The sequence below is a fragment of the Phoxinus phoxinus genome (assembly GCF_949152265.1).
Source record: "Phoxinus phoxinus genome assembly, chromosome: 3".
NCBI classification, from domain to species: domain Eukaryota; kingdom Metazoa; phylum Chordata; class Actinopteri; order Cypriniformes; family Leuciscidae; genus Phoxinus; species Phoxinus phoxinus.
Window position 1 is genome coordinate 6,730,497 of NC_136878.1, and position 144,179 is coordinate 6,874,675.

General features: G+C 38.5%; 8 protein-coding genes across 13 annotated transcripts; 3 read left to right on the plus strand and 5 right to left on the minus strand.

Moving 5' to 3' along the window:
* Positions 1–1,446: 1,446 nt before the first annotated feature.
* tor4ab (torsin family 4, member Ab) lies at positions 1,447–8,769 on the minus strand. Of its 2 annotated transcripts, none has more exons than XM_079608630.1 (4): positions 8,631–8,769; positions 8,506–8,538; positions 2,995–3,366; positions 1,447–2,704 (listed from the first exon to the last, which is right to left on the minus strand). In XM_079608630.1, exons 3-4 carry the CDS (start codon positions 3,352–3,354, stop codon positions 1,889–1,891), a joined length of 1,176 nt encoding a protein of 391 aa, XP_079464756.1. In that variant the 5' UTR covers positions 3,355–3,366; positions 8,506–8,538; positions 8,631–8,769; the 3' UTR covers positions 1,447–1,888. The 2 variants fall into 2 exon arrangements, with proteins under 2 accessions (XP_079464756.1, XP_079464755.1); XM_079608629.1 differs by having other exon boundaries at positions 1,453–2,719.
* Positions 8,770–20,780: 12,011 nt separating this feature from the next.
* LOC306996028 (E3 ubiquitin-protein ligase RNF183) lies at positions 20,781–26,070 on the minus strand. Its single transcript, XM_079608115.1, has 2 exons — positions 25,916–26,070; positions 20,781–22,027 (listed from the first exon to the last, which is right to left on the minus strand). The coding sequence occupies exon 2, from the start codon at positions 21,969–21,971 to the stop codon at positions 21,396–21,398; it is 576 nt and encodes a 191-aa protein (XP_079464241.1). The 5' UTR covers positions 21,972–22,027; positions 25,916–26,070; the 3' UTR covers positions 20,781–21,395.
* Positions 26,071–28,544: 2,474 nt separating this feature from the next.
* Positions 28,545–48,268, minus strand: wdr31 (WD repeat domain 31). Its single transcript, XM_079608631.1, has 10 exons — positions 48,014–48,268; positions 47,343–47,474; positions 47,131–47,254; positions 45,394–45,468; positions 43,943–44,087; positions 43,756–43,856; positions 42,672–42,739; positions 41,483–41,624; positions 41,239–41,401; positions 28,545–30,388 (listed from the first exon to the last, which is right to left on the minus strand). The coding sequence occupies exons 2-10, from the start codon at positions 47,387–47,389 to the stop codon at positions 30,228–30,230; spliced, it is 1,026 nt and encodes a 341-aa protein (XP_079464757.1). The 5' UTR covers positions 47,390–47,474; positions 48,014–48,268; the 3' UTR covers positions 28,545–30,227.
* Positions 48,269–49,138: 870 nt separating this feature from the next.
* On the plus strand, positions 49,139–66,495 carry slc2a11b (solute carrier family 2 member 11b). 2 transcript variants are annotated; one of them, XM_079608626.1, is made up of 12 exons: positions 49,139–49,441; positions 52,468–52,566; positions 55,083–55,243; positions 55,340–55,464; positions 56,560–56,689; positions 59,038–59,186; positions 60,293–60,480; positions 62,227–62,337; positions 62,595–62,696; positions 65,189–65,264; positions 65,423–65,550; positions 65,840–66,495. In XM_079608626.1, exons 1-12 carry the CDS (start codon positions 49,388–49,390, stop codon positions 66,029–66,031), a joined length of 1,515 nt encoding a protein of 504 aa, XP_079464752.1. In that variant the 5' UTR covers positions 49,139–49,387; the 3' UTR covers positions 66,032–66,495. The 2 variants fall into 2 exon arrangements, with proteins under 2 accessions (XP_079464752.1, XP_079464751.1); XM_079608625.1 differs by lacking the exon at positions 49,139–49,441 and adding an exon at positions 49,649–49,888.
* Positions 66,496–67,046: 551 nt separating this feature from the next.
* Positions 67,047–70,253, plus strand: gstt2 (glutathione S-transferase theta 2). The gene is made up of 5 exons (XM_079608633.1): positions 67,047–67,310; positions 67,521–67,608; positions 67,732–67,882; positions 68,559–68,735; positions 69,639–70,253. Exons 1-5 carry the CDS (start codon positions 67,187–67,189, stop codon positions 69,783–69,785), a joined length of 687 nt encoding a protein of 228 aa, XP_079464759.1. The 5' UTR covers positions 67,047–67,186; the 3' UTR covers positions 69,786–70,253.
* A 1,746-nt stretch (positions 70,254–71,999) lies between these two features.
* On the minus strand, positions 72,000–80,593 carry LOC306994953 (glutathione S-transferase theta-1-like). Of its 2 annotated transcripts, none has more exons than XM_079605994.1 (5): positions 80,348–80,593; positions 80,066–80,153; positions 73,603–73,753; positions 72,620–72,790; positions 72,000–72,467 (listed from the first exon to the last, which is right to left on the minus strand). In XM_079605994.1, the coding sequence occupies exons 1-5, from the start codon at positions 80,469–80,471 to the stop codon at positions 72,327–72,329; spliced, it is 675 nt and encodes a 224-aa protein (XP_079462120.1). In that variant the 5' UTR covers positions 80,472–80,593; the 3' UTR covers positions 72,000–72,326. The 2 variants fall into 2 exon arrangements, with proteins under 2 accessions (XP_079462120.1, XP_079462121.1); XM_079605995.1 differs by having other exon boundaries at positions 80,066–80,202; positions 80,348–80,510.
* Positions 80,594–90,440: 9,847 nt separating this feature from the next.
* Positions 90,441–109,801, minus strand: chek2 (checkpoint kinase 2). 3 transcript variants are annotated; one of them, XM_079608624.1, is made up of 16 exons: positions 109,535–109,801; positions 108,185–108,456; positions 106,714–106,838; positions 105,464–105,596; positions 105,222–105,312; positions 104,793–104,889; positions 99,790–99,843; positions 99,651–99,715; positions 98,721–98,820; positions 97,838–97,924; positions 97,506–97,669; positions 96,784–96,899; positions 96,570–96,655; positions 96,168–96,250; positions 95,966–96,125; positions 90,775–90,984 (listed from the first exon to the last, which is right to left on the minus strand). In XM_079608624.1, exons 2-16 carry the CDS (start codon positions 108,441–108,443, stop codon positions 90,925–90,927), a joined length of 1,680 nt encoding a protein of 559 aa, XP_079464750.1. In that variant the 5' UTR covers positions 108,444–108,456; positions 109,535–109,801; the 3' UTR covers positions 90,775–90,924. The 3 variants fall into 3 exon arrangements, with proteins under 3 accessions (XP_079464749.1, XP_079464748.1, XP_079464750.1); XM_079608623.1 differs by having other exon boundaries at positions 90,441–90,984; positions 95,966–96,250; positions 109,653–109,801; XM_079608622.1 differs by having other exon boundaries at positions 90,441–90,984; positions 95,966–96,250.
* Positions 109,802–110,272: 471 nt separating this feature from the next.
* hscb (HscB mitochondrial iron-sulfur cluster cochaperone) lies at positions 110,273–116,866 on the plus strand. Its single transcript, XM_079608632.1, has 6 exons — positions 110,273–110,653; positions 110,986–111,082; positions 112,940–113,029; positions 116,059–116,203; positions 116,462–116,509; positions 116,614–116,866. The coding sequence occupies exons 1-6, from the start codon at positions 110,322–110,324 to the stop codon at positions 116,706–116,708; spliced, it is 807 nt and encodes a 268-aa protein (XP_079464758.1). The 5' UTR covers positions 110,273–110,321; the 3' UTR covers positions 116,709–116,866.
* The last annotated feature ends 27,313 nt before the right edge of the window (positions 116,867–144,179 follow it).

Here is a 144,179-nt window from a genome sequence, read left to right on the forward strand (position 1 = left end):
CTAAATAAAATGTATCAAAATGAAGCGAGTTTTTGCTTAAAGCAAGAAAAAACAACTGCCAGTAGGGTCAGCAAAATAATCTTGTTTTGCAGCGTGAATGTGTAAATATAAACTTTGTATATATTTAATATATCGCAATCCTTTACTACTACAGTCAACTGTACTCATATTTCATGGCATTTTCTCCAAACGTAAGGCGTTTCACATGGAAAGTATGTGCATGTGTGGTGATCGCGTGACACTTTTCGGCCGTGTCTCGATGTGATTAAAATTGAAATTTGTTAAGTTCAGCATTCTCAGACAGAGGGCTGTAGGCAGGTACGGGGTGTGTAATTGGGATTCAAAATTATTTGTGGTGGTAACCAGGCTTCTGTCTCACAAACATAAATACACAAGGGTGAAATCAAGATCAACCTGCCAATCACAGAGGAAACAAACCCATACATCAACAAAGTGAAAACAGCAGTGCAAACCATCAAACACATATATCTCAATTTTGACCACAACACAATTAACAGAGGCAATCAATGCATTTATAGCATATATATATATATATATATATATATATATATATATATATATATATATTCAAACACAGAGAGATAAATGTATAAAGCCTATAAGTACATGTTAAAACACCCCTCCCTTAAGGTTTTTAGCTTATCATACAGACAGTAATTTTGTTGTCCTGTTGTCCTAAGACTTAAAGGGTAACTCTCGCCAAAATTTAACCTAGGCTCTTTTTGAGCTTGAACTTCTGGTCACATGTTACTGATGTACGTACCAAGTTGAAAGATTATGTCGCCAAGTTGAAAGATTGAATATAACGTCACATAGAACAGCCAGGTAAGTGTTCTATCACACTATATCTTATATTAGAGGATAACTCTCGCTATTTCTGTTTATCTACCCGAGTCAAACATTCGTGTAAAAGCATAATTAGAATGGAAACTCCACTTTTAAGTTTGACCGTACTTTTGTTTTCGGTTAAAATGCCTTTTGAATGGGAGTGCTAGGGGCACTACAATGATAGCATCAAAATGCTATTTTTAAAACACTAAGAAGACTCAAAACAACATGAAAGTATGTGCTTGAAGTAGGACCAGGGGCTCTACACATGAACTTGAGCATTGACTACATTGTTTGTGTACAGAGTTTAGTCGTACTTAGCACACTTTGTTCTTTTTAGCAAACTTTGTGTACAAAAACAATGTAGTCAATGCTCAAGTTCATGTGTAGAGCGTCCTTCAAGTAGTGCCACCTCACAAGGATTTATACGAAAGCCCCAAAGGCCATGCATTATGATTTTTTATTAATTTTGTCGTAATCTCAACGTCATCTCAATTTATTGTTTTCACAAGAAAAACAAACTATGTTGTTAATCATGTCTCTATTCATATGATCTTGATGGTCATCAAAATGATTTTCTATGGCAATCCACATTCTGACACAAATATTGAACATTCTTTTATTCAACCAAGCAGGCAGAAAAAATTCCTTACATACTTTTTTTGAGAAATACTTCACAGAGACACATAAAAAAAAGTTTTATTTGTCACTATACAGCTTTTTTCCCCCAAGAATTATTTGAAGAACAGAAAGTCCAAAAGAACAGCATTCATATGATATAGAAGAGTTTTGTATTTTTGAGTTTTGAGACATTATAAATGTCTTTACTATCACTTTTGATCAATTTAATGCATCCTTGCTGAATAAAAAAATATGAATTTCTTTATTGTCCTCAAACGTTTGAATGGTAGTGTATTTGAAATGTAAGTTTGGCAAGTTGTTTTTGAGATTCCACTTTTTTTTTTAGATAGGAGCTGTATTTGCGTAGCTGAAAATAGCAGTATAGTGCACATTTTCAAACAGAACCCAGACAGATCTCTCAAAGCAGGTTCACTTTCCCCACTACTTGTTTGCATCCAGTTTTTGCGTACTGTCTTCCAGCCGCTCTGTGATAGGCCAGTTCATCCGCCAGCCTATCTACATGACTGAGTTCGGGGTAAAACCCTTCCAGGGTCATTTCCTCTAGAAAGCATTGTACGATGTGTTCCCGCTCCAACAGGGAAAGAGGAATAAGCTCGACTACTGGCTCCGTCCATAGAGGATGGACAAGAGACAAGGCCTGTCGGAGCGGTTTATGGGCTCCAGCGGTGGACGCGTTTTGAAGAAAATGAGCTGAGATCTCTCTTTGCCCCAGACTGCTGAGGAAAACGTAAACCACGTTGAGAAACTCATTCGTCTGATCTGACTGAAGAAACGTCTGCAAGATGTCCAGCAGCAGAGGTGGCATTAGTTCTACCTCATCCAGAATGAAGAAGGGAATCTGCTCCTCTTCCTCGGCTCGAGTCACTACCTCAGTTATACGGCGAGCCATTGCGGAGGCGCAGTGCTGCGGTGCTTCCTGTAGGGGGCAGTGGTGTTTGGATAAATAATGCACCACTAGCTTGTCTTCCACCACGGAGCGGAAGTGCCGTACCAATAGGCGACCAAGATGGCTCTTCCCGACGCCAGTCGCCCCGTGCAAAGACAGGACGAGGGGCTTCTGGTGGGCATAAGTAGACAGGTAATCGTTCAGATAGTCCATTAGCTCCTCTAGAGCCTCCGACTGGCCAAACACCTCCCTGTGCAACGTCCTCTCCAAACCCTCAAGATCGTACTTCACAACTTGGTCATCCAGATTCTCAATTGCATTGTAGACCTGGGAGAACAGGAACTAATTAAAAAAAAAGAATGGGAAGCCACCTTTAATAAAGCTTTGGTTATACATTATTTTGACGATCCACTTTAGAAATTCTACTAACTAGGAGTAACTTTGCAACTACATGTCAACTGACTCTCATTAGTACTCTCAGCACTCTTAGTGCTGGGCTGCGCCTGGTGTAAAACCGGTGCCAAATCCAATGAGTGTGTGTTTTTCAATTTAGTGATTTTTCAATTCTGGCACAAAAGAAATGGCACCCACCCAAGGAAAGGAACAGGAAGAATTACCTGGACGAAGACGATCACGCTAAAGAGCACTAGGAAAGGTTTCGCTCGACTGCGCTCTATCTTTGGCTTGAACATCAGAGTGTCATTAGGGAACATCACGCGGGACTTCCTTCGCTTGGACTTTCTGGTTTGGGGGCTCTTAGGATGCAAACTCCCATCAGAGACAACGGAGTTGGTGCTATGAGCCAACCTGACTGAATTAGATCTCTTTAAGTACTTTTTCTTGATTCGCATCATGGCTTTCAGCTGTGGGGAGAACATAGACGCAGTTTTCCAACCTTCCTTCTCCTCATCTCCTGTCGCCTTTTCCACTTGAACATCCACTTGAACATCCATGGAAACCCCTTCACAGTCCACCATCAGTCTGGAATACTGAGAGAAACAAACATAAGACCATGTTATAGTTAAAGGCCGTGTTGCAGGTTAAATTTTTCAACGAATTTGTGCAATTTGCTTGTTGGTAATGAACATTTAAACTGTTATCCATTGTATTTTATGTTGTTGGGTATCACAAAACGGAATATAATACGAAAAAGTAGGTACTATCTTACAGCGCCAACGATTCTCCTTTCCGCCACAATGCATTGCATGACGTCACCTTGGGGAGAGAGTTTACCAAAGCCCGCCGTGAGAGCGTTGAGAGTGACTAGAGAGACGAGTAGTAGACGAGAGTATTCAGATAGCGCAGATTATAGAACATGATCATTGTCTATACAACACATCTATAGACAGTCACCTATAACTGTTTAAGTTGGTTCATAAGACTTTGTGAAAAAAGTAAACAAACAATTAACATAGGCTACTCGTGCGTGCTGGCTTGAAGGGGACCATGATCCTGCCTGAGATGTGTGTATGCTATCTTCAGCACAAACGGGTTCAGGCAGCATGCATTCAGCATTCAGTCACATCTGGTCGCGGGGTGAGCTCCTCGACCAGCGACCAGAACGCACTCACTGCCCTACAGCACAAGCTTTCCAGCGCAGTTTCCACGGGACGGCACCGCCTGCGCGAGCACCTGCCAAACACCGCGACAGACGCGCGGCGGCTACGTTTGCAACAACATTTTCACCGGAGGAAGAGAAACGCTTAGAAACGCCCATATAGCTAGCACGATGCCTTCTATTTATAGATGACAAAGACAAACTTTACCACTGTACTATGACAAAGGCTACCGTTACTAATCTGAACTAACGTCATGATCACCACCGCCACTATAAAGAAAACGCGTTGATTTTTCACTCGGTGCTATTCAATGACAGTAAAAAAAAAAAAGTGTCGTTATCTCATTGCTGCGTTGCTAAATGATAGCAACTCACCAGGACACTTCACCAACTCTCCACTCATTCTCCTCGGACCATGCATTTCATCGGCTTTGACGGCCATCAGGCTAGCTTTCCTCCACTTCTCCCCAACGTGACGTCATCACCGAATTGCGTGAAAAAAAACGTTAATACCAAAAACGTAAAAAAATGGTATTTAAGACCATTTTTGAGACATTTTAAAAATTATATACATATCTTGAGTGATTTAAGTACCCATTAATCGACAGTGGTGGTTAACCTGCAACATGGCCTTTAAATACTTGTATTAATTCACTTGGTAAATGCTTTAATCCAAATCTTACAGTGCAACATGCCAGTCAACCAATCAGATTTGAGGGACACGTTTACAGTTTATGCCAAGTTTAGGCTTACAACCAGGGTTAGGTAGCCTGGGAAAACCCAGACCACTTCCGGCAAATTTAGATTTGCTCTGCAAGTGGGTCTGGCAAAGAGCCCATTGAAACCCATTTCTAATCCGTCGAAATCGCGGCACCAATCAGAAACGTTGGGGCGGGCTTTACACGATGACGACAGAACAGCGACGGTGACGCAGATTTTGTACATTACAGAGATGGATGCCGCTATCGCGTCTGTTTCAAGCGATTTAAAATGGTCATTTACAAAAACGGCAAAAGTCGTCAGAAGCCATTGCTACATCTTCCTGAAAAACACAAACAGAGAATTGCTGAGAGTCTCAGATGTTTCTCCGTCGCTCTGATTGGTTTTAGATCTATCCAATTGCGCCCAGAGCCATTTGAGCGACGTCCGTTGGTGACGCCCCTGTGGAAATGAATTGTCTATGGAGCTTTGCCAGACCCTAACTCAGTTACAACTGAGAGTGGTCTGGGTTTTCCCAGGCTAAGGGTTAGGTGCTGAGTTAGTGTAATTCACTTATCATTTCCCTCTGATTTTAGGGATAACTTATGGGTAGGGATAGGACACAATTTTCAGACAGGAGTGTTGTTTCAGGATCAACAAAATATGTTGAAGCAGGAACATGACTTACTTGGCAAAATCACAGTGACCGTGTTTCTTATAGCCACTAGCTCAAGCAGTTCTGCTACAGGTCGAGGTAGTTAGCGTGACTGGTTTTGAACAGTCTTACATTTAGCTGTCTCTTGGCAAACGCATGATAATTAGAGGTAATTAAGATTACCAGCAACAGAGTGTGTGTGTGTGTGTGTGTGTGTTTGTAGTGGATGTAAATTGTAAAGCATGAACCTCAGGCAAGGAAAAGGCAAGACAAGACATATCAATTCTAAAGAGAATCCGACCCCAAATCAACCTACAGTAACTGCTTTTGTAAAAGTTTAAATATAGCAGCTCAAAAATTATTTTCACATTTCGAGGCTTTTCAAGGTCACTAAGAAGTTCTGATATTAAATTATGCTCATTTTAAAAGCACATTTATGATACAGGCTATAATTAAGGGATAATCCACAGCTAGCGATTTTAATGCACGACATGGAGTCAGAGAACCGGCCAACATAAAGCCATGGTCATTTGCCAGCATTAAAATACAGCAATATTTGACAGGAAGACTAACAATTATGGTTATTTTTGTCAGTTACAGGTCGATGGATCTAGCATTCTGTCTGCTTTAAAGGAACACGCCGACTTTTTGGGACTTTAGCTTATTCACTGTATGCCCCAGAGTTAGATAAGTCCATACCCTTCATCTCCGTGCGTGCCGTAACTGTGTCTGACGCACCAACCGCTAGCCTAGCTTAGCACAAAGACTGGAAGTAAATGGCTCCAGCTAGCATACTGCTCACAATAAGTGACAGAATAACGCCAACTTTTTCCTATTTACATGTTGTGATTTGTATAGTCACAGCGTGTAGAAATAACAAGGTCACATGAGACACAGCCGTCTTCTAACCGTATACTGGGAACTATATTCTCAGAAGGCGAAGCACTGCTACTTCTGCGGAGTGACCCTTATGTGTATTATCCTGGGAACATCATCGTAAGCTCCACATGTCCGGGCAGAGAATGAGAGAGGGATCATGTGTGTGTGTGATGACTTTACCATTTTGCATATCTGTCTACACTCACACTGCCGTTTTGTTTTACAACAAACGCACAAGCAGGAAGTTGATGTATAATACACTAGCATTGAAATTAGAGACGGGGCCTTTGGTTCTGTATAACAATATGCCAATTGTGTGTGAAATAATGTTTATAAAATGTATTAGAACGCTTACTTAAAACAGTAAGTTTGGTGTATGTAAGTGCTACTGAAGTGAAGATTTCTGGCTCATTGAATGGCAATACGTTTTTAGATCTACGCTCGGATGCATGAGCTATCTATACAGGCAAAAACATATTTTTTTTATGCACTGCTAATTTTGTTTTGTAGGTCTCCCAAAATAGGTTTACATGCATCCAAGGTCAAAAAATGCAAATGTTCTGATAATAGCATCACCTTTTTATCACAGTGTCTGAAACAGTTCGCCAAAGGATTGCACTGATTGGTCAGACGGCCAAGTCTGTTGCGATTGGTCTACCGCTTACAACGCGTGTCAGAAACGAATCGCTCATTAGCATATCTGAATTTCAGCTCCGGAGCTTCATCAGCCCTTGATACACAGTGAAACGAACAGCAATGATGCCGTCGGTTTTAACAGATCAATTTGAGCCCGAGTCCTCATCCTTTTGGAAGTGAAGCAAAGACTGGGATTACTGACGACTCGGTTTAGGCTGTTCAGAATCCATTGTTTCTTTTGGGAAACAATAACTTTCTCCCAGTTACACAGACCAGGTTTAAGTCTCAGACTAAAATGCATGTTTGAACCGTTTTAACTGAAAGCAATTGCACTGATATACATTAAATTATGTCAGTGCCATTGTTTTGTCTCAAGATTTACACTAGTAATGTTTTTCTTTTTCTAAGGCACGTTTATAAAAGCTAAATGTCCTAATTGACTAACTGGCTTAATCTAGCCTTGTCTGTGTAACCGGGCCTTTATTTATTGTAAACTTTGATCTTTCAAACTTTGCAGACCTCTTACATTCACAAACAGCTGTATTACACACTCCATGAAACGTAATATCCAAAAAAGGCACAATGACAGATTTACTCCTATCTATATTCTGAAGGTTTTTACCGAAGGGGTTGTTCATACATGTATATCATTTTCCTGGTACAACATTTTATTCCTAAAAACATGGTGATATTTTTTTTCTGGCTGTTGACAGGGTTTTCTGATATGATAAAAAGAGATACCAATCCTTTCTACAATACAATACAATACGATACAATACGATATGATACTACTTTATTAAACCCCAAAAGTAAACTATGGTGTTAGAGTAGCAGAAACTCAAACACACACAAATCGATAAAATAAGATAATCATCTACAAGCAAGCAAATCTAAATCTACACGTCTGCAAAAGCCTTTGACTCAAAGAAGTTGACAAAATTAATACAATGTTTTGAACCTGGCTTCATTCAAGGTTCAGATTTCTCTTCTGGAAATGTATGCAAATTAGAGCATATTTGATTAGACACTGCCTCGTTTGTATACTTTTTTTTTTTGGTGCAATTCTTAATGTAATCAATGAGGAAGTATGGTGTATATTTTGCAATGGCATTCAGACATTTTTAAAGGGATAGGAAAAATGAAAATTCTGTCATCATTACCTCATGTTGTTCCAAACCTGTATCTGTTACTTTCTTGAACACAAAAGAAGATATTTGAAAAATGTTGGTATTCAAACAGTTGAAGATAGCCATTGACTTCCATAGTATTTCCCCCTTCTTCAACAGAAGAAAGAAACTCATACAGGTTTGGTACAACATGAGGGTGAGTAAATGATGACAGAGTTTTCATTTTTGGGTGAACGATCCCTAAGTGCGACTTGAGAGTTTAAATACTCTGAAGCCATTATAGTGAATATATAAAAAACATAACTGTATATTTCCATCTTTCAAGGTATGGCTGGAGAATGGTGTTTGTTTGCACACAGCTCTGTGAGGGCAGTTATGCAAACTTCACCATGCAAATGGTTCTGTTGCTCAGAAGCACTAATGTAAAAAATGTATATGGAGACAGAAAATGATCTAGAAATGGAGGAGATTATAAAAGCATGATATGGTTCTCTTTTGTGTGTGTGTCCACAGCAGGGTCAGATGCCTGAACTTGCCTGATTGTATGGATATGAAACACAATATGGGGCTTTACCTTTCATGGATGATATCATCTGCAACGATACCACTGCGATAAAGAGAAAAACATGACAAGTCTATGATCGACAGACAAGGTTAAACCAAAAATAACAAAAAATCGTAGAAAACATGAAAACAGACCTTCAAAGCTGCACGAGGCGTCCGCTTGCTTCCTTCTCCTTGAGTGTTGGTTCTTCAAAGATGGCGATTTTGACGATGATGATCAATATGAAGTATAGACGATGTTGCAAACACACACATGCACACCTTTCGACTACCTGCTAACTCCTATTTCCATCACACCATCTCTGTGTTTGAGCTCCACCCTCTCGTCACTTTACATTTTCCTTTCCTTGACCCATGAACCAACTTTTCCTATTTAAAAGAGCAAAATTAATTCAAATGGATAACCGCTCAGACCGCAGGCCCCCAAAATAAGACTTATTTTTTAATTCCAATGTTACAGCTGTATTCTCAAGTTAGTTCATTGATGCTATGATATTTATGACTGTTAATCAAAATCTCTTAACCATGTCAAGCCTGCCATATGAAATAATAGTCAGACACCTTTAGACAAAATGTTGAGTATTATATTTGGCTTTTATGGCTCATATAGTGAGAAAATGGAGCTCATATTTGAGGAGGGAAAAAAACACTCAGTTTTATTCAGAGGCCCAAACTGAGCAAAATATGTAATATGGTGCAGTTGCTGATATTTATATGTACAAACATTATGATGAGATTCTCATAGCTTGTAATGTAAATCAATGAGATCTTTATTACATTATGGTGGATACTTACATAGCATGCATATAAACACCAGTCGTCACTGTATGTCTAAATAATGTCTTAGTGAGATTATATTTAAATGCTTAGTTTTATAATCAAAACACATAATGCAATGATGATTGAGTGATAAACAAATAAACGTTCCTCAAAACCCTGATGGATTTGATACTCACGTTTTAACATGATTTAAAATAAAAACAGATGTATAGATAATCTTGTAAACCTAAGTTGTTTAGAATATAAAAGTTATTCTCAATTATACTAAAAGGCCTTTAACTTGATAAAAAAGTATCATCAAAAAGCAATAGTAAACATCCATTTTCTAATCCTATAATCTTCAGCATAATTTTAATAATGAATTTATTAACATATGAAGACGTCAGATGCAAAAGCCTCTAAGTGCCATCTGAAATTTTCTTCTAGAATGATCATTTTGATCAAGCTTGTATGTTTATGTTCAGCTATTTCACTTTAATGGCAATGAAAATTACCTACAGTATTAATTGTCATTAAAGTGAAATTACTGAACTTAAATATACAAGCTTAATGATAAAAATGCTAATTTTAGAAGAAAATTTCAGATGGCACTTAGAGGCTTTTGCATCTGAAGTCTTCATATATTAAGAAGAGTTTCAATTTTGGATGGATGAATGGATGGACAAATAAATAGATAAATAAATAAATAAATAAATGAGATGCCATCATGCTTGAGGAATGACCCATCTGTCATCTTTCTACATTGTTCACAAATTATCTAAATACCCTTTACATAACTGATCTGTGTGTGGAACAGAAAGCGGTATTATTTGAGATTATTTGCAGTCTGATTCACTAATTATTCAATTAGGTTTGCTGGAGGAGCAACTTTCCTAACAAAATAAATAATGAAGGTCTCCCAGTCCAAGCATCCACACAGAAACAGAACACACATTTAACCATGAAAAGTTCATATATTTCACCTGAGGGATGTTTGTCACAAAGCTCGTCATCTGTGTGTGGAGCGTCTGCTTGTACACAAAACTGAATGACCAATTGCGTCACAATCTTGAGTGGACATTGAGTTTCTATTTCCATAGTAACATTAAAAACATGCATTTCTGTGATTTGCAGTTTTGAATTAACTGAAAAACATATATATTTTATGTCAGTGTAGGGGCAAAACATACTAGTACTAAATACTAATGCTTTTTTATATAAATAATAATTAGACAACAATTTAAACATAATATGCACTGTGAATGTTTACAAAATAATAATAATAAATATAAAGTATTTTTATAATTAAATTATTGTTAGGAAATGTATTTTATTATATAATAATTATTATTAACAATACATTTTAATTCATATATAATATTGAGCAGAAAAATGTAAGCAGATTATTGGTCAAATATAGCATTAAATCATTGGTCTAGTTATACTGTATGTTTACTACATGTATATGGTGTTTCCTGTTGGTATTTGACAAGAAAGGAAAGGGACTGATTACTCACCCATGCGGAGGAGCCACTGGGAAAGCTCACTGTGGGAGGGCTGGTGAGTAACTGCTTGTTTGTTTGTTTGAGGAAAATGATATTGGCCTTGACCTCAGAGAGACAGGAGCGACTCTTTTATCTGCCTGAACGAGCGTGATATTTGCAACCCGGTGGGAGGAAGCTTTCTTCCATCTCCATACACTTCATAGCATATCTCTTTGTTCCTCCTGCTGTTCAATAGAGCACAACAGTGACCGCCCACTTTTCACATGATTTAGAGATTTCATTTCTTTTTTCAAAAGTCTTCGATAAAGCGTTCTAAAATAAAAATCAAATAAGCAGTGCTGAGTCAAGTGGAAACCCACAAACTTTGACTGAAGACTGGAGTCACGATGCTGAAAATTTAGCTATGACATCACATAAATAAATTACATTAAAAAAAATATCCAAGAAAACAAATAGCTTAAATTGCAAACACAATTTCACCGTTTTAACTGTATTTTTGATGCCATCTGAGCAAAAACACACACAAAACTGATCTCACAGTGAATTTTTGCATGTAGCCTATTATTGCAATATGAGAGCTCATTGTAGTTTTTTTTTTTTTTTTACATTTGTGTTATCTGATAGGTTTATAGGTTAAAGGTACATATGTAACTTTTGGCCCTCTAGTGGTTAAAAAAAACAAAATGTCATGCATTTTGCAGAAGAACATTGTTGTGGTTGTGCATCAGCTCTGCGTGACTGTGCAGATGAATATGGTTATCATACTGCTCATAAAACATTCACTATTATGGCGCTTTTCCATTACCAGTACCAGCTCGTCTCGTCTCGCGTTTCGCTCCGTTTTCCATTGCAGATAGTACCTCCACAATAGTACCTGGTCGTCATAGCGACGCGACACACACCCGCTACACACACACACAGGACAATGGAGGAAATCGAGTGTATGCTGTTTTACATAATATTAGTAATGGGTATATCACGCAATCTCTGGCAAAACTATTTAAAAATGCCGGGGTTATTCAGGATACTCCGTCTGGCACGTGCAATGATGACGCAGTGAATAGTGACGATTCTCTCTGACCAATCAGCAGTCTGCCGTGTTTCACGTCATATTTTAGTATCGCCTCAGCTCGCTTAGAACCTCGCTGAAGGTGATACGAAAAAAAGTACCTGGAAGCAGGTACCGGTACAACTTTTACACAGTGGAAAACCAAACAAAGGCGAGGCGAGGCGAGGCGAGCTGGTACTGTGTAGTGGTCTAGTGGAAAAGAGCCATTAGAGATATAACCAGTTTAGATGGAAAGGATCTCAAGCTGACTACCCAGATAGCAAACTGACATTGAATCAGTTTGAAACAACATCGTTTTGCTCATCGAATTAACGTTGAATCAACATAAGACACGCCATTCAACCGCATTTAAACGTTGAATCAATGCTTTATTTTCTACGTAATAACGCTCTGATATACCAACCAAATAGTGAACGTTGATTCAACGTTGAAATTTGATCGATGATTGATACTGACCTTTACAACAAAAAATCAACGTTGAATCGACATCTGCCTGCTATCTGGGTATCTGAAGACGTTACTGTATCTTTACCTATTACAGTTTTTCTCGATTTCTTAAACACATTTCTTGAAACTATGCCTCGTATTCTCAAACCAGTAAACACAAATCCATAACGTCTCACCCAATTCCCCAAACATCCTATTTTCAGTTCAAAATTAAGCTCTACACTCAAAACCATTTACTCTTGCTGAAAAACCAAACTTTGCCCTCACAACACACACACACACACACACACACACACACACACACACACACACACACACACACACACACACACACACACACACACACACACACACACACACACACACACACACACACACACACACACACACACACACACACACACACACACACACACACACACACAACAACATAGTCTTACACACTGGTGTAATAAATTCAAAACAACATTTCCAAAACTGGTAAGTTATGTTGCTTGTGGTTCCCCCCCTCACAAACCTTTTTACATGATGAACACAAAAGACACAACCAATGGATACATTGGCATATTTTTATTCATTCATGTACTACACAGTACCAAAAAAAAAAAAGAACTCTTTTTTTTTTTACTCTCTCCTCTAATTTTTTTTTATATATTTACTTACGTAAGATGTGTGTGAGCATCAAATGACAGTAAAAGAGTACACACATACCTTACTCAAATATGGAATTGTATTGGACTGGTAAAGAGTGTTGGTCGTGACAGGAGGGCCTCCACTCAAGGACACAATATGATGAACAAGTCTAAGACTGTTACACATAGGGTTGAAATACACTCATTGGCCTAGAAAGATAACATTCTGGGAGTCGAGTCTATAAAGGAGAAAGGATGCTCTCCCTTCACTGTCACACTCTGCAGACACTCTGTGTGACTGTACGACTGCTGACCTTTTCTTGCAAGAAAATAAACCTCATCAAAGACAATTGGATATGCTTGTCTCTTATTCAGTGATTTGTTTGCACACCTCCCTGAAGGTTCTGATGATGGAGGCGACGGTGAAGCGACTCAAATTTGTCTGTACTCGTTGCCCAGCCTCCCTCATAGACATACCATGGACAAGGACATGATCAACTAAAGTGGCTTGAATTTCATCCGAGACTGCTTGTCCCCTTCCTCTCCTCTTCATCCTCCTCCTCCTCCTCCTTGACCTATTGCTTAATTTCTCTGTGGTTTTCCAAAACTCAATAAACTGATTCGGGCCCTTTTATCTATATCTATTGAAGGATCTGATTGATGTGTGTTCAATTTTGACTCTTAGTGTTTCCACTTGGGTAATTGTGTGCTAACTGAGAGCTGAAGCTGTGCTGACTTGAGTGAACAATACTGAATGCGAGTGTTTTCTAAATGACCACATGGTGTAGGCAATGAGAAATGAAGGAATTTGTGTGTTGAGATTTGCAGTGACAGTTCAACAAATCTGACTCATGTGTCAAAACCAGGGAATAGTGTTTATAGTTTAGGGAAATGGGTGTTGTTTTTGATAAATGGCATTATGGTTTTGAAATTTTAGTTAAAACGCCTGGTTATAGTGTTTAAGCAATTGAGAAAAACTGTAATAGAAACGGTACTTCCTTGAAAATAAATTCCAGCACAGCTACAACAACCATTATGAAATGAACTTCACAATAGATAGTCTAATGCTTTACAATAAACTCTGTTAGACAGCTACATATGATAATTTATCAGTTCAATAAAACATCTTACTCACCTGTTGAGTAATAAAAATGCATCTCTGTGATGCTTTTACAACATTTCAAATCCCTCAGTTCTCCACAACGCCGAAAAGCCAAGCTAATGTTGGTTCTTGTTTTATTATGAGCTCTGTCACGCTCTCTTTTCTCCAGCAGACTCTCTTCTGTTCGATTCTCTGGAGGTTCAATATTTGGAAGCTCCGCGTCAGTCTTTCTCGCTCGTTGTGACAACTAACATACGCCACTCCCACACCAGACACACGTTAAAGTAGCCGGAGCAACATTTCCCTAGTTTTTTATCGAGACACGCACGGGCGAGTGACGTAGAATCAATTTCCTGCGAGAACTTATCCCAACAGGTCTAAAATATAAACTAACCATAATGAATCATAAGACAAAAACACATTTTTGAAGAAGAATTAGTTATGTATTGACTGAATTGTATTACTGTTTGACAAAAAAAAGTTACATAGTGTCCCTTTAATCAATAACAATCAATTTCTCAATAGAGAAAATGAAGGCTTTTTTATTACCCGGAAACCGCTCTGTTGTAAGGAAAAACTAAAAACACTATAGAGTTAAAGGTGAATATAAAGGTACTGGCTGTGGTAAATGGGGTTAGCACTCGGATATCAATAAACTCTTTATTTTTGGTGTGCAACAGATAATCACGACTCTCGTACTCACACAGTACAAACATTCACACACAAATAACAAACACGTGTGCAGCCTCAACACGACCTCCACAAAAACAAAGATAAGGTTCAGACAAAACTCTTGCCAGTTCCCACGAAGGATGAAGGACACACACACACACACACACACACACACACACACACACACACACACACACACACACACACACACACACACACACACACACACACACACACACACACACACACACACACACACACTCTTTTGTCAAAATCTCTTTCTTCACCAATAACATGTTCAAAGCAAAAGCACGATTGTTCATTGTAGTTCACAATGAATAGTGTCACAAACATGACTGCTGTAATCCGGTCTGGTCGCAGTCTTTGTGCCAATTTAAACATCATCTGACGTATATTAGCACTAGCGGTGACAACACAAAGGCAGACAGACATGTGTCACATCAGCGCGACAATGCATTAAGACATCACTCGCCCAAACTGTCTGGAAGAATCAGCGGTGAATCAGTCTAACCGAACATTTACCTTAATACAGAACATTAAAATCATCTCACTGTACAATCAAACCGTCTCTAGAGCAGAGCTGGTAATGTCTGTAAATATCTGATCCAAATTCACACGGAAACAACCGGCACACCATATAATCAGTCCAGGCTGTAACATTTAACACTTTACACGTCTCATTTTTTTTTTTTTACATTAACTGCATTATTAAACATGAAAAATTAAGAATACTTCTACAGCATATAGGCCTATTATGTCTTATTTAAATATTGAAGCTGGTTTCCACCACAGAATAAAATAAATAAATAGTGACCTTATCACACAATTTAGACCTCCCCCCCCCAACAGTTGTGAGCTTATGGCAATTTTGTGAGAAATAAAGTCAGAACTGCAAGATATAAACCCACAATTGAGAGATGAAAAGTTTCTTTTTTTTATTCTGTGAAATAATTTTATTTTAAAAATCAAACATTAGTTAATGGACCATGTTATAGCCTATTTTTTTAATCAACCAACTTTAACAAATATGGCTAATAATAGAAACTCTAAGAATGCATTAGCTAACATACTAACAATGAGTAACATTTACAAAGTTAACAAGAGACCTTATCAAGACTTTGTGCTCATGCACAGTGCTATATTTACTAGATCTTTGCATAGGGTACTGAATCTGATGTATATTTATTTCAAAATTCTGAAAAAGTCCGAATCTTACAGCAGTGCAAAGTTTCACTTTACTTCCTTCTACAATTGTTCACCACATCCTTTAGCTAGCTGAAGTCACAAAAGTTACATAGAAATGTATTTCCCCATTTCTGAGGTTTCAAGTCAAGAGTTAGATGGCACAGTGCACTCATGTTTTCACTGGTTTGTTTGGTTTTGTCAGCCATACAAGGCAAGAGAGACAGAGGGGGGCAGCTTGACGAGCTCTGGTACTTTTCCATTGCGTAAGCGCGGTGAAGTTCGGGACAGATTCGGGAATGAACTCTGGCGAGAAGGCGCCATCTGGTGGACGTGCGGGGCAGTGGCGGCTCGAGACCAGACTTGCAGTTTTTCCATTTCTACATGACTTTGATATGCAATCGCTATGTAATCGCTTTGGACAATGAGACATTATGACTTTAATAGCTATTTTGGTATGATAAACATAAATAATTAATCAACATTGTAAACATGCATTAACACTTTAACTGCCCCACCAAGAAAAAGGCATTTGATTTTTTTTGTGTGGCATTTCTTACCTCCTTATGTCACAAGTAACCACACTCAATGTATTTTTTCCCAACACATCCCATCATTTTTGAAATATCGGCCTCTACTACCAAATAGTTGATATGTCACATAAAGGTAAAAAAAAGAGTACCGGAAATCATACACATACTATAAAAATCAGAAAATATGAACTATAATACTCATTTATTTAAAAACAATCAAAATAAAATATGTTTGTATATTGAATCTTCTTTATCTATTGAAGTATGCCATTAAATATTTCAGGTTTTCATTTTAACACAGGAAATTATAGGCTATGTTTTCTTGTTTTTTAACAATAAACACAACTAAAAAACCAAATATCTAAAAGTAACAAAACCAAAGACATTACATTCTTTCTGCATTCAAAAAATAAAAAAAATAGCAAAAGATAGTAATATAACGGCATTTTTTGCTTTTATGTTTCAAGAAACACGTCAAGTGTGGTAGCCAGGCTAGTTTTTCTTGCCCATTTATGATCAAAACCTTTTCTAATCTTGACAAAACACTTATTGTCATAAAGGTCTGAGTCTCAAGGTTCCATATTTTGTGACAGAAGTTATATTTGGACAGAAATGTATTAATTTGTTGTGGCAGAATGCATACAATTAAATTCAATGTATGTCACCCGGTGGCTATTTTTAGTATTACGCCTAAACAAAATCTCATGGGAACTTCAATTTTTGCGATATCAACTTCAAATTTGGAACACCACTTGGTTAGATTGATGGCTTTGATTTTATAGTGATTTTATAGTAAAACATATTTTGTAAAATATGTAATTTATATAAAAGAAAAAATATTAAGTACAGTATATTTGATTTACTGTAAATTTAAACTTCCATAACTTTATCATACTTTCATTTTCTGAAGTGCTTTCACTTCAGCAATAATCTGCTGAGTGTTTTCTTTAAAACAAGACCAAACTTAGGTCTATATTCCAAAGCATTCTTGAATTACAACCAAGTTTTAATAGTGCATTTTAATTTCCATTCTCAAAAAGGGGGGTGGCAGTTAACCATTATGTGACAAATCAACCGCTTGGTTGAGCATGATTTTGAAAAATTATTAAAAACATACGAAAGTTTTTTCATGGCACCAAGTATACTTTTGTAAAGTTAGGGCTCTTACAGTGTAATATGTCAACAACAAAAAAATTCTTACCTTGCAAAATTTCACCAAGAGTTCACATGGCAGGAGTGATTATTTGTTTCTGACATCCATGTTAGAAGAAGTGTTGTAACCATAGACAGTATGCTTGTAACAAAGTGCTATTGATTGACACTGTGACATCTAGTGGATTTTTTTTGGCATAACATACCTCAAAGATGATAGAGAGATGGCTCAAACAGATTGAGTTAAGTTAGGTACTCCTCTCAATAAAATATAGTGACTCAAAATGTTCTCAACCATTTGGTCGAGCAGGCAAAGGGTTTTAATAAAAGAAACAAAATCATTATTATGACTAATTAGTTACACAACGTACTTATTTAAGCTAAGTATTGTATGAATTGTATAAGCGCATAGTTTTGAGTGTGTAGCATAGCAAGCTTGGAAAATACTAGCCTACTATGCATCCTGTCACTGTTTAAACGGCCTTGTCAATCATCTTGTCACAGAACAATCTTGAATTCTCCACATTTAGGGGCTGTTTATGGGCGTTTTGGCCGTTCGTTTTCATGACAACAGCGTAACGGAAACTTTTGAAAACTGGTTTCAAAGTGCACGTATTTGAAGACGGTCTCCGTGTAAACAACAAAAACGCGAATGTCAGAAGACGATGACGTCATGCACATGCGTATTACGTTTTTCATCGCCATCTAATGGCCTGGCAGCAGAATACATTACAATACATTTTTAGTCGTTTTCGCAGATCCCTTTTGACAATGTGTCGTCTGTACATGGAAAACTCAAAGAAAAAAACATTTCAGTTTTAAGCTTGTTGTCGTGTAAATGTAGCCTACCCTTAATTTAACTTCCTACCGTTTCGGAGAGAAATAGCCTAGCACATTGATCTGCCAAGCCCTGGGTCAGATAACTCTCTTTACGTGTTTGCAATTTGCATAATGATGAATTAAAAAAAAGTTAATGACAAAACACAGAAGATCTTAATGCTGTTGCAGATGAAATACGTGGATAACATTGAATAGCCTAAATATCTTTTCGTCAGGTTACTGATTATATTAATCACCCAAACCCCTTTATCTTTATATGTCCTGTCATGTTTGTAGTTTTTTTTAACACTTTATTTGTGTTTGTAGTTCTAATCAGGGGCGGACTATCATTTGGGGGCCCTAAGCGATTCGGTATGGGGCTTCAGTCAAACTTTGAACTCAAAACATATATAACATACTTTTTTAGCCGTTGTGAAGTAATTAATTATAAGTACCTACTCAAAATAGTATCTGGCATCTTGCCCTTCCCACACTAACTTCCCTGTCTCGTTCACTCAGATGTAGGTCATTGCGTACGTTGCACGAGTGCCCACTACTGGCGAAACCCTTGAAATAAATGGATCGCACTAAGCCCTTGATCACTTGGACTCTGCAATGGAGATTTAATAATTTTTCCTTATTAAATTTGTTTTACACAGCATTCTATAGGTCTGTATGCCTGGACTGTCAGAGAACATATTAAAAAAAACTACACAAATGAAAATAACCATAAACAATAAGTCAGCTTAAGGTCAGCTTTGCCAGCAGCCATGTCACCTTGTAGCCCAAGACTGGTTGCCCACTGAAGCTAAGCAGTTGAAGTTGAAGACTGGTCAGTACCTGGATGGGAGACCTCCTGAGAAAACCAGGTGTCTGCTGGTAGAGGTATTAGTGAGGCCAGCAGGGGGCGCTCACCCTATGGTCTGTGTGGGTCCTAACGCCCCAGTATAGTGACGGACAGGGACACTTTACTATCAAAAAGCACCGTCCTCCGGATTAGACGTTAAACCGAGATCCTGACTCTCCGTGGTCATTAAAAATCCCTGGATGTCCTTCGAAAAAGAGTGGCCAAATTGTGGCCATAAAAATCCTGGCCAAATTAGCACATTGGCCGCCGTCTATCATGGCCTCCTAATAATCCCCATATTGACTGATTGGTTTCATCACTGTCTCCTCTCCACCAGTAAGCTGGTGTGTGGTGGGCGTTCTGGTGCAATATGGCTGCCGTCGCATCATCCAGGTGATGCTGCACATTGGTGGTGGTTGAGGAGATTCCCCCTTCCATGTAAAGTGCTTTGAGTACCCATAAAATAACTCCCAATATCATACACTAGAGTTGTGTGGGGTGTGGGTAAATCAAGCGTGATCTGCTGTGACGTCACAGTCATGGTGCATTGTGGTCTATGGATCTGCCTGATGTCGAGTAGACTCACTCACTCCCTCTCCCAAAATCGAGGGCTCGAGGGTCTATCCAAATAAACTTCCCTCATCCACTTGACAAAGTTGAATGCACTTCAAAATGCGGTGGGGATTCCCCCTAGGGGAAGTGTTTAGGGAAGTTCAGGAGTGTATCTAAAAGTGGAGTTGCCCATGAAGTGTCCAACAAGTGCGTCATCCGGGTTTAAAAATTTACTTTTTCTATTTGGGATTTTCAGTGTGTAAACACAACTCACACTATAAAATAAAACGTCATAGAATAGTGCATAGGTGAGAGAATTGGGACGCATTATTGTGTAGTACTGTACTGGTTTTGCCTTATTCTTTTTTTTTTTGTTTATTTTATTTTTTTATTGTGTGAAAATGTGTGTGCCTATAATTTACCAATACTTTGGCAATGCAAAGTCTTTTATCGTGGCAATAAAGCTAAATCAAATCTAATTCAATACATAAGGAGTTCAGTTCAGTGAGCAGAAAACATGTAATAAAGCAAGAAAAGACTCTATACTGTGGTAATGCCACTTTATGGCACAACCGGATGCAGATGATTGTTTTTATAATGTACATCAGCTGATGGCTCTCTCCCAGCTAACAGGGAATGTTCTCAGAGCTTTGGCTAACATTGTTCTCTCAAAGTTATGAACAAACCTTCTTCGAGAATGTTAAATAGAACATTCGTTCACAGTTGAATTATTTAGTTGGACGTTCATTTAACATTTTTTACATACAAAAGAGAACATTCGAAAGTTAGTTCACATGATGTAGGCAAAATTGAATGTTCGCATAAACCAAGCTTTAAACGACGTTTTGAGACGTCCAACGTTCAAAGAACATCCATAAATAATGTTTAGCAACATATTATTAGAACATATTTCTGTTCGCTGGGATGATTGTCAATGAAGTCGTTTTGAAACTTTAGTTTTTTTTAACTAGTTTGGAGAGAGAGAGAGAGAGAGAGAGAGAGAGAGAGAGAGAGAGAGAGAGAGAGAGAGAGAGAGAGAGAGAGAGAGAGAGAGATTAATGTGAATAAAAAACTGTTATAATATATCATAAGTAACATACATTTTAAAATATAACATACATTACATGTAGTACCATAGTCAGTACCATCAGTGTGCATGACCCAACCATATGATATTTTATAAGGTGCAGTTATGAGTGCCTCCTAAAAACAGAATTTTCACACACACACACACACACACACACACACACACACGCACGCACGCACGCACGCACGCACGCACGCACGCACGCGCACACACACACGAACAAAAACATATGGTATACTGTAAAGTAGTCTACCACAGTATTTTTAAGGGACATGAATAAAAAGATACAAGGTGCCATAGTGTCTTGCACATGTACCATGGCAGTCGGCATACCATGGTAGCGTCACAGTACTTTTTTCGCATCCACTGTCCTTCTCAGCGGTCAAATACAGCAGTAGACTTCCATGATGAGATGACAGTTTGATTTGCATATGGAAACATTCAAAAATATGCTCGTCATGTTGCTTGTTTGTTGTTTATGCTGCCGTATTGACGCGTCTGCTGTCAGTGCCAGTGATAATCTAAGAAGGTTTATGCATGACGAGGATCACAATGATGAGAATGATCGTCATTATGGCCACCGTACACATGATAAAAGCTTTGCACAGTGGCGAGCGCAGTATGGTGATCAGCACAGACCTCTCTCTGGCCGAGGCGCCATCCCCCCCCTCTCCTGCTGGGTTCCCGACGTCCAGACTATGCCTGATGGTGTGTGTTAGAGCCGGGGCCGAGCTGGGCACTCTCTTCACCTGCAGTTTGCCTTTGGTGCGATTAAAACGGATGCTGTAGACGTGCTGCATGGCAGCCGGGAGGTAGGACAGCACCGTGGAGTCATTCGCAAGCTTGGGAAGACCCAAGTCTGGTAACGGGGTGTAGGCACGGCACAACGGGCACTGGAGGGTGTTGGGTTGGGCGGACTTCACGTTCATCCGCGCTAGACACTCCAGGCAGAAGGTGTGCTTGCATTCCAGCACCTTAGGGGTGTTGAAGATGTTGTTGAACTGGCAGAAACAGATGGCGCACTCCAGATCGGGCAGCTCGGCCTCATCCGCGTCGGGTTTGTAGGGGTCACGGAGGTGGTTCGGGTCAGACTCCATGACAGAGGGGGGAGGCGAGAGAGAGGGAAGTCAAAGGACATCTTCAAGGTCCATGTCTGGAGAAGAACAAGAAAAACTTTTGTTTCATGGATTTTTCTTGTATTTTCTACCACCACCCATAGGAAAAATGACATAAAAACAAAAAAACTGGCATTATACACTATGAATATTGTTGGCTCTGTGACTAATTGCTTTAGTTAGTCTTAAAAACCCTGACATTGTACACTACTCATATTGTCTGCTTTTTGACACATTGCTTATGTTCTTCTATTGAAGTTGCTTTGGATAAAAGCACCTAAAAAAAAAAAAAAAAAAAAAAAAACTTGGCCTACACACAACGAATATATCCTCTGCATAACAGCACCTGTCGAATGCACAAATGTAAAAAAATAAAACAATAAAAAAATAAATAAAACTGGCATTGTACACTATGAATATAGTTAACTCTGACACATTGCTTATGTCGTCCTTCTATTGGAAGATGCTTTGGATAAAAACGTCTGTAAAATAAAATGAATTAAAATTAAATTAAATAAAAGCTGGCATTGTACACTATGAATATTGTTGGCTCTTTAACACATTTTTACTTATTTTCTTTTGTTAAAAGTTGCTTTGGATAAAAGCGTCTGCGCCTGCTAAATGAATAAATTAAAATAAAATATAATTTAAAATTTAATTATAAATCTTTTTTTAAAATTAAATTAAAAACCTGGCATTGTACACTACGAATATTTTCTTTGGATAGCGCCTGTCAAATGCTTAAATGTAAAATAATAAATAAATAAAACTGGCATTGTACACTATGAATACTGTTGACTCTTTGACACATTGCTTATGTCTTTCTATTGGAAGTTGCTTTGGAAAAAGTGTATACAAAAGGAAATTAATTAATTAATACAAAATAAATAAAATATAAAATAAAATAAAAGCTGGCATTGTACACTATGAATATTGTTGGCTCCTTGACACATTACTTATGTTCTGCTGTTGGAAGTTGCTTTGATTAAAAGCGTCTGCAAAAATAAAAAATACAAATAAAATCTGTGGTGATTTGCTTATGTTCCAATGTTGTAAGTTGCTTTAGATAAAAAACATCTGCTAAATTAATAAAAGTAATAAAAGTAATTAAAAGTTTTTCTTTTTCTTCAAAAACAACAACAACAACAAAACAATACAAAATACAAATGAAATGTATATGTTAAAATAATCAAATCAAATATTTTTTTGTAGATTTATGAGCCCTGCATATGGTCATCATGTGTTTCGGACATCGGTGTATTCCACACCAGGCTCTTTAACAGCAAGGGTTTCATGCTCAAACAGCTTCAGTGGAAATAACACACACTGGTTGATCAAGCTGCAGATTTGTTCTCGTTCTTGTCCCCCATATACAACTTTCGCAGAGAACGTAGTGCGATTGGTAAACAGACTTGTTGTTTGTCGTTCCACCCACGCTGACCTGTTCTCAATAACAGATTTGCCTTGGAAATGATTATAGGTCTCCATCAAAGAACGGCTCAAAATATGCAAAGCAGCGGAAGGGTGTCCCATTACTGACGCACATAATGCAGGCAGAAAGGTTCGGGTTACTTCATTAGAGGTCCACTTAGCCTCAACTGATCATAGTTTACATTTACGATGCCAGTATAGTCAAATACGATGCATTTAAATGTAGCTGAATGTTTCAGCATTTACCTACAATTTGTTTCTTATTCTACAGACATACTGTATATAATTGAGTGGGTTTCGAATGGATTCGAGAGGATTGCGTAAAATGCAAATAAAAAGCAGATAATCTATTGCCTTAGTTTGGTGTGCACATGCCCAAACAGACAGGACAGATAGACTAAGGCCTGGTTTCACAGACAAGGCTTAGATTAATCCAGGATAAGGCCTTGGTTCAATTAGGGCATTTAAGAAGCTTTTATAAAAAGGCCTTAAAAAAACATTACTGTTATTTGTTACTGGAGACAAAACAACGGCACTGGCACATTTCGTACTCAAATGTGCATTTTAGTCTGGGACTAAGCTTAAGCCTTATCTTTGAAACCAGGGGTTAGACAGTTTCCATTATCTACATCTTCAATCATCAAATGTTGAATATCTGATTTCAGAAAACATACCTGAAGGTTATGACTGAAGACACATTTGTGATCCTGGACCACAAAACCAGTCTTATGGGTACATTTTTTTTTAAATTAAAGCTGAATAAATACACTTTCCATTGATGTTTTGTTAGGATAGGACAATATTTGGCCGATATACAACTATTTGAAAATCTGGAATCTGAGGGTGCAAAAAAAATCTAAATATTGAGAAAATCGTCTTTAAAGTTGTCCATTTATGTTGGCGATTGTGCTGCATTGACTCACAAAAATATATATTTTTTATATATTTACGGTTGGAAATTTACAAAATATCTTCATGGATCATGATCTTTACTTAATATCCTAATGATTTTTGGCATAAAAGAAAAATCTATAATTGGCTATTGCCACAAATATACCCGTGCGACTTGGGACTGGTTTTCTGATCCAGGGTCACATTTGTACATTTCAAAAACCTCCAACGTCCTTGTTGGTCCACGAGTTTGACGGCATGACCTCATTTAAACGCCACAGACATTGCATTTCAATGGTTGACTAATAAACGATGGGCTTTGAGCCATATATTTTGCTTGACTAATATCAAGTCAAGGAAAATGTTAGAGCCAATGCGTTAATATCACCAGTTCTACTTGGTACAAAGACAGTAGACATAAAAATGCAATGTAACACTTTTTTTTGATGGTCCCTTTAAAACACTCTATTGACATGAAGTAACTTTGCAACTACATGTCAACTGACTCTCATTAAAGTATTAGTAGACTGTGCTTAAAGGATTATTTCACTTTCAAAACATTTTTTGCTGATAATTTACTCACCCCGATGTCATCCAAGATATCTATGCCTTTCTTTCTTCAGTCGTCTCTCAAGGTTCTTGAGGAAAACATTCCAGGATTTTTCGACACAGAATGGACTTCAATGGCAACCAAATATCCCAATGTTCAAAGAAGGTTCAAATGTCCGTCTACACGATCCCAGTTGAGAAATAAGGGTCATATCTAGCGAAACGATCTGTCATTCAAAAAATAATAATAAATATATAATTTTGAACCACAAATTCCCATCTTGTACATCTCTGAGATGCGTCACGTATTACGTCATCACATTGGAAAGGTCACGGGTCACGTCATCTAAGTTATTTGTCTGTGTACTCCGGTTCAAAAAAGTAGGGAAGTGCGAAAAACTAATTTTCTCCTCCAACTTCAAAATCGTCCGACATCTTTGTTTTAATTTATTATTAATAAATTTTTTCGTGACCTTTCCAACGTGATGACGTAATACGTGGCGCATCTTTGAGAGGTACAAGACGGGCATTTGTGCTTAAAAAGTGTATATATATATATATTTTTTTTTTAGAAAATGGCCGATCGTTTCGCTAGATAAGACCCTTATTTCTCGACTGGGATCGTGCCGAGACTTTGAAGATGCATTGAGACGGACATTTGAACCTTCTTTGAACATTGGGATATTTGGTTGCCATTGAAGTCCATTCTGTGTCGAAAAATCCTGGAATGTTTTCCTCAAAAACCTTCATTTCTTTTCGACTGAAGAAAGAAAGGCATGGATATCTTGGATGACATCGGGGTGAGTAAATTATTAGCAAACATTTTTTTGAATATCTAAATGTCACTTTATTGTGATGGTCCTCCAACTGACAATAAGTAACTTTGCAAGTACATGTCAACTTATTCTAACCCTACCAGTCTACTAATACTCTACTAACACTATAATGAGAGTTAGTAAGCAACATTACTTATAGTCAACAGAATGTGCCACCAAAATAAAGTGAAACCAAATACACAAATATATTACAAGATATGTAGATTCACAACTACTCACTCATCCTCTGGAAAGATGTCTCTTCTTTTTTCTTGTCCTGGATGTCGAGGCTGTAGTTTGCGTAGAGAGAATGAGAAGTGTCGGTGTCTCTCTTTCTCTCTTTGGACATCTACCACAGTTCTCCTGACATGTTTTACATAGAAAAACAAAACACCAAGAGTCACTCTACAACTTTTTCTATTTTCGCTCAGCTCTCTTTCTTAGTCTTTCTCTACCACTGTGTTATAAAGAATGGCAGCATTTGAATACTGGAGCAGCAACAGGAGGAAACACACAGTCGGTAGTCAAATACAGCCGCCGGGCAGATCGGCAGAGTCCACTCTACAACCATGACCTGAGAGACAGAGAAACAGAGAACACGTACCTGATCCGAAGAATGAAGTGAAGAGAAGCGTTTTATCTTTACTTCACTGAAGAGCATATATTTTTTTAAAAACTAAAAAAAAAAAAAGGACTGTGACAGTATGATATGTTTTTTTCAAAAAGAACATGTTGGTACATGTTTAAAAGTACAGTGGTAGTACCATGTTAGTATTTTTAAATAACAATCATTATAAAAGTGTTTATAAAAGTATAAATGCACTGCCCAGCCAACATTTTTTTATTTTAATTTTTAAAAAAAAATTGGCAACAGTTCTTCTGATCCTAATTGATGGAGTCTGTAGCTTTTCTTTACTAAAACATCCATTTATGAAGAAACATCATGGCCATATTCCAGGATCACAATGTCAAGATTCATCAGGCTTGAATGGTTGTGAGGGAGCATGAAGAATCATTTTCACTGAAAATGAAATGCATTGAAAGTCTTTGGGATGTGCTGGAGGAGACTTTACAGAGTGCTGGACTCTTGCATCGTCAATATAAGATCTTGAGCAAAACCTGATGCACCGCTTGATGGAAATAAATGTTGTGATGTTATTTCCCTCAAGAGGTGCATACATTTTTTTGGTAGTAGCATGAATAGAGTAGTGTACGCAGTAGCAAGTAGCTCCTTTACTCTCCATCACAATACCCTCCCCTATTAGCAAGTCACCTTATTGTGGACTGTTTCAAAAGAGTTTAACTTTCGATATTCTATAAGCTGTTCACTTTTATAACTCTGTCCAAACCTCTTTGGAGTTTGAAGCAGTCATCAAAATCAAAATTTGTTTACTTTTACAAAACACAATTACCGGTAAGTTGTTCAGTGAAACCATTGGAAATCTTTTCTTTGTACTGTTGTCAGTTAAATGAAGTTGAAAGAGAATTAACAAATCACATGTTCTTAAATTTTATTGCATTTTAAAAAATGTCCCAACTTTTCTGGATTTGGGGTTGTATATACCCGACTACTTATGATCGCATAAAATATATTATGAGCTGTTAATAAATATCATTGTACTATCTTTTGATATGGTTTTGTAAATGTAAACATGTTTGTATTGCATATTTTATCAACAGCGAAGATCAAGCTGCACGTATTATTCCACAGATGTTTCCACGTCCTGTTGTGTCTGTATGCAAACAAAGAGCCAAAAAAAGGACTCTTCTCATTGAACTGAAATAATTTATCACATAACGTGCAAATACATTAACATTTCCTTCAAATTGATATCTCGACACCACAGAATTTACATAATAGTCAAATAAACACATCAGTGTAACCTTCACATCCTTCTGTATCATTAAAACAATATGACACAGTATGGACGGTCCTTTCCGCGGTTTGTTCATCAATATAGGCTACTGCTAATGTTATATAGTGGTTGGAAAAAGTATTTGGACACTTTAAAATGCATGAATGTCTTGAAATTTCATTAGACAACAAATGTTGACAAACGATAATGTGATGAACTGCAACCTGTTATTTTAAAACTACATAAAAAAAACTCGAGGTCATGGTGCAAAGGACCCTAGGTTGAAATTACTCCGAACCATCCCTTTAAGTAAAATCAACAAAGAAAATAAGTTACTTTAACTTGGCCAGTTAAATTTTGTTTTAATTGAGTCATTTTTAGTCATTTCTACTTTGTTGAAGATTAGTACATTTTATTTAAACATTATCACAATGAATTAAGACATGCTTTTGAAGTGTATGCTTTACTTAGAACATCAAAGTAAACAATACAGTAGATATGACAACATATCTACATAATAGAAGTAATGTGGTACCCACCCGAACACAGAGATCGCAATACTTACTTAGTACACAACACACAATAACGGTAACATTCGAGTATGAATGTGTGATTGAGTAGAAAATGAACCTCAGATGTCACAAAACAGCAAGTTGCCTAACAAAAGCAATGATAAAACAGCTGGAAAACAGAGAAAAGTGCAACATTATTATTCATGTCAAAAAGTTGAACTTAGTTTTATAATATAATAATGTAATATAAGCTTAAATTGAGTACTAATATAATTTACATTTTTGGGGGTAAATTATTGCCTGAACTAACTTATTCACGCATATTAACTTATTTAACAAATGTTATATATATATATATATATATATATATATATATATATATATATATATATATATATATATATATATATATATATACATAAAGATATATAAAGATATACAAACCATATTTTCGTTTGAAAAATCGGAAATTTGTTCTGATAAAAAGAACCTTTTTTTTTTGCAATTTTCATGGATGCCAAAGGCTTTATGGAACCATATGCCAATAAAGAACCTTTATTTTAAGAGCATAGCAACATTTATTTGATATTTTGCATCTAAGGCAATGACATTCAGGCAGTTTTAAGTGTGATTTAAGTGTAAAAAATACTCTGGGACCACTGTGCATTATGTAGAAATAAAAGAATACATAAAACAAAAACTCTTTGGTTGATATGCTTGTAAAAAAAAAAAAGTTCAAAACAAGGATATTTTTAAATCCATATGGAATCAACACTGCCGGTGTTGGCAAGACAGTATTCACTGGAAGAAGCTGCAATATTCTTTTTATTATAGAATTACTATAGTAATAATATTAAAGGAAAAATATTAAAAACATCAAAACAAAAAAACACTCACAAAAAAAAAAACACATTGCATCACTGATTTTCATTGACTTCACATTCTCCATTGTCTGGCCACTTGTCTCTGGAAGAATATTGAGATCTGCTGTTTTTGTATTTAATTCTCTAAATGGTCACATCATCTCATAGCCGGCTTCAGGAAATACAAGAGCTGAATGTTTACATAAATGTTTAAATGTGTGTGTACGTAAAAGTCTAGCAGCTTCTCTGTGAAAAATGATTCAGTTTCTGGCTCACGCCAAACCCTGAGTCTGTGTATATGTAACTGTGAGTATGTGTGTATGAGAGAGAGAGAGAGAGAGAGAGAGCCTGAGATTTTATATCCTTCTATGCTACTTTCTGCATGACTTTAGCAGCGAACCATTTTGACCCATTAGCCATTACCTAGTGCAAATAAAAGGTCTCCAACAGGGGTGTAAAAGCACAGAGAAATTGTACTCAAGCTCTGGCCCAGCGTCTATATAAAACCGCGGTCGCACAGTACGAGTACTTACAGTGTACTTACCTAAGAAACTGGGTAATATAAGGTAACTACCGTACATGGGTTAAGGTTAGGTTTTGGGGTAGGTTCAGTGTTATTACCGGTACCCAGTTATTGTAATTACTATAATAAGTATAGAACCGGTATACACACAGGTAACAGGACTGTAAAATAAAGTGCAACCGAGATTGCGAGGTTTGAGATTGTGATATAAGCCAGACGTTGTATTTTGAAGCTCTAAAGTAAATTGTAGGAAGTATGATTTTTGCAAGTATTCTATTTCAACAGTAGTCAAAGTAACATACATCTCCTAAAATAATACTTTAGCATATAATGAAGTACAATTACTCCAGTGATTTACACCCCTGGACTCTCCAATAACATATTCAAGCATATTCAGCAACCAAGCAGAAGTGGAGAGGCATTTTATTGCCTATATTGGTTCACTCACACACTCACACTCACACCCGGTAGGGAGTTTTACAGCGACCCAGTCTCTTTCCTTTGGGGAAGTAGATTGCGTTTTTACATCCTTTAATGGTTCATGTAGTCAAGTGGTCATACACTACATGGCCAAAAACATGCGGACGATGTTGGAACATGGATGCAGGGATTTGCTCGCAGATTGCATGGATTCATGCTTGATTTTACGCTCCTGTTAGTGACAGATGTACCTGAAATGTCAAAGCTGTTTAGAATAGGGTGTCCACATACTTTCATCAACGTAGTGCACATTTTGATTTCCAGGAGTTCCAGTTATTAAAGTAGTTGGTGTTCTCTTCCAGGAGGTCCAGATGGAAGTCAGAAGCGAGCCACTTCAGCGAGGCTGGGCACTGTTGACTGATCCAGATGCAGCTGGTGCAGTCCTGTGTTAAAACTGGCACACAGGAGACTGCTGGAGTCACACGGAGCCAGAGACACCAACGGCCCTGAACCGTCCAGCATTAACGTGTACAAACATGCTGAAGAGAGAATATGGAGGAGACAAGAATCAAACCGTGTGGATGTGACTCATTTTTTTGTGATTATTCCGGCCAGACATTTTTAGGAAAAGCTATTTGTTGCAGAAAAAAGCATGACACACTAAATGTAATGTGTTTACTGTTGCCTTCGACAGTAGCTGTGTTTCCAACCACCTATTTTTATGCACATTTGGGATATCAAAAAAAAAAGAATGATGAATGGCAATGCCAAGATGCGCATAAACTCTAAATATGCACATAACATAAATAAATAAATGTTTATTTTAAATGTATAAAAATGTTTTATCTTATAAGAATAAATTATGATGGAAACACATTTACTGAATAAATCCCTCGAAGCTCAACAAAAGACTCAACAGCGGACTAACAGTGGACCGATTTCATCGCACAGCATGTCAAATGCAGCATGCAGCCCCGAATGCAGCAACTCACATTTTATTACAGATATTTTGCACAAGTTTCCCAGAAAGTGACGATTTTTTTCTCTTGAACACATGGGATGGAAACACTGCTTTATTCGCAAACGATTTATATGTTATTCTGCACTTAAATTCGCAACTATAGATGGAAACATCGCTAGTGTTGTTTAAAAAAAATTATATATATATATTTGGGAAACAGGGAACCGTTTGCATTTAAATTCCACAAGTCATGAAAAACCAAAACAGCATTTATTCGAAATATATACATATTTTAAATATCTTTACTGTACATTTTGACTCAACTTTCTGAATAAAAGTGTGAATTTCTTAGAAGATCTTACTAATCCCAAACCTTTGAACAATATTTAATTAAATACATTTAATTATTCTAAGACTTTATACTTAGAAATAATTTTATTGCCAAGTATGTTTGTTTTGAAAAATAGTCCCTGACCGTAAACAGCAACAGAAGTTACATACATTATTTCACCAATAGATGGCGGCAAAGATGGTCTTTATGAGTGAGTCAGTCAGTAGAGAAGACTTTTACATTGAAAGGACTCAAACTTGTGATCACAGAGAAGGAAGACGCAACTGGCAGATGACTATGGGCACGGGAAAACCCCTTAAAGATATCACAGCGGACATTCAAACGGATTTTTTTTTTATATATAGGACTGACCTGAAGGAAAATGCTATATCTACTGTAAATGCATGTACACTCGCTTACTCCATCTCTATAGCTTCACTATAGCTTCAATGAACAATATCGATGAGATCAAACATGTGTTTAAGTTGCTAAGAGTGGTTGGTAGGGGTGTTGTGTAGTGATACATAGAACAGTTGGGTGAAGCAGTTATAGCCAGTGGTTAAATTGGCTTTTATAGGGAGGGGGAGCCCTTATTTACGGTGAATGGTCATCATTCAAATTCACGCTGTAAAATTACTTAATGTGTTTTTACACCAAAGGGGCTCTTTGTATTGTAGTGGCGGTTTTATGATATTCATTGATCTTTAGTAAAATATAGGTGATTCAAAGAATGTCACATGTGTGACTCACTTGTAGTGAGAGAAGATTCTTTTTATGTACCTGGGAAGGCAGAAGGGAGAGACACTCCAGAGAACAGACGAACAAGGACCTCTGACCTAGATGTCAGAAGGCCATTTGCTGAAGGAGGGCTTAGTCTATGGGAAAGTACTGGTAGGAAGGCTCTGCGGAGAAGGCCTTGAAACTTATAGATAAAAGCTGGTTCAGTCTCTCTGGGGGTGTGTCACTCTTCTGCACAGGGTAACAACTGTGTATTAGACTGCTCCTATTCTTGCAAGAATAAATACTTCTATTTTATAATTTGACTATGAGTGTCTCTTACGCAGTGATGTTTGTTCGATGAATTTTTGCCACAACAATTTGGTGTCAGAATAGTGGGATTCCTTGGTCGTGCCTCCTGGACCTGAGATCGGACGGTGTTTGGCCACCTGGACTGAGTAAGTTCCAGCTCTACCTCGTAAACTTGAGAGAGATGGGGCCGACCGATTTCAGAGCCAGGAGACTCGGACACTGGAATCAAAAGAACTCAGAGTGGCACATAACAACTTCTCTGAATAAGGTAATTAAATTCAGTTTAATTGGGGGAAGAGTGAAACTGAACCATGTTGGCTGGGAACTGTTTTCTGTGGTAATGATCTGAAATTAATTGAGGTCTGTGACAGAACAAGATATTTCAAGCAGATAAATAATCTGGAATTAATTGAGAACTGTGACAGACCAAGACATTTCATACAGATAGGTACCTGAGAAATTAATTGTTCCACCACTGAGCAAGTTATTTTTGGGTGCTGAGACTAATTGGGGGAGCCAAGAAAATCGTAACAGATTTTTTGGTAAACCATAATTAGGAGAGCACTAATAGTGCAAACCCAACCGACTTGGGTTAAAAGAAAAGATCGGGTTTGTTTCAGAGACGTCTGACAAATAAAGAGAACGCGCGCAAAGGAAAATCCACAGAGAACATGAGCAGCCAATATGGGGAAGTCTCAAAAGCAAGCTTGCGAAATTTGGTACACCGGTGTTTTGTCAAATGAGATAAAACTAAGGGCAGAAATGTATGATATTGAGAACCACAAGATTAAAGATGGTGCGGGAATCAGTTGAACAGGGCAGTGAGAAACAAAGGTTGTTGTGTCTGCGTTCAACGTGTGTAAAAGTGTGAAAAGACAATGAGTTGTTGGCTTGAAGCAGATAAAAGAGTCGATGTAGAATGTATTTCCATATAGTAAGATTGAATATAACTGATAAAAGGGTTTTATTTTTTAAGACATTAGATGTCAGAAGATTTTGTTTGTAACAAAAGTTGAAGTAGCAAGCAGCAATAAGGCTGTCTTTGTGAAGGATTGAGATATGAGTAATATGATATTTTGGTTTCTGTAAAAACAGTAGAGATAAGTGGCACAGAGACAGTAATGATAATAGTTGTTGAATCGGCAGACTAACCATTTTGAGGAGAAAACAACTGTAGAAAATTTATGTTATGAAAATAACATTTCTGATAAAATGTATGGAACTATTTATGAACGCCTGTTAAATCAGATTAAGAAATGGTATGAAAAGTGAGGTTCAGATTAAAAATAATAATAAGGTATTGAGTATGATTAACAGGGATTAACATGATATAAAGATAATGAATGTTTCATTAAGCAAAATGGGGAACAATTCTATATTTTAGTGGTAAAATAAAGAGTGAAATTATGTTTATTTTTGGTTTGACAACCATTATCTTTTGAACCTAAAGACTCCAGCTATGCTGGGAGTACAGCAACAGCGCGTGCTTATTCAGCCCGGCTTCCGGATGTTAAATGTGTACTTGCTATTGTAATCAGTGTTGTTGATGATAATAACGAATTAGAGAGATGTAAAGACATATTTTGGAATTCAATAATGTAAAATGTCTGATATTTTGTTGATATTAAGTCATTGAAGGAAAAAAGGCATTGGCTGTTTTATAAAGGAAATTATGGGTCGGGGATAATTTTCCCTGTTGTGTTAAAGTTAAACAGAAACTTTGTGAAGCCGCTTAGAAACAATTTATACATTTGTGCAGTTTATGAAAATGGATGTTGTCCCAATAATAATGATGAAGATTATGATTTGGCTATTGATTGAGTCCGCCACTGGTGGACTGTTAAAATAATAGAGAGAACTGCTTATCAGCTCTGTTTACATTTCTGTGGAACACACTGCTTCAAGTGTGCAGTAAGTTGGAGCTGCTAGAAAGCTCAAGATAATCGAACTATAGGCAAGGGGACAGAGAGTGTTTTAATTGTGGTCAGCTGCATTTAGCAGTTACTGTAAATGCCCACTCAGAAAGGTGGAAAAGAAAGTTGATGGAATGTGAAAGTGACGTATTAATGTGGGTTTGAAAGTAGAACAGGATTTGAAGACGATATTAAAGTTTTCGTCTGAGAAAGAACTAAGAATGTGAATGCAGGGCTAAGGAAAGTGAAAAGTGCTAAGTAAATGAAAAGAAAGTTGAAAAGAAAGTTGATAGATGGAAGTCGTAAGTAGATTGAAAGAGAAAAGAAAGTTGAAAGATTTAAGTCGTAAGGAAATCCTTTTAAAAGGAAAATAACTAAAGTACCAGTAAATGTAAAATTACAGATAGGGAAAATATTTGTAAAAGGTAAAGGTAACTAAAAAGATGATTGTCTTTTAATGAAACGTTATTGAGAACTAGAATATTTGTATTTAAGATCAAATAAGTAGAAGTAGCACTGGGTTGCTAAATGTAAAAAACTATTTTGTAGAAATGGATCTGATTAAACAAACAGCTTGGAAATTGACCATGAAGGAAGAAGCTGATGTTTTGGTGTCAAAAGATAAGCTTTGACTGAAACTGTATGACAGTCTCAATATGAGTGGAATTTGTAATGTCTAAATTCCCTGTATGAGTAAAAGACAACTATAAAATTATTTTATATTGAAAACGTATGTAATTGCTGGCAAAGATGTCTTAAACTGGGCTAGAATTAAAAGATAAAGTAGCTAAAGTAGAGAATGTTTAGTATGAGAAACAGTGTGCCAGTCTTGAAGGTCTCAGAGTCTCTGTCTCATTCAATGTCAGAAGGCTGTTATCTTAGCCTGTCATGACAATAAGCTATTTATAGTGTTTCAGCTGAAAATTATAGCATAATGAGATGTTAAAGGAAATCATTGCCATTCAGAGGGCAATTAGTACTTAAATATTTTAGATTGTAAAACTGAATGACTTTAAAGGAGTCTTTAAAATAATAATGTAGACCTGAATGACAGAAGTGACATTTTTGTACTTTGTTATTTTAGGACCAGTAACGTATTTGTCTGATCTTAGCCTTCACCATGACACAGGACCTATGACCATGGCTATAGATGTACACTGAATAGACGATTCGGACATGTCTAACAGATTTGAGTGATTAAATACTGTTGTTATTAACCTGTCTCCCTTAACATTTAATAGGCATGCAGTCCAGATAGAGGTGACTCTTGAATGTGCCTTTCCTAAGCTCCAGAAAACAGCTGAGTTCTGTTGAAGAAACTGATTGTATGATGCGAGCGGGTCACCAGTGGGTACGTGGCTACTCAAAGACGGGATGATTTTCCTGGCCAGGAGACATTCTAACGCAGGGGGTCCCGGACACTGCATCTCCGGATGGAGGTGTTAATATGTGAGAAAGGTATGAGAGTTGAGCGCTGACTACTAGAGGCCAACTGGGGTCAGCAGAGCATTGTTTGACCGAGAGAATGTAAGTTCCTCTATACCACTCACCAGAGAAAACCCCGCAATTCACTGTATGGCTTGTTTTCAATTGTGACAAGTCTGATGGAAATTATAGATAAAGAGCTAATGTGAAATGTGCTTTCAAGAGCCAGCTGAGACCATGAGTTGATTGTCTTTATTTGTTGGGGAGACAGAAACATAACTTATTAATTTATATCAGGAACATGATGTTGTTGCCTTATGGGCAAGGAAAATTATAGAAGTGTTGATTTTGAACTAATATGTCTATAAGATGGTTTTAACTCCTGAAGATCATGAGACATGGTGGGTGGCTAAAGATTAAGACAGTTTTTAGTAGAGTTTGGATAACAAAAGTTAGGTGAATTGAGAATTTATACAAGTATTCAGACTAAAGATAATCTTAGAAAGGCTCATAGCATAATGTATTTTATGATTAATGTAATGGTTCTAATTTGAGTTAAACATTTGTATATTAACATTTGTGAACTATTAAGGGTTCTAGACTGATTAACTAAGTTTCAGTCTTAGGAGGCTGTGTGAAAAGATTATTTGTGTATAGTAAGAGAGACTGCTGAGTGGAGGAAGGGATTTGGTACTCTGTCTATCTTTCTGTTATCAGGCCTGGTAAGGCAAGCTTAAACAAAATAATGATAATGAACAAAAAACAACCCAGCTGACTTTTCTAAAGAAAAATGAATAATGAACAGATAGAACATTTGAAACAGTTTTAGAGGCCAAATTTCAAATATAAAATTATATAAGAGCTACAGGAAAATGTGAAGTTTAAATCTTATTTAAACCTTAAATATTATACTTTTAGAGTTAATAAAAAAAACCCCGAACATTGGAAATGAGCAGTTAACATTTGTGTATCTAGCATGAGTGTGTGTGATGGTGACAGCACTTTATGTCTTGTGTTAGTTTAGGGCAGCTATTCCGCCTGAATAGTGAGTATATTGTGTCTTTAACCTCTGGAGAGTGTTTTTTCATTACAGATGAGTTAAGGCAAGTGACAAATTGTAAAGAAGGCAAATGCTGAGTGAATCTGATGAGAAGATGATAGAGAACATGGGACGAGCTTTAAGTTGAACGCTCCGTCTGGTAGTAATTACTTTTGTCATTCATGATGTGGATTTGAATTACTCTTGGATAAGTTTAGGTATTTATATAAATTGGAATTGTGGAGTTGTAGATCATGGGTTAAAATAAAAGATGTTATAGATTTGACAGCAACAACAGAGATGTGACACATTGGCTAAGTCAATATCAAATTATGCAGAGAGCCATTTATGATTATCGTAAACAAGGGGAGAATGTTTTTTTGACTGACATTGACCAAGTCTGTACAGCACGACCTGACCTGATAAACGATTGATGACTTTAAAAATGGTTGTAGAGGACTGAGTTGTGAGACCAAACAACAGGCCTGAAAAAGCAGGATACGCTGCGAGATGGGCCGTTGCCCTTCAAATACTTCGATAAGAAAATGAGATTGTGGCTTTAAGTGAAGAATGTAATATTTTTGTTTCAGAGGCAGAGAAAGATGTCTGGAGGAAGTTTGTCTGAAGGACAATGGTTGGGTTAGTGTTGAGGGTAAACTTTGTCTGAAGACACTATGTTAAATGTTATGTTAAATTGATGATCGAGTTGTGTCGACCATCAAAAGGGGGATGGTATAACAATTGCCAAATATGGGTTTATTAAGGGGTAATTGGGTAAAAGCCCTGAAAGAAGCAATTCTTCTGCCTAACAAAATTGCTGTCTGGATTGTTTCAACAGGACGTTTCCAAGGGCATCGAAGGCCGTGGCAGAATAGTAGACAAAAGAAAATACGTACTTTACTATCTGATGATAACCTCGAAATTTGTTTTTCTTTACAGAGAGCATGCAGAATTGGGAGACAGGGCAAAATGTGTTGAATAATGGCTATGGATGAATTTTGCTAACTGTCCTGGCCTGATTGTTATTATTGTGGCAGAAAGGTGCTACACCTTGTACAGAGCATAACTTAAAATTTTCCTTTTGCAGAATGTCAGGATGGATTGCATCAAGCTGAACTGATTCTGTTTTCCAAATGTATGAATATTGACTTGTTAACGATATGTGTTTTTCAGGGGAAAAGGACTCTGACTTTAATAAGCAAGAAATGTCTAATGATAATATGGTTCAGTTTGTAAACAGATGGTGAAAATTCCACAGGTCACACCAAAAGGGACAAGGGAAAGACAAATCACTAACAAATACTTAAGGTCTCCATTCACAGGTCCATGGGGCAAACGAGATGATCAACACGCCTGGAGGAGGATGTGGACCAACTAATGGGTTAAGAATGTGGTTTTGTGATGATTTTATCTGATTATATCGAAATAGGGTTTAGTATTGATATTGGTATATGACAAATGATTTGATTGGTTATTGATTTATTAGAAAAATATTTGAGGTAAATGTTTTCAGGAAGAGAAGATCTATTAATTAATGTAAATTATAGGGATTATTATTGAAGCTGATTAAGTAGAACCACTGCCTGATTGAATTAAAAGTAAAAGAACAAAATATGGTTAGGGGAATGGATATGGGGAAAATGTTGAATGTGTAGTGTATGAGTTATGATTGTATGTGTTATTCTGATAATTTTGTTATTCATGGGTGAATATGAGAAAACTGGAATGTCTGTTCAATTGAAAATGACAGTCTATCTGAATGATGATGATGAACAAAATTATGCAGATGATTCAAGTAGAGATTACAGTTAAATGTGTTGATGTTTTCTTTTCTTTTTGAGAACGATTGATATGTAAAGGAGAGTTTTTAATTTTTTTTAAATTTTTAATGCTTTTACCATTTGCATTTTATTGTATTGTTTGTTTTTCCTACTGTTTATAACTATTTTTTTCCTTACTAGTGTGACTGCGGTTGAGCCCGGCATTAGTAAACATGTTTACTTGCTTGCTAAATAATTAATGGGGCTTTCCCCAACAAAAACAGCCTTATGCTTCTTCATCCTAAACTTTTTTTATTCACAGGTTCAAGGAGAGTGATTTTTATGATGTGTGATGTAATGACTTGAACTTGCATTTATTATTATGGTTGTTATTATTATTATGTTTGATTAATAATGATAAAAAGTGAGGAGTTGTAGTGGCGGTTTTATGATATTCATTGATCTTTAGTAAAATATAGGTGATTCAAAGAATGTCACATGTGTGACTCTCACTTGTAGTGAGAGAAGATTCTTTTTATGTACCTGGGAAGGCAGAAGGGAGAGACACTCCAGAGAACAGACGAACAAGGACCTCTGACCTAGATGTCAGAAGGCCATTTGGTGAAGGAGGGCTTAGTCTATGGAAAACTACTGGTAGGAAGGCTCTGCGGAGAAGGCCTTGAAACTTATAGATAAAAGCTGGTTCAGTCTCTCTGGGGGTGTGTCACTCTTCTGCACAGGGTAACAACTGTGTATTAGACTGCTCCTATTCTTGCAAGAATAAATACTTCTATTTTATAATTTGACTATGAGTGTCTCTTACGCAGTGATGTTTGTTCGATGAATTTTTGCCACAACAGTATCAATGTGTAAGGTGGAGTTGAGTAGTTATTCAAACAAAGATCAATACTTTACAATTCACTTACTTCCAAATTATTTTTTGCGCAGGTTTTTATAGATAAAAATCTTTCAAAAAGTGATCCTACAAGGGGGGTTCGGGGGCATGCCCCCCCGAGAAAATTTAGATTTTCCTGATCTCAACATGTGAATTTTAAGGTGTTTTGAAGGCCAAAAAAATGGACAACAGTAGCTTTAAAAGCATGTAGCATGTAGTATTTTATCAGATAACAGATTCTTAAACATGAGAATCAGTTTAAATGTCGCAATGAATTATCCACACTATAAAATGGAAATGCAGAATGTTTATGCTTATTGTTGACTATACACAATCACATATTCGAAACGGGAATGGCCTTAAATAAGAAATTATTAAAGGATTATTTTGCATAGGCTAGATGTTACATTTCAAACGCCAATTTAATCATTCTGTGCCCAGAGGCATATGAGCAGTTAGTATGAGCATCAAAGTTCAGTTTCAGCTACTTTTTCTTTCCTAAATGAATCAATATTTGTGGACTAATCTGTTCATTAATCAATGGTTCAATTACTCACTCATAAAGACAGTCACTTGTCGCCGCCTTCTGGCTTAATGATGCAAGTTGCGCAAACACGAACAATCGTGATACAAACAAGTCGAACACATTCGAGGTAACGTTATACAAATGTATAGAATAATAATGCCAATATTTTTAATAGGGTGCTTGTGTTGTCAAATTAACCTAGTATCCACTGTCTGTCTTTGATCAAACTGATTATGTCTGACGGTCATTTAAAACTTCTATCGAAAAACAGCATTTTATCTCGCACTATATGACCTTAAACTGAAGTGAAGCGCCGCGTTGGGATTCGCGCATGGCTCGCGCTCCTGTAAATCCTGCTTGCTTTGATTGGACTCAAATATTTTGACATTGACGAGCGGTGTTTGAGTGCAGCTCAGATGAAGGTCAGTTATCATCACGATGGGCGAATCATTGCAGCACCAAATTAGAGTTAATATTAGCCAATTATTTCACAACTTTCATTATATACACTCAACAAAATGTATATTTGGTGCTGAAGGAAACGGAGCTGAGCTCCAGCAGAGTGTGTTGTGAACCCGAGGAGGCGGAGCTGCGCTCCGGTGCGGTCCGGCCCAATTTAACCTATGGTTATAGCCGTGTTTTATCGTGAATAAAACACAGCTATTGGCCAATCAGAATCGAGGATTGGATCGAGGACTATTATCGAGATAATCGAGGACTATTATCATTTCTTGATAATAGACCGCTAAGGATAACACACCGTTGCCATGAAAAACAGAGCGTTGCCATGGACACGGTGTTCTTTAGCGGAAGCAATACAATCGTTTTTAAATCAATAAACTCCTTTTTAAATCAATATTTTGTGTAAAATTATTGATTTATTTGGTAGGTAGCCATGTAATAAGCGGGATAATGTACAGGGAGGCGGTTGTTATAGCGAATACAACACCTTCAGGCTCCGCTTCGCGTCGGGGTCCTAATCAGTCGGGGTTGTATTCGCTATAACAACCGCCTCGCTATACATTATCCCTTACATTATATATATATATATATATATATATATATATATATATATATATATATATATATATATATATAAAGAAAAAAAATACAAATTTGTATGTATATATATATATATATATATATATATATATATATATATAAAGAAAAAAAATACAAATTTGTATGTACATGATGTGTACATATACAAATAGAATAGAATTACCAGGGAACATCAATGCATTATGTAAACTAAATAATTTTGATTTTGATTACTAAGCTAATTAATATTTTGGCATTTATTCAAATATTTATATTATTTAAATATATGCCAGCCAAAGGTGATGGGCTTCCCCAGCTGAGTTTGTTTCCTCTCACAGTTTCTTTTTCATCTACCTAAACATCTTAGACAGTTTTTTGACTTGACTTCCAAAAACAGGAAGCTGGCTTAACCCACTGGCTAATCCTCTTGTGTGTTTAAAAAACAGAAAAGTGCATATGTGTGTGTTACCTGCAGTGTTCTGATCCCATATTTTGACTGAGCTGTCATACGATGAGGACGCCACGAGGGCAGGACACCCGGGACGGGGAGGCACAAACACGCAGCACGCTGTGGTCTGCAGGTGTCCTCTGTATTCGGCCACCTTACAGCCGGGCTGTCTGAGGTCCCACAGCTACACACACACACACACACACGCATAAACACACAAACAGATAAACGTATGCACCCTGGCAGTATCTGTACACACACTCACCGTGGCCTCGCAACCCTGCCCACCGAAACCGTTGCTGGACGACAGCAGGTGGTAACAGTTGGAGCTGATGTCACAGTGTGTCTGGATGTACTGCTTGGCTGGAAACGTGTTGGTCACATGCCAGGTACGACTATCCCACACCCTGAGACAGACAACACATGAACAAAGTCAAGTCAATTTGAGTTATATAGCATTTGTTTTATTTCAAAGAAGCTTTACATCAAAATCATGTTGATATGTTTGTAATTATAGTCGTATTTAGCAGATTAGAGTTGTGCAACAATATATTTCGATGGTCCACTTTAGACACTACAACTAAAAGTAACTTTGCAACTTCATGTCTACTAACTCTCATTAGAGTATAAGCAGACTGTTAGTAGACTGTTAGGATTAGAAGGGTAAGTTGACATGTAGTTGCAAAGTTATTTATAGTCTGTTGAGGGAGCATTCAAATAAAGTTAGCAGATATAAAGCAGTCTACTAATACTCTAATGAGAGTCAGTTGATATGTAGTTGAAAAAAGTTACTTATAGTTAGTAAAATGTCTAAAGTGGACCATTGAAATAATGCGTTACCCAATATAGTCTACATTTTGCGATGATACAAGAAATCAAGCGGTTGAGATTTGCTATATAGTTAATATCACTTTACATGAGTATAATGAAAATAATTCTAAAGCATTTATTAATATTAGTTAATGTTGATTTCAACATTTGCTAATACATGATTCGTGTCAAATCAAAAGTTGTATATGTTGATATTTAACGGACATGAACTAATTCTACTAATTAACAAAGATTAAAAATACTGTCTCTAATAAATTGCTCATTGTTAGTTCATTTTACTTAATGCATCACCTAAAGTTAACTAATGGAACCTTATTGTAAACGAACAGATGTATTTCATTTTAATAATTAGCATTAACTAAATATAAAAAAATGCTATAACAAATGAATTGCTCATTATTAGTTCATTTTATGTTAACTAAAGGAAACTTTTTGTAAAGTGTTATTGATATACTATACGTCCAGCTTTACATTTAGAGCTTTGTGATTATATAGTTTACATTTTATGATGATATCACGCAGCTTGTTATTTGTTTAGTAAATATTTCCAGAGAAACACATCTCTGCAAACAATGACTGTACACCATTGTAATGGATCATGTGACATATCACGATCTTCTGACCTGATAGTTTTGTCTTCTGAGGTTTGGACAATAGATGTGCTTCCTGGTACCCAGCACACGTGTGTCACCTGAACAGAGGGCAACAGTAATATTAACAATAATATTAATGCACAGGTATGGAATAATTGACTCTGGGCCATGAACTTTTAGACAAATAATGCACATGTGGTAATGCGTTTGCAAAGTGAGTACCATGTCTCAAGACACTTGTCAGGTTTTTGTCCTTAAAACGCTCGTGTGCAGGACTAATTTCTTACACATCTCATCCCAAACCTCAGTTGCTAATACCAAAACGTCATTTTAGAGCTAGTAACAGAGGCTTAAGCCATTGATATGCAGACTAATGCAGTTATTGGAGAGTTTGATAGATGAATTCCCTGCATCTGTGTGTCTCAATGGTGTTCGGCAGCAGCGTCTCTACTAATAGCGAAGCTGTAAGTTTAACTGCTTCAAAAACAGCGACGTCACTACCTTGCTACTGAGAAATCTCAAGTGGTTTTGCAGATGCAGAACTATTTTATTGATCACGTTGCAGGGCAGAGCTAACAACAATTTTTTTGTGCGCGTGAATGTTTCCGTCTGTGCTGAATGTGTGCATTTGTATGGGAGAGAGCGTGAGAAAGAGAGCGTGTCCATAGATAAAGAAACATAATTCTGACAAATAGTCAGAATTGTCATTTTTAACGTATTGTTGGTTATATTTATTTGCTTGGTCAGTGGTATTTATGGGTTTTGGTTCTTTTGCTGTTGTAGTCTATAAGGACCTTTGAAAATGCTGAAATCATTTGGCGAAGTGATATGGAACTGTAATGCGGTCAAAACCTGCCTGGAACTACTTTAGCTGTGCATTTACTGGAAAATGATTTGCACATCTTAGAACGTTCATCAATCAATCAATCAATCAATCAATCAATCAATCAATCAATCAATCAATCAATCAATCAATCAATCAATCAATCAATCAATCAATCAATCAATCAGAATTAAGCATTCAACAGCCCCATAGTAAAACTAATAGATAGTACATGCAAAAGAATATTAGAACATAAATATTAGATATTTTTTGAAGACTGGCTTTTCTAACCAGGTTGCGTGAGATGGTGTTTCTCTGCAGACATTCTCCCGACTCAATGTCCCAGAGGCACATGGAGTTATCACGAGAGCCCGTGCACAGCTTTGTTCCATCTACAAGACAAAAAACAAACAAACACACATTACAGGATCGTGCTTAATTTGTGCACGTTGCATGTTCATTTTGAGCATTTGTTCACCTTCGCTGACCGCTACACCGTTAACTACGAGTTCATGGCCACAAAACTCCTGGATGGGTTCTGTATCTCGACCCAAATCCCACATCAGCACCATCTTATCCCGGGACGCACTGAAGATGAACGAACTTCCTTTGAGACAACACAACTAAAGGAAAACAGAGATTTATACTGTAAATATATAAAAAACACACTTATTCATTGCTTCATCTCTATGTGTGCAAAATATATAAAAGGTACACTATGTAACTTTTTTTGTTCAAAATTAACACAAAAAAAACACAAAAAAACATGAGTCAATACATCATCAATCCTTCTCCCAAAACGTGTTTTTGTCTTACCATTATTCACTTTGGTAAGCCAATTCTAAGTGTTTATTTTAGACCTGTCGGATGGTTTTTGTGGGAAATTGCGTACATACGTCACTCATGTGTGTCTCGTCATATCTGTAAATAAAGAAAAGTTACACCTACTTTGACGTGTGTATGGTGTGGTAGTGGGATAAGTTAGTGTTCACAACACACAAAAAAGGTTGCCGAAAAGTGCAGAACAGAGGAGAGTCTGCAGGCAAAACGAGAACGTGACCGAGCTCGTAATAAAACAAGAACGGAGATGCCATTTTTATTACTCAACAGGTAAGATATTCACAGATAAATGGCCATATGTAGCTCCCTAACAGAGTTCATTGTAAAGTAGGGCTGTAAACGATTAATCGCGATTAATCGAATCCAAAATAAAAGTTTGTGTTTACATAATATATGCGTGTGTATAATTATTTTGTATATATAAATACACACACATGCATGTATATATTTAAGAAAAATGTGTTATTTATTAATAAAATAGTTCAATTTATATATAATATAAATCATATAAAAATATATATGCAGTATATAAATGCAAATATTTCTCAAATATATACATGCATGTGTGTGTATTTATATATACAAAATAATTATATACAATACACACACATATATTATGTAAACACAAACTTTGATTTTGGATTCGTTTACAGCCCTATTGTAAAGCATTATCTATTGTGAAGGTTCATTTCATTATGGTTGTTGTAGCGCTGTGCTGGAATTTATTCTCAAGAAAGTACCGTGTCTATTAATGTGTAAAGATACAGTAACGTCTTCAGATAGTCATCTTGAGATCATTTCCATCTAAACTGGTTATATATCTTAAGAATGAATGTTTTATGAGCAGTATGATAACCATATTCATCTGCACAGTCAAGCAGAGCTGAAGCACAACCAAATCAATGTTCTTCTGCCAAATGCATGCGGTTTTCTTTTTTAACCACTAGAGGGCCAAAAGTTACATAGTGCACCTTTAATCTGTTTTGTTTATTTTTGTTCCACCATTGAAAGTGGTTCCAAAACAAGTAAAAGCAGGACCCGACATTGCTCGCAGAATCTAATTAGAAAGAGTTACTGTAGTTTTATTACCTTTGTAATCTCTCTGCTATGGCCCGGGAATGATTTACACAGTTTTCCAGCCTTCCAGTCGTAGACAACAACAGCCTGGCCAAAAAACAACAACACAAATCAGATTGAAATGCATATTTCAATCAAACTTTGAACAAGATATTATGACGATTATTGCCTGTTTGTGTAAAGCCTTAAATCTGGAGCATGTAATTCCTAGTGGCACCAACCTGAACTGCAAATGTAGCAAGATTTTGACATTTTGACATGCTTAATGTTGTCTGACGTTGCTACGATGTTAAGAGTGGTTTAAGCATGTTGCTATGGTGTTCCAGGTGGTTGCTAGGTACTAAGACAGGATGATACAGATCATGTATCATCTCAAAGAGGTGTATTTTCTGAAAATTTTATATATTTTAAAATGTAATTATCCCTGTGATGTAAAGCTGAATATTCAGCATCCATACTCCAGTATTCAGTGTCACATGATCCTTCAGAAATCATTCCAATATGAAGATTTGCTGCTCGATAAACACTTCTGATTATTATCAATGTTTAAAACAGTTGTGCTGCTTAATTATTTTTTTCTGTGTGGATACAGTAGCAATTTTTTATGATTCTTTGATGAATAGAAAGTTCAAAAGAACAGAATAAAAAACCCCTGAAATCTATTGTAACATTATAAATGCCTTTACTGTCACTTTTGGTCAGTTTAATGTGTCCTTGCTGAATAAATGTATTCATTTCTTTCAAAGAAGAAAAATAGAAATGTATTTCAATGAAAGATTGATTTGACATATTCTTTTATTACGTGAGAACAAAGAATGTGGAGTCATGGGAGACATGAAGCTATAGCACAGTGTAGGAAATTGAATTGACAGGAACAACAGTCAAAAATAGTTATGATGACAGTCACAATGTCAATATACAAAAATATCTGACCACAGACCATGCATGCTGCCTGTGACCCTGCTGCTTTTGACCAATCAGAATCACGTATTTCACAGAGCTTTAATAATCAAGATTTAAAGGTTTGTTCAAGTTACTATGAGCAATAAAGCACCATTAATGATGCTTTACAAACATACAGAAGTCAATTGAGAACTTACATTTTTTTCATTTATAAAAAAATATTATACCATTTATTATTTATGAAATAATATTCATAAATTTCATTTATGTATTGATAGCAACTAAAGAGTTTACAGTACATTAGGAAGGGTTAGTTAGTTTATACAAGTGTTATTTTAGTATTAATTATACGTTATTATTAATTCATGCATTTTCAGTTTAAGTTTTAGTAATTTTACTATGCACTTTCGTAAATATTTATATTATTATCTTCTATTATAATTTTTATTTCAGTTTTAGTAATTTTCAAGTACTTCAACGTAGTTTGTTTTAAATTGTCATCTAGCCAACTATTTTATTTCAGCTATCAAATTTGTACAAATACATTTTTTTTAATAGATTAATTTTCAATAACACTTGACTACACTAATGTTTCACTTTGCCGCAGTTTTATAACACTACTGTGTAATTTAGCAGGTCCTTTAAAGAAAAACAAAAGATAAAATGCTTTGAATTTTGTTCCATTCAGTTGTAACTGCTTCATTATCAGTCAGCAACAGTAAAACCAACAAGGCAAAGCAGTGAAAGGTCAATTGTTTTGCATTTCCAATGGGTGCTGAAGCACTGACTTCACCTTTGACATCCAACACGCAACACTCGTTAATCTCAAAAACTTCTCCAGCTCACCTGGTCATGCCCCCCTGATGCGCAGAGGTCAGAGGTCAGGCTGACGACACAGTTGATGGCATCTGTGTGAGCGGGTTCATACTGCACTACCTGTGGCACGAGTGCAGTCTCCCCCTCTTTGACCCTGTCAAGGTGATAACAACAACAGAGCCTCAATGACCACAAACTCACCACAGGCCTCTGTCAAATCATCATTGCTCGTCATATCTCACTTGTAAATGTCTGAGCGCCGCCGGAACTTGCTCTGTAGTTTCCCCATGTTTGTATGGGTGTCCGATCACCTGATATCAGGAGGACTCTCTCATCTCCCCACGTCGCAAGCCATCCACAGACTCTTTCGGGGTCTGAGAGAATGACACAGTTTTTTTTACATGTTGATGAAGACATCAGTCCCTGGCAACCTCACACGGGAGCTATTAGCTGCCAAGAACAGATGCTGATGTTGTCTCTAGCATAAGCTGGTAATCAGTTATGTATTGGACTCAGTTATGTATGGGCACAGCTTGCATCTGAGAGCTACAGGAAGAAGACAGGGAGGGCGACCTGAATCCTATTAAGTGCATTAGTTCCTCATCGCATTAGGTAACAAGAAAGATGCAATATGGCAATATTTGGCCAAACCAATATCCCCAGTAGACATCTTCTGCAATAATCCTTCATATGAAAATAAACAGCAATATGCAGATATTTATATATAGGTATATATCTATGTTATTGGTGCCAGTGCACAATGCATTGCTCATTTGAAGGCAATCCAGCAAGCACTGCATGACATATGCAACATCGCTGGCTTTTAACCCATGCATCTACTATTAAACTACATTAGACACACGTAGACGCTGTTTAAATTCAGTGAAGTTCGCGAGGACAAAACTAAACTTACCGTCCCGTGCCGTAAGACGATTATCCGGGTTTCCCAATCAGTGTGCCAGTGTTATTGTGAATGCCTCGCATGTGTGTGAGTGTGTGATGTCGGAGATATTTGAAAGTACGTGAACGAAGGATTTATCGCGCATCGTGATCCGTTTCGGCAGTAAATCTTCCGCGGCTCCTCGAGTTCAGCTTCTCAATCTCCATAGCGTGAGCGACGCTTTCGCTGTTACCAGGCACACGAGATCACGTGAGCACACACACACACAAACAGGGGGCGGGGCTTCAGGTCACATGAACTGTCTGAATAAAATAATTACTACTATTAATTTATATACAACAAAACAAGCAATAAAATAAACAGAAAACGAAACTAAAAAAAAAAAAAAAATTATTCAAAATTATTATTTTAAAATGTTCAACACGGGAAACAGCTACAAAACGCATACATACATATGCAGTAGGCTATGCACAATAATGGAACATAAATATCTCTTAGAAATATCATATTACATAACGACAAATATGTCTTCAAACCTTACAGTTAAAGAATCATAAAACATATTTAAGTCAGTGGAAATCAATCTCATACTAATTCAAATTAAGCTCAAAATATTATGCTCTGAATGGGAATCTGTAAATGTCATGTAAAATGTAAATCAGACTAATTTTGCCTCATTATGTGATGAGCAAGAATATATATTTTTAAAATGTATATACAAAAATTCCATAAGGGCAGTGCGCAATATGTTGTGCATTGATACACAGATCTTTTACTCATTTTTTTATGTCTAAGCCAATTAACAACGATTTTTAAGTTTTATTTTAAACTGTGAAGCAAGTAAATTACTTACAGTATATATGAATATATGACGTTTCACAACATTTCCTTCTGTCAAGCATTTTAGATCATTTATTGACCTATTTATATGAAATAGGCCTACAGGCCTAGACTTTAAATGCGCACAACTGTTTAAAATGATGATACTGGTATGGTCAGAGCCTTCCAAACTGCATGAGTTTTATGAATCAGAAAGAGGCTTATGGGCTCTGCGGGTCACTTGACTGAAACAGCAACAATGTGCTCTTTGTGATCAAAGGCCAAACAACACAATGCTTGATATAGTTCAATAAGTGTTTCTTCTCACACGTAAGAGCCAGCTAGCATAGTTCATTAGTCATCATTAAATAACCATTAGAGGACAATCCAACTGTACATGCAGAATTCAGAATTTGCGCCTCAGGTTGGTCCAGTGGTGGTCATCTGAGCTTATTACACTAATGACTGCACGCAGACCTACCGCCCCTTCAAAGTTAATCTTTCCAGTGAGACATAGAAGGCATGATGGTATAAACTCCTTTCTTTAGCATTCTAAAGTCGCTAAAAATGAATGAACTCAAAATGAACGAGCCAGAAGAGTCTACGACTTTAAGGAGAAAGGTAAGCTTTCATTTGAATTTTGAATTCATGGTCCACCACAAGGCTCTCAGTGCATTATCCAGGACTGAGTGTGGAAAAGCAATTGACATGCATGTGTTAAAAGATAAAAAATATCCCAAAGACGTCCTACAGAGCTTCTCTGTGGCTCTAAAGGGAATTTCATCCTGAATCAACTCATTTTTCACCGTTCATGCTCTGAACAACAGCATGATTGTATTTCTGCTAGTATATGTTCTGCAGCTCATCTAGAGCTCTAAGAGCAGTTCTGTCCTAGGATGAGTTCATATTTCAGAGACACTCTGAATCCGTGAGTAAGAGACGTTTGGAAGATTAAGTGAAATGTTAAAATATTTTGGACGAGTTTCAAAAATGGGAAAAGACAATGAAGAGCTAAAGGAATATCAGCCTTTACTTAAAGACTTCAAAGAACCCGTTCAACAAATTAAGGTACGCTTGAAGTTATTCAGGTAATATTATTTTCGAAATACATATAACAAATTTATTATAATTAAAAACTAGCAGGTTATAACTATACTACTCAGTTATAATGAACAATGATGGACAGGTCGTGAAGTTAAAAGCATTTGCTATGTTTATGTGTCTTGCATATTACATTCTTTTTTTATTTGTATTATTGTATATTTGTTGTATTTTTGGTAACACTTTGCAACTAGGTTCAATTTGTTGACATTAACCATATTAGTTTACATGAACTAACAATAAACAATACTTCTAAAGCATTTATTAATCTTAACATTCATTTCAACATTTACTAATTCATATATGTAAACATTATTTGATGCACTGTGAACTAACATGAACAAACAATTTTAACAAAGATTAATAAATGCTTTAAAAATATTGGTTCATGTTTAATGTTGACAAATGACACCTTTTTGTAAAGTGTTACCATATTTATTGTATAATTTTGCAGCTCTTCAGCTGCTGTTGCAATACTGCAGTTTTCCTCACTCTACTCTACTCTACTCTACTCTACTCTACTCTACTCTACTCTACTCTAGTCTACTCTACTCTACTCTACTCTACTCTACTCACTCTACTCTAGTCTACTCTACTCTACTCTACTCTACTCTACTCTAGTCTACTCTACTCTACTCTACTCTACTCTCTACTCACTCTACTCTACTCTAGTCTACTCTACTCTCTACTCACTCTACTCTACTCTAGTCTACTCTACTCTACTCTACTCTACTCTACTCTACTCTACTCTACTCTCTACTCACTCTACTCTACTCTAGTCTACTCTACTCTACTCTACTCTACTCTACTCTCTACTCTCTACTCACTCTACTCTAGTCTACTCTACTCTACTCTACTCTACTCTACTCTACTCTACTCTACTCTACTCTAGTCTACTCTACTCTCTACTCACTCTACTCTACTCTAGTCTACTCTACTCTACTCTACTCTACTCTACTCTACTCTACTCTACTCTACTCTCTACTCACTCTACTCTACTCTAGTCTACTCTACTCTACTCTACTCTACTCTACTCTACTCTCTACTCTCTACTCACTCTACTCTAGTCTACTCTACTCTACTCTACTCTACTCTACTCTCTACTCTCTACTCACTCTACTCTAGTCCTACTCTACTCTACTCACTCTACTCTAGTCCTACTCTACTCTAGTCCTACTCTACTCTACTCTACTCTACTCTACTCTACTCTACTCTACTCTACTCTCTACTCTCTACTCACTCTACTCTAGTCCTACTCTACTCTACTCACTCTACTCTAGTCCTACTCTACTCTAGTCCTACTCTACTCTACTCTACTCTACTCTACTCTACTCTACTCTACTCTACTCTACTCTCTACTCACTCTACTCTAGTCTACTCTACTCTACTCTACTCTACTCTACTCTACTCTACTCTCTACTCACTCTACTCTAGTCTACTCTACTCTACTCTACTCTACTCTCTACTCACTCTACTCTAGTCTACTCTACTCTACTCTAGTCTACTCTCTACTCACTCTGCTCTACTCTACTCTACTCTACTCACTACTCACTCTACTCTAGTCTACTCTACTCTACTCACTACTCACTACTCACTCTACTCTAGTCTACTCTACTCTACTATACTATACTATACTCTACTCTACTCTACTCTACTCTACTCTCTAATTACTCTACTCTACTCTACTCTACTCTACTCACTACTCACTCTACTCTAGTCTACTCTACTCTACTATACTCTACTCTAGTCTACTCTACTCTACTCTATCCTACTCTACTCACTACTCACTCTACTCTAGTCTACTCTACTATACTCTACTATACTCTACTCTACTCTACTCTACTCTCTACTCACTCTACTCTAGTCTACTCTACTCTACTCTACTCTACTCTACTCTCTACTCTAATCTAGTCTACTCTACTCTACTCTACTCTACTCTACTCTACTCTCTACTCACTCTAATCTAGTCTACTCTACTCTACTCTACTCTACTCACTACTCACTCTACTCTAGTCTACTCTACTCTACTCTCTACTCACTCTACTCTACTCTACTCTACTCTACTCACTACTCACTCTACTCTAGTCCTACTCTACTCTACTCACTCTATTCTAGTCATACTCTACTCACTCTACTCTAGTCCTACTCTACTCTACTCACTCTACTCTAGTCCTACTCTACTCTAGTCCTACTCTACTCTAGTCCTACTCTACTCTACTCACTCTACTCACTCTACTCTAGTCCTACTCTACTCTACTCACTCTACTCTAGTCCTACTCTACTCTACTCACTCTACTCTAGTCCTACTCTACTCTACTCACTGTACTCACTCTACTCTAGTCCTACTCTACTCTACTCACTCTACTCTAGTCCTACTCTACTCTACTCACTCTACTCTAGTCCTACTCTACTCTACTCACTCTACTCTAGTCCTACTCTACTCTAGTCCTACTCTACTCTACTCTACTCTACTCTACTCTACTCTACTCTACTCTACTCTACTCTACTCACGTCTGAACATGCCTTTTGTACTGTGTTAACTACAGGTTCCCAGTAAGTCTCTTCTTCTGGCTGTCTGGGCGGCTGGCATTGGTGGAACCTTTCAGTATGGGTACAATATTTCTATCATAAATGCACCGACCAAGGTAAGAAATGTGCATCAAGCCTTTACCCGATTATTCATCACTTTACTTAAGCCTGTTTGTGTTTACATATAAAGCAGACTTTGTATAATATGCATACAGTCACATTAAGAGGAGTTAAGTCAAAATACTTTACTTTGATTATGTACAGTGTGTGTGTGATATATAAGTTTTTATTGCAGTCGCTCATCAGATTAAAAGTCACATGAAATCTGTAGTTAGTATGTTATGTGAATTTTGGTCCCTGTCACATTTTTTTGCTAAAAATTTGAATAAATGTACACTGTAAAAAAGAATCCTGTAAAATAACGGTAAACTACTGGCAGCTGTGGTTCCCAGCATCATGCCGTAAAAATATTGTGTGTTACTGTTTTTGAAATTAACAGCTAAATAGCTTTTTTCTCTGCTATATACTGTTAAATTACAGTTTTATACTGTAGCTGACCAAACGGTATTTAGTTGTAAATTTCAAAAACAGTAACGCACCATATTTTTTCGGTATGATGCTGGCAACCACAGCTGCCAGTAGTTTACGTTTTTTTTACAGGATTATTTTTTACAATGTAGCCTACTGAATCCAAAAACCACATTTGGGCTTTTTGCACTTTTTAATTGTTGACTCAGGGTCAATTTTAACCATGTTTCACAATGTCCACACATTACCCTAGATTAGCAATTGACATTATAAGATATTCTTTTTGATAAAATATTGTGCATGTTACTATTATCCAAGTTAAAGGTGCAGTAGGCGGTTTCTGAGAAAAGCTATAATGAAAATTGAAATCAACACCCAAACAAACAAACTTGTGAATATTTGCTAGATATCTGTGAGTGCTAAAAAAAAAATATGTTTGTACATAGTCTTTGCATTGGAGAAAAAAACAAAGTGGATCAGAGTGATCACCATACACTTATGAGTCATGACGATGGAGAGTGAGCAACCGGGACATTTGAAAGACCGTAGAAAGAGAGATGGCTGAGATATTATCAAAGAGGAAAAGGTCAGATGAAGCAAGAGCTATACTGTATATGACCCACGTTAAAGGTAGGGTAGGCATTCGAACAGGCTAGCAATAGCAAGCTAGCTTTGAAATAGATCCCACCCTCCCTTTAGCGTCTCCAAAGCCACGCCTCCTTCAAAACACACGAACACACAGCAGAGTCTGCAAAATTAAATTACCTCATGTCTCAAAGCACATCACATTGCAATAATAATGAACATAAACAAATCACAGAGCTCTAGTTGTACCACCGGACTGCTGCAGATTAATTTCAGTGTTGATAGTGTTGACATATAAACACATAAATTGGGGAACAGCTCGGGGTAGGAGGTAATTACGATTACGAGCAGGTAGGACTCGCAGGTATCACTACATTCGGACTGCATGCAATGATTGGATGAATTTTTTTGGTCCTTTCCACTGAAGATATATGTTCATGTTTTATTAGTTAGACCACTTCTATTATTGATTGCTATCAGGATGTGAAGAGTTTCAACCAATACAACAAAAAGTGTTTATAAAACAAATTGCCTACCCTATACCTTTAGTATATATAAATATTAGTATATATAAGTCTTCAAGCACTGGAGGGACGTTAGAAAGCGGGAAGGCCTGAAAACGGACTCTTTTTTTCTCAATACGTGAGTAACATTGGATTTGCCATTTCACAAAACTAATGCTGCTGTTGTTGATTCAGCTGATTCATCTATACTTGCGCGAACAGATAAATATCCTGTTCGTCACGTTGGGGGCGGAGCAACGAAGTAAGGGGCCTGTTTTGGTTGTCGATTTGGGGTGGTATAATGCGCTTTTCACAAGATGTATAATAAGTCTTTGATGTCTCCAGAGTGTGTATGTGAAGTTTTAGCTCAAAATACCCCATATATATTTTTATATAGCATGTTAAAATTGTCACTTTTTGAGGGTGAGCAAAAACGCATTTTTGTGTCTGTTCCTTTAAATTCAAATGAGCTGCTGCTCCCTGCGCAGGGGGCGGAGCTACAACAGCTCGTGTCGTTTTACCTCACACAGACATGCACTAAAAATTGTTCAAATGAAGTCAGAAAGATGGAGAGACTCAAGAAGAAGTGACAACATGTAGACACCTTTTCTGAATGTTAGTTGGTGAATTTATGTAGCTTATGTTCTAGTCATTGATTAGCATATTCTGTCAATCTATAAATCGTGTTCTGGGGGTGCGGTTTATGTAAATTTTAGGGTTCATGATGTCACTAACCCGGGAGGAATAGTTCCAGCTGTTTGTTGTAGTCCTTAAAAAGCTATTTCTTTAAAAGCAAATATCTCCCTTCGCTTTGAACTTTGAGCGTTGTAACTTTGCACATGTTGTTTATGCTCAAACAGCAACATTACACACTAATAAAGTAAAAAAAGTGAAATCATATTCAACCACCCCTTTAAAAAAATCAACAGTAGTGTTTCTCAGAAATCGCTTACTTTTTAAATGCACCCTTTCCTTTCATGCAAGTACTTATTTTAGTTGTTTGTGTGTTTTCTCAGTCTGTGCAGAACTTCATTAATCAGACATGGACAGAGCGCTACAACACGGAAATCTCCACACAGATGCTCACTCTCCTCTGGTCCACCATAGTGTCCATATTCACTCTTGGTGGACTTGTGGGAGCGTCCGTTGGGGGAACTCTGGCCATTAGATTTGGAAGGTGAACGGAAGACAAAATACTGTTTGAAGAATGCATTCAATTAGGTTTTTAGGGTTTTTACAGTCTTGAGATTAATTTTCCCATTTTTTTTTTTAGGAAAGGGACACTATTGTTTAACAACACCTTTGCTCTGTTGGCTGCTTTCTTCATGGGCTTGAGTTATCCTTCTAGCACTTTTGAGCTTTTAATCATCGGACGCTTCCTGACAGGAGTAAACGCAGGTACAGTATCTCAAGTTTTAAAGCACATATTATAATTTTTTTCAATTCAATCAACATTAACATTAAACACTATAGTTCAAACTTAAAAAAAAGAAAAAAAAAGACATATGTAATAGATATATATATAATAGACATAGAAATATATATACTATAAATAGGCTACATAGCATTAAATTGATCAAAATTGATATTTATAATGTTACAAAAGATTTCTATTTCAAATAAATGTTGTTCTTTTGATTTTTCTAGAATCCTGAAAAAAAGATCAAAGAATCCTGAAAAAAACATGTAATGGTTTCCACAAAAATATTAAGCAGTACAACTGTTTTCAACATTGATAATAATTGTGTCATAAGCAGCAAATCAGCATATTATAATGATTTCTAAAGGATCATGTGACACTGAAGACTGGAGCAATGAAAATAGTTATTATAAATTGTTATGTTTCACAATATTGTTGTTTGTTAAATAAATAAACGCAGTCTTGGAGAATAAACATCTGACTGGTAGTGTATTTTGTTTTTTTTTATGAATACAAATATTAAACGTTATACAGCAATCTGTTAAAGTATAAGGGAAGGTCAAAATATATAAAACAAAGTAAATATTTGGTTATTAAACAAAATTATTTAATTTTAAATAAATTCCTAATAAGGTTCACAAATATTTAAAGTCTTAATAGATTTTTTTATTCAGAGAGTTTCTAATATGATCAATGTACAGCTTTGCTTTACTCCATAAAATCATGAATAGTTTTTTTTAATTAGTACATTGGCATTCATGAATATGATATTTAGTCAGAATATCTTCTTTTGAATAATCAGCAAAGCTGAAAGTATATTTTCCCACAACAGTGAATAAGCTGTAGACCTGAGACAAAGCAATCCCAAAATAAGTGCAAGTGGTTTAAATGTATTCATTGCATGTTTTGAATTTCTGTTAGTGATTTGCTGCGTAGAATTAGTTGTTGCCTTTATGATTCATTTCATTTCAAACGACTAAACATAAATGAGAAGCTTATTGAATTAAATAAGTTGCACAACATTATGAGCATTTGTTTATGATCCCATAACTGACATCTCATTTAAATGACAGGTATCGCAATCTGTGTGCAGCCTCTGTATATTGGTGAGATCGCACCGAGAGCTCTGCGTGGAGCCATGTCCATGGGAACCTCCATCTTCATCACCGGGGGGATCTTAACAGGACAAGTGATTGGCCTCAAGTACGAAACAAAGGCACTAACACCACAAAAAGCATAAGAGGAAGGTCAAAATATGTCTCCTTGTATGATTTTTTTATTTGCTGACCCATACAACAATCTTTAACTTTATACTGTCACAAGTCAAAGTGGATGCAGCATCAAATAAATAAATCATGTTTTCATTTACAGAAAATACCCTATTTATTAGAATATTTATTACCAATTTTTATCTATTTATTCCTCAACTCAAAGTGTCTGATAATGTCAGAGTTACAGAAAAACAGCCTTATGTACACTGAAGACTGCAGGAAAATTCAGCTTTTCCAAAACAGTTATATAAATTGTAATAATATTACACAATATTGCTGCTTTTACTGCATTTTTGATTAAAGGGGTGGTATAATGCCCTTTTCACAAGATGTAAAATACGCCTCTGAGGTCCCCAGAGTGTGTATGTGAAGTTTTAGCTCAAAATACCCCACAGATATTTTTATATAACATGTTAAAGTTGTCACTTTTTGAGGGTGAGCAAAAACGCACCGTTTTTATGTCTGTCCCTTTAAATGCAAATGAGCTGCCGGCACAGGGGGCGGAGCTTCAACAGCTTGTGTTCTTTTACCTCACACACACATGCACTGAAAATGTCAAACACTTTTAGCCTTTTATTAGAGATGGGATTTATGGCTCTTTGAGGGGATCCGGATCTTGGCGATCCGTTCCTTTCAAAGAGCCGTTCAAAAGAACGGCTCTTTTGGCTCTTTTTAAATATTTAGTCAGTTTTAAGAAGCCAGCTTGGGGGCATCTCAGTTTATCCTGGAAATAATCACTGGGAGAGGAATGATGAGGTGAGATTTGTAGTCAAATAATTAAAACTCAGATATCACACACCAATATCTGAGTTTTAATTATTCTGTAATATTGATTATTACCTCATTTGTCATGTGTGGACTATATTCCATAGGGTTGCACAACATCCCTCTGCTTAGAAAGTGACATCACTATTTTGGATTTACCTTTAGTGTGTATGTGTAAAGCTATGTTGACTTATGTTATTCATACCTACTCACAAATAAACATAAAAAACAAAGCCGGCTGCAATGAATTTCTGTGCAAAACAGCTTTTACTACAAACACTTCCACACAAGAACATTTTGATAAAAAACAAAAAATAGTTTTAAATATAGGCTACTGTAGATAAAATTAGAATAAATCAAATGGAAATGTCTACATACAGTCCACTATTACTAGCCTACTATAACTACTGTAAACTTTGCAAATAGGACATCACCCGATGATCGATGATGTGACTTATGGTTATTTTTGTGTGATCAACTCTGGAAATATTCCTTCATTCAAAAAACGTAATTTGATCTAAGACTGGAGGTTGCACAGGAAAGTAAAGTGAGTGAGTGAAAGCAATTGGGACATTGCTTAATTTGTATTATCTTTACTCTTATTGGTGTCGTGCTACAGACCTAATTTAAATATTATGCAAAAACAGAAATCCGATCAGTTATCCAGATACAGAGGCTACTTAATATGAACAAATGTAAACGCATGGTGTCCTGATTGAGTAATGATCCGATCTGCTTGATCCATCATGGTAATCGCATGTTAATGCCAAGTGTAAACGCAGCCTTTGTGTGCATCTGTGTGAAAAACGCATAGGAAAAAAAGAACGACAGAAAGAACGGCTCCCCTCCAGCCGCGACTCGGCTCCCATCGTTCATGTTTATGAGCCGTTCAAAAGAATCGGTTCGTTCGCGAACGTCACAACTCTACCTTTTATGTTCAAACCGAAGTCACAGAGATGGAGAGACTCAAGAAGAGGTGACAACATGTAGACAACATTTCTGAATGGTTAGTTGGTTAATTTATGTAGCTTATGTGTAGTTTTATTCTAAAAATTGATTAGCATATTCTGTCTTGATCTATAAATCGCGTTCCCGGGGTTAATGTAAATTTTAGGGTTGGTGATGGAGGAAGCTCGTGTAGTCCCTATACCAGCCGTTTGTTGTAGTCCTTAAAAAGCCATTTCTTTAAAAGAAAATATCTCCCTTTGCTTTGAACTTTGAGCGTTGTAGCTTTGCACATGTTGTTTATGCTCAAACAGCAACATTACACACTAATAAAGTTAGAGAAGTTATATTATATTCAACCACCCCTTTAAATTAACAAATCTTTAACCGGTAGTGTAGCATAAGATTCCTCTTGTAGCCTACTAAATTATATTTACTAAATCAACATGTCAATCCAATCTCTCAGCATGCCAATCCAATCTCTCAACATGTCAATCCAATCTCTCTCTCTCTCTCTCTCTCTCTCTCTCTCTCTCTCTCTCTCTCTCTCTCTCTCTCTCTCTCTCTCAGAGAGTTGTTAGGTAAGGAGGAGTACTGGCCCATACTCTTGTCCACCACCTGTATCCCAGCCGTACTGCAGCTGCTGATTCTGCCCTGGTTCCCTGAGAGCCCTCGCTATCTGCTCATCGACCGTGGAGATGATGTTGCCTGCACAAAAGGTACGGACTGGTTCAATAAATGTGCACAATATTGTAAATAAAGAAGGTGCTAGTGCCACTAGATGTTGTTGGATATATACCCGTTAATATAAAATTGTACGTGTTGTTACTAAAGCAGTAATATTATGGAAAATTATTACAATTTAATATAACTGTTTTCTATTTGAATATATTGTAAAATGTATATTTTATATACCTTTTACAATATATTTTGGATTTTCAGCATCATTACTCCAGTCTTCAGTGTCACATGATCCTTCAGAACTCATTCTAATATGATGATTTGCTGCTCATGAAACATTTCTTATTATTATCAATGTTGAAATCGCAAGCTGAATATTTTTGTGGAACTTTCTCTTAATCAGATTTTGTGATGAATAGAAAGTTCAAAATAATAACATTTACTTGAATCCTTTGTAACTTTATTCATGTCTTTACTGTCGTCCTTGATCAATTAAATAACAAATGTACTAGTTTCTTAAAAAAAAGCTAAATCTCACTATAATAAGGAGTGCTATGGCAAATTAAGCAGTTTACAGAAAATATCAGAATGAAATATCAACATGTAAAAGTTCTGCACATTTTTCTACAATCTTTACCAATGTGCTAGCCTTCATATGATAATTCAAAAGCACTGCCTGGTAAGATTGCATTTAACTGAAGATTTATTATTAGATTTTTTATGAATCAATGGATGAAGATTAATATTAGCAGTTAATCAACAAACAAACCACAAACTCAGCATGTAAGTTTTCAAGTCAGGAAATGACTAGTCAAAAAAAGAAAGAAGAAGAACTGTTATCTGGTGCTTGTTTTGATCTGTTTTCCATGTTTTGCTGGCGGTCATAAGACACATTTAAACTCATGATTCCATTGAAGTGAAGATGATGTTCTCATCTCAACTGTGTATAACCAGAAAATCAAAACATTTAAATACCGAAGCGAAAAATCTCATTGACATGATCCCTCTTGAGCGGTTGTCGTGATGTGAACACTGTCTGTAAGGAAGATAAATCAAACGAGTTGAGCCGTAACCAACAACTGAAGCAAGGAGAAGAGAATCTCGTGAGTAAAGGAATGTCATGCCCTTTGCCACTTTCTTTCAGCTCTAGCGTGGTTCCATGGCCCGGATAAGTACCATGGAGAGAAGGAGGACATAGAGAGAGAGAGGGACTGTGCGATCGGCATTAAACCCAAGAAGCCCTGGCATCTTTTTAAAGACAGCAGTCTTCGCTGGCAGCTTCTGACCCTCTTCGTGATTCACACGTCCCAGCAACTCAACGGCATCAATGCGGTGTGTATCTCGCTCAGACACCCAGAGACAATAACTTCACATTAATGGCTTGGAATATAAAATGATTAGCTTTGACTGCTGATATGTGCACTATTAAAAAACACACAAAAAAACACACAACACACATCCTCCCTCCAAAATGGCATGTGACCGGCCTGCTGTGAATTTAACCCTGATGTTTTCTCAAGGCAAATGATTATAAAAGTATCTTTGTGACATTTATCTCATATAATATGCATGAAAGTTAAGCAAAGCCAATGCTGAACCATGTACAGAAGGCCCAAACATTAAATAGACAATTTAAGCGCTATTAAAAAGTAAATATATGTCATTGCATTGAATTTACATTTGCATTTAGTCATTTAGCAGACGCTTTTATCCAAAGCGACTTACAAATGAGGACTAAAGCAAGCGAGTCATCGTGAAGAGGCAAAAACAACGCAAGAAGTGCTCAAAATACATAAGCCAGACAAGGGAGGATTAAAAGAAAAAGGTTAAGTGCTCACGGAAGAGATTAGTTTTCAGTTGTCTTTTTAATGTTGTCAGGGATTCTGCATTCCGGATGAGGGGAATGTTCTGGAGAGTGATTTTGTGATGGTACCATGAGCCGTCGCTTATTGACTGGTCGTAGGCTTCAGGGATGTAGACTCGTAGGAGCGAGTGAAAGTAGGAGGGAGCTGAGCCTGTGGTCGATCTGTAAGCAAGCGTCAATGCCTTGAACTTGATGCGAGCCGCGAGTGGTAGCCAGTGCAGAGAGATGAACAGAGGAGTGACGTGGGCCCTTTTGGGCTCGTTGAAGACAAGACGGGCTGCAGCATTCTGGATTATTTGTAGAGGTTTTGTTGCACATGATGGATTTAGTCCAGCCAGAAGAGCATTGCAGTAATCAAGCCTAGAGATAACCAAGGCCTGGGCGAGAAGTTGTGTTGCATGCTCAGTTAGGAAAGGCCTGATCTTCCTGATGCTGTGCAGTGCAAACCTGCATGATCGAGCTGTCTTTGTAATGTGGTCTGTGAAGGTCAGCTGGTCATCAAATATTACTCCAAGATTTCTGACCACCCTTGATGGGGTGATTGAGGATGAATCTAGCTGGATAGTTAGGATCATGAAGTCATGCTGTAGAGACGGATTGGCAGGGAGGACGAGAAGCTCAGTCTTTGCCAGGTTGAGCTGCAGGTGATGTTCCTTCATCCATGCCGAGATGTCCGCCAAACAGCTTGCGGCTACTGTGGGATCATCTGGTTGAAATGAGAGGTAGAGCTGTGTGTCATCAGCATAGCAATGGTATGAGAAACCATGTGCCTGTATGATGGGTCCCAGTGATGTGGTGTATATGGAAAAGAGGAGGGGTCCAAGAACTGAACCCTGAGGAACTCCTGAGGTCAGTTGATGTGCTTTGGATACCTCGCCTCTCCATGCGACCCTGAAGGACCTACCTGTGAGATAGGACTCAAACAAACGCACATTTCAGACACGATTTTGTTAGGTTTAAGTGTTCAAAATTAGATATACTGTTCAAAATTAAGACTATATCTACATAAAAATGTATGCTGTTTACGTGACCTTTTAAAAGTAAAACAGAAAAATCTGGAAAATCACATGGATTCCTATTGAAAATTACTGGATTTTTCCCTTTCAATTTTTATTGTCATTGTTCAAAGCAACTGTCACACAATTTTACATCTAATGTACAGTATACACATGTATCTTTGTGATCCCAGTTGATGGGGATTTCTCTCTCTTCAGATTTATTTTTATGCAGACTACGTGTTCACCCAGGCTGGGATTCCAGCTGACAAGATTCCTTACGCTACAGTGGGAACCGGAGCTTGCGAGTGCATCACTGCACTAACATGTGTAAGTCTGGGATTTGTGTACCGGCTCAAAGTCGTTAATCTCAGAAAGCATTTTTGCCATAAAATTGTTTGGCATGCTTGTTGATCAAGAGACATGTCCCACAAATCACACAGTGCTGATCTGACAAATTGTGCTTCAGCCTTTAGAAGTAGTTGCATGTAGATTTTAGAAAATTATACTATAGTATATATGAAGCCAATGTTGAAAGGTTTTTCAAACACAGGAGTTGTGTGTGTGTGTGTGTGTGTGTGTTTCAGGGTCTTCTGATCGAGTCTTTGGGAAGAAGGGCTCTGATTATCGGTGGATACTCTCTCATGAGCCTGTGTTGTGTCTGTTTCACCGTCGCACTGACTTTTCAGGTTAACAGTGACCTATAAGAAATTCTATATGCTAATATATACTGTACTATACTACTATGTATTTGCTGTTTTTCTCAATATATTATGTGTCAATATTTTATTACACTCTTAAAAATAAAGGTTCTAAAAGGGGATTTTACTGCAATGCCATAGAAGAACAATTTTAGGTTCCCCAAAGAACCTTTCAGAGAAAAGACCTATTTTTTTCTTAGTGTAAAGAACATTTTAATAATCTAAATGTAATGAGTGGGATTCAGTATTACCGACAGAGGAGGTGGGAGCACAAGGACACTACATTGTCAGAAAAAAAACATGCAAAACAGTTTGCCAATGGGGCAGTACCCATAAAAGCCATATCTATAATCCCTTAAGGGTGCATATTATTAGTAGTAATATGTACCCTTAAGGCACTACTATGAACATTTTAGTGGTAAATAAGTACAAAGATGACCATTTTAAGTGTACTACCCCAGTGACAAGCTGTTATACACCTAAAGGTACAATTTTTGTAGATTTATTTTGAGAGTGTAAAGATCGCAACCTTTAGCATCAGTGTGATACTCTTGAGGCCAGGGGAGTGAGGTTTACTTGCACAGATCTTACTATCTGACCTCTGTTACATACAGAACCTTTTCCCACAAAGAACCGTTTGTGTAGTACAAAAGTTCCATGGATGTTCATTTTTTAAATTCTGCCATCATTACTCACCCTCATGTCGTTCCAAACCTGTAAGACTTTTGTTCATCTTTGGAAAAGTTTTTGAGATTGTAGAACTAATCCATATGAATTGAGCGGTTTAGTCCAAATATTCTGAAGAGACAAGATCACTTTATATGATGAACAGATTGAATTTAGTCTTTTATTCACATATAAACATTCATAAACTCACACATCAGTTGAGGTAAACGGAAGCTCAAGCATGTTTACTTGACGTGTGAGAACCAATGAGGTTCATTCTTGTGTTACGTATCACGTTTGAGTTTCCGCAGGAACCAATGAGGTTCATTCTTGTGTTACGCATTAGAGGTCGGATCGGGCCGAATTTTTCTGTCCGAGCCCGGCCCGCGTCCGACAGAGTAGTAACCGAACCCGACCCCGACAGGCATAAATATATTTATGTCCGAGCCCGACCAGAGGCCAACAGTTAAAATCCCATTTTTTTCTCATACTAATGACACATGTACATTTGTTTGTGTGGAAAGCCCGGTTTTATTAAGCAACTGTAGGAAAGCATTCGGAAATGGCAACAGGATGAGCGCATCAGCGCGCACGGAGCAACAAGTGCACTTAACACAGGCGCGCATGCACGTGTTTCAATGTCACGGCTACATAAACAAATGTCCGCACACAGGAAGACAGATGTTATGGTAACATTTGATTTTACCATAACATCTGATGTATTTTAATCACAAAAACGAACGTTTGCATCAAGTGAAAGCATCAGGCACATTGGCTACCTACATAATAAGCTGTTTTAAATTTAAAATGTTTAATGCCTTATCGCGCTGATGTGACCGGGCTCGGGTCGGGTATCCATCCTCTATTACGCATCACGTTTAAGTTTCCGCAAGAACCAATGAGGTTCATTCTCATGTTACGCATCACGTTTAAGTTTCCGCAAGAACCAATGAGGTTCATTCTCATGTTACGCATCACGTTTAAGTTTCCGCAAGAACCAATGAGGTTCATTCTCATGTTACGCATCACGTTTAAGTTTCCGCAAGAACCAATGAGGTTCATTCTCATGTTACGCATCACGTTTAAGTTTCCGCAAGAACCAATGAGGTTCATTCTCATGTTACGCATCACGTTTAAGTTTCCGCAAGAACCAATGAGGTTCATTCTCGTGTTACGCATCACGTTTGAGCTTCAGCAAGAACCAATGAGGTTTGTTGTCACACGTCAAGCAGGTTCGGTTGAGCTTCTCTTTATGTTCGCTGATCAATATTTAAATGTGAACAAAAGCTTAAATTAAATCTGTTCATCATAAAGCAATCAAGTGTCTTCAGTAAATTTGGACTACACTGCTCAATTCATATGGATTAGGACAGAAAGCTCTCAGATTTCATCAAAAAGATCTTCATATGTGTTTCGAAGATGAATGAAAGTCTTACAGGTTTTTAACAAGATGAGGGTGAGTAAAAAATGTTCGGGGTGAACTATCCATTTTAGCCATTTTTTTATTTGCTGCCCAATACAACAATCTATGACTTTATGTGGAACCAATTCCAATAGGAACCTTTAATTTTAAGAGTGTATCAAATGTCTCAATAAACCGCAGTCTATGATACAGTACGTAAAAAAATTGCATAAATTTTGTGATCTTAAAATTTGTTTCAAACATTTATATGCAGATTTAATTTAATGTTTTCAATTCAATTCAAGTTTATTATTTTGTATAGAGTTATTGTATTATTTTGTATAGAGTTATTGTAAAGAGTTATTGATTTCTTGCGATTTATTGATGTGTGTTTGTTGTTTCTCCCTCACAGGAGTCCAGCACTTGGGTTCCCTACCTCAGTATGACCTGTGTTTTTGCCTTCATCCTCAGTTTTGGCCTTGGCCCAGGTGAATGAATGAGCAAAATAGAAAGAAAGCAAAGACAGAAAATGACATCTTTAAACAATAATACAAGCTGTATTCTGTCTATTGTTGTGTGCATTGTCACACACTGGTGTAAACACACACTAGTTTGATCAGTGATGTAAATGTGCTTTGTGCTGTAGGTGGTGTGACAAACATTTTAACAACGGAGATGTTTACCCAAACCGATCGGCCTGCTGCATACATGATTTCTGGCTCTATCAATTGGACCTCGTTCTTCTTAATCGGCATGATCTTCCCATTTATTGTGGTATATACAAATGCCTTTTCCCCTCTTTTTAGAGAAGTGCATTTTGAGGAGTGGGGCTGGTTTACACAAACAGTTGCTGTGTATTATGTACGGAATGGGTTATCCAAATTTGTATTATTAACAATTTCACAAAGCAACCGTGTTTGTCCAAGACACTGGCCCATATTATTTACCATGCATATTTTGTAAAATTATGAGAGTTAATTACTTTTTAATGTGAGTTATTTAAAAACGTGAATTTAAAGTCTTTGTTGTTAACAATGTAATTTTTTTTCTTTATCTCTCCTAGAATGGCCTAAAGCAGTACTGCTTCCTTGTTTTCCTCGTTATCTGTTTCTTGGTGGCCACATACATCTTCTTTGTGGTCCCAGAGACCAAGAACAAGACATTTCTGGAGATTCAGAGTGAGTTTCGCTCTAGAAAGAAGCTCATTGCTGCCAATGGTACTGAGGGCCCTCTTCTTTCCACACTAGCAATGTAAAACACAATACATTCACAAAGTACTGTATTTTAATATTTGAAAGGGCGTGCGTAAAATATGCCAAAAATACATGGAAATGTGAGATCAGCAAATTTCTGAATTAAAGATACGCATGTTGAACAAGTAATAGTGTACTAGTGATTTGTAAGCGTGCGATCAGTTATTCACATACAGACTGCACAAAATCATGTGCCTTCAAAATGAATACTGTCTTTTATATCAAGGAGAGTCACATGATGAGGGACTTCAATAGTATTACATATTGGATGTGTTTTAAAGAAATGAATGACTCTGAGCAATATTTAGAATCAGTGAGGTTTCTGCTCTAATTCTGTAAAATGGATTCATATTGTGACCTTAAGCAAGAAAGATACAAGTCATGAAATCACTGCATTAAACATGCTTGAAATTATTTGAATGTCAAACAAACATTTTGAAAATAAAGGACATTTTTTTCACAACACAAAATTCTTTGTATTTCTTTCACAGTCAGTTATCTTTTATTCTCAACATTCTTAAAGTTTTCAGATATTTTACGAACTCTAAAAATCACACTGCATTAATAATACTTGAATTAACTTCATTTTAATATCAACAACATTTTTTATTAAAAACTGACATTAAACAAAATGTTTTCACGTGTGCAAAAAGGTTTTTATTTTTCAGAATCAGGGATGTTTTACTCTTAAATTATGTAACGTTTTTTTTTATTTTTTACAATAATAATCGATAACGTTTCATTTAAAGTTTCGTAGTGTCATTTTTCAGAGCTCAACTGAAGCCACACGAACGCCGTGTTTCCACGTGGTATCTGTTACTTTTCTCAACAGTGATAAGAATCGACCAATCACTGTCGTTTACAATTTCTTGAGTTTAAAAAAATATATATAATTGTATATAGATTACAGGAGGAGAATGCCAATTTTAATAATTAAACTTAATATATTTAAAACAATATACTATGTATGTACAAATGTCTCAAATAAGAGAACGTCTCTGTTTGTGAGCCACTATCAGCCCCCAGCAGGAAGACGGCATTTTTTTTTAAGCAGCTTCGTTGTTATTGGACTATCGACCAGTGACGCTTGACAAAGCAGGAATACATGTTATTTCTGTCAATACAGGGGGACACACTTGCGGTTGACTAACTTGACTATGGCTGGCAGACAGGCAGTGAAAGCCTATTTAGATCTCATGTCACAGCCGTGTAGGGCTGTGCTAATATTCCTGAAAAACAACAAAATCCCACATACGGTGGAACACATTGCGATACGAAAAGGTGAGCAGCATTATTGTGTGGTATTTGTTCAGTGGAGGCTGTGCAATGCATCTGTAAAGTCCAGCTGGCTTGAATCCAAGCCGGTACAAAGGTTATCCTGCCGATTTATATAGTCCTGTATTTATTTCATAACTTTGTATACTAAAACTTAATTCACTGAACTTTATTCTACATTAACCATTCACAACTTTAATACCCTTAAAACTTTAGGGCAGCAGAAGACACCTGAGTTCACCAAACTCAACCCCATGCAGAAAGTGCCAGTGCTGGAGGACAATGGATTTGTACTTACTGAGAGGTAAAGTGTAGTTAGAGAAAAAAAAAGAGCATCTAGAGGTTTACAATTGAAATTATGATTAGTTGCAGTTGTTTATTGTTTCTATTGTTAACCTATTCTATTATTTACCGTCTTCTGTCAAAGTGACGCCATATTGAAGTATCTGGCGACAACCTATAATGTCCCTGATCACTGGTACCCAAAACTGCCAGAGAAGAGAGCGCGAGTGGATGAATACACAGCCTGGCATCATGCAAACACACGTTTACATGCTGCCACAGTCTTCTGGCTTGAGGTATAGGGTTGGATGTATGGCTATAGTTGATATGATATTTAAAGCAGCGACAGCAATGTGACATGCTATACGTCATCAAAAACAACATAATTATACATACAAAGTTCTGAAAGTCATAAAACTCTAGATGGCGCAGGTTGATACTTCGGTCCTCAACTCAATCTGCTTGCAATCACATCATTCTCTATAGGTCACAGTTGATTGGTTCCTGCTGTATCAGTAGCCAATGAGCTCGCTGCTCAACTTTCAAATACCAGTCAACATTTTCTGTAGCAGTTGCAACACACTTTCAGAAACCCTCCACCTTCCCCAGCTCCACCTGTATAGATCTGCTACGGGTAATTCATGTACTCAATATTGTACAGCAGCACTATGTCTTACTTTCTCACAGCAGCGTGTCATGAATGTTTCGGCAGTAGCAAGTCCCGTACTTGCTTTGCAGCAGCACCAATGACTTATCGCAGCAGATCTATTCCGCCTAGAGCAAACATATCAACACTGACATATCCATTACCATGCCAAACACTCTTGAGAGTTGTGAAGACAGAAATGTAGTTTTTATGACAGCATTTTCCGTGAGAATTTAATATTTTACTTTGAAAACCATTTAACCTAATTTACATTTGAACCTTTATTTAATTCTGGCAGACTTCATAGGTTTTGTATTCCTGCACAGGGTTTACTGCCTCTCATGACGGGACAGCCAACAAATACGGCAAAGCTCGAAAAGGCGCTATCAGACCTGGACGGCACGCTAGACAAGCTGGAAAACATGTTTCTGAAGAGACAGGCCTTCCTGTGCGGTGATGACATCTCATTGGCTGACTTGTTAGCAGTTTGTGAGATCATGCAGGTAAATACTTAGAGTTGCTAAACATACTAAATAATCATGTCGTGTATAGTGAACAAGTTATTGCTATTAGAAAACCATCTAATTTTACGCTTTTAAAGTAAGCATGAAACGGAAGTTGCGAGCTTTTCTTTCATGTTGTGATGTATATCTAAGTGAAATGGCTTTTTGAACAAGAAAAAATGCAGGGGCGGGACTTGATTTGACCAATTGGGAATTGATTGGATTGTTTGATGATTGTAGTTTACTATTGGTTGATCTCATGTGAGTGACAGGTTGTCATCAGAGAAGAGATTCAAGATGGAAAGGAAACTATTTTGATTACAGATTATGAAGGCACATGAAAAAAAGAGAAAAAGATGTGCACAGATAAATTATTTATAATAAATACTGCTATATTCCATAAAAAAACAAAACAAGAATTGCCAATTTTGATTTCATGGTGACTTTATGTATGGAGGACCACAAGTGTCTCTGAAATGGTAATAAAGCATTTAAATAAAGTGTTAGTTAATAAGTAATAAAGCATTGATTCATAACTAATTAACAATAATACAATACAATTGTACAATAAAGTACAATATAGCCATAATAAATGTGTTCCAAATTAATATTAATTTATAAATAAATAAATAAACTAAATTTCAATTTATTATTTGATATTTTAATGGGTTATAAAAAGAGTAATTAAAAAATGTATACATCCATCAATAAACAGTTCAAATTAAAACCAAAAACCAAAATACAAGACTCAATATTTACTATTTCCGAGACGCTCCATAGTAATGCGGCATTCATTAAGGCGAAATGTAATGTTCATCCACAATTGCACATGTAAAAACAGTACAAAGACTCTTGTGCCTACAAGCCTTTGTATCTTTGATATCTTTTGATTGTGTCTTTCAGCCCCTCGGTAGCGGGAGGGACGTTCTGAAGAACAGACCCAATCTGCTGAGCTGGAGGAGTCGAGTCCAGTCCTCTCTCTCCGACTCTTTTGATGAAGCTCACGACATCGTCTACCGTTTAAGAGAGAAGTTCACAGCTAAACTGTGAAAAATCAAGTCTCTCTATTCTCAGGAATTCATTCTATACAGTTGATATAATTCACAAACTATTGATTCAGTATGACTAACATGGAAGGTGTTTCAACTTTCTGTCATTACTTAATGGGATTAAGGATGTATCTGTCTAACATGGATATGCAGTTTGCTCAATATTATGTTTGATTATTAAAGGGTTTGAAGTGAGGAATATATTATCCAAAAGTTTGGATATAACAAAATGGTAGCCTGGTTTGCTAAATTATTAAATGTAATGGTAAATTTTTTAAGGAGAATCATCTAAGGAGAAGAAATTGTAAAAACATTTTATTGTTGACAGGAAATGGTACAAATATGTATTTACTGTACAAGAGTGAATGTTTGTGAACATCAAGACCCAGGTTTGATTTGTCTTCTCACTGTTGTGCCTTGTACCTTTCTGTAATGAAAATGTCTTATTAAAACTGTATCAGTTAATTCACTTAAAGTTGCACATCGTATTCACTTATGACACAAACTAGTAAAGGTGCGTTCACGCCGTGTCATGATTTCCGTAACGATTCTGAACTGTAAAAAGCATTTGTGTGCTTGTCGAACTTGTGTGTAAACTTGTAATTTTTTGAGAGCTATGACTCGTACCACGTGCCCGCTGTGCCACCTGACCACTGCACCACCTGACCACTGCAGATTTAAGGAGTGTTTGACTTGAAGCAGCACTGTGCAGAACGATCGTTGTATGGCATCAAATTGGAAAGCATACAGAGCTTTATTTGTGGCAACAACATGGAATGAATGCAGCATCTACAAAATTGTGTAATGTTTCTCGAATTATAAAAAATGACTTTTGATATTAAATAGTTGAAATATTGGTTTCCAAAGACATTGTAAGAACTTCTGCTCTCTAAGAAACAAAAAAATAAAATGAAAATTGCATAAAGATTGATGAACAACATCCTTCAAACATCTTGAACCAATTTAGTGTTTTAATTTTCTTTTTTAATACAGTAGAATAGTCTTCTTTTTTTTTTTCAGACATTGATATGAAGACACATTGTGCTTTGGCTCCACCTTTCTGTGCAGATCGGGACGATTCAGTGTGGATTTAAAATGTTTTAAAACTTTAAAAGAGTAGTATCATGTGTGTGTGTGTGTATATATATATATATATATAGTGTTGGGGTAACACAACAAGTAATGTAATCAGATTACTCTTTTATAACTATAGTGAAGTAACGCATTACTTTTAAAATTTACAACAATATCTGATTTACTTTTTCAAACGAGTAACGCAAGACTTTGTTTTCCCATTTATTGACTGACAGCTCACCTGTTCCCATATTGAGAGTAATCGTGAGTATGTGCAGAGGCGTTGTGTGTGAACTTGATGGTGATTGTAGTTCTAGAATAGGCTAAATGTCACATTCACCATTGTCTTTGCTGCGGACCTTTGATCATCCAATTCAACTAAACCCATAACCAAAAATGACTTAGATATAAACATCACATTTGTTTTCATTTTATTGCTGAAGTATAAGTGTTGAACTTTCTTCTCCTTCATCCTATTCTTCTGCAAACCAGTATGGCAGCACAGCTAAAAGGTTTGTTTGAGTTGCGCTAGTAAGGCATGCATTTGCTTTTCCTTCAGTCTGAGGATTATTCATTTCACTTTTGGTGTGAAAGGCCCTTAACATTTGCCAATTTTTAATTATTATTAAAAAACATCAAATCTCTGGTGAGAAAAAGCAATGCACAAGTAATGTAACATTACTTTCCATAAAAATTTAAAATAGTTAATTTTTTAGGGAGTAATGCAGTATTATAATGCATTACTTTTATAATACTTTTACTTATACTCACGCATTATTTGTGTGTGTGTGTGTGTGTGTGTGTGTGTGTGTGTGTGTTTGTTTTAAATATGTTTTATGAGCAAATAAGTACTGTATCTTAGATGCCGATAGAGTTTTGTCATGTTGATCATTTTAAAATAATGTTACAAATCTTTGGCAACTCTAATATTATACTTTTTTGGTATTCATATTATATAAGGTATAAAGGTGAAACTTGTATTACTTGCTATTTATAGGATATACAGACTAAAGAAGTTTAGGAGATTGGTGTCCTTACTAATATGAACATTGTTTGTGAACCTTGCCAATATACAGCAAATGAGATGCTATGCAAACTAATCTATATCATTCCAGTCACAGGTAATCCGACAACACTTGAGTCTGATTTTCATTTATGTTTATTTTTTGGAAAATCTTACAATGCATATTCATTCAGAATATCTGACACTGTACCACTTTATTATATAAATATTTGTACATTTTTGACAACATTAATATATTTACATGTTATATTTTGGTTTTGAGAGAAAATGTATCATTGCAAACCATAGCACTTAGAAAACCTTCCTAACAAAATGACTTGTGGACATTTTTCAAAAGGCAAAAATACATAATTGATCCCATAAAGTAAACACTTTGCCATGTTAATTATGAATAGTTGTGAAATATATCTTTACAGATTGTATTGTTTTGAATAGGGAGACAGTTTAGGTGTGTTTAGATTCTCTTAAACGGTAGACGATGTCGTGAGCTTCATCGAAGGAGTCGGAGAGAGAGGACTGGACTCGACTCCTCCAGCTCAGCAGTTTGGGTCTGTTCTTCAGAACGTCCCTCCCGCCGCACAGGGGCTGAAAGAGACAAGTGAACGTATTTTAAAGATCTTCAGCCCTATAGCTTAGACTTCTCCAAACATTTCAACACCATGTGAACAAAGACAGGTAGTAATTTATTAAAGAGACTTTTAACTGGTCTGTGTAAACATTCAACTCTAAGTATTTACCTGCATGATCTCACAAACCGCTAACAAGTCAGCCAATGAGATGTCGTCACCGCACAGGAAGGCCTGTCTCTTCAGAAACATGTTTTCCAGCTTGTCTAGCGTGCCGTCCAGGTCTGATAGCGCCTTTTCAAGCATCTCTGGATTTGGCAGCCCCATGCGTGGCAGTAAAACCTGTGCAGTAATACAAAACCTATGAAGTCTGCCAGAATGAAACGGGTAAATGTTGTTTCAAATAGTTTTAGATGAAGAATAGCGTCACCGCTTTCTGTCACCCCCCTTTTTGAGAATGGATGTTAAAATACACTATTCAAACCTATATGGTTGTAATTCAAGAATGCTTTTGGAATATAGACCTAAGTTTGGGTTTGTTTTAAAGAAAACACTCAGTAGATTATTGCAGATTATATACATTAAAAATTAAAGGATGAAAAAGTTATGGAAGTTTAAACTTACAGTAAATCAAATATACTGTACTCAATATTTTTTCTTTTTTATAAAATATGTATTTTACATAATATTCTTGACTCTAAAATCATATCTAACCAAGTTGTGTTCCAAATTTGAAGTTGATATCACAAAAATGTAAGTTCTCATGAGATTTTGTTTAGGCGTTTAGAGGATTATATTATTGTATATTTTTTATGGACAAATACTAGTTTATATGTTTTGTTATAAAATTCAAGCATGAAACCCAAAGTTTCAATTATTAAAAGTGTGTGCGTCGACTTTTTGAGACAAAGGCCAGAACTCCTGTTATGATGTAGATTTTTTGAGGTGCACTCTTGTCATAAATTAATGCATTTCTGTTCCTACATAATTTGTAACAAAAAACAGTGGTAAAATATCTATTTAGAGTCTTAGACCTTTCCAATGATATATAGTTTGTCATGATAAGATTTAGCAATATAGAGAAGTAAACTTTGGTAGCGGGACAGTGACAGTTAAGGGGATATCATGTCAACTGGCCACATATCAAACCCTACCTCATGCAAGAAGACTGAGGAAATGTGCGTGCATGTGTTCGCATGACTCCAGGCTAAGTATTCATCCACTCGCGCTCTCTTCTCTGGCAGTTTGGGGTACCAGTGATCAGGGACATTACAGGTTGTCGCCAGATACTTCAATATGGCGTCACTGACAGAAAACAAGAGTTTGGAGGAATATTTCACCAAATTATGTATAAAAATATATATTTTTTCATTTATTCAGCCTTGTGATTTTTTTTGTTAAACAGACCGAACAGAACAAATGCACATACAAATGAAAAACAGACTTCACCAGCTCTTACCACACTTCCCAGCAGTCCCAGTGAGAGAAGGGAGAAATTAATAATAATTAGGGGTGTAACAATATATTGTGTCACAATATATCGCAATACAAAAAAGCATCAATATGTATCGTGGATGGTGACAATGTATCATAGTTCACCTGAAAAACAAAACAAATTTTAGTGTCAGTACTATATTAAACTACTATATAATGTTACATTTAATGTATAATAATGAAATGGGGGAATATTTGTGGGTCCTGATAATGCCAAATGTCTTATGTTACCAGTAAAAATATATCTAGTCAATAAATAATTCTGTTTTCAGCTTCAGAATTGTGAATATTTGTATTGTGGTGTCACCATTGTCCTGTGCATTGTTGGATCACCAGCACCAAGTCAAGTCAAGTCAAGTCAAGAATATTTGTATAGCGCTTTTCACAATACAGATTGTATCAAAGCAGCTTCACAGTATTAAATTAAAATAACAATAAACGTCCATGTTTGGTAATGCTAATCAATAGTAATATTGATTGATTCATTAAATTGAATATCCCCAACTGAGCAAGCCAAAGGCAACAGTGGCAAGGAAACGAAAAACTCCATCAGGTGACCCATTGGTAACCTAAAACTCCATCAGGTGACCTAATGGAGAAAAAAAAAAACCTTGGGAGAACCCAGGCTCAGTCGGGGGCCAGTTCTCCTCTGGCGGTTATGAACTAGAGGCCGGATTTAACTGTAAGATTAAAACATTTATATGAATGCCTGGTTAAAGAGATGCGTCTTTAATCTAGTTTTGAACTGGGAGAGCGAGTCTGAGCAACGAACAGTATCAGGAAGGCTATTCCAGAGTTTTGGAGCTAAATGTGAGAATGCTCATCCTTCTTTGGTGGACTTAGATATCCTAGGTATAACCAAAAGCCTCGAATTTAGCGATCTTAAAGAGCGCGATGGATTATATGGCGATAGAAGATCCGTTAAATAAACTGGAGCTAAGCCGTTTAGGGCTTTATAAGTCAGTAACAATACCTTATAATTAATATGGAACTTTATAGGTAACCAGTGTAGTGATGATAAGATCTGTGTTATATGATCATATTTTCTTGATCTGGTAAGAACTCTAGCAGCTGCATTTTGGACTAACTGTAGCTTGTTTATTGAGGATGCAGGACAACCAGCTAATAGAGCATTACAGTAATCTAGTCTCGAGGTCATGAATGCATGAACTAACTTTTCTGCATCAGAAACTGATAGCATATTACGTAGCTTAGCAATGTTTCTAAGGTGGAAAAATGCCGTTTTTGTAACATATGAAATATGATTTTTAAAAGACAGGTCGCAGTCTAGTATGACACCCAGGTCTTTTACTGTAGAGGATAAAGTAGCAGGACATCCTACTATGTTAAAGTTGTATTGTGAGAGGTTTTGTGGGCGGTTTTTTGAACCGATAAGTAGTACCTCCGTCTTGTCTGGATTTAATAGAAGAAAATTACGCGTCATCCAATCTTTTATATCTTTAACACACTCTGTCAATTTTGATAATTTAGCGTTTTCATCCGGCCGTGATGAAATATATAATTGAGTGTCATCAGCATAACAATGGAAACTAATTCCATGTTTCCTTATAATATTTCCAAGTGGCAGCATATAAATTGAGAATAATAGAGGGCCTAGCACAGATCCCTGCGGCACTCCATAGTTTACTGAAGATATGATCGATTTTTTTCCATTTAAATAAACAAAATGGTAGCGGTCAGATAAGTATGATCTAAACCAGCTTAATGCTTGTCCTTGAATGCCAGTATAATTTTGTAGTCGATCTAAGAGTATTGTGTGATCTATAGTATCGAACGCAGCACTAAGATCAAGTAAAACTAGTATTGAGGTACAGCCTTGGTCCGAAGCTAAAAGTAAATCATTAGTGATTTTAACGAGCACAGTTTCAGTGCTATGGTGCGGCCTGAATCCTGACTGAAACTTTTCAAAGATGTCATTTTCTTGCAAAAAAAGAGCTCAGTTGAGCGGACACAACTTTTTTTAATATTTTAGACATAAATGGAAGATTTGAAATGGGTCTATAATTTGCTAGATTATGTGGGTCTAATTGTGGTTTCTTAATGAGTGGTTTTATAACTGCCAGTTTAAATGTTTTTGGAACGTGACCTAAAGATAGAGACGAGTTAATGATATTGAGTAGAGGCTCTTCCACTACAGGTAACACTTCTTTCAGTAGTTTAGTTGGTACAGTTAGGTCCATATATATTTGGACACAGGCACAATTTTCATACTTTTGGTTCTGTATACCACCAGAATAAAATTAAAATGAAACAATCAATATGAATTTGAAGTGCAGACTTTCAGCTTTAATTAAAGGGGTTGAACAAAAATATCAAGTAAACATTTTAAGAACTGCAACCATTTTTATACACAGTACCCCTATTTTCAGGGGCTCAAATGTAATTGGACAAATTAATATAATCATAAATAAAATGTTCATTTTTAATATTTTGTTGAGAATCCTTTGCAGGCAATGACTGCCTGAAGTCTGGAACTCATGGACATCACCAAAGACTGGGTTTCCTGCTTTGTGATGCTTTGCCAGGCCTTAACTGCAGCTGTCTTCAGCTGTTGTTTGTTTGTAGGTCTTTCTGCCTTTAGTTTTACCTTCAGCAAGTGAAATGCATGCTCGATCGGGTTGAGATCAGGTGATTGACTCGGCCATTGCAGAATATTCCACTTCTTTTCCTTAAAAAACTCCTGGGTTGCTTTTGCAGTGTGTTTTGGATCATTGTCCATCTGTACTGTGAAGCGCCGTCCAACCAACTTTGCTGCATTTGGCTTAATCTGGGCAGACAGTATATTCCTATACACTTCAGAATTCATCCGGCTGCTTCTGTCTTCTGTTACATCATCAATAAACACCAGTGATCCAGTGCCACTGGAAGCCATGCATGCCCATGCCATCACACTGCCTCCACCATGTTTAACAGAAGATGTTGTATTCTTTGGATCATGAGCTGTTCCAAGCTTTCTCCATACTTTTTTCTTCCCGTCATTTTGGTACATGTTGATTTTAGTTTCATCCGTCCAAAGAATGCTTTTCCAGAACTGGTCAGGCTTTTTTAGATGCTTTTTGGCAAAGTCTAATCTGGCCTTTCTATTCTTGATGCTTACGAATGGTTTGCACCTTGTGGTGAACCCTCTGTATTTGTTCTCGTGAAGTCTTCTCTTGATTGTAGACTTTGACAATGACACGCCTACCTCCTGGAGAGTGTCCTTCACTTGGCTGGATGTTGTGAATGGGTTTTTCTTTACCATGGAGAGGATCCTGCGATCATCTACCACTGTTGTCTTCCGTGGACGTCCAGGCCTTTTTATGTTGCTGAGCTCACCAGTGGATTCTTTTTTTCTCAGAATGTACCAAACTGTTGATTTGGCCACTCCTAATATTCCTGCTATCTCTCGGATGGATTTATTTTGTTTTTGAAGCCTAATGATGGCCTGTTTTACTTGCATGGAGAGCTCCTTTGAACGCATGATGTAGGTTCACAGCAATATATTCCAAATGCAAATACTACACTTAGAATCAACTCCAGACCTTTTACCTGTTTAATTAATGAATAAATAACGAAGGAATAGCCCACACCTGTCCATGAAATCACTTTTGATTCAATTGTCCAATTACTTTTGGTCCCTTGAAAAAGGGGGGGTGGCTCTCCCAAGAGCTGTAATTCCTAAACCCTTCCTCCAATTTGGATGTAAATACCCTCAAATTAAACCTGAGAGTGTGCACTTTCAGCCCATATCCATTAAATAACTATAGCTTGAATATGTGTTGGTAAATACCTGAAAAAAAGAAAAATTGTGCCTGTGTCCAAATACATATGGACCTAACTGTATAGGATCTAATAAGCATGTTGTTGTTTTAGATGAAGTGATAAGTTTATTTAACTCTTTTTGTTCTATAGTTGTAAAGCACTGTAATTGTTCTTGCGGGGTGATAATTGAGGCTGATTTATAAGGCGCGATTGAAGATTGAATGTTTACAATTGTGGTTCTGATGCTTTCTATTTTCTCAGTGAAGAAGTTCATGAAATCATTACTGCTAAACTGTAACGGGATATTTTGGTCAGGTGACGTTTGTTTATTTATTAGTCTAGCCACGGTGGTAAATAAAAATCTTGGATTATTTTGGTTGTTTTCTATTAGTTTGCGGAGATGCTCAGCCCTTGCCGCTTTTAGGGCCTTTTTATAACGTGACATACTGTCTTTCCACGCGATTCTAAAGACCTCTAAATTAGTTTGTTTCCATTTGCGCTCTAATTTACGGGTTTCTCTCTTTAGAACATGCGTAGTATTGTTGTACCATGGTGCTTTACTTTTCTCTCTGACCTTTTTTAATCTAATGGGTGCAACAATATCCAATGTTCTAGAGAGAATGGTGCTCATAGTGCTAGTTACTTCCTCTAATTCATCTGTTTGTTTGGGTTCAGGCAGTAACTGAGACAAATCAGATAAGCAATTTGAGAAATTATCTATGGTGGATGGAAGGATTGTTCTGCCTGGTCGGTAACGCGGCGCAGTATGACATAGTACTGTAGTCCGTAATATACAAGTTACCAGGAAGTGGTCACTGACACCATCACTTTGTGGAATGATATCTATATCGGTTGGATCGGTTCCATATGATATAATTAAATCTAGAGTATGATTAAGACGATGAGTTGGTCCGGTGACGTTTTGCTTGACCCCAAAGGAGTTTAATAAATCTGTAAACGCAGCCCCTAACGCATCATTTGAATTATCAACGTGTATGTTGAAATCTCCAACAATTAATGCTTTATCGACGTTGATCAATAGATCTGAGAGAAAATCTGCAAACTCTTTTAGGAAATCAGCGTAGGGCCCTGGCGGTCTATATACGGTAGCCAAGGCTAGAGATAATAGGGATTTTTTTCCTTACATCTAAGAGCGTAACATTTAATACAAGTACTTCAAACGAATTAAATTTGTCACCTGTTTTCTGAGTAACATTAAGAATATCTCTGTAGATTGTTGCAACACCGCTGCCACGACCAATCAGACGGGGCTCATGCTTATAACAGTATCCTGGTGGAGTGGACTCATTAAGACCAAAATAGTCATTTGGTTTAAGCCAGGTTTCAGTAAGGCAAAGTACATCGATGCTATTATCTGTGACTATTTCATTTACAATAGCTGCTTTAGGTGTGAGTGATCTAATGTTCAGAAGACCTAGCTTTAGAAATTGTTTTTGTTCACTAATAGCGAGATTTTCTGTTTTAATAACAATTAGATTTTTCCTAGATCCTACAGTAGATTTATTATTTGATCTAACTAAACGAGGAATAGACACAGTTTCTATTAAATGTTCTACACTAGTATTTATATCAATTAATTTGGTGCAGCAGAGACTGTGATTTGGATTTTTGGTAACTAGTCAAACGGTCTTTAACGTCTTGGAGATGTTATCCGACAGAAGATCCGCTCCATTTCTACTTGGGTGTAAGCCATCAGCGCGGAAGAGCCTAGGACGCTCCCAAAACAGATTCCAATTATTTATAAAGAGCAGTTTCTGCTCATTGCACCATGACATTAACCATTCATTTAGCGCGAATAATCTACTGAACTTCTCATGCCCTTGTCGATACGTGGGAAGCGGCCCAGACACGATGATCGTTATTTCAGGCGATGCGGTGCGTACCGTCTCGATTAGGTTCCTATAATCCTTTTTCAAAACCTCCGTCTGCCGCAGCCTGACGTCGTTCACTCCTGCGTGCAAGACGACAGCTCTGACGCGCTCGTCACCGTTCAAGATCTCGGGTACTCGCGCAGCGATATCAGAAACACGGTCATCAGGAAAACAGTGGCTACGCACCTTACTTTTACCTGACGTAGCGTGGACTAAGCCTATTCATTTCCACCCCCAATGTAATACCAAATTTAGCATTTTAATAAACAGTAAATAAACCTTTTTTTGTTAACCTTTTACCATACTATGTCTTGGAGTATCGCAATTACACCGTATCTTGATATGTATCGAATCGTGACATGAGGATATTGTTACACCCCTAATAATAATAATAATAATTTTTTAAATAAGTAAAATACTACTAGTATAATAATAGCTCAAATAAAACAGAGCTTCACTCTCTCTTTACCTCTCAGTGAGAACGAATCCATTGTCCTCCAGCACTGGCAGTTTCTGCATGGGGTTGAGTCTGGTGAACTCAGGTGTCTTATGCTGTCCTAGAGGTTCACGTTCAAGGACATTAAAGTTGCGAAGGTTAAAGTTCATCTAATGAAATGAAGTTGAACAGATTACTGTATATGCAGCATAACATTTGTACATGTTTGCATTCATTCCATCTGATGTCGACAAATGCATCCAAAACAACTCTAACTCCTCAACTGAACAACACACTCACAATAATGCTGCTCACCTTTTTGTATCGCAATGTTTTCCACCGTATGTGGGATTTTGTTGTCTTTGAGGAATATTAGCACAGCCCTGCAGGCCTGAGACACGAGATCTAAGTACGCTTTCACTGCCTGTCTGCCAGCCATAGTCAACTGCAAGTGAGAGTTCTTCTGTATAGGAACAAGTTTTCCTGTTTGGGATCCCTCAGCCGCTTTAATAGGGCCCCCGGCTGTGGGGAAGGGGTGTGTGTATGTGTGTGTATGGTTGTGATGTGACTTAGATTTTGATACGGGACCAGGGTGTTCTTAAATTTAGCTAGATCACAGGACGTCCAAGCTAGTACAGGACAGTTGGCACAGGCGCTGTTCACACCTGTTATTTCACAAGTTATTTTAAGTTATGATTAATTTGGCATTCTGTCCGGGGGAGGGTTTCGAGCTCAGACATTTGTCCCGAACCCAGAGTACTCCCCTACTTGACTGGGAAAGAAAACCAGCCAAGAGTGAGGCGATGTGGTGGTGGAGGGATGCTGTGAAACTGTAATGGGACAGAGGTGAGGGAAGGCTATATATAGCGGCTTTCTCTTGTGCTGATTGGTTGATTACTTGAACATGCTTCTCACAAACTTTGTTACTTAAAACTTCATTAAGATGCGTTTTGGTCAATCAGATCACAAGTAGACGAGGGAAACACATACCCGTTTACACCTGGTGTTTTAACTTCTCTTTTGTCCACTTTCAACCACTTATACTGATTTTCTCGAGGAGAGGGTCTATGTTTTGTTTCGTTTTTTTATAGATCTTTCAATCTAATATGAAAGTGACTCGCGCAAGTGACATGAATACCAACGGAGACGACGGGAATATCGAAATAATACGATAATATAATACGAAATATACGAAGAACAGCAGTTTTCGTTTCTGCTCTGACAGCCGCAAGTAATGCCGAACAAAGTGAGTGTTAGAAATCAGGAATGGCGAGAGAACATTGTGCTTGGTATATTTTTCACATTCAAAACCAAACTTAAGTTTTCAGCAAACAAAGTTTAAATCCCGTCTGGCTAGCGCGTTTCCTATAATGTTTACGCATCGCATTATTAGGTCGGCGAAGAGTAGGTGGTGTTTTGTCACGAGCATCTATGAAAGCAATCCGGTCTAATGTGTTTTCGACTACCTCTGGAAGTGGTTGAAGATTGACTAGCTTAAAACGTTTTAGACCCCGTTTACACCTGTATTCAGCGTTGTCCACTTGAGATCGAATTTATGAAAATGCTCCTTAATACCAGGTGTAAACACGGCCCGAGAGAGAGAGAGAGAGGAATGGTCTGAGGTGCTGTATTCCCATTGGCTGCATATTCCTGTCATTCACAAAAGTCTCCATTCCACAACCGCACAAGATCCACAATATTTATGTGTGAAACTGACACGTGTATTATGGAGAGGTTAAAATATAGACATTTTTGCCATAATGGCACATTACGTAGGCTCCTCAAAAAGCAGCTAAGACTCCGATGCAGTCAGTGTCAAAATTCACTCCCTCGTTTCATTCACTCCTTCAACTAGACTATATGGAGTAATGTGGGGAATAGTGAATGAGGGTATAGGGGGCGATTTTGAACACAGCATTTGTGTAAACTAAGACAAATCTTTTAGATCCAGGGGTGGACAGAAAATGTTGTCTTCAATTCACCTGTCCTCCATGTCTTTGGATTTTGGGGGAAACACGAGGAGAACAAGCAAACTCAGAAAGGCCTCCTGGCTCAGATGGGACAGGCTACACACTGATTCACCAAACAGATCTGAGAACAGAAACACTAAAGCTGTGTACGTACTGTACATGTCTATGTAAATTCATGATTTTCTAAAACATCTAGGTTATAAAATGTTCGCTGTAAGCGATAGGGAATACCATCAGCTCTTGCAAACATGCTATGTGGACAACTTGGTAGTCATGTGACATACATGTTTGCGGATCATGTGACTTATGTGGATATTTGCCTGAGTTCCTTCCTGTGTTTTTACAACTGAAGATGGTGTTTGGATGAACACTGTCTTGTCCTTTCTTTTCATGTAGTCCAATAAAGAGTTTGTTTCTGCACTGTGTCCATACAACGTGTGAAAGGATTTAAGTTGGGGAGGGAGGGGGAGGGCTAAGGTTTCTGACAGGACCACGGTGTACCATGCTGGACATATCTTAAATTAAACTAAATTTCATGATGTCCCAGCTAGTACTGACAGTTGGCACATACACCATGTATACACACACAGAGAGAGAGAGAGAGAGAGAGAGAGGGGGAGAGAGAAAAAGAGAGAGATAGTGGGGTGGCTGGGTGTTGAGGAGCCTACTTACTGTGCCACTATGGCAAATATTTCTATATTTTATAAATTTTCAAGAAGTCTATTCCAGAGTTTAGAGCCAAATATGAAAACATTCTCTCTGCTTTAACCACCTGGGGTCGGCGGTTGAGTATTTTATGATCTATAGTTTTGAATGCAGCACTAAGATCTAGCAAAACCAGTATTGAGATAAAACCTGGGACAGAAGGCATTTTTATTATTATTTTCTCCCTTCTGTCACTGGGACTGGAAAGTGTGGTAAGAGCTGGTGAAGTCTGTTTTGCATGTTTTTTATTTGTATGTGCATTTGTTCTATTTTGGCTTTTTAACAAAAACAGTTCTCTTACGTAGAGTTCTCTCGTACTGCGTCGAAGAACGCTACGGGAAAGATATTTCTTTGTCGAGATTGAAGCCAAAAATGAATCCTTAATTTTGTAATATTGTAAAACGCTTTTCTGAAGCATACAACCTAGGCGGAGCAATACAGCTCACCCATTGGCTGCTCTGCCAGAAAAGCACAGCCTATGCGAGGCCAGGACGCTGACCAATGAGGGCGCTTCGCGCCCTTCTGCGTCACCTCCCGCCCAAACAGGCGTGGCCTAGGCCTATAAATACGAGCATAGCTGTCTAACACGCCGATTTTCTTAAATTCAACGAAGCTGCACGCATCGCTGGATTGATTCGAGCCGCCACAGCCGTTTGGATACAAGCACCTCAGCAGGACGAGCCCTTACCTGAAGCCGCTGGTCATCGCCGCCTTCAGCCGCCGTTCCCTGCTGCGCTTCTCCGGCGTGGATATATCCTTTCAGTTTTGTGTGTGTTTTGTGTGTGTGTTCGCCTACCGCGTCACACGCTTTTTCCTCACAAAAGAGCACGAGTGTCTTTCTAAAGATGTCTCGCTTTTCCTGCGGCTCCTGCCGAGCCGCGCTCATCGACGGGGACCACCACGAATTATGTGTTTCCTGCTTGGGCGAGGAACATGCAGCTATCGCTCTCGGTGATGGCGGCTGCCATCACTGCGACATGATGCCAATCGCGACTCTGCGGACTCGCCTTGCATCTTTCGCCGAAGCTGCTCAACCGCCCCCTGTAGCGCCGCGCCGTAAAAAGCGCCGTGCTCAGCGGGTCCCGGAACCTCCCTCCACGAGGAGCTCGCCGCCGCCGCCGCTAGCTCCTCTCAACGTTTCGCTCGAGTCGCTCACCGACGGACAACAGCCGCAGCACGCCGCTTTGTCCGTTATGGAAGACGACCAGCAAGCTGTATCAGAGGGAGATGATGATTGCTGTTCGCTTCTCGCTTCGGAGAGCGAGGGTTGGGCGAGCTCCGTGGACCTCCCCTCCCCCGCTGTTCGAGAGCGCAGAGGAGGGAAGATCAGCATCGAGGCAGAACTGATGCGTCTGCTCACACAGGCCGTGTCGAGCCTCGGCCTCGATTGGTCGACGCCCGAACAACCTGCACTCAACCGGCTGGATGGACGCTTCCTCTCTGGAGACCGCGCTGCGCCCCCCTCCAGACACGCACCGTTTCTTCCTGAGCTTCACGAAGAGGTAGCGAAATCGTGGAAGGCGCCATTTTCAGCCAGAGTACGTACTTCTGCCTCGCCAGCATTCTCCGTAGTGGACGGTGCTCGAGACAGAGGCTACCACGCTCTCCCTCCGGTCGAGGAGGCGGTAGCGACTCACCTTTGCCCACCCTCTGCTGGACGGCGGGCTAAGGGAGTCCTACCATCCAAAGCTTGCCGCACGTCGTCAGCTCTGAACGGTCGCGTGTATTCCGCCGCCGGACAAGCTGCATCGGCGCTGCACACCATGGCGGTGCTCCAAATCCACCAGGCCAACCTCCTCTGCAAGCTAGACGAGGAAGGCCCGGGCGCGATCAGTGTTCCGGACTTGCGTAGCGCCACAGACCTAGCTCTTCGCGCTACAAAGTCCGCCGCACACGCCATCGGCAGGATTATGGCCACAGCTACTGTTTCCGAGAGACATTTATGGCTGACTCTCTCTGAAATGGCGGAATCCGAGCGCTCTGCGTTTCTCGACGCCCCCATTTCACCGGCTGGCCTCTTCGGATCCTCCGTGAAGGACTTCGCGGACCGATTCGCCGAGGTACAGAAAACTTCGCAGGCCATGAGACATTTCCTGCCAAAGCGCTCCAGTTCCGCAACAGGCCGCCCTAAACAGCCGCCTGCCCGAACTCAGCAGCGCCCCGCGCCCGCCGCACCGGCCCAGCAGCAACAGGCCCGAGAGAGACCACGGTCTCGCTCCGCCGGACGCCGCCCGCCACCGCGTGGTCCTCGGCCCAAGATCTCAATCAAGCCCGAGGCCTCGGCGCCATCCTAGCCCTGCTAGGAAAAAGACGGTGTTCGGGTCCCGCTGCGGCCGGACTTCCACCAAAGATTCCCGCTTGTACAGCCCTAAGTTCCGCGTTTGTACCAGTGTACTCAGCAGCCAACAAACCGGCCGTAAAGCCCGTTTGCCTGCACACAAACGCCGTTTTCACGGCGACCCAGATAAATCTAAAAAAGAGTTTAATTTCTGGTGTTCCGGCCAAGGCTGATGGTGTAATGTGTGTAACTGCAATGCCCACCCAGTGCCCATTCATTCACACAAGCACAGCCCCGTTCAACACAGGGTTTGCACACATAAAATCGGCTCACACCGATTGTGCTTTACGTGTAGTGAGCGTGCCCACTGTCCAGTGCCCACAACCACTACACACTGCACGTTCCGCGGTTTCTGTAAAAACGAAACTAACGAACGGTCAGTCAGTACACAAACACAGTGTCCCCGGTGTTATAAATGTGCCCGCCACCAAGCGCCCACGTTTATTCACAAACATAACGAGCCCCGTAGGGCTCGCCCCGCGTGCTCTCTCTCAACTCAGAGAGTCGAGCGCGCGCGGGACGCATACTGTGTTAAACATGTCCCCCGCCTCAGACGCCACGGCGTCCATGTCACAGCACATGGTTGCTCTCGTGTCGCCGCCATTTCGCGACCAGAGCCCAGATTACATTCAACCCCTAGTCACACGTGCAGATGCATGGGAAGGACTACCCGGGGTTTTCAGAATGGGTGCTAGAGACTATAAAAAGAGGCTATTCGCTACAGTTTTATCGACGCCCTCCCCGTTTCACGGGAAAAGTCGAAACCACGGTAAAAACAGAAGTAGCACATCTACTTCGAGCCGAAATAGCGAAGCTATTGAGCAAAGGGGCCATAGAGCCTTTATCTCAAGCTCAGAGCGAAGGGGGCCTGTACAGCAGATATTTCCTGGTACCGAAGAAAGACGGGGGTCTCAGACCCATTTTAGATCTAAGGCGTCTGAACAAAACGCTTGCAAAGCGGAAGTTCAGAATGCTCACGACCAGAAGTATCCTCGCGCAAATTCGCCGAGGAGACTGGTTTATGGCAATAGATCTGAAAGACGCGTATTTTCACATACAAATTGCGTCACGTCACAGGCGATTTTTGAGATTCGCCTTCGAGGGCCGGGCATATCAGTACACAGTCCTGCCATTCGGCCTATCCCTAGCACCTCGTACATTTACAGTGTGCATGGACGCGGCGCTGGCACCCCTGAGACTCCGGGGCGTTCGAATTCTGAACTATTTGGACGATTGGCTAATTCTGGCTCAATCGCCGTCAGAACTCGCTCACCACAAGACACTAATACTCGATCACCTCGAGTGCTTAGGTCTGAGAGTCAATTGGGAGAAAAGTTCACTGTTTCCCAGTCAAAGGATCTCCTTTTTAGGACTGGATCTGAACTCACTGTCTATGACAGCACAGCTGTCATCACAGCGCAGGCGAAATACCCTGCAAATGGCGAAATCCTTCCTCAGCGGCCACATAGTGCCACTCAGGAGATTTCAGAAAATGCTGGGCCTCATGGCCTCAGCCTCAACAGTGCTACAGTTGGGCCTGCTGCGCATGCGCCCACTACAGTTCTGGTTGAGAGCGCGCGTACCGCGCCGAGCATGGCTACACGGTCGCTATCGCCTCAAGGTCACTCAGGAATGCATTTCAGCCCTGACACCATGGAGAGCGTCAGACTGGTACCGGTCAGGTGTAAGCCTGGGGACTTCCTCGAGCCTGAAGGTGGTGTCCACGGACGCGTCCACCTCAGGCTGGGGAGCACTGCTCGACGGCAGTCCGCTCTTTGGCCAGTGGTCAGAGCGAGCCGAACTACCGCACATAAACTGCCTGGAAATGATGGCAGTGGACTTTGCGCTGAGGCGCTTCTGTCCCCGGATAAAAGGACACCACGTCCTGGTCCGCTCGGACAACATGTCGGTAGTAGCCTACATAAACCGCCAGGGTGGCGTGAGATCCCGGAACCTATTCAGGTTAGCGGAACGCATACTGGTGTGGGCCCAGCACAACCTGCGCTCGTTAAGAGCAATGCACGTGCCAGGCCACTTGAACGTAGGCCCGGACAGACTCTCACGGAACAACGTTCCCACGGGAGAGTGGTCCCTACACACACAGACAGTGCGTCTGCTGTGGAAAACGTTCGGCAGAGCGGAAATAGACCTGTTTGCAAACCAGGAAAACGCTCATTGCCCAGAATTCTTTTCGAAGAGCGCGAACGCGCTGGCCAGAGTCTGGCCCCGCCGCCCGCTCTATGCTTTTCCTCCTGTCTCACTCCTGCCTCAAGTGCTGGAGCGTATCAAGGAGAGCGGATGCTCAGTACTGCTAGTTGCTCCATTCTGGACGAATCAGACCTGGTTCCCAGCTTTGATGCGACTGAAAAGTACTGCCCCGTGGCCGATTCCAGTGAGGAGAGACCTCCTCTCACAGGCCAAGGGCTCGATTCTGCATCCTCACCCCGAGCTTTGGTCCCTACACGTATGGGCCATAAACGGGTACCCGCTAACCTCCCAAGAGGAGTGTTAGACACGATCGAACAAGCTAGGGCTCCGTCTACTAGACGGCTCTACGCTTCCAAATGGTCGGTGTTCTCTGGATGGTGTTCAGATCAAGGTCTGTCACCACTTCAGTGTGGAGAACCGGAGATTCTCTCCTTCTTGCAAGAGCTATTGGATAAGGGAAGAACCCCATCCACGCTCAAAGTCTATGTGGCTGCCATATCAGCGTTCGTTAATCCAACGCTTGGCCGTTCACTAGGCAGGAACGACCTGGTGGTCCGCTTCCTGAGAGGCGCCAGGAGGTTAAACCCTCCAAGGCCTCCTTCAGTCCCCGTTTGGGACCTTTCTACAGTGTTGAACGCTATGAAAGGGGCCCCCTTTCGAGCCTATTCACTCAGTTGACATGAAACACCTGTCTCTCAAGACCGTGTTTCTTTTGGCTCTCGCTTCAGTGAAGCGTGTGGGAGACTTGCAAGCGCTCTCAGTGAGAGCTTCTTGTATGGAGTTCGGGCCAAACGACTCTATAGTCGTATTGAAACCGAAGCATGGGTACGTGCCTAAGTCCCTCAACACACCGTTCAGGGCTCAGGTCATCTCCCTGTCGGCCCTGCCGGCCTCAGAGGACGGAAATAGCTCCCTTTGCCCGGTCAGGGCATTAAGAGCTTACGTGTCCCGCTCCGCTGTTTTTCGACAGACGGAGCAGCTCTTCGTTTCGTTCAGCGGGCGCTCCAAGGGACGAGCCGCAACGAAACAGAGTCTGTCTCGATGGGTAGTGGACGCCATTGCGCTAGCCTACGCATCTAGAGGCTTGGAATGCCCTTTGGGCATCAGAGCACATTCCACGAGAGGCATGGCCTCTTCATGGGCTTGGTATAGCGGAATCTCGTTACATGATTACACTCGTTACATACGCCTCCCCGTCTACATTTATTAGGTTCTATAACCTAGAGGTTCCTGCGTTGCAGGCTAAACTGCTCTCGGTCTAGAAGACTATGTATAAGTGTTCCTGCCCCGCACTGCGGCCCAGGTCACTTCAATGGTAATATGTACAAGTGCTCCTGCCCCGCGCTGCGGCCCAGGTCACTTCAATGTCTAATATGTATAAGTGTTCCTGCCCCGCGCTGCGGCCCAGGTCACTTCAATGTTTAAGCATCACTCACTGACAATGTGTCCCATGAGCATGCTATTACCCTTCATATATATCTATATTTACATATATATGCTATTATGCCTTAAGAGGCACTACTATAAGGGATGATGCTATTTTAGCCGCTCTCCCTATACTTCTTGGGGTAGGCGCTTGTATACCAGGGCGCGCGCGCCCTTAGGTGTCTGTGTCGATCCAAGAACACGCACGGCGGTTTGCATAGGGTTCCCGTAGCGTTCTTCGACGCAGTACGAGAGAACTCTACGTAAGAGAACGTACTCGGTTACTAACGTAACCTCGGTTCTCTCTAGGAGAGGGTACTGCGTCTCATGCCGTGCGTGTCCACGCTGCGTCGCTTCATTGACGAAAATCGGCGTGTTAGACAGCTATGCTCGTATTTATAGGCCTAGGCCACGCCTGTTTGGGCGGGAGGTGACGCAGAAGGGCGCGAAGCGCCCTCATTGGTCAGCGTCCTGGCCTCGCATAGGCTGTGCTTTTCTGGCAGAGCAGCCAATGGGTGAGCTGTATTGCTCCGCCTAGGTTGTATGCTTCAGAAAAGCGTTTTACAATATTACAAAATTAAGGATTCATTTTTGGCTTCAATCTCGACAAAGAAATATCTTTCCCGTAGCGTTCTTCGACGCAGTACTCGTTCCCTCTCCTAGAGAGAACCGAGGTTACGTTAGTAACCGAGTACGTTTTACTGCCACGCATGGGTCTGCCAAATCCAGAGATGCTTGAAAAGGCGCTATCAGACCTGGACAGCACACTAGACAAGCTGGAAAACATGTTTCTGAAGAGACAGGCCTTCCTGTGCGGTGACGACATCTCATTGGCTGACTTGTTAGCGGTTTGTGAGCTCATGCAGGTAAATACTTAGAGTTGCTAAATATGAATGTTTACCAGTTAAAAGTCTCTTTAATAAATGACTACCTGCATTAGTTCACATGGTGTTGAAATGTTTGGATAAGTCTAAGCTATAGGGCTAAAGATCTTTAAAATACGTTCACTTGTCTCTTGAGTCCAGTCCTCTCTCTCCGACTCCTTCTATGAAGATCACGACATTGTCTACCGTTTAAGAGAATCTAAACACACCTAAACTGTCTATTCAAAACAATACAATCTGTAAAGATATATTTCACAACTATACATAATAGAGGTTATTTCTAACCTGCGTCAGCACACCTGCCTGTGATTTTCAAGCGATCCTGAAGAGCTGGCTCCGGTGTGTTTGATAGGGTTGGAGCTAAACTCTGCAGCCTGGACCTTAACTTTTTTAATAAAACATCATTTAAAATAACCCGTAGGTTTTAAACCTAGTCAGCTAAATGAATAAATGTAAAATGTAATATAAATGTAAACGAGTCATTGAATTATTCATTCAACTGATTCGTCCAAACCAGCCAATTCATTCACGAACAAGAAACTGCTGTTTTGCTGGTAGACCATTTTTTCTGCTTAGACTTCATTGTCAAAATAGAGCAAAAAACAGTAAATATTTACAAGATGTCTAAAATTGCCAAATAGTAACCCATTGTTTATTAAACCGTTGTATAAAAGTAATCTACAATTGTGCTAATATTCGAGAAAACCGCACTTTCTTTTGTAATATTGCTTAGCTATATTATTTTATAAACATAAAAAATAACAAGAACTCATAAAGGCAGAGTCAAATCATATCTTGAATTCTGCGGGAATTTGTATTCATTCTGGTGCCATTCCCAACCTTGCATGAAGACATTATTTTACGCCAACGCCAGGCTAGCTTACTCGGAGGGTTTTAATAGTGGTTTAATTTCACAACAGTGAGAATGTCAAAGTTTAGGGCAAATCCAGTACTTGGCTGTCACCAATGAAGGTCAGGAAGACGTGGATGCTGCACAAGGCCCTAGATTTGCCTACGGTACAAGGGGCAATTGCAGTTGAGCATATAGAACAGCACACAACAAGCTCATTTCAGACATAAAACATAGCCAGATTAACACACATTAAAACAATGTCAGTCATAAATAGATCTGAAAGGTTACGCACTCTCATCGTTTGTTTTCATGAGAACCGTCATGTCATTAAATATGCGTATGAAATCAGAAATCAAAATCAGAAGTAGAAAATGTAAAAACATTTTATTGTTGACAGGAAATGGTACAAATGCGTATTTACAAGAGCAGTACAGTGTTGGACGATTAGGATTAATTGGTCTCAGGAAAGAACTCTTAAAAGGCCACCAGGAAATACAAGTGTGTGAACGTCAAGGTCCAGGTTTCCTCTTGGAGGACGGTTCACCCTCTCCTTCTTTTGCCTTGCGTTTCTGTGATGAAAATGAAAAATCACATTCAGTTTCTAATAACAAATGTAGCATTACAATGTGTTTTGATTTGAACTTCAGCTCCGTAAGAATAATACTATCCTAAAGTCCTCCTGCAGTCAATCATTTTATCCCATAAAACTCATCTTTGATAATCACAATAACATTCTTCATGCCTTACAATATCAAGAATGTAACTCTACACCCTTGCTTCATTTAGTATACGTGGATACATTAATATGCTAATTAACCCCACCTCCACTCAAACACCAGTTTGGATTACCTGATCCACTCAGTCAACTTTACTGTAGTAAACTCTGCACAATGGAAAGTTGAATATTGGTTTAATGCAGGGGTGTAGCCAGAATTATATTTTTGGGGGGTCCCGTCTTTAAATGAGGGGGCAACATACGTTATATATATATATATAATATATATATAATATATATATATATATATATATATATATATATATATATATATATATATATATATATATATATAGTGAGGCAGTGTGTTTGGGGTCCGTGTACGCAAATAATAATAAAAATTATAATTATTATAACATTTATTAGGCGACATATTTAGAGGACGCTTTTATCCAAAAAAGGAACAAAGCAATTCGTCAAATGTCATTCATAATAGGCTACGGGTTAGACAATAATAATAGAGCTAAGATTATCATAAATAAACAAGATTTTGACGCATATCCAAGTGTTTGTGGCGGGTGGCGGGGAGAGTGGAGCGCGCACTGCGTGGCACGGAGGCGAACAATAATAAGAAAACGTTGTGCTTTTGTAAAATAAAATAAAACAATCAGACGCGCTTTCATGATCTCCATGAACTGGAGCGCGAGAACTGAAACAAAATATAGCCTATGTAGGCTAAAGCTTGAAATGTCCACTTTAAAACGAACAAATTCGAATCAAAAGCTAATACCTCCTGATTATGTAATCCGTATGAAAGGTGCATTTCTCTCTAAAGGCGCATCTGCTTAACAGCGGAGATGGAGATATGTTTTTAGCCGACACGGATTTAGAAAAACAATAGTTTATTAATAAACAATTAAAATGCCTCGTTATTTTTTCAGACACATTTATTATCATTAGCCTATAACTCACCTATAAATCACCTTTCTATAGGCTTTGGTTTAATGTATTAATGAATTATACAGGCAGGCTCGTTCTACGGGGGTCTAATCGCCCTCAAACAAAAGAAAGAGCACCCTGAGTTGATACTGTAATAATCTCATTTTGCAAAACAGATTAGCTAAAAGCTCCAGTGTATGTGTTTGTGCTCTGGAGTAGAGGTCTTCAGGTGAACCCGTTGACCCGTTGACCCGGGACCCGACCCGGGACCCGTACGGGTTCGGGTCTATATTTTAAATGATCAGCCGGGTCCGGGTCGGGTCGAATCTATTACTTCGGGTCCCGGGTCTGTTTAACATTGTGTGTAATACCCGTGCGAGTCATCAAATCTCAAAAATGCGTCTTGTCACACTCATATTTAATATATTTTAAATCAGTAACATAATCTGAGGTGAACTGTCACATGAATGTTTACTTTGACACTCAAAATAAATTGCGTTAAAAAGCATATTTTAGGTTGATCCATCCAGCTAGCGCGCATTTGCAGTCAAGCGCGTGTCATGTTTCTATGGCAACCAGTTACCAGAGGCAGAGCTTCAGTGAGGGATAGCCAAACCGCGCTTTAGATTTTACAATGTCAATTAATCGTTTTGTTCAATCTTAAAGTTTTAGTGGTCAGATTCAGACTCGATGATGCAGAGCAGAGAGCACGGAGATGATAAATAACGTCAGCGCAGCGGCCATGGCACTGAACGAGCAATCGTTATTATAGTTCAAAAAGGCAAACAGCCAAAAGTTATTGTGCGAGTTAGCAGCTAACTCGTTTAATTTGTCATCCGTCACCGTGAGTCCGTGACATCATGTGGACTTTTGAAGCTGAAATAACAAGGATTAAGCTTGGACTTGGTGGAATAACATGGATAACTTTCTTGTCGGAGCCGAAGGATTGTAATGCATCACAGCCAGTCAGGTAACGTAACGTTAACGTTACAAGGAAAGGATGGAGAGACTAACGTTACTACGCTGCTACGGCTCCTTAAATTAGGTAAGACAAAAAGTTGTAATTTTTCGCAACAGGTTTATTGACTTGTAATAGCAGTTTAAGGTGGAAAATGTGACAATCGGGTCCAGTCGGGTCTGTGTCTTCCCGGCAGTTTCGGGTCCAGCTTACAAAAAATTTATCGGGTCTGCACGGGTCCGGGTCCAGCTTTTGAAATAATAGTCGGGTCCGGGTCGGTTCGGTGTAGCAAATTACGGGTCCCTTCCGGTTCGGGTAAGAATTTTTGGACCCGTGAAGACCTCTACTCTGGAGAACGTCAAATGTTTTTATAGCCAACTTTTTTTGCTGTAGTGAGCAATGTAGCAAAATCAGTCATATTTGTTGATCTCCTGAGCGCGGTGACCAATCAGAGGCGTTTACTTTAGTCAGAATACATTCATCAGTCACAACATCTTGAGTTTTTGTTCAACGCTGAGTTCTGTATGCTCGCGAATCCTCTCATTAATGAAGTGTAGACACGATGTAAATAAAAGATTGATTGTGCAGTGTAGACAACTTATTGATTATAATATAACTTTTTGAGATCGCAAACTGAGATGGATGACAGTTTTCTAGTGATAATAAAGGGAGCTGTCTTTGCTTTCTAGGCTATATGTAATCCATTCAGAATTTGATTGAAAGTCGACAACAGTAATTGATATGATTAGCCTTTTGCTTGACTACGTTATCAAAACAGCTAATAATGTGTTGCTAATGTTACACAAACACACAAACCATGTTCCCGTTTGCCATTTCAGAATCAGACAGTTGCCATCTAAAAATGAGCCTCCTTGGAAATAATGATAGGAAAAGCTCCGCCCCGCACGGTGACAGGATTGGTTACATGATGACGGTACTTTACGGTTACATGGTCTTTGGTACACTGCCGTTTTAAGGAGTAAATACTCAGCAATGGCGTTGACTAAGGGTGTAACTGTACCAGGCCCGGTTCTACGGGGGTGCTTGAGGGTGCTAAGCACCCTCAAACAAAAGTGAAAGCACCCTCAGATGAAATTATTAATAGCACACATGTAAACGAGATTTTGCCGACAATAGAAACACAGACGGATTCACACCCATACATATAGGCTAATACACAAAATAAATCCATTAACACGATTTTTCAAATCAGAAATGATTTAATTATGCTTTCATGTTTAATGCATTTGATTGGTTGTGTCCTTTCGCGATCGTGATATGCATAGGTGAAGAGCTCTCTTTAATTGCCCACTTTGTTTGCGTGTGTGCGTCCCGCTCAGGAAATTAGTTTACGCTAAAAAAATTAAACCTTATTATAAAGTGTTACCATTTTTGAAATAAAATGCCTAGCGTTTCTGCTGTTGGTTTGAAGCTTTAAAAGAATATTTAGTTGCTAGGCAGGCAACGTGAAACCTTTGAGCGCTAGTCAGCTTCATGTCAGTGACTATACTTCACAGCGGTAGAGTTACTCACAGGACACTGCACTTATTCGCAATCACAAAAGTTCATTATTTGCTCGTGTTTTAAAGCTTTGCCGGGTTAACATTTCATTGGCGTTCTGTTCTGACATGATGCTCTTTTTCTGAGCGTGTACGCGCGCGCACTATCAAACGATTTTTGTTGGGTCAGACCCATCTGCTGGCGCTGGGGGGCCGAGACTGAGAGAGCTACGTTACATGGCGCCACATGGAAAAATATGCACCAAACAAGCCACTTTGAAATTTTTCTATTTTCATGAATACAAAAAAACGGTACAATATGAAATTTGGGTGACCCTCCCCCTAGACTAAAAAAATTTGGATGACCCTACGTTTATGTAAGCACCCTCACTATTTTCAGAAGCACCCTCAGTGATTTGGTTCTAGAACCGGGCCTGAACTGTACACAGAAGTCATGGTTCGGTACGTACCTCAGTTTTGGGGTCATGGTTCTATAGGAGTTCGGTACAACAGGGAAAAGCAACAAATCCCCAATGCTAGGTTTCTTTTCATTTATTTTGAACAGCGGCATTTAGACCCCCCTGAGGTCGGTGGTACAGTACAGTCTCCTTTAGTGTATTAAGCACTAAGCAGTAAACAGAACGCCTTTTTGAATAGGTCATATTTTTGTAGGGCTGATAAAAAAACAAAGGTATTTGGTCACTATCAGCTCCAAAACTGAAAAGCATCTCATGCAAATTATCTTTTTAACAGCGGAAACAACTGAAAAGCATCTCATGCAAATTATCATTTTAACAGCGAAATTTATGGTCATACAGATAAGAGCAAGACATTCAAAACTGTAAAGGGTACATTTTTATTTGTGTAGACTCAACACAACATTGTGCTTTTGCATTGGTGGTTGTTGAGGAGATTCCCCCTTCTATGTAAAGCGCTTTGAGTGCCCAGAAAAACGCTATATAAATGTAATGAATTATTATTATTATTATTAAAATAAAGAAAGCAAACAAGATGTCGCTTTCTTGCCGTCCCGGTTTCCTTTCTGTAAAGTTAGTGGAGCGCGTCACAAAACTTAATCGAAACTCCCTCTTTGTCTGACTTCGGTTTGAACATAAAAGGCTAAAAGTTTTTGAAATTTTCAGGACACAAGCTGTTGTAGCTCCGCCCCCTGTGCCGGGAGCAGCAGCTCATTTGCATTTAAATTGGACAGACACAAAAACGGTGCGTTTTTGCTCACCCTTAAAAAAGTGACAATTTTAACATGTTATATACAAATATCTGTGAGGAATATTGAACTAAAACTTCACATACACACTCTGGGGACAACAGAGACTTGTTTTACATCTTGTGAAAAGGGCATTATACCACCCCTTTAAAAATAACACAGCCATATAAACATCAAAATAATTTATTCAAAATCATTAATTTTCGTGTTGTACCTTGGATGTTTCACGGCGCCTCGGACGGTTTTCGGGGTTCATCGGCTGGTTTTCGGGGTTCATCGGCTGGTTTTCGGGGTTCATCGGCTGGTTTTCGGGGTTCATCGGCTGGTTTTCGGGATTCATCGGCTGGTTTTCGGGATTCATCGGCTGGTTTTCAGGGTTCATCGGCTGGTTTTCGGGATTCATTGGACGGTTTACGGGGTTCATCGGCTGGTTTTCAGGGTTCATCGGCTGGTTTTCAGGGTTCATCAGTTGGTTTGCAGTGTTTCTCATCTCGTCATCCTGTTAGACAGACAATAGGAACAATCTTTTTATATTGCAAAACACTATTGATTAATTGTCCATTTAAAATCAACCACATTTTAAATATTTAAAAGGTTGACAACTTTCAATACTAGTTCAATAATGATTTTCACTCAGAAATAGCTAGGAAATTTCACAACCAATTATTTATAATTATAAGTACAAAGAAACTGCAAGTAACAACATTTTGAAGTGGAGAGGCTGAATTAGTATTTTCTTGTAAAACAGTTTTTGTTTTTTTGACAACCGCAATTTTTTTTTTTTTTTTTTACAGTAGTTGGTGGGTTTCAGCACATACGTTCAACCACGGATGTTCCAGTGCATCTTCAACAGTCAGACGCTTTTGAGGATCCACAACCAGCAGCTTCTTGATCAAATCTTTGGCTGAAAATTAATACATAACTTATAATGTATTCTGTTAAATTCAAATACTTCTGACAATATAAACTGATATAATATACACACTATTTAACTATACCTATCCAGTTGTTAGTAGAGAGCAAAGACATTACCTTCGTTTGAAACATTCTTCCACTGAGATGGGATGAAGCGATAAAGGCCGTTAATGATCTGCTCACGCACAGACATGATGGAGCACTCGGTGTTAAAGGGAGGATAACCACCCAAACTATGACAATAGAGATACACACAGCTTTAGAAATAAATATCATATTCATACAAGTTAAGATTATGGGCACAAAATATACATATCTTTCAGGGTTTCTAAATGTATTGACTTTCCCAATCATTCATGAATACTGTAGATCTATTTGCATGCAAGTTACCATCATTTAAATAAATGGATTTAAAACAATAATTTAATAATTTACTTTCTTCCATATGACACAATAAGTGAATTCTGAGTATAACAAAAGTGGTTGATTTGAATTATAATTACTTTTTGAAAAAGTAACAATACAATTATAAAAAAAATAGTCCATACTACTATTGTATTATATTGCAGGTGATCTGAAGCTATACAAAAGTTAAACGAGTTGTATAGGTCAAATTGGCTATATTTATGATACTTTTTTGAAACTTGAAAAGCCCCAGTCCTCAATCACTTTCATTATTTTTATTTCAAAAGAATGGACAGAATCCACATTTATATTTAACGATTTGAGTCAAAGAAAAAAGTCAAACCGTTTTAAAAAGACGTAAATGATGACAATTTTATTAAAAAACTTATAAACTAATGCGGGATCCAACAGATTCATATTTAATCTCCACTAACCAGATGAACAGTAGGACACCCAGGCTCCAATAATCTACTGCTTTTGTATATCCTACAGTCGCTGCATGTGTGAACACCTCCGGGGCGAGATATGTGGGTGTCCCACAGAGCGTCTTCATCAGGGAGGATTCCTCCAAAATCTTGGACTGATTAAAATCCGTAATCTGCAAAGCATTGAGAATTTGCATGTGTTGAGAAAGCCGGTTATCTCTGGTTCAGGAGTATTTCTGGGCATCCAGTTTTAACTAGAAAGACAAAGGCTTGGCTGGATCTCTGAACATTGGAACTGCCACAGTTAAAGGAGAAGCCATGTCAGGAACTGGTAAACACACCTTAATCAAACAGATGTCGTCATGTGAAGCCAGCAGCACATTTTCAGGTTTGAGATCTCGATGAATGATCCCGTTATTGTGGAGATACTGGGAGAAAGAAATGGAACATTTGTTATTTTAATACATGTTTCTTTCCATTTCACGTTTCGCTCCAGCTTGTTTCCTAGTGTAGCTTTCTAATAAACCTGGCATTGTACACTATAAATATTGTTGGCTCTGTGACTAATTGCTTATGTTTCTCTACTGCAAGTTGTTTTGGATAAAAGTGTCTGCTAAATGCATAAATGTTACATAATGAGATGTAAATCATGTTAAAAGCCACATAGCCTTTTAGACAATAATGATTTTGAGACAAAAAACTGAATTGAATCCACAGTAAAATGTACCGAACAAACATGATGCTCAACTGAGACATAGCATTCAGATCCTTTGGAAGGTAATGTTATTTTTAGTCCAGTGATTGTGTATCTTTCGTCTCTCCTTCTCATCTCACTAACGCGTCAGTGGGCGGGGCCAAATATGTGATGTTGATCTGATTTTGCAGAGGCGGACTTTCATCGAACTATTAAGTCATAATGTGACATAAAAATTCTCTTGAGTTCTGAAACTTACAGGATGTTTTTATAGTACAATGACTTCTTACATGTCAAAGATCAAGGAACATTTTATTTCTCAATTCATGACCCCTTTAAAAAAAGTGGTGTAGTAGTGTAGTTACCATTGAAACATTTGATACTACAAAGTTATCTTTATACATTCGACATGTGTCAGTTGAATGATTTTAATCATTCGACCATCTATGGATATGTAGTGCAGGTTCATGCTTTGTTCATTTAAAAAACACAGATTGATGCTGTTTGAAGCATCTCCCATAAAGACGTACCTCCACAGCCCTGAGCATCTGATAAAAATAGAGTTTAGCGATATCTTCCTCCAGTTGTTTCTTGGCCTTGATCCTGCCAAACAGCTCTCCTCCTTCAATACTATATACAGCACAGAGATAATGAAATTTTCATCAAAAATAATGTGATTTTTTTTTGCTGTAATGCTTGATTACAAATTGTGATGAAGTTACAGTATATAGGGTTATACTGCAGCTATAAAAAGTACAGAGATATGTGACTTTTCTCTCAGAATTGTTTATATCACAATTTGGATTTTATAACTCGCAATTGTGTTTATATCTCAAAAAAAAAAAATCTGTATAGCGAGATATGACCTTGCAATTTCTCACAATTCCATATTTATGTCTCACAAATCAGAATTGTGAGTTTTAAAACTCGCAATTTCAAGAATAAAAAGTCAGAATTGTGAGATTTAAACTCGGAATTGTGAGGAATTGCAAGCGTATATTTTGCAATTCTGATTTTTTTTCTCCGAATTTTGAGATATAAATATGGAACTGCGAGAAAAAAGTCAGAATTGTGAGATATAAACACGGAATTGCAGAGAAAAAGGTCAGAATTGTGAGAGAAAAAAGTTGGAATTGTGAGGTAAAAAAATTGGAATTGCGAGATATAAAATTGGAATTTCAAGAAATTCTAAATTGTGAGAAACAAACTCCTGAGATACTAAAAAAAAAGGAAAATGAGAGATGTGAGATAAAAAGTCGGAATGGCAGAAACAAGCTTCCATAAACGGGTAAAAATATAGTCCTTTGAAAAAGCATTACCCTTCTCTAGTAATTCACAACAAACTACTTTTAAAAGCATCTCTGAATAAAATACAGGTAGAAATTATTTGACCTCAAGTAAATTCTACCAGCGAGTTCATGTTCCCAATTCTTCCATAATAAAACAAAACAAGGACTTACTACTCCAGAACAATGTAGTAGGAATCTTCTGTCTGGTAGAAATCTTCTGTCTTGATCAGGCACGGCTGCAGGGGGGAGACAAATAATGATACACGTACAATACCTCTGGAACATAAAAAAAGAAAAAAAAAAGACTTACATGATCAATTTTCTTTAAAATTTCTATTTCCCGTTCGGCATTACGTGTGGCTGTCTGTGAAATACAAACAGAAAATCCTTACCCGGTTAATCCAACCAAACATAACTTGATGAAAACTGAAGTTGAATATATGCTACAGCATGGCCTGGCCTAACATAGTCAAAGTCCTTGGAGTTCTCCCTGTTTGCTGGCTTCTGCACAGATTTCCGCACAGTCAACGCGGTGATGAAACCAGACTCCTTTCCACTCCCGCCGTATGGAGGATTGCGTGGATCGAGTGGGGTCAGCTACATTTGTTACAAAGCTGGACCTGCTGAAAGGCTACTGGCAAGTTCCCCTGACCGCCCGTGCCTCAGAAAACTCTGCTTTCGCCACAACAGACTACGTCCTACAGTATTCCGTCCTCCCCTTTGGGATGCGAAATGCCCCAGCCACATTTCCATGTAATACTAATACTTGCTAAAAAAAATTATTTCAAATAAATGCTGTACTTTTAAACTTTATATTCATCAAATAATCCTGAAAAATAAAAAAATGTATCACAATTTACACAAAAATATTAAAGGAACACTCCGACTTTTTGGGACTTTATCCTATTCAACCTATCCCCCAGAGTTAGATAAATACATACCTTTTTCATCTCCGTGCGTGCTATAAGTCTGTTTGACGCACCCACCGCTAGCCTAGCTTAGCACAAAGACTGGATGTAAATGGTTGCAGCTAGCATACTAATCCAAATAAGTGACAAAATAACGCAAACATTTTCCTATTTACATGTTGTGATTTGTATAGTCACAGAGTGTACAAAAAACAAAGTCAAATGAGACACAGACATATTTTAACCGTATAAATACTGGGAACTATATTCTCTGAAGGCGAAGCACTGCTACTTGGGCGGAGTGATAACCGCAGCACCTGAGACGCGCCGTGGTGAGGAGCAGAGAGTTCGTTCAGAGCGCGTCTCAGGTGCGCTGCGGTTATCACTCCGCCCTATATTCAGGGAATATAGTTCCCAGTATTTATACGGTTAAAATATGTCTGTGTCTCATGTATGGGGTTATTATTGTTGCAATATTCCAAATAAATAGATTAATATTCACAAATAAATGTAAAGAGATTCACAAAAATGTATCGAATGCACAAATGAATAGATTAAGATCCACAAATAAATGTAAAGAGTTTCACAAAAAATTATAAAATTCACAAATAAATAAAATGAGATTTGCAAATAAATAAAACATTTAGAAATGTTTTCTTATTTTACAAACACAACTCTGCCTGGCATTTATTTGTGAATCGGTTCCTGTGCATTTGTAAATCGCTGCACACATTTGTGAATCGGTTCCTGTGCATTTGTGAATCCCCTCACGCATTTGTGGATTTTGAAACACTTCTAGCGCAGACGTGCAGAGAAATCCACAAATAGGTGGACTCCACCCACCGCCTACTCAAGCCAATCAGATAACGGCCACATCGAGCTGGCCAATCGTAGCACGTTATCGCTTCAACCAATCACGTTAGGCTTTACGCTCGGGGCGGGAAGTGGGAACTGACTGATTCTTGCATCAATGAAAGGAGCACTGGAGCGCAGTAGTAGCGCTGAACTGTGTGTGGTAAAAACACTCTGTTTTCAAAAGATCGTTGGAGTTTAAGGCCTCTTTATATTTCCATCAGGATACACTCAGGGAATTATGATAATCAGAGATCCCGAGCGTCATGAACAGTCTCTACACCGGCAAGAGGCGCGACACAAATAGGCACTGTCTGTTCACTGCTGCCGCTGCAGTTTAAATCATGTAAAACTAGCATGTTTGAAATGTTAACACATATTCCCTATGTGACGTCTGCTTAGCTTTATATGCATAATCGTGCTCTTAACGGCTCTGATCGTAGCCTGCTTATTGACTAGTGCTGGTTACTTAAATCATATTTCGTGATAGTGTACTGGACGCGGGGCATTCATTGATAGTTGTTAAAATATGTTAACTTATGTCCTCAGTTGTATTGTAAATGTAATGCAGTACTGTTTTATATCATGAATTAACCACAAGGGGGCACTAAAGTACTTGCTGTAAAGAACGCGTTTGGATTATAGTTTGTCCTATTAGTTTTGCCATACTGAGAAACTGAAGGCTGTCAGTCAGACCGTGAGAATGATGCGTCTGCTGCCGCTCACAATAAAATATGCTGAGAAACGGTTATTCATCTCATCTCATCTGTTCTTCTGAATGCAACGCTAGCTCCAATATAAAATCATAACACAACAATAGTAAACGGATATTGCCCGCACTTCTGATGTAGCGGCTACTTCACGCAATTAGGACAAATGTTTTTGCACATTCGCTTTGCCCAGTGTAGATTGCCTCGCACAGGGTAGACACGATGCATGACATTATACGATTTTGCCTTTTAAAGCACAATCGCAGTGACAAATAGCAATATGATATAAATACATGTAATGTAGAATACCAAATATAAGCCCAAATGTATAAATACAAAAACATTTGTCCTAATTGCGTGAAGTAACGTTAGCCGCTACATCAGAAGTGCGGGCATCCGTTTACTATCAATGAATGCCCCGCGTCCAGTACACTATCACGAAATATGATTTAAGTAACCAGCACTAGTCAATAAGCAGGCTACGATCAGAGCCGTTAAGAGCACGATTATGCATATAAAGCTAAGCAGACGTCACATAGGGAATATGTGTTAACATTTCAAACATGCTAGTTTTACATGATTTAAACTGCAGCGGCAGCAGTGAACAGACAGTGCCTATTTGTGTCGCGCCTCTTGCCGGTGTAGAGACTGTTCATGACGCTCGGGATCTCTGATTATCATAATTCCCTGAGTGTATCCTGATGGAAATATAAAGAGGCCTTAAACTCCAACGATCTTTTGAAAACAGAGTGTTTTTACCACACACAGTTCAGCGCTACTACTGCGCTCCAGTGCTCCTTTCATTGATGCAAGAATCAGTCAGTGTTGCCAGATTGGGACGGTGATTTCCAGCCCAACAGCTCACCAAAACCCGCCCACTCCAAGAAAAAACCGCCCAAAATTTTACTACCAAAATAATGTGATATAATTTTATGGCCATGTCATTCAAGGTTGATAAGCACAATTTGTATCTCCTTAAAACAAAATAACGATGGTAAATTAAATAATAAATAATAATTAAAAATAAACAAATTTCCAAGGAAAACGCATCAAACCAGGGCAATAATTAAGGAGAATTAGCAAATATGACTTTAAATGTCCAGGTGGACACTGTCAAAACGGCAATCAAGAAATGAACAATGACTTATGCCCTCGGAAGAACACATTGCAAAACATAACGCAGAATTTAGCAGTCAAAACTGATTAATCGTTGATTCAAACCTTTTTCAGCAGCTTTCAGGGACAAGAGTGCATGCAGTCTGGACGGTGTAAAAATGGCAGATGTCTGGTTAGGCTAGTGTGCACATGACATGACCATGGAAATGACTCTGTCGTCCCATATTCAGTTTCAATTCAAGTAATTCAACTGTGCTCTCCTCTCAGTTATTCACCATCAAGTCATCAACCCCCACATGTGTACGTTTATTGCTCACTATCTAAATTTTTACTGTAGATGCAATTTACTGCATGTCACTTTGGCATTAGCGATCACTTGAATATACAGCTACAAGTTATCGCGCTAAATCGCGTCTTCCTGCTGATCCCTCGTTGATTGGCTGAAAGTGCGTGCTCGCCGGTGACGTCAACACCAACGCCAGCTGACTCTGCGCTGCGTGTGTGTGTGTTGTAATGTCATGATGACCGATTTTATGCACTACATGCACACTTTAGTTTAGTTTTTTAACCAATTATACTTTAAAATGTAGATGTTTGAAAACCGCCGAACTGACCCCAAACCAGCCCAAATTTTGTCCACCCGCCCAAACCCTTTTTTACCCGCACAATCAAATTCAAAACCGCCCAATTGGGCGGGAACCCGCCCAATCTGGCAACACTGGAATCAGTCAGTTCCCACTTCCCGCCCCGAGCGTAAAGCCTAACGTGATTGGTTGAAGCGATAACGTGCTACGATTGGCCAGCTCGATGTGGCCGTTATCTGATTGGCTTGAGTAGGCGGTGGGTGGAGTCCACCTATTTGTGGATTTCTCTGCACGTCTGCGCTAGAAGTGTTTCAAAATCCACAAATGCGTGAGGGGATTCACAAATGCACAGGAACCGATTCACAAATGTGTGCAGCGATTTACAAATGCACAGGAACCGATTCACAAATAAATGCCAGGCAGAGTTGTGTTTGTAAAATAAGAAAACATTTGTAAATGTTTTATTTATTTGCAAATCTCATTTTATTTATTTGTGAATTTTATAATTTTTTGTGAAACTCTTTACATTTATTTGTGGATCTTAATCTATTCATTTGTGCATTCGATACATTTTTGTGAATCTCTTTACATTTATTTGTGAATATTAATCTATTTATTTGGAATATTGCAACAATAATAACCCCATACTCATGTGACTTTGTTTTTTGCACACTCTGTGACTATATAAATCACAACATGTAAATAGGAAAATGTTTGCGTTATTTTGTCACTTATTTGGATTAGTATGCTAGCTGCAACCATTTACATCCAGTCTTTGTGCTAAGCTAGGCTAGCGGTGGGTGCGTCAAACAGACTTATAGCACGTACGGAGATGAAAAAGGTATGTATGGACTTATCTAACTCTGGGGGATACGGTGAATAGGCTAAAGTCCCAAAAAGTCGGAGTGTTCCTTTAAGCACAAACGTTTTCAACATTGACAATAATAAGAAATGTTTCTTGTGCAGCAAATTTTTATTTGATTTTTGGCTTGGTAAGTAAAAAAAAAAGAAACTTACCTCTATAAGGCATTACATTTATTATAATTTCTGTACAATTACTTTAAAACAATGTGTATCGTAAAAAGCACTATACAAATACTGTTCATATGCCAACACAGTTAAGAGAATACAGCTGTTTCTTACCCCTATTGATGGGAAGTCATTTTTATTTATAGTTTTCAGCGCAACTTTTTTACAGGTTTCCTTCTCAATGGCGAGCTTCACTTCACCACAGACGCCTCTGTCAGAAAACACAAATCGACTGCGTTTAGACTTCTAAACCTGATATTGGCCACATAAAAAAAAAAAAAGTGAACAGCCAAACAAAACAAATCAGATCTAAGCAATAAATCAGAACTGACAACTAAGGCTTGCAGAGGTTTGGTAAAAAAAAAAAAAAAGACACTTTTTTTATGCAAAAATCAAATAAAACAGAAAGATGCTGTTTATTCTTATCCTGGTATTAATCACAATGTCTGCGGAGAAAATAAATGCAATATAATGAAGATAAGATATATAACTCAAAGTATATATATATATATTTAAAGGTTTCTGAAAATCAAGTTCACTTACGTTCCAATCTTTCGTGCAATATGGTATTTTCTGCTGAACTCTAAAGGAAGGTTTGGTTGATCGTCCCCCATCTTATCTATGAACATAAAAACTGTGGAAAAAATAACAACAATCAATCAGAGTTCAGAGTCATATCTAAGCATTTTTTTTTAGAACTTGACAGTCAATATGCTTACATTTCGTACAAAAAATATCAGAATTATCACATAAACGCCTGCAAGAATTTCACCAAAATGACGAACCTTGATGTTTTTGTTCTGCAAGGGCAATAACTGAGTTATTGATAAGAATTCGTTGCTTCCCTTGACCTATTTTCTCATCGTCCACCCACGTGCCGTTACCGCTGAGGTCCTCGAGGTACACCAGATTCTCATCCTGAAACAGCACAAAAGTAATTATGAGAAACGCACTGCTCACAGTCAGCCATGATTCATTTGTTCAGCAAGTGAAATTGTCCCATAACGGAGTTTACAGAGATAAAGTAAGTAATATTTGGTTCAACTGGCTGGCAGTGCAGGGTAGATTACTTACAAATTATAATCCATTATTGAATACAATTTACATAATGAAACCTGCAGTTAATAAGATAATCTATATTGCATAATGTTTTTGATTGGATGCATATGTTTTTATTGAATGTAATGTCACCGTTTATATTTGACTATATAATTTGTATGTAAAGCACTTTGAACTCCATTTTATGCATGAAAACTGCTATATAATTAAAGTTGATGATTATTACACATTTTAGGTAATATAATCAGACTACTTTTTGATTACTTTTAGATTACCTAGCTTGTTCATTACATATGAATAGGATAATTTTGTACCATATACTGATATAAAAGTACAAAAAATCATGTGGAAAATTTGTTAACTCCATGAAGTGCATTAAATATTACATTATGTCAGGGTTTTGGTGAAACGATTTAGTAAGTTGATGAAAAGGTAATAAGTAATAATGATTTATTATTAATAATTCAATTAATAATTAAAACAGTAATGTAACATTTAAAATGACAATTTTCTCAAAATAATACAAAAAGTGCCCTCAGTTTTCTGTGTAATTATATCCTTTACAAACATATGCAAACAAAAGACCGTTTTATAAAGGAACATTTAAAAGATAACTTTTTTTTTAGGGAGAATCAATGAATCATTTACTGCCATTTTGTGAACAAAATGTAATCATGTTATCAATAAAAATCATGTTATCAATAAAAATTTAACTGTTGTCTGATTATGAGCATTTTAAAACATAATATAATCCAAATACAAGTATATAATCTTTGGAATCTGATTATGTAATCCAGATTACATGTAATCAGTTACAACCCAGCACTGTTGTCTTCTGTTTTTTTTAAAATACTAATAATAAAAAACCCCTGGAATAATTGAAGAATATTCTGCATTTACCTTTGAAGTACACATTCTGTCAATATAAAGTGGATAAAAACAAGTTTAATGAATAGCTTCTCAATGTTGGTCTTACCTTAAAAATCCTGAAGTGGTTCTTGCTGTATGTGGTGAAATGTGCTGATTTTTTTAAAATGGAGTTGACGAAAGTATAATCGCATGCTCTATCCCTTCCAAAGCTATACTGGTTTTCTGTGCAATCTGGAAAATATAAAAAAGAAGCCATATTCAGTGTTGTTATTGCTAACTAAAACAGTTAAAAACCCTCTTTGGTAAAAGCTGCAGTGCAGTCCGTAACTTTTTTTGGTGTTCATAACTTACACAATTTATATACCGAGCGAGTACATTATGAATGCATTTTCCAAACCGTGTTTTTGTCTCATCTGAAATCACTACAGTGAACCTATAAAAAGTGTTCATTTTCAGACTGGTCAGGTCGGCACCGCTGCAGAGGAGCACAGTACCTGCGTGACTCGTCATATACATAAACAGAGAAGTAGTTCCGGCTACAATGTTCATACGCAAGATGCATACAGTTCTGTTTATTAATCGCTAGAGCGCCCACAAGTTGCTGACTGTGGCTTTAACTGAAATAAAGCTGAATCTAAACAACTGATAAAAAAAATTAAACTTACAAAACCTAAATAAAATTTAGAAATGTCACCTTTGCACATAACTAATACAAGTTAGTAAATAAATTGAATTGAAATTGAAAAGTTGAAGTACTAAAAAAAATAAAAAAAAATAATAATAATAATAAAAATTACAAAAGCATCTCTCTCTCTCTCTCGGAAGTTCGTTGATTCTGATGAGGACAATGCATTGCTATTGATCAGTCTTAGACTAGACCGAACTCTTAGGTACTGATACCAACGGTGTGGACACTTTGGACCTTTTGGGGAGGACAAGTACAGAAGCATGCCGCATGCTTCCCAGGATCAGGACCGGTCTTAAAGGTGTCCACCTTCTAGGAGACTCTGTCAGACACCAGACCTTCGAGGGATGTTCCTGGGATGCCACAGGCCTTCAGTATAAATTTCAGATGATCTACATAACGTTTTTTTAGGGCGGCCACAGTACACTCCGATCTTGGTTGACAAGGCCAATACCAATAAATTACCCAGGTACATTACCAATCAGTGTTCAAAACATTCTCCTTACCTTAGCCCGATTCACAACGGTAAGCTTGTATGTTTTGATTGGTCGGGTCAGTTTTCATGGGAAATACAAGCGTGTGATATGATAGCGTAATCATATACTATAGTGCTGCTAAACGGATGCTACGTTAATTGCATTAAATATTTTTAAATACTATTTTATATTTGAAAACATTTTGTGAGAAAAAAAGTCCTTTTTTAGTTGTTGGGCGGAAACAAGCTTCCATAGTTATTAATACCATTCCTGTTCTTCTCAAAAACACTTGTGACACTAAATAAAATGCTAAAATTCTTGTTTGCTCGCGCCATAATCTGAATAATGTGAGCGCTATGGAGCGAGCAAACATGAATTTTAAAGTTTCTTCAAGAGAGTAAGACGATACACTTAACTGAGCACATTGAATCCATGCACCAGGGGAATGATCCGGCCCCACACCAGAGGCTGGGGTTCCTCCTGGTCTTCAGGAATAGATTGGAGTTCTTGTACAGGTAATGTATCCACAGAACTGAGAGTTCCTGATCCCGAGGAAGAGCCCTGGCTTGACGATGTTGGGCCGGATGAGGAGCTGGATCCAGGTTGGGATTGGGTTTGTGATTGGGACTGGCTCTGGGATTGTGATTGACCACTGGGTCCAGGTTCGTCAGACATTATGTTTTTAACTCTGGAAGAACAGACAGCAAAATAAACAAATTGTCAATAACGGTCTAAAACTCACATGTAGAGTATGATTAAAGCCCAAAACTTGTTGGGCTTTACATTCACTTAATTTTGCACAATAAACATTACACATAAGCACTTCAAACAGTATATGCATGTTACATTTTTGTCAGTTTTTTTAATTCAAATATTTTTCTAGTCGTTTGTGAATTGAGTATGTTGTTAAATAGAATGACATGGCATTAAAATCACTATAGAAATTGCCATTTTTTCAGGCCTAGAATTATGTTTTTAAAATGTCCTGATATTTCCAGGTTTCCTATGACAGATATGTGAACTGTACAGTAAATATTAATTACTACTATACTAGTGCGCTATTTTGAACACAACCAAGTCATTTAGCAGTGCCTCATGAATTGAGAAGTTTTGTTATTTCATATTTTATGTTCTAGTTGTAACAGATCATACAAAGAACATCAAACAAACACACTTTTTACCTACACTAATCCCATTTACTAGAGAACTTTTACTACTAGATAACTTTTAGAAATGTACTAGGTGTTCAATGCATCATATCACACTTTTAAATTTCACATGTTTGCAATTAATGACTCTTCCACAAAACCCAAATGTGAAAGTGTACATTTTACAAACAACAATTTTACCCATAACTCCAAATTAAAATTCCAATTAATTTCTCTGTAAATAATGTCTCTAATACGTTGCCTTTAAAGTGTAACAATCATTTCTCCTTTAATGCAGGAGAGCACCTGGGATTTTATCAAGATACAATTATCTGAAATGACACATTATTGAAAGATGTGTATTAATAATGTGCTTAGAAGGAAATTAACTGCTTTAACATCATGTGACCTTTGAGTTCATGCACCACCGACTCTAATGCAATCAAATTAAACTCGGTAAGGAAACAGATTGACGAGCCAAGGAAAAAAACAATAATTATGTATTTACTGCGGATAAAGTCACGTTAGTTACTTTTGCTGGTTCAAATGTGCATTGCTTTATGATAGCACGCGGAAACGGTGCAAATAAGAGTTGCACTGTGAGGTTAAAGCACTTACGGAGGCACGAGCGATAGAGGAAACTGCTTCTTTTCAGAAGAAATATTCAGTAATAGTGCATCCACGTGTCCGTCAGATCATCTAATTCTGTTTTTTCATTTCTTATCGTAATGCACACCTTAATCAAGTCCTCTTTTTAAAAGTATCAAACTTGCAGAAGTGGGTTATGCAGGCCGCGTGAGCTGCTCATCAAATCTGCCGGGAAAAGCCACACACTTCCATCCATGAACTTCCCATAACATCCTTCAGCCAATCAGAAACGAGAGTAAAGGCTCATGGGAAATGCGGTTTATAAATCATTCCAACATTAAAATAAAGTACTGTACACATACAAGGGTAGTAGATATTCAGAATAGATAACATTCAGAAAGATAGATGAAAATATAACAAGAAAATAAACGCAACAACGTCCATCGGTATAAAAAGGGTTTACCACAACTTCTCAAACATATTTAAAAAAAGTTATATTTGAATTTTACTTACTATATTTTAATGTGGAAGGGAAAAATAATCTTTGAGTTATCGCAGAGTTAATACTGAGTTTTATTTTAAAGCATGTTTTTTTATTTATCTTGTCATGAAATGACTCATCACAGATCCTGTCTCATCCTAGCAATTAGTCATTACTCAGAGATAATTACACAAAATTAACATAATACAATAAAGTCACATAAATTCGACGAAGCGTTTTAAAAGTACAAACTTTTATTTTGACAAATTATTGCTGTTCATGACAGGAAGTAGCGCAATATTATATATTCGCCCGTTTACTCTCTGTAGTAAAACCATGACAGCTCTATACAGGCTCCGATTTCTGTCAACATCTTTCGGATTTAATCACGCACACAAATGTATATCAGCCGGAAAACGTCTTAACATTGTCTTACAGTCGTGTTTTGCTCCAGAAAGAGCGACCAGCTCTTACAGTAAAGACGTTAACCACTGGAATGCAGTTAAAGGACACTTGAATCTGAAATCATTCAGCACTGTTAACGTAACGTTACCACTCAACAGACTCTGTTGGAACTGCGGATCTTCAGCTGCATTATTTTTCTGTTCCTCTTGTAATGCGATCCAACCTGCTGATGACAAGACTAATTATTTTGACATTTTGAATAGGTGAGTTAACTTGTGATTTAGTTTATACATTTTTGTTATAGTAATGAATGCATCACTTATGGTCTCGTTGTTGCTTATTCTCTGTCTTGGTTCTGAACTTCTTAAAAGTTGCTTTTTTAAATTTACTTTCATTCCTCAAAATCCATAATGTTGTTGTCATATAATTGTAACTTACTGTATATAATGTAGTAGGCTGGTTGATAACTACACTGATTCAGAACTGTACAGATACAGATTTCGGTTTCAGACTAGATTTCAAATGTCATTGTATTTCAACTTCATTATAGTTCACATCCTGACATATGTAACTGAACATATTTGTCTTTCCTCAGTGAACAAACATTTTCTTTGGACACCCAAAAACTTCAGAAAAGATACTTGGAGCTGCAAAGATCTCTCCATCCTGACAACTTCGGCCAGAAATCATTGGTAATGGACTATATTCAGGGCTTGACATTGACATGGCGTGTAACACAGTCACCTCCACTTGACACTTTGGCGGGTTGAATTTTATAATATATACATTATACATTTTATAATATATATTTTTTATAATATATAATATTATACATTTTATATTTATATTTATATAATTTTATAATATATACAGTTTTCAATTGTAGTCTTTTAAAATTAATAAACTAAGTGCATATCGCTTAAACAGTCAAATACACACAAAATAATGTTGAAATGCGGGTCTTGGCAAATATGCTAAGTAAACACAGTCCGTTAGTTTTTAAGTGAATATAAACAGTTGAAAAAATAAAATGCATGTGTAACAGTGTAATTGATCTGTGTGTCAGGTCTTAAAGCAGCACTCAGTAAGATCGGGATTTCTTTGTTGTATCCTAGCGTTTTGCTCGGAGGTTTCTCTCTAGAGCTCCCCCCGCAGCTTCGGAATAGATATTTGACAACAACTGTTAAAAACTCGCTGGCTATTCTCAGACACTAGAGGCTTAGTAGATCAACGACATCAAAGCAGATGGGAAACTCTTTGCAACGTCGTCTTCATTCGGGTTCCAACAGCGTGAGGGAGCGCAATAATGACAGCATTATAGCAGATTTCTTTTTGCAGTAAAGCAATTCTTTACCTCGCGAGACTTGGGATCACACGATACTTCCAGACGAAGAGGCCGGCGGGCCGCCGGCCCAAAGTTGCAAACGCTGTTTTTCCGCTCACGGGCACCAGGGGGGTGCGAAACCACATCCATTCAGCCCAAAATAAGTAATATAACCATTCCAGTGACTCCGAAGTTGATCAGATAAGGTAAAAAAGTTACTTAGTTCACCTTTAAAGTGACACTGACAGCAGCCTAATATACCTGCTGCCAAATTATGAGATAATATTGCAAATTTGTCAGTGTTTTTCCCATTGTATCAATGTCAAAATTGTGGTCAAAAAGAGTGTCTTGTAACTTTGGAAAACCACCTATAGAAAATAATTATATGTAACCTTTTAAAAGCAGTAGTATTTCTTTTTCTATAAAAAAAAAAAAAATCCTATTGAATATAAATAAATATATTGAATAAATATATGAATATACACACACACACACACGCACACGCACACACGCACACACACACACACCTTCTAACCCTTTTCTCTAGAAACTTTACTATCTCACTCTGTAACCAATGTCCAGGTCTATTTTGCTCAGGTAAAAGCTATACAGCACATCATTGTTCATATAAGGCAGTAGACAGTTTTTTAGTGATTGGTTCATGCTTTGCGTGTCCAGTCGGGTCTCCTGACAGCAACAGCAAGCCGGATGTGGATTCTCCAGGCTTTGGCAACTCTGACAGCTGAAAATGTTTCTCATCTTCAAGTCATTTCTTTCGTTTCTCACCTCGTGTTTCACCTGAAGAATCCCATCACAGCTCAGACCCTCTGCGTCTGCCCACACAGCGAGATCCTTCAGGGAAAAAAACCCACACAATTATCAGCATTGCTGGGGTTTCGCTTTTTGACATTTATCCTCATTCCCAAGAGGAAATCCTTACCACAAACAAAGAACATGTCATGAAATCTTAAAATGAATGTGACGATAACACATAATTATATAACGCTTGGAAAAGTTAGAAAACTTGGACTGAGTATGTACTAGTATTTTTTTTATTGTACCACACTTCCTTTGTTACTCCATAAAAGCACAATATTCTTTAAGTTGCTTTATACTTTGGAGCTTTGTGTATTTGTGCCTTTAGGGGCTGTTGAAATTGTTTTTGTAGCTCGTAAGAAAAATGACTTTAATTTGGAATGACTTTGTGGTCTGATCCTATTTACAGAAAGAGCAGGAATATTCAGAAGAACAATCAGCACTGGTGAACAAAGCCTACAGAACGCTGCAGAAACCTCTGAGTCGGGCCGTCTACATGGTAATTATTTGTTTAGTCAATATTCGTTGTGTTTATGGCATCCGTAAGGAGTATACACTGGGCCAAAAAATATTTGAACTCATAAGCTACACTTAAATCGAATCTAATATGCACATTTAATAATAAGAAATTTAAAGGAAATACCCAAGCATACTTTTCAAATAAAGTATTTCACATAAATATTTTAAAAAAATTGATCAAACAATGGATATACTGTTCAATATGAATATATTGTGACACTTATATATCTGTGAATAATTTATATATATATAGTTTATGTATAATCTATATAATATTTTGCACAAAATGATAAGGAAAAGTGGTCGAGAGAACTACATTTCCTACTTGTATTTGATATATTAGTATCAAATACAATGACATTCAATTTTTTTTGGAGTAGGTCACCCATAAGACTTTTATTCATTTTTGGAACACAAATTAATATATTTTTAAAGAAATCTGCGAGATTTCTGCCCCTCCATTGAGAGTCGATTCACCCAAAACTCTGACGGTTCAAAACTTTCATAAAGAGATCACAAAATAAATCCATTTGAATCGAACCGTTTAATCCAAGTCTTCTAAAAAGACATGATCACTTTATATGATGAACAGCACTCAACTCATGCTTGCTTGATGTGTGAGAACCAATGAGGTTCATTCTCACGTGTCACTAAGTAGGGCTGTAAAATCAATTAATCGCATCTATCATAAAAGTCTGTGTTTACATAATACGTGTGTGCATATATTTCTGTGTGTGCACTCGAGGATGGATACCCGACCCGAGCCCGACGGGACCGGTTCGGACAGATATTTAGAAATGATGTTCGGGTTCGGGTCGGGCTCGGTCACATCAGTGCGACATTGAACATTTTAAATTTAAAACAGCTTATTATGTAGGTAGCCAATGTGCCTGATATTTTCACTTGATGCAAACGATCGTTTTTGTGATTAAAATACATGTAAAATATTACCATAACATCTGTCTTCCTGTGTGCGGAAATTTGTTTATGTAGCCGTGACAACGAAACACGTGCATAATGTGCGCGCCTGTGTTAAGAGCGCTTGTTGCTCCGTGCGCGCTGATGCGCTTGTCCTGTTGACATTTCCGATTGCCTTCCTACAGTTGCTTAAAGGGGTCATGACATGTTTTTTTTTTTTTACTATTATGTTCCCTTAGGTGCAATTATAGTATTACTATAGTTTTTTTTACAAAAAACTTTTAAAATGTAGCGATTTATGACCTTTTCCCACCCTGTTTCTCATCCTCTGATTCAAACAGTCTGTTTTGGGGGTGTTTCCCTTTTAAGAGTTCAGTATTAACGCCCACTGTTATGATTGGCTAACGTCAGTGCCTATGCATCAATTATTAACGCCCCACAGCCAGAACATTTGCGGATTCAGCGTATTTAAAAAGTAGTTTAAAGTTTTAAATACATTACTTACAGTTTGCGTCGTCGTTGTTGAGCCCAGAATAGTCGGCACGGACAATCTTTGAGCAACAGTTTTCTGGCAAAGCCAGCATCATTTTGGGATTTGTTCTCAAAACAGTCATCCTTCAAATGTATAGAACAAACGCTTAAACTAACACTGCCGTGACTGAGACGTCCGCAAAAAAATAAAGTGCATCCATTTTTCCCTGACGACTGGATCTTTCGCAGCGTATTCAAAGATGTTGTTTGTCCACCTCTTATATACCAAAAGATCAAGGCAAATTTGGTTTCTCATGTCATGACCCCTTTAATAAAAGCGAGCTTTCCACACAAACAAACGTACATGTGTCATTAGTATGAGAAAAAAATGGGATTTTAACTGTCGGGCTCGGACATAAATATCTTTATGCCTGTCGGGGTCGGGTCGGGTTCGGGTTACTCCTCTGTCGGACGCGGGCCGGGCTCGAACAGAAAAATTCGGCCCGATCCGACCTCTAGTGTGCACGTGTCTGTGTATATACACACATATATGTGTACAATATATATTTATAAATATATGTGTGTGTATATACAGTATACACACACACAAATATAATAATATATATACACGCACACATATTATGTAAATCAGACTTTTATGTTAGGTGCGATTAATCGCGATTAATCGATTTTACAGCCCTATCACGCAGCACATTTGAGTCTCCAAAGTTTTGTTCCCATGTGTCAAGCAAGTACGGTTCTGTTTACCATATTTGAGTGCTTTACAGCTGTATCCGAAATCACACACTTCCCTACTATATAGTAGGTGAAAAACAGTATGTGACAAAAGTAGTATGTTCGAATTCACTGTACAAGAGTAGGCAAAAAGTACCCAGATGACCTACTTATTTCCACACATTGGACACTTTACTATCCCATGAGGCCACGGGAGAGGATTTGTGAATGTACGGTAAATGAATCACAGTAAAGTGACGTAACTGATGACAGCATAGCGGATGTAGTACATCCAGATTGTCTTCATACTACGCACATTTTAGCGGTCGTGAAGTAATTACTTATTCAAAAGAAGCACCTACCCAAGAGAGCGTGCTATTTTAAATGCAGCCGATGTATGTTTGCTAATCAATGTTTAAATGTGTATCAAAGCCTACATTAAATCTGTTCATTACATAAAGCGATCATGTCTCTTCAGAAGACTTGGATTAAACCGCATAATGGATTCAATTTTATGAATGTCATTAGAATTTTGGGTGAATAGAGTTTCAACGGAGGGATAGAAATCTCTCATAAAAGATTTCATAAAAAAATACCTTAATTTGTGTTTCGAGATGAAAGTCTCACAGGTTTGGAACGACACAAGAGTGTGTCCCAACTAACCCAAATACTGTTGCCATTTTCTATATTTTTAGACTTTGGCATGCACAGAAAAGTGAATTGAGTTTATCAGTGTATGCTATCTGGAAAAACACGCGCCCTATGTATCTGGCAGTCTCTATGACTATTGAATGTTATATTGTATTCTGTCATGACTGCTGCCAAGAAGCCGTGGTGCTGTTTGAGTAGCGCTTTACCCTCTGTAACCTGCGTGTTGTGCTCCAGCTGGAGCTGCAAGGGGTTCTGCTGGAGGAGGGTACGGACGCCACCGCGGACCCCGCGTTTCTCCTAGAGGTCATGGAGATTAACGAGAGCCTCGCAGAGACGCGGAGCCAAGACGAGGTCCATGCTATCGGGCGGTCAGTGCGAGGTGTGTAGGCCAGAAAGAAAAGCTTCAGCCGGAAGTGACTGTTGAAATGTTGCTCTGCGCCCACTCATGTCACTCGCAGCTTGTTTATGTGACCGTTTGCTGCCCTAGATTCATTCCATCAGAAAGTTCAAGGTTCTGTGGTTTTATGTTTGTGATTTCACTGCTTAAACATTGTGGTTGTGCTTGTCAGACTGTATTTGTGAAAGGACGGTAGCACTTCTGCTGTTTTTATACTGTGTTTTTACTTCTTTTTACCAGAGAAACTGAAAGGCTTGATTGAACAGATGAATTCATCCCTAAACAAAGGTATTTTTCACTCTTCATGACCTCCCAAATTTGACAGGAATACACAGCATGCGAGTGGAAAATTGCTGTTTTTCTGTTTGCCTCACGAGCCCTCTTTTTCTCAGGGGATCTGCTGACCGCCAAAGGGCTTTTAGCCCAAATGAAGTACTTCACAAATATAGAGGAAAAGGTAAAAGACAGAATTACTCAGGCTTCCTGAGGAAAAAAATTGTAAACAGTTTGCAATTGTAATCCATCTGACACAGCTCAGTGAGAGATTTCATGCTTGTATTTGTAGGTTTTTATAGTAATATTTATTGTTATTAGTACAAATTGTTGGATTATTGTTGGTTACTGAATAAAGTACATATATTTTTATCTTCTGTCAACATTTTTTTTGTGTTAGCAACAATAATAACCCTGGTCCGTATAGCACATATTTTAGTACTTTGGGTAATCTCAACCCTATGGCCCTGTTTACACCTGGTATTAAGATGCATTTTGGTCGATCGGATCACAAGTGGATGATGCTAAATACAGGCGTTAACAGGGTCTTGCCTTGCCTTGCCTTGCCGACTGAAGTAATGTGTAAACATTATAGGAAGCACGCTAGCCAGACGGGATTTAACCCCTTAAACCCCACAGCCATTACATATTTAAAACAGTAATATACTAAACCTAAACTAATCTTGACAAACTATATAACATTTGAAAGCTTACAATCTCTAGTTTACATACTGTATTTGGTGACTGATTTTCAAAATAAATTACAGAGGAGCCGTAATTTATCAATTTGCAACAAGAATATTTTCATATTCCTAAGGCGTGTTCAGACCTTTATTTTGAAATAGTGATGAACATGAAAAATCATGAAAGAATGGTAGAAACCGCAGTTTGTTTTTATGCCAAGAGTTCAAAAGATAGCATCCATTCAATTATTTTAGAAAAAAAGGTCTTAAAATGTTTAAAAAAATTTTTTTTATAGATTCACCATTTGTGATGTGGCAGCGAGCTATAATGCACATACGTGTTCTTTTTGTGTTTCTTAGAGGTTGAATTTATTTCAAAATCTGCCAAACTTCCAATACTACATCTGAATAGGATGTCTACTTCATAAATTGTATGAAAATTGTAAAAATAATGGTTCAGATCACTCAAACAACATATGGAAATGGGGGCGCCCTTATATGGGCAGTTTTGTCAACTAGTGGAAAAGTTTGGTACTGCGCACAAACTAAAGCTCACTGAAAGCTTATTTTTTGAGATATCAACCTAAAATTTGAAACGCATCTTGTTCAGATTTTTGCCTTTGATTTTTTTGCAGTTTTAGAGTCCACCAGGTTTTGAAAATATATATTTTATATAAAATATGAGTAATAATTTTTTTTACATTGTACATTTTCATAAACTCAAACTTCTATAACTCTTTTTTTCTGTTTAACTGTCTTAATTTATTTCACTTCTACAAAAATCTGCCAAATGTATTCTTTAAAACAAGACCAATCTTACATCTATATTCCAAAGCATTCTTGAATTATAAATTCGGATTGTGCATTTTCATGTCTAATAAAAAAAGGGGGATGCCGCATAAGGGGTTAAACTTTGTCGGCTCTCCTGGCATGTTCAAATGTAAATTGCGCAAGCTTATTTTGTCTATTAGATCTAAAGATCTGAAAAAACACATACATTACTCCGGCCCTCAAAGAAATCAGGACAGAAGTGGTTGAAAGTGGACAAAAGAGACGGATTAAAACACCAGGTGTAAACGGGATTGTGTCTCCCTCTACTTGCGATCCGATGCACCTTTAATACCAGGTGTAAACAGGGCCTAAGTGTGTGTAATATAAAATGCTTGCATTAGCAAACTTTGCTAATAACACTTGCAAACATTCTCTTAGATGGCGTTCCATAAAGAAAGTGTAACTTTCCCAAGACAATACTTCTGCTTTCAGCGTCAAACTGTGATTGGCTGATGCCACTCTTATTTGGGTCTGGTCTTCTGGGAGACGCGAGGAAACGGGAAACCCACAAAATGATGAAACCACTACAGTTATGAAACAAAACTGTGCAAGACAACAAGATTCATTTAGCTCAATCCCTGTTTGAATCTTTAATGCTACTTTCTAGACTGGCAATCTCTGCGGTGCGCTTTGTGATGAATGCGTCTTATTCCTCTCTAATGTGGGCTGATTCATTAAACTGTAATTGGAGCTGGATTTGTGCTAGATGATGACATTACTCTGGACACAGTCTGACATCAGTCTCTTATTAGATAGCGCTTCGGCAGAATTTCTTTATTGCGCCAGTTTGTACAGTCGCTTATGATGTGGTATGAATTCAATTACACCCTAACACACTTATCGATCCAGGATTTATGAATGTGTGTGTTTATGTGAAAGGCAGGGAGAATCAAGGTGTGATTTCTAGAACTGAAGATGCCTCTTTTGAGCTGTAGGGGGAAGCATGTCACCTCACTATGGAGGATGTAGGGAGGCAGAAAAACTCACAAAGGGTGTAAATTGTGTTTATGAAATGCTTGTTCTTAAGCATGCATATTCCTCGTGTAATGAGGAGTATCGCTTGAGTAGATTTTAAATTACTCTATTCCAACACTTTGAATTAAATATGTATAGAATGCATGGTTTTTAGTTCCCTTAAGATGGAAAATCTGTTACAAATCTTCCGTTTTGTGCTTTTTTTCCCTTCACTGATCAATAATTGTACATTTCATTAGTTGTGTTCTCTAAGATACACACTGTATCACTATCGCTCACACTTAGGGTTTTATAGTATGGACATAATGATATCTCAAATCATGTGGCTTGTTGAGAAATGCATTGTTTCTCAGTGATTGTACTTATAAACTTCACAAAATGGTTGAAAGAAATCCCATAGACTTAAACTTAAGAAGAGGCTGAACCCATTATTATTATTATTATTAGATATATTTTCTTTTACAGAAAAACAGTTTAAAAATGGAGCATTACCGAAAACCTTGCACAAAAGTCACCTTACACTGTAAATGTTGTAACAAGTATGTAGTTTTATGGAAGAATACTATCAAATGTATGGTTTTTGCAAGTAAAAAAACTAATTAATTACCATATAATGTACAGTAAAAAAAGCGTAAAGGAACATTCCCAGAAGTCCTTATGTGGCACATCAGATACAGATATGTATGGAAGGCCATTTCCGCCACATAAGAAAAACAAAAAAAAATGGTCAGAATTTTGAGATAAAAGTCAAAATTATTACAAAAAGTCATAATGCAAAATTATGAGATAGTCAAAATCGACATTGACTTTTTATCTCATAATTAAAAATTTGTAAGTCATAAATCCTATTTAGTAATTTTGACTTTTTAATATCATAATTTTGATTTAAGTCATAATTTAGATTTTTTTAAAGTCGAAATTTCTACTTAGTATGTCATAATTTAATATTTTTAATCTTGTAATAATAATAACTTACCAGAGCATGATTTTTTTTTCTTATTTTTTTGTAAAGTAATGCACTTTAGGGTATTTTCTGTTACATTTTGTTTTAATTTTTAAATTTTTTCTGTTAATTTAATGTTTATTGCATTATTTTAGCATCATGAAAGTATCGGCCATGTTTTATGGCCTCTGATGAACTATGATTTATGTGGCTTTCTTATTATGGTGGTTGTCCGTACATTTTAAGGTAAAAAGTTGATTTTGGTTGATCAAGTATATTATATTAACATTTGATCACTTAATAAAATATATGGTTATACGTTTGTTCTATGTACAGGTTATACGTACAGGCACCAATATGCCATCCTGCAATATCTGAAACATTGTCACCATATTTGCATTATTTTCTGTAAAGTTAACTTGATTTTTATTTACAGTGTAAAGACAAAGGCTCAGAAATAAGCTATTATGACTTTAAGATAGATGCCACCTAGCAACTAGTCAGAACTCCTTAGCAACTGCATAGAAATGCCTGGGCAACCACCAAAGTGACAGCATAATTTGCAAACGCAAGAACCAATCAATGTTTTTAGTGTTAAAAATGAAGGCCGTATAAACGAAGATCACGATGACTTTGCGTTTTTGAACCCTGCTTTGTCTAAGCTGATACTGTAGAAATGATCATAATTTAAAGTGAAAGTCCAGCTGCATCATCAACTCAAAGGCAAAGAAACAAGGACAGAACATTCATTGGCGGTTAGAAAAACAGCTTAGACATGCCATTTTGCATTTAATCTTTCGTTTAAGCCCGTGTAACACCACTGGAGCATTGCCCTGTGGATGTCCCGCTGAAAACAGGACTTGACTCACTTGTTTATTAAGTCAAGAACCACAGTGTCACGATTCTAAGTCTTCCACGCAGGAGACGCTATTTCCTTAATACGTGTGAATTAAACCACAGACAGAGAAGAGGGAGGAAATGTGGCAATCTGATTATTATTCATCCCGTAATCGGAAGGCATCTCCAGCCCTGACGAATTAATGGGAAAACATGATCGACCAGTTCTGAAGCCACTGCTGTCTTCACGTTGTCTTTGAAATTGGTTTGAAAGGAAAAAAGGATGTGTGAAAAATGTATGGTGGGCAGGGAAGAGAAAAACAAGTTAAAATTACTTTTCAGTGTAAATGTTGTTAAAGGTGAAGTGTCTTTTCTCCACTAGTATCAACAAATAAGATTAATGACAGGTTTCCTGTCTGCCTTTGGTTTGACAAACAGATTGTCTTGTCCAAAACACACATACCACTGGTTGCTGTTTTAGGGCTGGTATGTTTTAAAGGGGTGGTATAATACCCTTTTCACAAGATGTAAAATAAGTATTTGATGTCCCCAGAGTGTGTATGTGAAGTTTTAGCTCAAAATACCCCACAGATATTTTTATATAGCATGTTAAAGTTGTCACTTTTTGAGGGTGAGAAAAAACACACCGTTTTTTTTTTGTGTCTGTCCCTTTAAATGCAAATGAGCTGCTGCTCCGGCACAGGGGGCGGAGCTTCAAGAGCTCATGTCCTTTTACCTCACAAACACATGCACTGAAAATATCAATGTTTATGTTCAAAACGGAGTCAGACATTAATGGAGAGACTCAAGAAGTGTCAACATGTAGAATGCAACAGGACATTTCTGAATGGTTAGTTGATGAATTTATTCATCTTAAGTGTAGTTATCTTCTAGTCATTGATTAGCATAATCTATTAATCGCGTTCCCAGGGGCGGGGTTTATGTAAATTTTAGGGTTAGTGATGTCACTAACTCGGGAGGAATGTCGTGTAGTTCCTACCAGCCGTTTGTTAGTCCATAAAAAACGAAAAGCAAATATATTCCTTTGCTTTGAACTTTGAGCTTCGTAACTTTACAGATGTTGTTTATGCTCAAACTTGCAAAATTACACACTAACTAAAGTTAAAAAAGTGAAAGCATAATCAACCACCCCTTTAAATGTGCCACAGAGTCATAGTATTTATGATTTTTTGTGTTTCATGTAGAAAGTACTTTAAAATGTAAAAATAAATAAATAAAAGCAATCACATTTAAAGGCACAATATGTAATATTTATGGATTAAAATATCTAAAAACCACTAAAACAATGTTATACATTTTGTTGACTGGTGTACTTACATTATCCCAAATATTTAAATCCAGAGAAATCAGCTATTTTAACCCCGCTATACCCGTGACTTCCTTAGAAACCATTGAAACGCCAAAGACTCTTTAATATGTTATGTGTTTTATTAGACATAAGTGTACTGTTTGGATGCTTTTATCGACAGAAAACTAATCATTGTTATATAGTTCAACACGGTTAGTCTTATTGTTTGAATCTATTGTTTTATTGATTTACCACGAGTAACATGTTTGTACCATGCCTCGGAGACAGTGCTGTTTTGTCTGGTGTCAGCATGATAAGAAAGAGCTTTATTTGTAGGAACAGTAATACAGCACTTCCTCCACCATACAATAGATTTTAAAATGTATTGCATTCCATTTAGCAACACAAGTCATCCAGCTTTTATTAATATGATATTCTAATTTCAAGCTGCAATGTAAAACAAGTGTCTCATACCAGCCACCGAGCGAACGCACACAGAGTAACGTTAACAACTTTCAACACACTTAAATGTATTGTTTTGACCAAGTAAAACAGCGCTGTGTTACCCCACAATTTTAATTCGTCAGATAAAGTGACCTGTATCAGTAATTCAGCCTTCGTGGCTATTTCATTAGAAGGAAATAAAATAATGTGAATTTAAGTGATCGAATGCAAACTAACAAAGTTCAAGTTCAGGGACGAAGGAGGCAGACGTTAAACAACTTAATCGTAACTTTAATCATAAAACATGCACAAACACGGATGACTGTGGCATATCAACATAATGAAAAACAAAAATGTTCCCCGCTCTCGGCCCTGCCCTGCTTAATAACAGTAACATAAATAAAACTTTAATTCATTAGCTCATCCATAAATATGAAGCCCCGTCGAATTGCTTTGGTGAAGACCACAACTCCCATGATTCCACCCTCATTCACAGCGTCATCAAGCTACGCCTTTGTTATTGTTTTGAAAAAGCAACCTATCAGCGAAACTTACATACTGCGCCTTTAATGCCCAGATATACTGATAGCAATTTTTTTCCCTGTTCATATCTTCATATCTAAACGCCACTATCAGTAGCGGCGCGCATTAGGATGTTCGCTATTAGTATATCGCTGCTCACATATTTGAAACTTCTTTTTACCCCAAAGTGAAGAACGGAAAAGATCTTGGCCGTGAGTATATCGGGGCCTTGAGAATGTTGGACCACTGGGACCAGTGCACTGCATTGATGTTTCTGACTTTATGAATATTACTCTAAGGACTGTTTAACACATTTTACCATATCTAAATCCATTCCCCAGATTTTCTCCCTCAATCAGTGCAGAAAATGTGAAATAGTGTGTGTATTCCCTGTGGGCATGCTCATATATCATTGTTAGCTTTCAGTGCCACTTTTGATCAAGTTCTTTTTCGTGATTGAGCTGTGTGTGTGTGGCTCCATCATCCCTGTGTTAAAGTGCATAACCCAAATATACCAGCATTCAGACAAGCTGATATGAGCTTAGATTATAAGGCATGATCATCATGGATTGTTTGTGTGCCGTGTTCAGATACAGTATATGCACCGACCCTTTACAGGATTACTCATCTATAAAGGACCTTCCTTGTAACCTTACAAATGCTAATGAGATATTTCCCCTCAGCAGTGTTTAACTCGCGCTGTTTGATGCTCTTCATTAAGTCATTAATACTGCATGCAGATGTGCTATTTTAATCCTTTCCAGAACTGTTGGAATCGAGATTAATGTATAGATAAACAACAACATATGAATCACTTGTGATCTTTCGCTTTGCATATTAGGGTAAATCCCATCATATCTGTTGAAAACATGTCCAGGTCACATTGTGCTCCAGAGACTACATTTTGCATTAATAAATAATTTTTCTGTGTGTTTTTGAAAGATTATTTTTAAAACAGTTATGCATATATATGTTCTCATTACTAAAATGTAAAAAATATCCCCAATATATGATTTAAAGGAGAACTCCGGTCAATTTTAACATTGAGCTCAATTTTTAGTAAATTTGGAGTGCTGTCAATACAGAGAACAACGACAAAAATCGGTGTTGCCTACACAGTGTTATCCTCTTTTTTAAATTTACACCCTATTGACTTGAATGGGGCAAGTTTTAAACTTAACCAGTTCTTAGTCTTATCATCCTTGATGTGTCATTACAAGTGCCCAGCCATGTTGAGTGATTCCTTCAGAGTGAACACGAGTGAATCTGACTGCAGTAGATGTGAAAGATATTAATAAAAATGATGTTATATCAGCCAGCGCAAATACCTGTATTTAGTTCCTGTTTTCGGTGGAAGTCCAAAGTAGTCGATTGTCGAGTTCACGCGCATAGGTTTAGTTACTATGATCACGCGCGTGAACTCGACAATCGACTACTTTGGACTTCCACCGAAAACAGGAACTAAATACAGGTATTTGCGCTGGCTGATATAACATCATTTTTATTCATATCTTTCACATCTACTGCAGTCAGATTCACTCGTGTTCACTCTGAAGGAATCACTCAACATGGCTGGGCACTTGTATGACACATCAAATATGTTAAGAGGATAAAAGCAGGTTTAAAACTGGCCCCATTCAAGTCAATAGGGTGCACATTTTAAAAATAGGATAACACAGTGTAGGCAACACCGATTTTTGTCGTTATTTTTTGTATTGACAGCACTCCAAATTTACTAAAAATTGAGCTCAATGTTAAAATTGACCGGAGTTCTCCTTTAAAGGTAGGGTAGGTCAGAATTGTCTAAAACAACTTTTATTCAAATTTGTTTAAACTGTCTTTATATACCAATACATAATTAAAATGCAAGTACTCTGAAATAGAGAGTTTAAAAAACTGAGTGACTAGTGTATTTAATCTTCAATAAACACAGCTCATTAATTCCATTCAGTCCCACCTAAAAACGGGTGCGCGACTGCGCGCACGCGGGCAGAGCCAATAATAGCGGCGGTAGTCATGGCGATGGAGAGTGACAGTCGCGCAAGCCAATCACTTGTTTCGTCCCGAATGGAATTAATGAGCAGTGTTTTTTGAAGATTAAATACACTAGAGTCACTCAATTTTTATACTCTCTTTTTTCAAAGTACTTACATTTTAATTATGTATTGGTATATAAAGACAGTTTAAGCTTTAGACAATTCTTACCTACACAACCTTTAAATAGTAAAGTGGGTTTATATTTTGTATTGCCGCAATGCTTATTTAAAACAAGAATTAAAGAAAAAAAAAGACTTTACCTTAAAAATACTGTAATGAGAATCTAATGACAATCCCTATTTAAAAATAAAAGTAAATTAAAGTTGTTTTATTAAAAAAACGTCTTACTTTAATGAGAATCTAATGATGATTCCTATTGAAAACAATATATAGGGAAAACACATATTTTTTTCCTTCGGGCGAAAATTTTGCTTAATTGTCATGGAAATAATAGCGAATCCATTTTCTTGAATTCAAATCAGTCTCTTCTTTTTTTTGAAGAAGAAAATGTTAACAGGACATTTTTTGTGAGCTTTACACACAACTGCTGCAGAAACATGTGTGAGTGGAAACATAAGAGATCAAGGTTAAAAGTTATGAGGAATAGGCCATTTTTATGTATGTTTAAAACAATACTGTTTTAAATAGTCTAAATACTGTTGCACTCATTAACTTCAAAATACTTCAGCCCCATGTTCATCGTCATCTCATGAGAGGAGATTGCTTTTTTTGTCTTTTAAAATTGAAATACAATCATAACCAGAATTGTTCAAGCTGAGAAATATAGGAAGCTCAGAGCTGCTCAATCTTTCTGAATAATATTCCTGCTGCTCCGTCACGTCACTGCGGCACATCTCTGAGCTTTTGAAATGAGGATTTCAGGGGAAATGTTGCGTCTGGCTGAACACTGCAGAGAGCCGGTGGGTGGAAGGTTATAGTTCTTATAGACGCCGTGACTCAGGGAGCATCGCTTCCCATTTGAGATTCCAATTGAGTCCTCCAACAGTGTGTAATCTCTTCAAGAACATGCGTCATTTAGAAGCCGGCCAATTACTTACCTGGACACAACATGTCTCATTTGTAAATGCAATAATCATACCGGATTAGCCTACCGCTTGCCTATGGAGCGCTACCAGGGAGGACAAAAAGAATAAACGCAAAGACATGCTTGCTTGAGACTGAGCCAGTCTACCAAATTTCATGCTTCATCTCAACAATGTAAAGATGTATAGATCCTATATTTCCTGCCATCTTATTGGCTGCGTTCGCACAGTCAGTGTTTGAGATTGACAACCGAAATTATTATAGGGTTAGTCAACGCTATCTCACGACCAATTCGTACGAATTTGTACGAGTGATTAAGAGGTGGCTAAATTTGTACGATTTGTCTAAACCCACGTGATGGGTAGGTTTAGGGGCGGGGTCAGGGGTAGGTCATTCGTATGAATTCATACGATTTTGGCAAATCGTAAAATATGTACGATTTAGCAAAACACGTACAAATTCGTACGAGTGAGGTCGTATGAATTGGTACGAATTAGCCACCTCGTAAAATTCGTACGAATTGCCGTGAGTTCACCTAAAATTGTATCATTTAAGAATTCAGTTCAAAGAATTTGATATTTTAATGATATTTTATAGTTAGTTATAGTAGTTTATTTATTTATATATTGATATTTACACTCTGCTTCTTCAACAGGTGTGATTCTCAAGTTGTCTTTTACTTAAAACGGCAAACAGAAGTTGATCCAGTAATGTCTCTCAATAATCTCTAACCATATATTGTCAACTTATAGCAATAATGATCATGATTTATTTACAATAAAATAAGCCAATTCCCTTAACAAAATGTAATAGCATTGCAATATAATATGTAACAATAAAGTTTACAGTGGCTTCATAAATGAATTAAAAAGAGTGAAACGCACCTGATGCACATTCTTTGTCCTTCATTTTCTAGAAGTAGAGATTAAAAACCTTGTGTAGTCAACTAGGAGAAGGTATGGCATTTTGCTCAGACGAAAGCCATATTCGCCGAGTTCACATGGCAGGTTTGAGTATACACAAATAAACATTCTTTACAGTTTTGAACGATATCTTAATCTTACCTGCATGACCATAAATGACGCAAATGTTTTAAGATGTTTCCGCTGTTATACTGAAAAAAATAATTTGGCATTGTGTCAATTAGTGTCGTGGAAGTCTCACTACAGTCCAGTGATGAAATATGCGAGTCCTGGAAATGGGAAGCTTCAGGAGCCACTTCACTTCATAGAGAGAGAGAGAGATTAATGGGACTTTTTTTAGATTCACTTTGCACATGAACTTAAGATAAACTGAGATGTGAATATGAACATTTTATAATGCGTTATAGGAACATTTCAGAAACAATGGTACGTTCATATTATGATTATTCTACATCTTTACAAATGAGGCCTGATGTTTAAACTTTGTGTTTGCACTAAACGGGCATAAAAAAAAACTACGAATGCCATTTCTCACAAACATTGGGATTTAAAAAATAATCAACTGTCTGCACACCAAGAGTTTTACTGTAATATGGTGACTTTTTTCATTATTTTATTTTATATAAGTGCTATAAAAAAATAAAAAAAAGGAAATGAGCATTTGTTAAAAAAGTTTGTTTTAGTAATTTTTTTTACTAAAATATTGCACTTTTTTTTTAACCTGCTTCTCTTTGTTTCCAGAAAGACAGATTGAAACATCCGTAAAACATTCACTTTTATAGTTTAGTGAATTAAGTTTTATGATTGTTATGTTCTGGGTAAAAGAGCGACCTCTTGTGGTGATTCCTAACCTAGCATGTGTTTACATTTTATTAGTAGTCTCGCGTCAGTTCAATGTCACGGTGAATTTAAGCGGTCTCATATTTTTTCTCTCTTGATTTAATTTGGCCAGAAAACACGTTTGCCTGTAAGTACGAAGTCATATAGTTATTTCATCATCTAGCACTAGGAATGATAGTAATGAGATCCTTTGTTAATGAAGTTGAGTTTGTTCTAAATGTGTATTTTGATCGCATATGCTAAACGTTAGCCTCGTAATGTAAATTCCCTTAAAAGTTAGCATTAAGCTAGCGCATTTATTTTTATATTGTTTAACAGATAAAATTTCAATATTATTCATAAACAACTTCTGTATTTGAATGGAATACTGAAATGTATTATTCTTTGTAGTTTTACAGTGCTTCCTGAGTAAAGTTTGGAAAGGATAAACAAGCTTCATTCTTTGTCTTGGGGAAACTGTTAACTTTCTGCCGAGCTGATGGAACCGGCTAGGCCACGCCATACACACACAGAAGCGGGGGCAGAACAGTAAAAAGGCAACTCTTCTAACGGTCAGCACTTGTCGATCTGTAAGTAGAAAATCACCTAAAACAACCATCATGGCACACAGAATAGAAGAAGAGGATTTGGATGGATTAGAAACCAGATCACAAATATCTAACTGCTCAAGAACCAGCAGACAATCTGTGGCTAATTCTATGGCATTGAAAGCACGGGCTAAAGCAGAAGCTCCACGTGCTGAGCTTGCATTTGCTAGAAAAGAGGCAGAGCTAATAAAACAACAAGCCATTCTAAACGCCAGTTTGCATGAACTGAAATTAGCAAGAGCGGCGGCTGCTGCTAACGCCGAAGCTGAAAGCCTTGAAGCAGCTGCTGAGGAGGAATATGAACTGTTAAATCCACATCAGCAAATTAAAAAAAACTCAATGCCTCTAACTCCAGTCGAAATTCATTGTGGAAATGCTGCAATGGAGATTCCTATTATACATCCAGATCACCAGTTTTATCAGAGTGCAAAAGCAGCCAATACAGTAAATTTAGTTACAGTTTCACAACCAGATGCAAGACCACAAACGACCTCACCAGTGTGCCAGCTTTTCATGGACAGCAGTGAAGCGAACAGATGTGACAAACAGGTCAACACGTCACCAAGTGAAATCAGTGAACACAAGTTTCTTGAACAAACTCAACACCACTCGTACAAAGGAGAGCCAATCTGGACCCCAAATCAGATATCCAGCACTGCACAGAGAAAATCATACAGCTATGGTGAGCTCTCCCACAATGTGAAACAAACCATTGACGATTTCAAGCCTCCCCAATCTTACTACACACAGTCACAACCCCCCATATACAACACAAGCCCACCAAGTGCAGTGGCTGCAACAGACCTAGGGAAGTACCTGATGCGACGAGAGCTGGTGAGCTCAGGCCTACTGAAGTTCGACGACAAGCCGGAGAACTACTGGGCCTGGAAGGCGTCTTTTATCAGCTCTACTGATGACCTGAAACTCTCCGCTAGAGAGGAACTTGATTTGCTGTGCAAATGGCTCGGGCCCTCGTCATCTGAGCAAGCTAAAAGGATCAGAGCGGTACACATTCACAATGCACCCACAGGCCTCAGGATGTTATGGCAAAGACTGGAGGATGTTTATGGCTCACCTGAGGTGATTGAAAATGCTCTTCTGAGAAAAGTTGAGGAATTTCCTAAGATCTCAGGCAAAGAAAACCACAAGTTAAGAGAACTGGGAGACATTCTCATGGAACTTGAAGCAGCCAGAGCAGATGGATACTTACCTGGTCTCTCATATCTCAACACCTCCCGTGGAGTAAGCCCAATAGTCCAGAAACTCCCTTTCAACCTACAAGAGAGGTGGATTACTGTAGGATCACACTACAAAGACCAACACAGGGTGCCATATCCTCCCTTTGGAATCTTCGTCAACTTTGTTTGTGAACAGGCAAGAACACGCAACGACCCTAGCTTTGCCAGCATTACAGGAGCATGGTGTGCAACAAGGACAGAAAAGAGTGTTTATCAGCCAGCCAGTCATCACTTGAGAACATCAGTTGCTGTGAGGAGGACTGAAATCTCAACAAGTGGCAGCGACAGCGATAATACAACAGTAGTCAGGAAACAAGAGGATCCCGACAAACAGTGCCCACTACATAACAAGCCTCATCCATTGAGAAAATGTCGTGGCTTCAGAAACAAAACTTTTGAGGAAAGGAAAGCGTATCTGAAAGAAAAACGCATCTGTTTCAAGTGCTGTGCTTCATCCACTCATGTCGCTAAGGACTGTAACAGGCCTCTGCTGTGCCAGGAGTGCAATAGTGACAAACACCTGTCAGCGCTACATCCAGGGCCCGCCCCATGGAAAACTGATGTACATGTAAGTACCATAGATCACAGCGGGGAGCGGCAGCCGCTGGAGGCCATTTCGTCTGTGACGTCCAAATGCACAGAAATCTGTGGGAGTGTGAACACGTCAAAATCCTGTTCCAAAATCTGTCTCGCCTTAGTGTATCCTGCTGGCCAAAGAGACAAAGCCATGAAGACCTACATTGTTCTTGACGAGCAGAGCAACAAGTCCCTTGGAAGAACAGAATTCTTTGAACATTTTGGAATTCAAGGCACAGGGTCGAGGTACACTCTGAAGACATGCTCAGGAGTGGTGGATACAGCAGGGCGACGCGCCAACAACTTCATAGTGGAGTCAGTAGACGGTAACATCCACATTCCCTTACCTACTCTGATTGAGTGTGACATGCTGCCAGACGACAGGTCTGAAATACCTTCACCAGAGGTAGCTAGACATCATCCTCACCTCAAACACTTGGCAGACAAAATCCCAGCCCTGGATCCCAACGCGTCCATCCTCCTCCTACTTGGGCGAGATATAATACGGCTGCACAAAGTGCGTGAACAATGTAATGGGCCACACAATGCACCGTTTGCTCAGCGACTCGACCTTGGATGGGTGATAATCGGAGATGTGTGTCTGGGAAGAGCACATAAAACCACTACTGCCAGCGTCTTCAGAACCAGTGTGCTGATAAGCGGACGCCACTCCATCCTTAACCCATGCGTCAGCAACTTAATGGTCCGAGAGAAGATTGACAGCGCTGTACCAGCCCACACCTTTCCATGTGTGTCTCAAGCAGCCAATGAAGCAGATAGCCTGGGCAGAGACGTGTTTCAAAGAACACAGCGCGACGATCAGCTTGGCCTGTCCATCGAAGATGAGTTGTTCCTTGACCTCATGGATAAGGAAGTCTACATAGACGAAGCAAACTGCTGGGTAGCACCGCTGCCATTTAAGCCAAACAGGCCATGTCTGCCCAACAACAGACAACATGCTGTCAATCGCCTCGCCTCCCTCCGTCGCATGCTGGAGAAGAAACATGGCATGAAAGAACACTTCTTCAACTTCATGCAAGCAATGTTTGATGCTGATCAAGCGGAGCTTGCCCCAGCACTGAGGCCACAACAAGAATGCTGGTACCTACCAATATTCGGTGTTTATCACCCACAGAAAAAAGACCAAATACGTGTAGTGTTTGATTCCAGTGCGAAACACGAAGGCACCTCCCTTAATGACGTTCTTCTCAGTGGGCCTGACATGAACAACACCCTACTGGGGGTCCTCATGCGTTTCCGCAGAGAGCCTGTAGCGGTAACTGCAGATATCCAGCAGATGTTCTACTGCTTCATTGTCCAGGAAGACCATCGTGATTTTCTAAGATTTTTGTGGTTCAAAGACAACGACCCAAACAAACACATCACTGAGTATCGCATGAAAGTGCACGTTTTTGGCAACTCTCCTTCCCCTGCAGTAGCCATCTACGGCCTGAGAAGAGCAGCCTTGCATGGAGCAAAGGAACAGGACAGTGAAGCTACACAGTTCGTCATGAGAAATTTCTATGTTGATGATGGACTTTCCTCATTTCCCACCGACGAAAAGGCCATCGCTGTACTGAAAAACACAAAAGAGATATTAGCAGAGTCAAGCATCAAGCTACACAAAATAGCCTCTAACAGTCGTACTGTGATGGATGCCTTTCCCCCTGAGGAGCGGGCCAAAGACTTGGTGGATCTAGAGCTAACTGTTGACCCCTTGCCACTGCAGCGGAGTTTGGGACTCACCTGGAACTTGCAGTCAGACACGTTCACGTTCCGTGTATCTAGAGAGAAGAAGCCATTTACTAGAAGGGGAATCCTGTCTACAGTCAATGGACTTTACGACCCCCTGGGGCTTGTAGCACCTGTCACAATCAAAGGAAAGGTCTTAGTCAGGGAGCTGTCTGCCGATTCAGCTGAATGGGACGCTCCTCTGCCAGCGCCGAAAGAGGAACAGTGGAGAATGTGGACGGACTCACTCTGCGAGCTTGAGCAGCTTCAAATTGACCGACCATATGTGCCAGTTTCCTTGTGCTCCACAAAACACAGAGAACTCTGCATCTTCTCCGACGCCTCCACTATGGCCATATCAGCAGTGGCTTATCTCAAAGCAACAGATAAAAATGGACACACTCACATTGGTTTCCTCATGGGCAAGGCAAAGCTGGCTCCTCATCCCCCGCACACTGTTCCAAGGCTCGAGCTTTGTGCTGCTGTCTTGGCTGTTGAATTGGCAGACTTAATTAAAGAAGAGCTCGATGTAGACATCCACAAAGTCACATTCTACACAGACAGTCGGATTGTATTGGGATACATCAACAACACAAGTAGAAGATTCTATGTATATGTCGCCAACAGAGTCACACGCATCAGAAAGTCTTCAAGCCCGGAACAATGGCACTTTGTCAGCACAGAACACAACCCTGCAGACCATGGGACTCGCTCAGTGCCAGCAGCCATGTTAAAAGACACCAACTGGTTCAAAGGTCCAGCCTTCTTAGCCAAAGACACCTCACCACCAGAGAAGTTTGAGCTCATTGACCCTGAAGCAGACGCAGATGTACGCTCACAGATCCAAACTTTCATAACCAAGACCGTAAAAGGAGAGCTGGGATCGAAACGATTTGAACGCTTCTCCAGCTGGAAGTCACTTATTCGAGCCGTTACCAAGCTCATACACAAGGTCAGGTCTTGTGCAAAGGGCTCAATCAGCAATACGGATGAGCTGACACAAGCAAGACTAATAGTTATCAGAAACGCTCAACACGATACATTTGCTGAAGAGATGAAATGCCTTTCCAGAGGTGAAGTCGTTCCAAAGTCGAGCCCTCTGAGGAAACTGAATCCAATTGTGGATAAGGATGGCCTGCTGAGAGTTGGAGGACGCATTCCTTTGGCTGAAATACCCTGGGAAGAGAAACATCCAATCATTGTCCCCAGAAAACACCACGTAGCTACCTTATTGGTGAGGCATTACCATGCAAAGGTCGCTCATCAGGGAAGACATCTGACAGAGGGTGCTGTTCGCTCTGCTGGATTGTGGCTGATTGGAGGCAAGAGACTGGTGTCAAGCATCATACATAGATGTGTGACCTGTAATAAGCTGAGAGGAAGATTGGAAGAACAACAAATGTCAAGCCTACCTTCTGAACGACTCGACCCAGGTCCTCCGTTCACTAATGTAGGTGTCGATGTGTTCGGCCCATGGACCGTAAGCTCAAGACGAACTCGCGGCGGCATTGCAGAGAACAAACGCTGGGCAGTCATCTTTACTTGCATGGTAACAAGAGCTGTGCATATCGAAGTGCTCGAGTCTCTGTCCTCCTCAAGCTTTGTTAATTCATTAAGGAGATTCATAGCTGTCCGTGGTCCTGTCCGCCTGTTTCGTTCTGACCAGGGAACGAACTTCATTGGGGCATGCAAGGAACTTCAGATCAAATCTGATGATCAGGAACTAAATGCTTACCTTCACAATCAAAGCTGCACCTGGACCTTTAATCCTCCCCACTCCTCCCATATGGGTGGAGTGTGGGAGCGTATGATCGGTATTGCCCGTAGAATACTGGACGCACTGTTGTTACAGACAAACACTGCCCACCTGTCTCATGAAGTTTTGGTCACACTCATGGCTGAAGTCATGGCCATTATGAATGCTAGACCCCTTGTTCCTGTGTCATCCGATCCAGACATGCCCACAGTGTTCACACCTGCCATGCTGCTAACACAGAAAGTCGACCCAGTACTGCCACCAGCGGGAGAGTATGACCTTAAAGACCTATACAGCAAACAGTGGAAGCAAGTACAGGCGTTGACCGACTCATTCTGGAAACGCTGGCGTCAAGAATACCTGGTGTTACTCCAACCAAGGAGAAAGTGGCACATGGACAAGCCAAACCTGAGCGAAGGAGATGTTGTGCTGCTCAAAGATGCTCAGGTCAAGCGGAATGAATGGCCTGTTGGAGTGGTGGTGAATGCCATTCTCAGCAAAGACTCTAAAGTTCGCAAAGTGGACGTGAGGGTGGGCAGACAGGGTACTCAGCGGGTGTATTCTAGACCAGTCTCAGAAGTTGTTCTACTTGTAAAAAGGGAATAGTGTTATAATACATTATAACAAGCGGGGAGTGTTATGTTCTGGGTAAAAGAGCGACCTCTTGTGGTGATTCCTAACCTAGCATGTGTTTACATTTTATTAGTAGTCTCGCGTCAGTTCAATGTCACGGTGAATTTAAGCGGTCTCATATTTTTTCTCTCTTGATTTAATTTGGCCAGAAAACACGTTTGCCTGTAAGTACGAAGTCATATAGTTATTTCATCATCTAGCACTAGGAATGATAGTAATGAGATCCTTTGTTAATGAAGTTGAGTTTGTTCTAAATGTGTATTTTGATCGCATATGCTAAACGTTAGCCTCGTAATGTAAATTCCCTTAAAAGTTAGCATTAAGCTAGCGCATTTATTTTTATATTGTTTAACAGATAAAATTTCAATATTATTCATAAACAACTTCTGTATTTGAATGGAATACTGAAATGTATTATTCTTTGTAGTTTTACAGTGCTTCCTGAGTAAAGTTTGGAAAGGATAAACAAGCTTCATTCTTTGTCTTGGGGAAACTGTTAACTTTCTGCCGAGCTGATGGAACCGGCTAGGCCACGCCATACACACACAGAAGCGGGGGCAGAACAATGATATATGGACATGGTTCAAGATTCACTTAACATCTAATACCATGATGTTTCTCTTAGGTAGGCTACATCTATTTGAGGATGCTTTGATGTTTTTACTGAGAATCAAGACAAAGATACTGATTACACAACATATTATTCATGAGTCCCCTGCAGTTTCTCATAATTGATTCCACGAGACCGAGCAGTTTCAAAGCAACATATTTGCTTGTCCACCAAATCAATCTCCAAAAAGAGGTTTACGATATCTGTAATTTTTCCAGGCTCAGTATCAGATAGCTGGAAGTGTGACAGAAAAGCTCTTCTTCTCAGCGGGGATCATGGCCCAAGGGGACGCTGCTCTAGATTTTAATTAAAGGTTGGCAGGGCTTCAAACCTCAAGGAGTATTGGAAGGATCAGAGAGAATAGCGATGATTAGTTATTCTTTTGAAAATATAGGATATATTGTACCGGGTTTTGAGGGGAAATCTTTGAAAGCCAGCAGTCAGGTTTTGGAGGCACAAAATAAGATTCCCACGAGTCTCTGATGTTATCAAGCATTGATGGGTAACTCATTGATAAGGCATATTCACGTTACGTTTGTGGAGTAAATGAAGTCCTCTAATTCTATTTGCCCAGTGTAATAGATTGAATATCTTTTATAGAGATCTCATTGAGCATTCTGCTCAGACCGTGAGATCAGGCTTTGAGGAAATCCACCCGTAAACTCTGAGCACCGCTGAATATATTGCCCTGTGATGTTCTTATCAGTACACTAGAGTTTTCTTCAAGCTTTTCAAAACTTTGAGTAACTCAATATACCCTGCAACAACAAAGCATTATGGCTCTGAAAAAGGGAGGTTTAATTTTTGGGTCTATTAAGCTTTAGTGGTTTCAGAGTGGTTTTTAGTGGTTACATGCATTCATTTCAAGATCAGAGTCAAAGAAAAGTGCAACAGCTGCTTTTTAAAACGAACTCTTCCGCACTATTGCACTCATATCTAACCTTCATGTTTTGGTTAAATCTGAATCTTAGCTCACACTTGTAGTTCGGTTTGTTTGGTCCGGACCAAAAAAAACCTCAAAACATTTAGTCCTGGTCCACTTAGCGTTCACATTGGCATTTTGACACCGAACCTAAAGGCACAGGGATATGTTCACAACCTTGGTCGGCTTTTATTACGTATATTTCGCAACGGAACCAACCGAACATCCAAAACAATGCTGTTTGCTGGGATAAATGTGCTTGTTGTATGTGTGTAGCTACATATGATGGTATTTTGACCAGATGAGAACTCGCGAAGAGCTTATAAAATGTGTAAAGGAGTCAAAACAGCGGCAGGAATCCCTCCGTCTCACACACACACAAATGCAGATCTGCTGCGAGGAGACACGGATCTGATGCCTGTACTGAACTGTGATGGACAACATCATGACTATGAAGAGAAAAAACAGGTATGCTTGAGTATTCTGTCCTTTTTAGGGTCGCATCTTGTGACATTATGTCCTGTTTTTGGTTAGTTTAGATGTCTTTGCTCCATGTTGCGTTCATATTTAATTCAAACCGCACCAGAGTTTGTTTGAAAGCGGAGCGAGACCCATGTTTTTAGCGTCTCGGTCCGCTTGTTTAGTGCACCAGTGTTTTGATGACAGCGTTTCACACTTATTTAAATGAACTGCACTAACCGAGCAATCGCACCAGGGTTCATTTTAATCGAACCAAACATGCCAACTGAGAACAAACCTTTAAATCTCTCCATTTACAGAACATAATATGTTAAATGATTAACATTTGTTGCTTCTGGAACAACATTCAAATGTCTACCATTGCATTGGGTGTTGACATTTTTAAGGTGCAGAAAGCGATTTCTGAGAAACGCTGTTGATATTTCAAATCACCAAAACAAACACGCCTCAACCCAAAAGTATCACGTCCCTCTATTGAAAGCTCCGCCCCCAAATTCACAAATATGCTATGCAACTCAAGAGTGGACATGCCCCTACTGCTGATTGGCTACAAGTGTGTTTTGGTGCTCGGTCCGATCCACTTTCAACCGTGTTTCTCAGAATTTGCTTACTGCACATTCTCTTAGATTCTCTTTAAGCTTTTGCTCCAAAAAGAAGAAAGTTTACAGCTGTAGTGTCCCTTGTGTCAGTGCATTGCTTTTTAACACATTTGTGAAGAGAGTTTTTGGCCGTACCCTAAAATCTGATGGGTTGACTGAAATGTTGTTGCTGGACCAACAATGTTGACCCTATTTAAGTAAACCTTACACTGCTTTATAATGTTAATAACGGGTCCGATTCTTAAATTAAACAAGAACTATTGTAACAGGCTTGGTTAATTAAACTTGATACATTCCTCTACGGTGTGTACTTTCTGCACCACTAGGGGCACAAAGAAAGGCTATATCTAAATGGGTCAATCATGCAGTAAAACCTGAATCTATAAGAGGGGGAAAAGACAAATGGCATTTTCTAAGTGACCACATAAGTGTAAGTGAACAGAACTGTTTTTAATGTTTCTACAACACTGATTATGTTACTGTTGGCATCCTTAGTTAGCACCATAATTTGGCTTTTAATTTAAAGGCTATTCATTTATCTTATAGCAAAGGTGAGTCTTTTATCGAGAGTTCTACCATGTTTTTGAATCACTTCAGTAAAATTGTGTTTAAAACAGGCACACAGTCACATTTATTTATATAACGCTTTTTACAATACAGATTGTTTCAAAGCAGCTTTACAGAGATACAGAGAACAGGAAAATAATGCAATAAAGTTTGTTTCCAGAAGAAAATAGCGTCACAGTCCAGGAGTGATGAACTGAGAAATAAATAGAGGTCATAATAATATAAGAATATCCTGTAAGTTTCAGACCTGAAAACTTACTTGTTAGTCCAATAGAAGCTTTTATTGACACCAGGCACAGCGAACGACAGGTTTGTCAAAGTATGACTTTGAGGGTATCAAACAACGCCTCTGCAGAAGAAGATCAACTCCTTTTTCAACACTGCCTGTTTAGCCCCGCCCACCGATTCATGCATTATATGCAATAGCTAAATAACATAGACCTCGAGTGGATAATTGCTAAACCGGTTCGAAGCTACCAAGCAATAAACATGCCGTTTGCGGAATATTGTGCAGTGCCTGGTTGTGGAAGAAGACAGTCGCTGCATACGCTTCCTTTGGATTCAAATATTAGGAATGCGTGGTTAAACTTGATTTTTAATGAAGTTCAAGCTGATGGGTAACATTGCGTTTTTGTTCGCTTCATTTCAACGATGCTGTGCCTTCTATATTGGATCCGACAGGAATGGTGCAACACACTTGTGAGAGTAAAACATATATATTTTTTAAAATCTGATAGTATTGCTTTGTTACAGCTTGTTTGATATCTAATGATTAGTGTACGTGTCTAACCAGTCACAGAAGGATCCAACTTTGAAGGATATAGCTATGTCTAGGATATGTCAAAGACACTGAATTTAACATCACTGGGCACACAGCTGACTTTTAGAACCTTGGATTGGAACCCAATCATACCAGTGGGCGTTTACTTCCAAGTCTTCAATGTGGCACGCCCATAAAAACCGAGTGTCTCAGGAGCTAGGCTCAAACCCAGGGTAGAAAATAGCCTATTACTTATTAATTTTGATGTTTTTGAATGTAAAAACCAAGCGGACGTCATAAGTTGACCTCAGATGACAATATATATATTTTTAAAAGCCAGTTCATGACCCCTTTAAGTAAATTCAGTGATTTTTCAAAGTCAGTAGGCCTATGTAATTTCTTCATTCACTGTAACATATGGATGGATGGCCACATATTTTCAAAATACTGTATTTGTATTTAAATAATTTTTTTCGCACAGTATTTGTATTTAAATACATTTTTCAACACAGTATTTTTTTTTTGAATACATTATGCCCATCTCTGACTGCAACGAGACCAGACAAGGAGTAAAAGGTGAACGGGGCATATAAAGGGTGTGTTGATGAGGGAGTGCAGGTGCAGCGAGTCAGTACTCTGGTGATTGTGAACGAGTGGGCGGGTCCTGGTGATTGTGAACGAGTGGGCGGGTCCTGGTGATTGTGAACGAGTGGGCGGGTCCTGGTGATTGTGAACGAGTGGGCGGGTCCTGGTGATTGTGAACGAGTGGGCGGGTCCTGGAGATTGTGAACGAGTGGGCAGGTCCTGGTGATTGTGAACAAGTGGGTGGGCCCTGGTGAGTGCGAACGAGTGGGCGGGCCCTGGTGATTGTGAACGAGTGGGTGGGCCCTGGTGAGTGTGAACGAGTGGGCGGGTCCTGGTGAGTGTGAACGAGTGGGCGGGTCCTGGTGATTGTGAACGAGTGGGTGGGTCCTGGTGAGTGTGAACGAGTGGGCGGGCCCTGGTGATTGTGAACGAGTGGGTGGGCCCTGGTGAGTGTGAAAGAGTGGGCGGGTCCTGGTGAGTGTGAACGAGTGGGCGGGTCCTGGTGAGTGTGAACGAGTGGGCGGGTCCTGGTGATTGTGAACGAGTGGGTGGGCCCTGGTGAGTGTGAACGAGTGGGCGGGTCCTGGTGAGTGCGAACGAGTGGGCGGGCCCTGGTGATTGTGAACGAGTGGGTGGGCCCTGGTGAGTGTGAACGAGTGGGCGGGTCCTGGTGATTGTGAACGAGTGAGCGGGTCCTGGTGATTGTGAACGAGTGGGTGGGTCCTGGTGATTGTGAACGAGTGGGCGGGTCATGGTGATTGTGAACGAGTGGGCGGGTCCTGGTGAGTGTGAACGAGTGGGCGGCTTCTGGTGAGTGTGAACTAGTGGGCGGGTCCTGGTGAGTGTGAACGAGTGGGCGGGTCCTGGTGAGTGTGAACGAGTGGGCGGGTCCTGGTGAGTGTGAACGAGCGGGCGGCTTCTGGTGATTATGAACGAGTGGGCGGGTCCTGGTGAGTGTGAACGAGTGGGCGGGTCCTGGTGAGTGTGAACGAGTGGGCGGGTCCTGGTGAGTGTGAACGAGTGGGCGGGTCCTGGTGAGTGTGAACGAGTGGGCGGGTCCTGGTGATTGTGAACGAGTGGGCGGGTCCTGGTGAGTGTGAACGAGTGGGCAGGTCCTGGTGAGTGTGAACGAGTGGGCGGGTCCTGGTGAGTGTGAACGAGTGGGCGGGTCCTGGTGATTGAGAACGAGTGGGCGGGTCCTGGTGATTGAGAACGAGTGGGCGGGTCCTGGTGAGTGTGAACGAGTGGGCGGGTCCTGGTGATTGTGAACGAGTGGGCGGGTCCTGGTGAGTGTGAACCAGGGTTATTATAGTTTTGCATTATTCATTAGTTTTTATTTTTATTTCGTTTTAACTTTGTGTTTTCAAATTCAGTTTAGTTTTAATTAGTTTCTAACGTGGGTTTGCTAGTTTAGTTTATTTTTTATTTTTTGAAAATGCTTAGTTTTAGTTTAGTTTTAATTAGTTTTAGTATTAGTTTTAGTCTTTTTATATATATACACAAATACAATAGGAATACAACCCCGACAGGCTGCAATCGGGAGCCCGACGCGAAGCGGAGGGATCTTGAGCAGCCTGAAGGGGTTGTATTCCCAATAACTACCGACTCGCTATACATTATCCCGCTTATTACATGGCTACCTATCAAATAAATCACTACTTTGAAACAAAATATTGATTTAAAAATGAGTTTATTGATAGTTTACGATTGTATTGCTTCCGCTAAGCTTCCGCCAAAGAAAATAGTGCGCTCCGTCTACGGTTAGAATTCTGTGAGTCCATATAGCAACGCTCTGTTTTTCATGGCAACGGTCTGTTATACTCCGCAGCGGTCTGTTATCAAGAAATAACAGACCGCATTCTACATTAGAATTCAACCAAGCCATGTAATAAAACAAAATATAAACTTAAAAAGGATGGGACAAATGGGCTGCCAATGTAGATCAGAAGGCCGTTGAAAAAGAAAAGAAATAAAGTATTACATCCCGAGATGTATCGAATCAAAAGGTACGTCGGTCCATCGGGCATTTGCCCGGAATGCCAGATTACCATTCCAGCCCTGCAGCTTATAACGTTAGTGTTTTGACAACGACAACACAAGTGCATTTTAAGTTACCTCAAACTTGCGACTAGTTAACTTTTTAAAGAAGGCCCAATTGCTTCTCATATGAACATTATATTCAGAGAATATAAAATATTTGTATACCACTTTTTATGTGTGTGATTGTGTAAGTGATTGTGTAAAGGTGTTCATGAGATACCAACCTTTTGCGAACTTGCTTCAACGTCCAATGGCGCCACCAGGGGGTGGCCAGGGGTGGCCGTGGCCACCCCTGGCTGACTCCTGGCCACCCCACTGGCCACCCCAATGGCCAGTAAAAAATTTAGTAGCATCAGTTATGCATTTCATCCCTAATGCACAGCCAGGCAGGCAAGCTGATCTAGACTTTCGATCGCACACAGTAGCCCTCCCCTCCCCCTCCCCTCCGTACATGCCGCTGTTGCGCGCTCAGACAGCAACAGCTCAGCGCGTGCCCGTCGGTCAACAATTTTAAAAGAAGTTAAGAAAGAAGACGAAGACTACCGGTAAGTAAATAAGTAAAAAATATTCTTTAGTAAAAGAAGACGGGGAATTATGTGTCGTGACGTGCTTTTTAAGTGCCAAATGGTTACAGTAGGCTATACTGTTACAACAGCTTTTTGATGCGTCTTTGACATGTTTTGACAAGAGTTACCTAGCTAACGTCGTTAGCTGGTGCATGTATATGTGTAACAGAGTTTAAATAATGCTGTTAAATTCATGCATTAATTGGGAAAACTCGACATTGGCTGTTGCATCACTCGCATTTGTGTGCGTGATATTGCGGGCGGAGCTACGTCACCACCAGCAGAGTCTCACATCTCTCGTGCTGGGAAGTCGCATCAATAAGAGCTGCGTCATAATAACAGAGTTTAGATTGTTTTCAAGTGCAAGGTTGGACTTTATAATCTACACACAAGTTTACTTCATGTGTGTGTTAGTTCCTAGTTTTGTCAGTCGAGTCATAGGCTATGTGTTATTTGCAATGATGAAATGGAGTGTGTGTATTATTATTAACCTGCTTGTGAACTCTGTTTATTTCATTTAAGAAATTCATGCAACGTGATGCACTGTCCGTTAAATATAACACAATAAACCAAAGTATATCAGTAGGAGTTTCCTTAAGTCTTTCTGATAGTTTTCTTCAGGCCGGTTTACCCATACGGAAATGTAATATATGTACATAGCCTAGGTATATGAAATATATCCACATATATAAAATATATATACCCATATATATGCCCATATATAAAACCTATTAGAAAATGGAACAATTGACATATAAAACCAGCCCATATATTTGATGTATGTATAATAGTGTTTTTTTACATACATGTCACATATATAATTATCAGTTTTCAAATAGAATTTGTGGAGTATTTGTTTTGTTTTTATGAGCTGGTCAAGAAGAGGTAAAATAATAATAAATAATACATTTTATTTATAAAAGATTCGAAAATGAGATAGAAATTGAAATTAAATGTGGATATGTAGACTTGATCTGTAGACTTGAAATAAATAGTAAATAGTTTGGCACATATAAATTAAACATATCGGTGACATATATCAAAACATACAGTATTATATAAATAATAATCATATACATCATATTAATATATGTCAATATACTCATTTAATATGGCAAATTTATATATGTTAAAAACCTATATCAACATATATGTAGAGATATGTATATATGATAGCAATATATTGTCTTATATTTAACATATATGACGGCGTCACTAGCGATATAGGGATATGTCATATATTACATTTCCGTATGGGTTACTACAACAGTAGAATACAATTCTGAAATTATGGTTTATAGTTTTGGTGTGCCACCCCAAGATTTTAAGTGGCCCCATCTGGCCACCCCTATGAAACATTTCTGGAGGCGCCACTGTCAACGTCGCGTCGAACATGTTCACATGGAGACGTTCTCTGGAGACTTGATGAGGGGAGGGGTGTGTGTGTGTGTGTGTGTGTGTGTGTGTGTGTGTGTGTGTGTGTGTGTGTCGCGCGCATGCATGCGAGTGACAGAGAGACGGAGGGAGAGCGGGAAAGGAAACACAGCTAAGCGAATTCTCTGCGTGTTTTTAAATAGCGTAGAAGGAAAGACATTGACAAAGACGAAAACTAAGGACATTTACTCTATAATTTATTTTATTTTAGTTAGTTTTGTCAACCACACATTACAGTTTTATTTAGTTATCGTTTTTTTGTTTTACCTAGTTTTTATTTTTATTTCAGTTAACAACAATGTTTTTTCCCATCTAGTTTTCGTTTTTTAGTTCGTTTTCGTTAACGATTATAACCCTGGTGTGAACGAGTGGGCGGGTCCTGGTGAGTGTGAACGAGCGGGTCCTGGTGAGTGTGAACGAGCGGGCGGGTTCTGGTGATTGTGAACGAGCGGGCGGGTTCTGGTGATTGTGAACGAGCGGGCGGGTTCTGGTGATTGTGAACGAGCGGGCGGGTTCTGGTGATTGTGAACGAGCGGGCGGGTTCTGGTGATTGTGAACGAGCGGGCGGGTTCTGGTGAATGTGAACGAGCGGGCGGGTTCTGGTGATTGTGAACGAGCGGGCGGGTTCTGGTGATTGTGAACGAGCGGGCGGGTTCTGGTGATTGTGAACGAGCGGGCGGGTCCTGGTGATTGTGAACTAGTGGGCGGGTCCTGGTGATTGTGAACGAGTGGGCGGGTCCTGGTGATTGTGAACGAGTGGGCGGGTCCTGGTGAGTGTGAACGAGTGATTGAGTGATGATTGGGGCTGTGACGGTGTGGCTGACTGTGACACAAGCACCACAAACCTGGATTTTATATTAATTGCATTTTAAATCGCAACTGTAATTTTTATCATAAAAAATTGCAAATATATTTTCACCCAAATTGTGTGGGATTAAGAAGTTATGTTTAATAAGGCGGGAAACTGAAATTAGAATTTTGAATGCCTTTGATTGAATTTTGAAATGAGAATTCTCATTGTTTTTTTAATGAAATGTTACTTTGTACCAAGTCTGGCATACAGTATTATTGCGCTACTGAGCTTGTAATGACATGCAGATGTTTATGCCAAACTCCCTGACTGTATCCCGGCTGGCCACTGCATCTCATCTTCGAGCATCTCTTCAAACACTGAAATCAGCCAAATGACTCTGGTGGGGCGGGGGGTCCAGGC

Coding starts and splice junctions, on each gene's coding strand:
- gstt2 (XM_079608633.1), top strand. CDS start 67,187: ATGGCTGGCAGACAGGCAGTGAAAGCCTATTTAGATCTCATGTCACAG. Junction 67,609..67,731: donor GGATTTGTACTTACTGAGAG/GTAAAGTGTAGT, acceptor CTTCTGTCAAAG/TGACGCCATATTGAAGTATC. Junction 67,883..68,558: donor CCACAGTCTTCTGGCTTGAG/GTATAGGGTTGG, acceptor ATTCCTGCACAG/GGTTTACTGCCTCTCATGAC.
- hscb (XM_079608632.1), top strand. CDS start 110,322: ATGACAGCTCTATACAGGCTCCGATTTCTGTCAACATCTTTCGGATTT. Junction 110,654..110,985: donor TATTTTGACATTTTGAATAG/GTGAGTTAACTT, acceptor GTCTTTCCTCAG/TGAACAAACATTTTCTTTGG. Junction 116,510..116,613: donor GAATTCATCCCTAAACAAAG/GTATTTTTCACT, acceptor TCTTTTTCTCAG/GGGATCTGCTGACCGCCAAA.
- tor4ab (XM_079608629.1), bottom strand. CDS start 3,354: ATGGTGGACTGTGAAGGGGTTTCCATGGATGTTCAAGTGGATGTTCAA. Junction 2,720..2,994: donor GCGTGATCGTCTTCGTCCAG/GTAATTCTTCCT, acceptor TTTTTTAATTAG/TTCCTGTTCTCCCAGGTCTA.
- wdr31 (XM_079608631.1), bottom strand. CDS start 47,389: ATGGGGAAACTACAGAGCAAGTTCCGGCGGCGCTCAGACATTTACAA. Junction 47,255..47,342: donor CGGCGCTCAGACATTTACAA/GTGAGATATGAC, acceptor TCACCTTGACAG/GGTCAAAGAGGGGGAGACTG. Junction 30,389..41,238: donor ATGGGATCAGAACACTGCAG/GTAACACACACA, acceptor TTCTCTCTTCAG/CATGTTTGTACACGTTAATG.
- LOC306994953 (XM_079605994.1), bottom strand. CDS start 80,471: ATGGCTGGCAGACAGGCAGTGAAAGCGTACTTAGATCTCGTGTCTCAG. Junction 72,791..73,602: donor CCTCAGTCTTCTTGCATGAG/GTAGGGTTTGAT, acceptor ATTACTGCACAG/GTTTTACTGCCACGCATGGG. Junction 72,468..72,619: donor CGGTTTGTGAGATCATGCAG/GTAAATACTTAG, acceptor TGTCTCTTTCAG/CCCCTGTGCGGCGGGAGGGA.
- LOC306996028 (XM_079608115.1), bottom strand. CDS start 21,971: ATGGAGTCTGACCCGAACCACCTCCGTGACCCCTACAAACCCGACGCG.
- slc2a11b (XM_079608625.1), top strand. CDS start 49,781: ATGTTAAAATATTTTGGACGAGTTTCAAAAATGGGAAAAGACAATGAA. Junction 62,338..62,594: donor GCATCACTGCACTAACATGT/GTAAGTCTGGGA, acceptor TGTGTGTTTCAG/GGTCTTCTGATCGAGTCTTT. Junction 65,265..65,422: donor CAGTTTTGGCCTTGGCCCAG/GTGAATGAATGA, acceptor TTTGTGCTGTAG/GTGGTGTGACAAACATTTTA.
- chek2 (XM_079608623.1), bottom strand. CDS start 108,443: ATGTCTGACGAACCTGGACCCAGTGGTCAATCACAATCCCAGAGCCAG. Junction 99,716..99,789: donor TTTTAAAGAAAATTGATCAT/GTAAGTCTTTTT, acceptor TCCCCCCTGCAG/CCGTGCCTGATCAAGACAGA. Junction 96,900..97,505: donor GGTGTCCTACTGTTCATCTG/GTTAGTGGAGAT, acceptor CTATTGTCATAG/TTTGGGTGGTTATCCTCCCT.